The sequence below is a fragment of the Apteryx mantelli genome, chromosome 21 (assembly GCF_036417845.1).
Source record: "Apteryx mantelli isolate bAptMan1 chromosome 21, bAptMan1.hap1, whole genome shotgun sequence".
Taxonomy (NCBI): domain Eukaryota; kingdom Metazoa; phylum Chordata; class Aves; order Apterygiformes; family Apterygidae; genus Apteryx; species Apteryx mantelli.
In genome coordinates, this window is record NC_089998.1 from 3,398,402 (window position 1) to 3,520,297 (window position 121,896).

Consider the following 121,896-nt stretch of genomic DNA (forward strand, 5'->3'; position numbering starts at 1 on the left):
AACAATCCTCTTAAAAAGAATGCTGTGCCATAGTAAAGGCATTTTCTGTATGCATGGCAAAGTCCTGCCTTCGGTTAAAAACGGTGCTCTTCTCTCCACCACAGCTTCCCGCAGCTTAACGTTTGAACAGAAGGGAACGCTGTGATTCCCGTGGGTGCTCCTGCTGCTTCCGCCCCCGTCTGTCTCACTAGGGCCCAGTCTGACTCCAGCACAAAGCCACCAGTTCTAGTGCAATTACTCTGCATTTGCCCCTCTGTAAATAAGATCAGAAATTGTTTCACTTCCTTGGCCCTTCCGAAGTAAAAGGCAAAGCTCAGCATGAGACTGTGGCCTTTCAGGTTAATTCCCCCTTGCTCCTCTCACAGGAGGAGCAACGGGCCAGGACGGGTAGGCTGCCACGGCCAGTTCGGTCCCAGGCACTGGATTGCCTCCTAGAGCAGGGCCGGGCCATCCCCTTCTGGGGCAGGGATCAAGCAGCGAAAACACCCCGTCCTCCTGCTCTCAGAACTGGAATTTAGGGACACGGTGGCGTCTTCACTGCGGCCAGTGTGCTGCACATATGTCCATTCCTTGGCAATGCCTCTCCAGGTCATATTTAATCTTCAAGGGCTGGGGGGTTTATTCTCTAAGGGAAGACCACTCTGCAGAGAGACGTGGTCCGTGCTGGGACTCCGTGGCTTTGTCATTCTCCGATGGCTGGACAGAGATACAGTTTGATTTGGGGTGAACTATTGTGTTTGAGCTGACAGGTCCCTTCATGGTTCTCTTTGTAACCAGAGATGACCCATCTAGGGGCAATTATACAAATATGTCTTTGCTCTCTAAGATACAGGTTAAGAGCAAAGGACTTACTATTTACTGTCAGCTACATTAAACATTTAATTAACATAGGCTGACTGAAAACCTAACCTACATTAATGTAATCTTTTTTTCTAAACTTCCTGTTTCAAAACATAATTTCCATAATTACCATGCTCTGCCATGTGTCTGCTTCAAGGAAACTTAACGTTTGTGAGTGGGTGTTGCTACCCATACACACAACCTGTAGAGCTGCAGCAAACATAATTTCTCACCCACTTTTGGAGCAAAGTGAGTGAAAACAATTACTATAAATGAATTTATAGTATTCAGTTGATTAAATCTCTCTTTAATCCCCTGCAAAAAGGAGATCAGAGGAGATTTAACTAGGTACTCATAAAGATAATCAATTTACTCTTCTGTCAATGCCATATGTTAAAATACTGGGGGAGAAGGCAGGCAAGATCTGCATGTTACTTTTCAAACACCTTTACATTACATTAACAATACTTCATTGTTATTCAGAAATAGATTCACAGAACAGAATACTTTTTGCACTCTTTTTGGCTCTGATGTTTGGCAGCGTAGCTTAAAAAGGACAGAACCGTATTCATCTGTTTTAGTTTAAGAGTCGTCTCCTCCATCGCCTCTTTGGAGGCACTTCATAGTCTAACAGGAGTCTTTCTGAGATGGTGTTTCCTATCACCTGGCATACTATTTTTTAAGGTACTTGTTTAGGTAAAGAGTTTTGCTGAGCTCAGCCAAACCCATTGGGTGTAATCCTGCCAGGCGCTACCCCAGCGTAACTTGGCTGTCGAACTCCCGGACACCTACGAAGCCCCAGCCCAGGTCGCAGAAGCGGCCGGCTCGGAGCCCAGCGGGCTACATCGTCACCTCCAGGATTTCAGGGAAGCATCTGACCATGCTAAAGGGAAACCCAGTGCGAGCCGGCGGGCACGGAGCAAGCGCCAAACCATCCGCCACGAAGGGAGACGCGCTGCAGGTGTCATGGTGGTGGCGGCGGCGGCAGCTCTGGCTCTGTGCGCACCCCGGCACCGCTGGCCCGCGTGGACGCACACAGCCACTCTCCTCCAGGGCTCAGCTGCTCCGCAGCGGCTGTTACTATTTTCCCAGATTGGGAAAAAGTGAGGCCTCCCACAGGCAGCCTGGGCAGTGCCTTGGCTGCTGGGTGAGCAGCCTGCGCCGAAATCGCTCTCCCCTTCAGCTCCCAGTCTCTTCCCGTCTGCTTACAAAGCCGGGTGGTTGAATCTAGGGGAAAACTTCTGTAGAGCGGATCCATCTCTCGTAAAAAAAGGACTTGAAACTTTCCTATTGATCTTCCAGCTCTCTACAAATAGGTGGTTCCCTCTTTCAGTATATCTTGTGTCAAAATCTGCCTACTTGGCAATACGCTGGGTAAGGGATTAAGAGCAGTCTGACTCCAGGCTGAAATGGTGCTATTCATTTTAACTGCATGCGTGTGTGGCGCATTTAGCAGAGAATAATATATCCAGATTTGTTTACCTTCTAGCGAGGAATCTGTGAGATGGAGAGGCTGGGCTGCTTATTGGCTTTTCGTGCAATAGGCTTATGTCCACCTCGGAGCCTTTATTCACCAGAAAACCTTTTAAAAAGACAGATGAAGGCCTTTAATAAATATGCTCTTCATAGAAATGAAATGGTCCAAGCTTTGGCATCTATTCTCTGCCTATTTATGTGTGAGCACTTAACTTTCGTATAGCTCTTCTAATTCATAGGTTTCTAAGTACTTGGCATTAGGCTTTTAATTCCTTTCTTTCTGCTGGGAAAACCCAGGCACCAGAAGGTGAAGAAGTGATGTGTCCAAAATCAGTGACAGAGACACAGATAAAATTCATAGGTATAGTTGTGCAGCTGCAGTAAGGGGAGAAGAAACCCATTAGATCATCACCCAAGTTTCTCAATGTCACAGCCTCCACTTCAGTCCCATCCCTCCTCTCACAGGGGGACTGACCGGCTTTTTTGCTAACCAAACACTCCTATAAGGAAAGTCAGTCATTACTAACACCTTCCCAACCTGATCTGAGAGACTGGCCAGAGTTTCATGGCCCTGCTCATCCAGTGTACAGACGGAGCTCGCAGTGGCGGCTGTCGGAGGGTCCCCCAAGCTGCCTGTGCTGCTTGCTCAGGGCCTTTGCGGCTCTTCTCCAGACCAGATCTGTGAGCTGTGCAGAGCACAAGCCTGCAAACATTTGGGGCTCCTGCAACCTCCAGCATACAGATCCAGCCTAGAGGAGCTGCTTGTTAGAGATTTTCCAAGGCACCGCTGACTTCCAGTAGGGAAATCGGGCTCAAATGCTAGTTTGTAGCTTTGAAGATCTCATGCTACATTATCAGAATGTCCCTGCTGCACCTTATCAGCATGACCTACCTTTCAGTGTGTTGCTCAGGTCTTCCCCAATGTTGAAATGTCTCTGCCTCGCGCTGTGGGTGATCCACGGTAAGTCTTTGCTCACAGCACTCCCACCAGACAAAGGAGTGTGTATTGTTTCCTGTCTGTCCTGGACTGTTGTTCCCTCAGTGCTACCCACAAGACTAATCCTGCCCAGTCCATGAGATTCCCCCTCTGACGATACATGTAACTCATCAGGATTTGGGGCTTCCAGAAGCATTTGTATCGTCATTGTCCTGTCTTGCTCATCCTTGGATGTCTCAGGCTCTGAGTGAGAAGAAGATCCTTTGAAAAGGTCCAAAGTTGTCTGGGCTGATATGTTGTCAGCAGAGTCCTGAACCCTGCTTGTTGCATTCAGTCTCTTAGTTGCCAACTCAACCTTTTCTGCAAGTTCCCTGGACAGACTATGTATGGCTTTCACTCGATCCTGTTTGCTTCTGTATGGAGAAAGACCAAAAGGCAAGTCCTTGGAGTCAAGTTTTGCATCCTGCCAAGGAAGGGAGAAGCTCTGCGGCGGTGTATATAGAGCCGGGGGAGAGCAGTCCCACAAATCCTCACATTTCAGAGAACTGAGAAACCAGCATTCAGATTCCGGTGGTGCTGGAGAAGCTAATGCCTCTCTCTTTTTAGCTGGTCGAATTGTTTTTGCAAGTAGATCTCTGTTTAAATAAAAAGGAGAAATGTCAGGTTATAAAGACAAAGTAACAGTAGCCTTCTGCACAGACTGGTATCCTCAGGTAAAGCACTTCAAAAAAGAAAAAGAAAGAGATTTCCCTGTCTGTGGATACATTTGCCAAACACTAGGATGAGGATGGAGCATGAAGTGCTGACAAATGAGGAGAAGAATCAGAATCTTGCCAGGAGCTAGCAAGGAATAATTATTATTTAGAAACACAAAGCATAAAAGTAGGCTGAAATGTTTGCCTCAGCCTGGAGAGCCAGAGGGTCAGTCTCCTTCCATGCTCCAAAGATTACGGAACTGGGCCATACACTGGAGAACTCAGCTATTTCTAAGGAATGATCAGTATTTTTACTGGTCTTCAGTAGGCTCTGTTTCTCTCAGTAAGATCTCTTCCTGAAAGCTTTCAGTCTTTAACAATCTTACTGAGACATGGTGACAGCCTTAGAGCCTCCCAGCGAGAACTGTCACCATTCATTTAATGGGCTGGTAAACCAGTGCATGTAGAGACTAGATAAAGCATATGCAGGTGATTTAATGCATTGGCAGGAGAAAGAAAATCTAATTTCATATCCTGAAACACAGAAGTCCTGGCTCACGCTAATGTCCTGTAACCACTGTGGACTTGGGTATAATGAGGCTGATTTCAAGGTGAGGTATGGTAGTACCTAGTAGATTAGCCCAATCAGTTGCTCTATGTATTATAATTTGCAACAGAACACTATGAAAAGTCTCCCGTGGGTGCTGAGAAAGAGGCTATCTAGGGTGCTTTTCACGTCCAAGTACCTGCTTCTGGGCTCTTTGCTTAGTAGGGTGTGGGATGTTTTATGCACCCAGGCCATAAAACTCCTCTCCAGGGTCCCACTGCTGGGCTGTTTCTGAAACAAAAGTGACCGTTAGTTAAGTGCTAAGTAACTAGATAACGAGCATTTGGCTTTTGTTCCACTTAATAATTGGTCCACGTAATCAGAAAACTGCACGCGCCAAATAACAAGCCTGTTATTTTAGCTGAAGCAATGAAGATTTCCAGGCTTTTGACCCTGAAGTCAAGGGTTCTAGCCTTACTAATGAGCCCAGCAGTTCTTGCCATAATTAGAAGTTAATTGCTCTATTTTTCCAGACAAAACTCTCTCTCCCTGACACTTCAAAGCATTTGTATGAAGTGTTTCATCTCCTGCACAGTGCTGTAGTGGTCAGGACTGAGGGATTTTCAGTCTGCCACTCCTTTATGACTTACTTGCTCACGTTTGTACTGAGGACTTTCTTCTGCAGAAGCTGTTTCCTTGATGAACTTATGCGTCTGGTCAGAACAGGTTTTCTTTCCAAAAGCTTCTTTCTGTTTCCTGTATACTTCTTGCAACCTCTTATTTCTCATCTCCAAGGCCTGCACCAAAGACTTCTTCTCTTCCAGGTTTTTTTTCTTTCTTTCTGCATTCTTTCGATACATAAATTCTTGAATAATTTCAGGGCTGTAGGGGTGAGGTCTTTTCACGTTTGCCCTCCTCTTCGAAGGGCGGTTAAGGTTTTCCTTTTCAGACCCTTTCTGTGCCGGGCTCCTCGAGCCCTTCCATCTTTGAGGAGAAGTGCTTTTTCCTCTGCTGCAGTTTCTGTACTCGGTTTCAGCTCCCATTAATGAAGATCTCATCTTTTCCCCACTGAAGGCAGAGGGAGTCATGCCCTGAACTCCAGGTGAAGGAGAATTGATCCCTAGGTATTGTTGCAGATCTTCTACCTTTCCTTTTGCAGTATCTTTTGGGAGCCTGGTACTTCTGTGTTCACCATGATGTTTGCTTTGCAAATGTAGGTTCCTCAGTATTTGTTTTGTATCCTCGTCTGGTGTATTTACAGGCTCACTGGGGGGTACCACGCAGCTTTCGAATTCAGAGCTTTTCCCCACAGGTTCGTTTCCCCTTTCTCTAGAGCTCTGTTCCATCGCTGGCATTGCTACAGATCCTCTACCAGGCTCTATGAAAAGCATTTTGAAATAACAGTGGTATTATTCATTCAGTGATGTATGTATGTATGTATGGTATTCACATTCAGTGATGTATCAATTCCCGTCTTTATCTTGTGCATCTCAAAACCTACTTCCTACTGTAGGTCTGAAGACTATTTGCACGTGTAGCCCAGGCTTGCATATCTGCTGTAAAATCCTCGGTGTTCTAGGGAGACGGCAAGCCTGTAAGGGCTAACTTCAAAGCTGCAGTGGCCAATTGTACAAATGATGTGTACTCTGCGGCCCTTTGAGGTAAACATAATTCAATATACGAGGGTAGTGAAACACTTTATCTCAGAAACGTTTGCTTGTCTGTACATTGAGTGGATGCTGTAACTCTGTCTGACACTGCACTGTGCGAGGGAGATGTACCCTGTGTCACGATCCAGGCAAGTCTGGATTTAAGGACACAGTGCCTTTGCAGTGTCACTGTCGTCAAAGCCATGATGGATTCATTGTGCCAACTGACTGTGGACAACAGATTTAGTAATTGTTCTGGGCAGTGGTTAGCCTGACAAGTGAATTATTGCAAAATTATTTAAAGATAGCTGCTCAGAGGGGTTTTGAAACCATTTGTTTCATCTAGTTTTAATCAGTGGTCGGCCTCTTTTTTGTTTGTTTGCGTGCCAAAACAACTAATGTAGCAGTGAGAGGAAACTCTACCCAAGGTATTTGCAGTGATGTGCTGTTCAGCTGTGCTCTTCAGCTTTGCAAATGTAGGGGATGGACCAAGCAACTTTCTAGCTAACTTCTGACCTTGTCTCCATGCAGAAGCTCCAGATAGCTTCGTACCTGAAACAGAGGATTTGTATTGAATTATTAAAACTCCACAAATTCTTTGAAAGAAAATATTTAACTCTATTATAAGTCCTTTTATTTGTGATTTCCAGGAATCACACTCTAGATGTGGAAGATCTAAAAAGTTTCAATCAGAATGAGTTTAAAAAGAAAAGTTTTAAAGCACTCTGCTAGGGTCTATTTGCCATCCAACAGAGAACCAGTTCATGAATCAGGTGAGGGCAAGACACGAAGGTTCAGTAATTTCCTAAGACTTTACCATTATCATTTATCACTTGTATCATGTTCACACAGTCGCTACAAGCTTTACTCAGAAAGCAGTGACTCCCAGAGTCCTCAAGAACGCTAGGAAGAGGCCAAGGCACAAGCACTGGAGAGCATCATTCTCTGACGGCAGCTGCAGATAGTTGGTACTTGCTGGGTACCAACTAGCAGATTTGAGGACTGGAGGGAGAAGGCTAATGAAAATATGATTTTCCTTGTGATTACTTCAAACTCACCAGAGTAAACTAATTCATTTTTAAACTGGTGAGAATCAGCAGGATGCAGTGTGCAAGAATCAATGAATGATACAGGACGAGGGACTATGTATAATGCAAAAATAAATGATGCAGCATGCAGCACAAACAAATTATTTTTCCTTAATATGTGGTGTCACATAATAGACAACATTCATCACCGTTTTACTTCATAATTTCAGATTGCATTCACAGCATGCCAATACTTGTACTGGCATAATTATGTGTTTATAGCAAACACTTCTCCAGCAGAAGGTGACTAAACATATACTTATTTGTTTTTTGCATGGAAATTTCCCCCCTCAGATTTTCCCCAAAGGAAACATTTAAGATTTGTTTTAAAGAAAAGATTTTACACCTAAGTAGGTATTACCCTCAGTCCAAAGATACCTCTCAGTACTTAGTAAGAGTTACAAGAGTTTGCAGCAGCCTCCAAGATACTCGGCCGTGTTAGGAGTAACTGGCTTCGCTACCACCTCTGACGGCTCATCTTCATCGGGCAGTTTGGGTCACGTCACAGAGGAATGATGGTTTGCAGACAAGGAAGAGCTTCGCTCTCTGTGCGGAGAAGCCACAGGGAGCTGCTTGGGAGCCTTCAGCAGAACAGTTCCCTAGATCTACGCGGTCTGGTGTACGACAGCACAACCCACAGAGGCAACTGCCAAATCCATTGGGCTCAGGAAGACTGAAATCCATCAGTGTTTTTAAAAAAACCACCTTGCTATATTATTTTGCGTTCTCATCTGGCAGTAATAAAAATGCAGGTGGATGCATTTATTTCTTATGCTGTCTTAGTTTCTCTAAATGCAGCAGACAAATTAATATGTACAGCTAACACTTCATGTCTCATTTCAATTAAATCTTTTTTTATCTACCCACTTTTTATTAACTACAGAAGCTATCATGCCAAGAGCAAGAACATTATGCCAAGTTCAAGAACAGCCTGAATTTCTGATGAAAACACTTGCTAGAAGAAAATGTTTTGATTTAAACATTCTCCTGTTTTTTCTACCTATGAACAGATGAATATTTTATAGCTGCTGTGACTTAATTTTTTGTTAACTACAGCAAATTTATAATTCATCAAATTCCTGAGTACTCTGGCTCTGACCCCTGACCCGTCATTCATCTCGCCGTAGCCCTGCCTTGGCTCTTTCGCTGACAGAAACTAATAGCCAATAAAGACACCCTGACATTGGCAGTTACAATGATGAATGTTTCGTGTGGCATGGTCTTATTATGACCCACTCGCAGAGGAAGATCAAGCCATTTTTCAAACAATCCATTCAAACAAAAAAAAGGAGGGAGAAGGAGATTATTATATATTTCATGCATTTTAAATAGTACTTGGGTAACAGAGCACGTGATGCTGCTGTACTCATAATTTCATCTGCACAGTATCAGCTAGCTTAGATTTTTTTCTTTCTGTTCCCCACAAGTTGCATATCTTGTACCTTTGACAGCGTAAAACACAACTGCTTTGAGGGATCTGCACCCATAGCTCTACCGCTCTTTGCCTTGTTCCCTACAAAGTTTGAATGCAACCATTTCTAATGCAAAGTGATAGCATTAAAATGGGTAAAATTACTTCAGGAATTCAAGCTTGCACTTAGAGATACAGTTCAAGGAAAACTGTGAACTAGTGATGGGGACTCCTACTATTGCTGCTGAGTGTGCAGTAAGGTCATGGAGAATTCATCTGACTTTTCATTACTTTCATTCGGTCCCTATCTTGCGGGCCAGGAGATCCTTCCCTGTTGGGGGCTCTCTTAATTCGTTAGGGAACACCAAACTGAACAGGTGACAGACACTTCTTCCCATCAAGGACAAATGGCTTATTTTTATTTCAGGTGATTTTTAGTCCTGGCAGGCCTGGACTTCAACTGCTGCAGGCGATGGCAGGACAAAGCGCCAAAGGTACCTGAGCCCGGTTCTTCGGTAACGCTCGCCGGCATGCAACGAACCCTGTGCACGTGGAGAGCCTGAGGCAGGGCGTGCGGAAGTGACTTGCCAAACGGCAGTGACAGAAAGGGACATCAGGCGACATCCCTGAGGCAGCAGCAGGAAGAGCCGAGCCCGACACCGAGCCCTGAGCCCTTGTGCTGGCCGTGGTCATCTCCCCGGCTTGAACAAACGCTGGTTTGTGTCTGCCACCTCGGTGGTTTCCTTTGCTGCTTGTTTGCCATGCCTGGGCCCTGACCCTTAGCTGCGGGTGCTGGGAGTTGCTGTTATTTTAATAACCAGCTAAAGGTGTTGCCAGGTGAGTGTCCAGACGCTGTTGTCCAGGTGGTTTTGTCTGACATTTCTCATGATTTTCATCCTTACCTTTACCTGCCACTGCTCGCTCCAGAAGAGATGACCTGGGTGAAGGCTGCCTCCGGCTTCGTGTTTGAGTTCTCCGCGCTGAGCTTCTCTCTCCTTCAGCCAGGAGAAAAAACACAGAAAAGAAAGTGTGTAGCTAAAATCCCTGCAGACGTGACAGCTGTCACCCACAAACCAAACCTGTGACACAAATGGCTGATTTTAGGTGGCAGCTGCCAGCCACCTTTTCATGGCCAACTGTGCTCCTGGGAGCAAGAGCAATTCCGCTTTGCCCGCTTGTTGTACCATGCTTCGTGGGAAGCCAGGTCCCAAGCTGCTACGGGTGAATGAGGGGACCCAATCCCCTTCACTAGGAGTGCGAAAGCAGGCATCTCTCTGCTGACGCTTGCCAGCCAGAACAAGCAGGACTCCACTTTTTGTGGTGCTGGAGGCGTCCCTGCAAAGAAAGCGTTCGCGAGGATCCCTGAGGCTATGCCCGTTCCCCATCAACACCCATGCAACGTCCCCTGGACCAACTGTGGGTGCAGTGTGACACCTTCTCCCTTCACGTCTCTCTGGAGATCCAGACTAACCTTTCTCTGCAAAATAGGCAAACATTTGCATACTTAGGCATGTTGCCTGTAACAAATTGTTATGATACAGCATTGCTAACCTGGGATCTTGAGGGCTTTTCTATAATCCTGCCATCGTCCAGGGATGCTAAATTCTTCTCGCTGTGGTATTCCACACTCTTCATCAGGCAAGAAAAGAGCAGACCTCAGATTCACAGCACTAAAACCTAGAGAAACAGATATTTGAAACCTGTTAGGCTACAAGAAGTGCATACGCTTGTACCCAATAGCACTGAGCTCCTATACGTATGAAAAGCAGAAGCAGGCTTCTCAGGACGGACTGCAGGACGTCTGACTGGAGTGATATCTGGCAAAGCAGCTGCGACACATTTTTTTCAGCTGTAGAGCACAATCAGGCCAACTGAACAAGCTGCCTCTGAACGGGGCGTCCGGACCTGTTAATCTTTGGCCTCAGAGGCTGCCTCGGTTCTGCAAGTGTAACTGCTTGTCTGATAGTTCCCTAACTCAGTTTTGTGAAGTGATCTGGGTTAAAAAACAGAATAAACTAGGCGTCCTACTGAGAATGCTCAAAAGGGCTCGCCTGGCCAGCCCTCGGGCAATCCCTGCTCTCGAGGCCAGCCGTTACTCACAGCGACCTGAGATCTTAAATCACTCTAAACCAAAGCGACAAGCCCAAATTTAGCAGCAAAGCAGGATAAGGAAGTCTAGTAATATTTGCTTTCAGAGCCACACACGTTCCACTGAATGAACTGTTAAATCCTCTGTAATGCCTCTGAACTACACAATTTCTGCTTTAAATCACCTGCGATGCCTCTCCGTGCTACTACGCTGCTATTTCCCATGTGCTGACATCTCCATTTCATGCTTTGTTTCTGGAAAAGGGTTCAGTGTGCGGCGATGTGGCAGACTGGAACCCCCACGCTGGCAGGTTAAGAAATAGAGTAAAACACAGGGACAGCACCAGACAGGCCTGGTGCTTCTCTCGCAGATCTTCAGTGGAAGCACCAGGCCATGCGTTCCCTCGTGTACCCGCGTCTGGGCAAACAAATGCAACCAGAGACCAAAAAGTTGCTGATGCAGCTGTGCTGTTTGCAGTGTGTTCCTCTACAGCAAAGAGGATTCGGTGCTTGGGAGGAAAGGGGAGAAAGGAATATTTTTGCAGCCAATTCTTTACTGTCGTGTGGAAGGAAATTTATAAATTTGTGTGTGATGGGGAGTAAATCCAGTGGAGAAGTGAACTCAGCAAGCGGGTAGATACGGATGGCACAAGGAGGCTTATAGCTCCCTCCCGGGCTGCAGGAATGAATGGATTTACCACATGGACACGGTTGCTGCCCAGCATATACCAAAGCGTGGGGAGGAAGCTGTGCGGTTAGTTGTCCCGCCATGCCAAAGAGCTGCGAGGTAACACCCCATTTCGGCCTTGCTCCATAGGTGCCAGTCTGCTACTAACCTCTGTAAGCTGGAGCCGGAGGCGCAGAAACCACTCTGCGCACCGTTCGCTTTCGTGGCGGCTCCTTGGCACAGGTGGCGTTCGGGCACTTCTGCTCCCGAGCTGCTGCTCGCTGCTGTTGCTTCTGCTCCCGGATTCTCTCCTTGAGTTGCTCTAACTTCTGCTTGGGTGACTTTTTCCATGCCTCCTCCAGCCTGCTGGCTGGCGGAGGGCAGCTGGTGGGAAGCAGCACCGCCGTGGGCACGGGAACGCTGCTCCCGCTGCCGCGTGCGACAGCAGAGAGCGACCTGCTCCCTGCAGGGGAATGGGACGGGTGGTGCAGAGAGCAGGCAGGTTTTCCCAGTTGTGCTATTTGACTTCTCCTTGAATTTGCCTGGTCCCTGAAATTGTCCGTTCTTGGTGGGTACAGGCTCTTCGCAGGAGACCATGTGCCGGCCATGCCTTCTCCATCCTCAGCTTCCCTCCCGGCAGGACTGCAGGGTGCTGAGTGCGAGTCTCCCTCGCGGGAGAGAGGCGTCGCTCTGGATGAGCCAGAGCTCGCAGCAGCGCTCTCAGAAAAACGGGCCTGCGACCAGGCAGGAGGCAGGGCGGCACGGTTTCCCCTTCTTAGGGAAAAGAAAAACAAGACTGAGTACGTAGGGTGCATTATTAGATTGTTCATTAGATTGCTCTAATGAATAACAAGTTGTGCTTCTAGAACATGCTCTGCTGGTGGTCTCAGAGTCCCCATAGGATCAGCATGTTGCCAAATACCAGGGGTTTGGCAAATGAAAATAATAATGGGAAAGTGCAAAAGGAATCCTGGTCTAGTAAGAGTTATTACAAGCGTGGGCTAAGGCAGATAGACTAACACAGAGAATTAATGTCAAGGCAATGGCTTGTTAGCATTTCCAAGGGTGAAATGATTGGGTGACTTTTTCTTTTTTTAGCAGAGTAAGGTGCTAAACTTTTTCTGAAATCCCGCATCCCAGAATTTTAAATCCCTTTGAAGCTATGTGTGCCTTGGCCTGTCCATCCCCGGAGCACTGCATGTTTAGCTTACTGTTTACCTGCAGGATGGAGGAATCTCATTGCTCTTTTTCTCATTCCAAGCTGTTTCATCTCCATTTCTCTCACCTTCTACAGTGTCATAAAATTCTGTCAATGATAGCCGAGAGTTTCCTTAAGCAATCATTAAATTAGCATAGTCCATTTTATTGAAGACTATTCCCCATCCAGATCTGGCCCTTTGGGCATCCGGGTTGGATTTTGTTCAGAAGCAGTAAAGAGCCTTGGCACCGGCCCTGCCTGCACTGCAGTTCTGGGATGGAAAAGTGAGTTCACTCTTTGGTGCAAAAGTTTCTGGTAAATAATTCAGCATGTTGCTACCCTGTCTCCATGCCATCCAAGTGGGCAGGGCAGGCTGAATATTTGGTAACTAGCTCGCATGGAAGTCCATGCTGCCTTTAATACTCTTTGTCCCAGCTACTCGAGTAGCACCGTAATCAAAAGTGTTGGAGTGTGCTCCAGTGGGTCACACAGCGCCACTGCCGTTTAGACCCGGTGATGAACATTCATCCCGTCTTTCCCTCCCTAATTCGAATGGCTTGGGAGCAAGCAACTAGATTCACACACAAAGCCCTCGTGCTTAGGGAGGAAATAGCAGCCATAAATATTAAAAAGCTGGCAGCTTACACTGTTCCCAGCCACTAAGCTCTCTCAAGAACAAATACCCAGCAGACGAAAAAATAAGTCTGTGGTTGTCGTTTGTTTTTAGGAGTCCAGTGGAACTTTACAGAGCTTCCTGCTTTTTTCTTACTCCATTTTGTCATTTAACCATGATTTTAAACACCTTAGGTATTCACTGCAAAAATTAGCATGCAAAATGCTGTGTTTACATCACTTCAGTTATGCCTAGGAAAAAGCTCTGCAGATAACAAGCACAAGTAGCTTTTACTTTGCTGTCGCTGGTGGACATCATTAACACTACGTCTTGTGCCTGGGCTCTCTCCAGCATGGTGCGACTCCTTGTGCTTTGTGAAATCCCGCTGGGAACATTAATAGCTATCTGATGAAAATATACACTTTCTTCAATAAAGAGGGCCTTTCACCATCTCCTGTCACCTGCTGTTCCCTCCAGGACCAAAACAGCCCCCCGGTCTCAGCAATATTTTCCAGCAACTCAGAACTCACCAAAGCTTTCTTCATGCCAGAGCTCTCTTCTGGCTGCCTGTGATTTGGCACAACTCCACACTTGATGATCAAATTTGTTTTCAATTCTCTGTAGCTGTAAAAAAGCAGATTTTTCTTCTGAAGGAAGACATATGCTTTTTTTTTCTGTGGTAGCTTTTTGCTGGCATACACTGCTCCTCTGATTGATTTTGTACTCCTAGTTACTTTGTAAATACTGGCATGCCTGAGCACGTTCCCCGCGGTATTTCCTACAGTTGGAAGGAATGCAGTGGACTGGGAAGATAAGAGATGAAATCAGCTCTCTCGCCAATATTTACACTCTTCACACATACGTGTGCCTCAGGGTTTCACCAGGCCCCTTCTGATGTTTTTAAAAATGGTGTAAGCTGGGAGTAACTCCAGGCAGTAGCGAATATAACAGTGTGATACTAGTGTCAGGCCTCGACCGTGCAAGCAACGCTGCGTGTGGATAATACTATTCCTTCATCCCAGTAATTGCAGCGTTCCGATCGCAGCTGCTGTGCCTGGTGCAAACAGCACCCTGCTAAGGGGACAACGGGGCAGCCAGGACTCAGCGGGCGCCCCGGCTCCGGGCTGTCGCTTGTCATTCTGCCCTGGGCTTCAACCGCAAGCGAGACGAACCTTGATGTGTTCTTGCCATTCGCTTTGAAGAGTGTTGTGAAATTTGGTAAGGTTCCTTGCTTTCCCCCTTGTCCCCCTTTTGACATTTAGAGAATGATTAAAGATGCTATATGTTCATTGCAAAAAAGAACAAACTAAATGGTGTTTTCATAGCACTTTCAGTCGCGTTATCTCCATGAAAGCAAGCTCTGCAGAGGCAACGCGCAGCTAGCTGACAGGGAGCACTACGGGTATGTGACAGCCAGCGTCCCTGAACCACACTTACCACGGCTTTGGCTTTCTGAAGACTCTTCCAAGCCAGGGCCACATCTGGGGAAAGCAGAGATAAAAGAGGCGCTTTAGCATCTTTTCAGCTCTCTTCACTGTTGGCAATTTCCCCTCATGCCCAGCCCAGAACAGTTTATCGAGCTGGTGGCTGGAACGCAGAATTGCTCCTGGAAAATTGTGTCTGGGCTGCTTTTGGCTATCACTGTTTTCAATGTGCATTTAATTCTGCTGGAGCTAATGCTTATTCAGCAAAATCTTCCCTTACAGTAGCTGGTAGTTTTGCATGCATTCAAAAAAGAGACTGAGCTGATTTTTCCCATTTCAGTCCTATCTGGTAGTACCAGGACTCCTTGTGAGAGTGAGCATGGCTTCTTTCTCATGCGTCTTTTTACAGAAGAAACAAAGCAACACATCAGGTATGAACTCCTAGTATGAACGTATCGCATACATTCAACAGAAATTCAGTCCTGAGGATAACTTCAGGCTGAGGAAGATTCAAAGAGCAGCGCTCTCTGTTAGAAAGCAGCATGAAATGGGGAGTTCAGATGTTGCCCTAACTCTTTATTATAATCTTTTTTATCTTGTAACATGGAATCTCTCAGGGAGCATTTCCTACTGAAACGGCAAACTGTTTCTGTGGGTTAGACTGACCCCCAACCTTGGTTTATATGGAAAAGGAACTTATCTGACAAGCTGTCTATGGGACTAAGCAGAATAATTGAGAGAGAATTAATTTACTACCGTCTATCTGAGGTACTTGGGATACATCTGTACCAAAGCGTGTGAGCCTCACATGGTTACTCATCTATTCATTCCTCCAGTACTACAAGGGTTTGGGGAGGTGTCTCATGCCCTGGGACAGCACTCAGACCAGCAGCTCCTCCTTCCCGTTGCTGCGTGCAGCTCTGGTGCATCTTTCTATCTGATACTACTTTTCTGTCAGAGCAGCTACCAGATTGTAAAACCCTCCTAGTGACAAGGTACAGGTTTTTGCTTGTTTGGCCAGTTGGGAGCAGTACACAGTTCCTCACCTGAGCTTTACCTTCATCAACTGCATCAAGGTAAAAGAACAGTGCTTTTCTCCCCTAAGCTTTGGGCCTGAGTTAGCTAATCTCAGTGCAAGATCACACCAACACTGTGGAAAGAGGGAGTTCGTAGCAAAAAGTTACAAAACTTTCTGACACTCCACATCTTCAAATTATTTGCTTCATTGTGTTTGAAGTCATGCAATCCAGATTAAACTAAACACTTAAAGCTTTTAAATAACCAAAAAAATCCTTGGTTTAAAATAAAAATATCCAGGTCTTTGACTATGACCATGCAGAGAAAAATGGAAGCTCATTATTCTCATAGAAGCTAGTGGAACTGATTCTGCAGATGCAAAACTGTTGCCCATTTTTGAGCCATGCTATAGATCTGCTTACTTGATATCCATATCTGAAACAACCATGAGAAAGGACTAGTCATTGCTGCCCTTTGAGAACAGTGTTGGTCTTGGTTTTACCTACTTTTTCCTCATCTATAATTGCTGACTGCCTCAGCATTTACATTTCGGTGGTGTTTGCAAATGTTGGCTGTTACTAAATTTCTCGGCATTGTGAGAGAGTCCTAGGGAGAGCCAGGGATACGGCACAAGGGTAAATGTCCTGCTCTAGGCAACCACTACAATATCTAAACAGTCAGGAAAGTTAGCTCCCCCCCACATCCCGTTACTGCCTGGTTAACACCTTACCTTTTGCAGCCTCGTCCATGGATGGAACAAACTCTTCACTGAGGACCTGTGCAAAAGCACCTAGAGAAGCATTTAGAGAGGATCTCTGGGAGGGCCAGAGTGTTTCTAGGGTGATTAAGCATAGAAACCTCTTCCAAAGGAGGGTGTGAGAAAGAGCTCAGCACAGAATATCCCAGTCTCCGCTCATCCCAGAGCTGAGCCACCCGCAGGCACCGGTCCCTGGCACCAGCCAGGGCGAAGTAAACGTTCACCTGAGACGAGACCCAGGTCAGCCCCTGCCCTGCCCCTGAGCACGCCGAGGAGGAGGAGGAGGCTGCGCAGGGGAGCCCCACCGGCGCGGCCAGCCGCTGTCACCACACCTTCGTTTGGGCCCCCCTGCGCAGGGCGACCGCAGCGGCAGCGCAGGGAGAGGCTGCTAGAAACCGTGAAGAAAGCAAACAGCAGCAAGAGGAGCCTGAAGGCTGATCTCAGCTTGCAAACGTGTGGCAAGGTGCCAGCAGCTTTCTCGACAAGCCTTTGCGTCCTTTCCAGGGCAGCCGGCACCTTGGCAATGACCTGTCTCAGGGCCAGCTGGCCACAGAGGAGCAGGAGGACAGGAGCAGCTCCGCAGTTTGGGATGGAGAGAGAACGTGGTGCTAGAGCAGGGAGAGGAACCAGACCTGCGCGAGATCACACCCAGGGCACCTCTCCATCCCAGGGCACCTCTCCATCCTCACGCCTTTCTCTGGGGGCTCATCCAGCCTTTGATCCTGCTCTCAGCAGCCCTCTCTGTCACACCTGATCCCCCGGTTTCAGGAGAGTGGGGGATTTAATTCCGAATATTGGCTTTTATTTGGGGGGAAATGAAATGAAAAGGTCTCTAGTCTTTGTGATCGCAGAGAAAAGCTTGAGAATATGAAATTAGTGTATGCTGAAGGCTCAGAAAAGGTAGATAGAGACAACTCCACCTGTGCTGGTGTGACATTTTTTTAAATGTCACAGGTTTTAAGTCTGAGCATTTGAAATTTGGGTAGCCATTCTGGTTCTTCAGGTCTCCCTATTTTCATGCTGGCATTTGAAATTAATGGGAAGGAACAGTTTATTTAGCAAACAGCAGAGGGCAAACTCAGCTCGCAGACAGGAGACAAGGAGATGCCTTCAGCGCTGGGAGGCTCCAGCCTCAGTCGCTGCCAGCACAGCCCTGGAGAACGGCAACTGCCACTTGGTCGAAGACAGCCCCGAATGGGCATCGGCAGGAAAGCCCTTGCTATCGCAGCGGTTCACTCCCCTTTCCTATTTCATACTTGGCCTTTTCACAGGGCATCTTTCTGGTGGGCTTCACTGGGCAGTAGCATCCTGGCCCGCGGCCTGCCAGCTCGTGTCCCAGACCTCCCCGAGATTATGGCTACAGATGGCTAAACAACCCGTAGGGCACATCCCAGCTGGTGAATCTGCTCTGCCCTGTTCACATGCTGTCCATGCGTTGCTTTGAAAGAGTTGGTCTCTGAAGTTCTTTGCCCCCAAAGTTACTCACAACTAATTCTTGGATCTGCAGTTACAACTGAACCTACTACAATGATGGTATAATGCCAAGACTAGGCCGATCGTTCAGTGCTGTTTCTGTTCCTTGATTGGATGATCCGTAGACATTGGTTTCCTGTGAAATTCTGCCGTTCATGAATTTTAAATTTGTTTCCCACAAATATTCTCTCCCATATGCTGAAGTTTTGTGGTTCCCAAGACTATGCTTGCTGTTGGCTCTGAGATTCCCTGAAGGTAAATATAACAAAGACAAGCAAATAGGAATAGAAACATTTCTTGCTGTTCTCCAACACTGACCATCAGTTACTGCTGTCATGGGATGAATTTCAGCAAGGACTCTGAGCAGAGGCTGTGTGTCCCTTTCAAGGTCCCACCTCACTGCAAAGCAGAGCTGACTGAGGTACTGCTTCAGCAGCCTTGTGGTTAATATCGAATTTGACTCTTGTTTCTATTTTATGTCCTCAGTTATTTGTTCAGGCTATACAACGTTACTGATGTGCTTTAAGCAGCAATGTCAGTAGGTCTTTGTTATTACTGGAAAGTACTTAGATGGTGAGGCAAGATACTGACACCACATCCTTTCATGTACATGGATCCCTGTGGTCTCTAAAGAAGTTTGCTTGAAGAAACAGACTCAGGCTGCTAATCTAATAAATGTGACTGCAGTCTCTGCTCAGATATCTGCACTACTTCAGCTTTTCAAGTCTAACCAAACAAGGAATTCCCGAGCTGTGGACCAGAGCTGCAAAGTTCCCATTTCAAGCTGTTCCAAGCCAATGTTTTGGCCTGATTAGAGGTTCCAGTGCTAGGAATGCAGAGTTTGTCCCGAAAGGGAACCACAGCTATTCAGGGTGCCTAAGTGATAAGAGCCTTAATTACAGTCCCCGGCTTCACAGGCAGCCGTTGTGCTAGGCGAGCTGCTGTGCTGAAGAGAGAGGACAAAGCAGAAATGTGAAACCTCAGCAGCGAGGGGGCAACTTCCAGTGAAAATCTGGCATATGGGAAACTGTAAGAGTAACCAGGAAAGTCCAGGGTTAGTCCCACGTCTGCTGAGTTCAGCTGACCAAGGCAGTGCCTGGAGCAGGAGTGCACGTGCCGCGGCAGGCAGCGCTCTCCGCTGCGCACGGGCGACGCTTCGGAAGCCACTCGGGTCGGCCTGGCATCTCTTTTGGCACCTGTCTTCCTTAGCAAGCTGTCGGCCCTGACAAGAGCCAGGAGAGTGACAGATTGCCAGCGTGTTATGCTGCACATCTTGGAGTGTTAGACCACAAATCTGCTGAGAAATGAGGAAGTGAAACCTATAATTGGGCCAAATCCTGCTTCTGCAGCGCGTGCAACTCCCAAGTCAGGGAGCCAAGTCTGAGCCGAGGCAGCTAGGAGCAAATCCACTTAGATCTGTACTTTCGATCTGCGTGACCAAAATGAGTCAGTCGTGTATGATTCTGTCCTGCTGACTCCACGGCTCATCACATGTAACCAGGACAGAATTAGGTCCAGTGTTTTAGTTTATGATGCATCAGCCCTCAAACACCGAATTTTCCCTACAGAGGTGCTCAGACTCTCACCTACTGGTTTTAGCAGACTAGACAAGCCCAAGCTATTGCATACCCAGTGGCCGTCTTGCAAAAGCCATTTTAGGGTTTTCAGGGAAGGATATTGCAGGGATTCTTGCAGCTCAGAACCTGTGGAGAGAGATGCTGCTCACCCCCTTGCACAGCATGGTCCCACAGAGAGCGTATTGCCAGCGTGAGAGTGCTGGATCTTTAGTGGCACGCTTACGTGCACAGTGACGAAGTGGGACAAAAAGTGCCCAACTCTGCTGCACTGTGGCATCCTGAGCTTCAAGGTGGTTTTATAGCATTTTGCAATTCAAAGATAAGTGGACCTGGTCATTGCTCAACCCTGTAGAAGGTTGTTTGGAGTCTGGAGGTTGGTTTGACACTGTTGAGGCTGCAGGCTTTCCTCCCAGTGTCTTTGGTTCCTACTATAGTGCACTATCACCGCTTAGGAAATATTTACAGCAATAACCCACAATGCCTAGCAAAATTCAGGAAGTGCATATATATGTGAACCAAAAAAGAAATTCCTCCTACGTCTGTGCGGTTTGAAACAGCTGCATGTCAAGCAGTTATAGTTTTGTGCCCTCTAGATATATTCCAGAGGTCTTGTAAACAGCAGCTCCACTGTTCCTGCAGCTGCGGCAGATAGGTAGGACACTCCTTGCTTTTTCGTGTTAGTTGGCCCTGGGTGCTTAGCTTTGTGTTACGAGTTCCCTTGCTGATGGGAAACATGTCCAGCTAAAAGGAAAGAAAATGATACTTGTTTGTTTTCTTTCACAGTGCCTGACTAAGCAATTTATGTTGTAAAGCACTTTTCACAACACTTCCCAGTTAGCAAACAATCAAAGCACAAATCTAGACTTTGATTGCAAGCTGGATGTGACATGAATTTTGTAGCAAGCATATGGTGGGAAGAGGCAGCTCATTAAAATAAAGTGTACTGTTCTGAAGTCTGACAGCCAAGGACTCAGTCCTACATCAAAGATCTGGGTATTTAGATCCTTAATTCCTATGGATTTCAGGACATCATGGGACTGTTTGTTGCCCACATACTGCTACACATCTGTACCTGGCTCTTTAGTCTCCCTGTGCCTCAGTTCTTCATCAGCAATGAGAAAAAATATCCCTTCCCTCCTTAGTACTTTTTGGCTGATCAGGCTGTTTTGCACAAAGACACCCTAACATAAGGAACGGATCATTTGATCCTATGGTTTGAAAGGTATTAAACTGCACACAATCTAAGGATGAGCCTGAACTCAGCTGCAGAATTTTTGCTGGTATCACTGATCTTACTTATTTTTCAATACTAACAGCTCATGTAGATTCCCATGTTTTAGGAATAAGCAGATACTTTCCCCATGGTGTATGTCATACACTCAGTTAATGCATTTTACTAATCAATGTGCAGAGAACTGCCCGAATGCAGAGAGCAGGCTACCGCTCAGCTGCCCCAGGTCTAAGGAGGGATGTGCTGCAGTGGAGAGATGCTCTTCTGCAGTGATTTCGGCCGGAAACACAAGGAAATATTAAGCTTGTATTTTCCTACTGATGTCCTGAAATGATAAGAATAATGTGTCAGGAAAGAACTAGATCTTCAGAATATCTGGATTTATGCTGCGTGCCAAATGATGTCTGGAAAAGGGCAGAGTGTTCTCTTTATGTGCTTTTATATATATATATCATCTAGTTATTGGAGAAAAGTGTTAAGATAGGAAATAGCTATTCATGGCCCATTTGGTTTTTTTCCTGTTGATAGGAGAATATGTGAATGGGATGTGAAGCGACGGACGGCGGAGCTGCCTGCGCTGTGCAGCCGACCGTGGGAGAGCACCACGTTCCCATGGAAACGGGCCATCGTAAACGGGGCGCTCCAGCTGTACGAGGGGATTTATAGCACCGGCCTGGGACTAGGCAATTTAAATCAACGATCTCCAGGTAAAACAGCACATTTCCTTGCACCTTGTCTCCATGCACTGTAAAATGAAAGGGGCAGGGTAGGTGGGTGGGGAGAATTACAAGACGACAAGGTTTTCTGAAGCATCTTCGAACCAGACCCAAAACCTGCGGAAGCCGATGCAAAGAGTCTTGTGGCTTTTGCTTGGGGCTGGAGCGGGCATGCAACAAGCAGCCGTATGGTCCCTGTGCGCCCAAATGGAGCGACAGGCACAAGGACATACCCTACCTGCGCCCCACAAACTCGGAGAGGAGCCGAGTCTGTTCCCAGCTTGCCCAGCCCTTCCGATGGCAGCCGCTGCAGCTCGGGCACTCTGCCTGGCTTGGTTTTTTGGTTTTGAAGCTCGGGAAGAGTCCCTCTGGCTAAGACTATCCCTAGCAGACCAGCAGGCTTCGGGCAGGTGTTGCACTGAGACTTGTTGGAGGAGCTTTCTGAGGGGCTGAACTCCTATTACCCTTTAACCGTCACTAGGTGTTTCAGCTGTCAGCGTGAATTTTTGAACAGATATGGAAAGGTTAGATTTTCCAGAGCAACTAGAATCCATTTTGGAATATCTCAGATAAAACCCCCAAAACAGCTAGCTGAGGCTGTAACTGAGACGAAGCGTGCCATAAGTAACAAACAGTGTTTCTGTAAAAAGGGATTAGATGAGTGGGGAATGATTTATTGGTTTCAGATTCTCCCATTTATTGACATTCAAACATAGTGATCTATGGAATGGCATGAGACAGCAACAATATTATTCTTGCAGCGCTGCCTTCATCACCATACATTATCAAGACCTGAGTGACAGAGCCACATTATCTACTGTATCAGACACTGTGTGTCTGTCAGATCCTGCTCCCAGCTAAGGGCAATGGTTAAATATCTCTAACATACATAGAACCACCGTGGGGCTGCTGTGTTTATTAGCTCTGCAGCACTGCATGCACTTAAGAAGGTTGCCTCCTTCGTATCCAGGAATGCAACTCAGAATCTCCTTACTCACCGTGTGTCCTGGGCTTAGCGTGGCTGGATTTAAATATGCAGTTTAGTATGCATGTGGGTATATTGGTGACGTCAAACACAAGACGGGAAATTCCTTCTGAGTTGGAGAATACAGCATCCTTGGCTGCAAAGACTTACAGCCTCTGTACGCTCTGATCTCAGGGTAAAATCATATTTTACCCTGTGCTTCACAGCTCTCTGTTCAAACGTTACTTTGTTCTGCTTCAACCTTTCAACAGAGCATCAAACACAGCTATCAAGAATGACAAGCTTTCAGTCTCTTCTTTCAGGGGGAGTTTTTTGTTCAAAACCCAAACGGTCTGATCAAAATCAAAATTGAGGAATTGAGTCCTCCTGTCCTGCCTCTACTGTTGCCTTTGTGTCTTTGCCTTAAAGTCCGGCCTGCACAGCAAATGCTATCAGCCAGACCTTCCTCTGCCCTTTTGCAGAATTTCCTCTCCAAAGTGCTTTCTTTGGACCGTCAGTGTCCTTCAAAATCCTACCTTCAGTTCTTTATCTCCACTCAGCTATTTGCAGGCCACTTATCACAAACCCGCAAGCAATCATTTGCAATGACGTAGTGAGAAGCTTTATCTAATTACCTAGGTGGAAACTCTTGGGCAAGCTAGTGTATTATGCTATGCACAGATGCACCATGACAGCTCATCTCTGATGTACAACAGCAGTCTTGTATCAAAGCTGAACTGCTCAGTCCCCATTAGGACACTAGCACAGGCAACTACAATAGATTATCAGAGTAGAGGAGCTGTGTATATCTCACTTAGTAAGAACATGCCATGCCCTGGGGCCACTGACTCTCTGCTCATAAATCCACCTGATTTCCCTTTGATTATGTTTGTTTTACCACCAGTCCCAATCTAAAATTTTGTCAGTGGAGAAGCAGCAGGATCAGCTAACAAAAGAGACTGTCTTTTGCTTTGTTATGCTCTGTCAAGTCAGGTTGCCCTCAGATCTACCACTGTTTCATTGCTGCTATCCCCTGGGATGACAGATAGCACAATCATTTAACCCAGGATCATTTCTGACTCTGACTGGCACTTGTTTGTCTGGGCTTTTTTCCCCCTCTCTAGATAATACTGTAAACTGTCTTATTATTGACCAAATTAATCTATATGTAGCTGAGTGCAAAGGAAAATAGATATTAGCTGCATACCCATCTCCAATGGAAAATAAATACAACATAGGTTTGAAAGCCAAATTCTCTGCTGATGTAAACTGGTTGCAGCCCTGTTACTGTAAATAGCATCATCCCAGTTTATGTAAGTAGAGAAACCGACTCTGAGGAATTTCTATTTGCTTACAGTGAAATTGGTGGATATGTTACGCCTGACTTCAATGATAGAAAAAATGGATCCTGGACACCTGGAAGCAATGGTTATTTAGAGGCTGAACCACTACGAGCAAGGAGTGCCACCAATACGCAAGAGTTCGGTAGGAAAACCCGGACTTGTTTAATTATGCTGTCTGGTAGAAACGTAGTAAGTTTGTAGAGACCTAGCCACATACAAGTGTGCTGTCCTGAGCGTAGCCAGGAGTGGAAAGGTTCCCAGATGCCACTTTTATGTTTCTACGACAGCACCATTTAGCAGCTCTCCAGTGAAAGTCAAAAGCAGCAATCGGAAGGTAGACGCACTGTTCTGAGGAGCCAAGCCACTACCTCAGCTCCCTTTGCTTTTCCAGGGAAAGTTAGGGGATGGGATTGTAAATGCAGACTAACACCGTGCTTTGCCGCTCCCAGACCTTTCCTTCAGAATCAGGACTATGTTCTTTCCAGGAGGCTAACGCAGCCTTCAGGCAGCCTTCAGGCTGCGGTCAGCAAAGGAGACAAATGTTTGATCTCAGCAGACAACTTGAGCAAATGCTAACATTTGTTTTCTCCCTTAGGCAATACAGGCTGCTAATCACTTAGTGTGATCGATATTTCAGTACATATTACAATAAAAACACGAGTGCCACATCAACCATAATGCTGACATTTACCAACCCAGAAAAAATATCAAATAACAATAGATAGAACTAATCAATAGGTAAAATAAGAAGAGTGGCCTTACAGATGTCAGAGCCAGATTGTCTAATTAGAGTTCTGACATAACACAGAGTAGACACTCTCACTCGATGAATTTTGCATCAAACTGAGAACTTCCGTTTGAGCTGCAGCATATTCTTTAAGCACCATTCTTTCAGATATCAAGTAACGGAGCACTCGGTTCTTAAGTTAGTTGTTGCAATGTTTAATTACCTGCACTTAAACATCACATCTTATTTCTAGTCTGAATTTGTCTGGCGGTAAGTTCTGGATACAGGGTTTCATTGTGCCACTTTCTATTACCATGAATTTTCTTGTCTGTAAAAGTAACTGTCACCTATCATTAAGCCACATCTTAAACATTTCTAAGAAAGCTAAATCAAATGAGCTTCTTGGTTTTCCAAATTTTGCATCAGTCTTGCAGCTCTTTGCTAAACCTTTTTGAGCTTTTCAAGTGGGGGCACCAGCCGACATGAAAACACCAGGAATGTTCTCCCAGTTACAGGACGCAGAAATAATACCATTTCCATGTTCCATGTGAGGGTGCCCTGCTTAGCCATGCGAGGATATCTATGTTTTTTGCTGCAGCACTGCTTTGTGGTCTTGCACTTAGCTTGCTATCTCCTGGTACCCATATAGCCGTTTCACTGCCACTGCTTTTCAGCATGTGGAGTTTCATCAGGTCCATGTGATCTGAACCGGAGATGTGGTGATATTCGGCTGTGCTAGAGCGCATGCAGCTCCCTAGAGTCCCACCCTACCAAACAAAGTAATTTCAGCTCACCCACTATTTGCTACTGTTCCTCTAAATTTCATATTTTCCACAAACTTTACCAGTAATGACTTTATACTCACTCTCCAGATCAGTGGTAAAGATGTCGAGTAACACTGTACCAAGAGTAAACCCTGTAGGACACACAAGAAATTCCCCCAACAGATAATGACTTTTAGATGCATGTTACCCAATTTTCCATCCATTTAATATAAGCTACATTGATTTTGGTAAGTACTATTTTTAACAGAATGTCATGCGAGATTAAATCAACTGCTTTGCAGAAGTTTGTTATGTCAGCAGAATTACGTTTACTAACTGAATTTATAATCTCCTCGAAAGAAAGACTGCTTGTTTGATGAGCAGTGTTCTGGAGCAATGGACTGACATTGCATGGTCCTTTGATTGTGTCCTGTATTAACATGGCATCAGTATCAGACTAATGAAGCTAAAGTTACTTGGGTGACCCCAGTTACTTTTCTAAAACATTTCAGTTCACTACTAGCTTCTTTTCAGGCCTTGGAAACTTCCCTGGTGTTCTGCGATTTGTTTAAAACTCAGCATTAGGGGTTCAAGGAGCGTGCTATGTGCCAGTTATCTGGCCTAAAATACAAATCATTACTTCTGGAAAATGCTGTTTACTGCTATCCTAATAGTCTATTCGAATAATAAGTACAGACTTGCCTGCAATGAAATGCAGGGGAAAACAAACCAGCAAACAAACACTGTGCATCCTGCCATAAACACTCAGCAGAATCGGGCTGTAAATGGTGACAGCTTTGCATTTGCTTTCATTGCTGATTAAGAAATGGATGTGTGTAGACGTGGGGCTGTGTGGTTAGACTGCAGCGCTGGCTGAAAGCAGAATGTGCTTCCTGTCACAAAACGCTGATTTGGGGACTGCAAGGGGCTGCACAGCCTGTCTCTGCCGCAGAAGCCTCCGTGACCTCACCGTGCCGCTGGCGACACAGTTACTTTAGCCATCTCCTTCTGCTCCTTCCGCTTCCGAGTCTCAATTTTTGGCGAGTTAAAAACACCCTGTCTGTTACATGCTGAGTGTTTGGAAAGCACTTTAAGAACCTCAGCTAAGCAACATGATTAAAGCATAAATATTGACAGTCTGTTTTAAAACAAACCCAAACACGCTTGCTTGTAATTAACGTTATTACCAACTGGCACGATTTAAAAAGGAAAGAAAACCTCTCACAAAAATGCACATTTTTCCCCTAGGTCTTCAAGTATAGTAAAAGATTACTTGTTATTTTAGTTAATGCTAACAGGAGGTTTTTCCAGACTTTCAGTAGGAGAAATTGGTTACTTGGATGTTGACTTTTGGAATCTGAAGTTGGTAAAAGAAGGATTTTGCCATCATGGCAAATACGAGCTGATCGTGACCATGAACTCTGGGGTATTTGACTGAGCATTAAAGCTTTGATAAAACGCCTCCAAGAAAAGCCTCCTGTTGCCGCCATTCAGGTCTTCCAAGCCCTGAAAAAAGCCAGCGCACGAACGAGCCACGAGAGAGAGTCCCATCACCTCGATGGCGGTCTGGTGCAAGTCCTCGGAAGTCCTTTTGAAGCAGCCACCTCGCAGGCTGTCAAATGCTCCTGCACGAGGCTCCATGGAGCAGATGCCCCCAAGCAGCGGTGGGAATTTACCAAGAGATGAAAAGGAGGTAGAAATCCGTGCGTTGCTCAAGCATGTCCAGCTGGCTGAGAACATCACTGGGAGACCTGCAGGCATGTGTGAGAGGCAATTAACAGTGCCATGGCTGTTCGCATCCACCCCCGGCCGGCTGTCAAACATCATTCATCTTGGATGCTGCAGCCTGCTCCAACCTTCCCTCCAGGCCCATTAGTCAGCCCGGCTCTCAGGAAGCTCGGGAAGCTCGGGAGCTGAAGCACTGACTGCAAGGCAGCTGGGGGTGATTGCAGGAAAGCAGGAGGGCGAGCGCGTCCGCAGAGACCCTGAGCACCCCGCGCTGGGCAGAGCAGCGCTGAGGCCGCGGTGCCAGGCGGGCTGGCTTGGAGCAGCCCCTCGCCTCTGCAAGCTGCACCCAGAGAAGGAAGCCAGGGCAGAGCCGAGGAGGCGGCTGGCGCGCGGGAGCAGGCCGATGCTGCAACACGCACCCGTTGCCTATGCTTGAAACTTCCCGAGTCCAGGCGCCTTCCTAGGTGCTCTGTACAGAGAGATTTTGCTCTCAGGTAAAGAGAAACATTGATGCTGAAGAGGAGGCGCTGGCTTTTTGCACGCAAGCCATACATGAGATTAGCACAGGGAAGTTAGGACAGCCCCTCCGCGCCTTGCCTAGAAACTCCCCGTTGAGCAAGCAGGCCAACGCCAGACCATAGGAGATGACCATGAAACCAGAGCTCAGCGAGCAGCATGGTGGGAACCCGCCTCAGGTTCCCGTCAGGATGCGCCAGTCTCTCGGCCAGGGCAGACTGGAGCTTCTGGACAGGGAAAAAGAAACTGTCCCTCCTCGGTGTGGGTGGGAATGGGAGGAAGAAACAAGTCTCCTGTCTTTCTCTATCCTCTCCATTGCATCAAACAAGCTACGGTCTTGAGGGCAAGAGAATTTTAAGGGTCTCTTGCTACTTATTTAATGAAGCATTTTCCGTCCAGCCTGAAAGCCGTCGGAAGCGGATGAGTTCTGCCTCTTCTGAGACTGAGAGGACTATTAATGAAAAGGAAATTGAGGGAGATCAGAGGCACAGGATGTATAAATATGTACAAAGCTGGCAAGGCCAAATCTTGAACTGCTGCATACAGCCAACCATACAAGAAAAGCGCTAAGCTCTTGATGTGCGTTTTCATGCCGTATCAGGAGGAGATAGGGGTGGGCACGAGGGGCTGGCCCTGGCGTGGAGAAAGCAAGTTAACAGCCCACCTGCCACGCTGCCTTCCAGGCTCTGGGAAGGGCTTTGCCGCTGGCTTTCCTGCCCAACAGGTATCTTAGCTGCCGCACCACCGGGCAGCGTGGGCAGCACAGCCCTGCACACGAGCACGAGCCCCACAGCGGGTGTCTTTGCTCTGCAGTGTCGCTCCTCCAGGCTCGCAGCCTGCTGCACCGCACACTGCTGAATTATTCAGAGAAGCTCGTTCCTCAGAGCTTTTCCTGGGCCTCTGGGCTCCAGGTGCTTTTTAAAAGCTTTTTTTCATGGTCAGCAAAGCAGCTCTTCACTCTCAGATGATCCTCCGTATTTCACGTATGAATAATATTGCCGGCTGTGACTCTATTACAGGTTATCTGCAAGTCGTAATAATCTCTTCTGCTTCTATTTGGAGAGGAAATAATGTTTCCTCACCGAATCCCACTCTTCAAGCAGAGGAGTTTTTGCCCTAGGACCAGGTTCAGCAGAAGGAAGGATTGCAGAAGCCCTTGAAAACTCTCAGTCCTTTCAAGGTCCTGAGCAAAGCTCTGCAGCACAGCAGTTTTACTTAGACCCGTTAGATCTTCCAGATTAAGGCAGGGTTCTGTTCCCCAAAGAAAGACATTGAACCCGATTCCTCTTAATATGTTTTTTTAAATAACAGGAATGGCTAAACATTCCTGCTGAAACCCACCCGTGTCCCCTCAGGAGTTCCCTGCACGGCCCTGGACTGTTCTGAGCAGGCTGTTGTTGCAGCTCATGTAATTAAATTTTATGAAAATCCCAAAGCCAAAGCAAATGTTCCTGGTTCAGACAGACTGTGTGTGGCCCTGACTTGCACACCAGCCCTCACACCCCCCCGGGGCATTTCTTTTCTTCTCTTTTTCTTTAAGAAGTCTAATACCTCTCTCAGCCGTCTTCACACTGGTTTCAGGCTTATTCAAACAACTTTGCTCACAGCTCACTAATACATTTAAGATCTTCAGACACTAATTCTCACTCCTTCCCCAGGAGGAATAGGTAAAAATTTGTTGTGTTGTTATCTCCATTTTACAGTCCAGCATATGGCATCACCAAGGGTGATGTTTCACAAGACAGCAGCCCTGGCCAAGGCTACGCTGCCCATCGTCCCCTCCCTCCCAGTCCCCTGCTCCTGGTCGTGTGCCTGCATCTGTGCAGACACTTGCCCAATAAACTGGGAAGGAAACCAGTCCAGCTGAAAAATACCCCCTGCGCGCGGAGAGTTGGTTTGCTGGGTTGTTCTTCACCTGGATCAGTTCTCTGATTCGGTTCGGTGTGGCCGGGTGAGCACTTGTGCTGGCCCCGTGTTGAGGAACCGTGGGGGCGCCTGGGAAATCAGAAGCGGCTGGACTGCCCTCACCATCGAGTGACCTAATCAAAGACTGAAAGGTCAAATGACCTGCCTGATGGCCCAGCCTGGTGCGGGAGAGCAGAGGTGATGTAGATATTAGGTCTGTGCTCGGAACAAGAAAACTCACTTGTTCATTATGTCATGGTCTGTTGACATCTGTGGTTTTCTTACCCTGTATTTAATATTAAAATATAAACAGCAATGCAGAACATGCATATTAGAGCGTGTCTGGTACAAAAGAGCTTGTGTGCACTAGCATGGCTTATCCTGTCTCTTCCTACAACTTTTTGACCCTTTGGTTTTCTCCCTTACCACAAAACTGCTTTTGATACACATTTTTTGCTTGCTTACTCACATCTACTCACTTTAAGCTACTACTCTTGCTCCCAAAGGTATTTTGCTAATTATAAATTTGCATCTATGTGTACTACCAAGAGTACTCTGTGCACTTCCTGAAACTTGAAGTAGCATTTATAAGCCCGGTCACATAAGGAAGTTACATCCACTGAAGTAATTTGGTATAAAAAAAGGTGCAAACTTCCTCACAGACCTCTTTATCTCCATTTAAATTCACAGCTGTAAAACCACCTTATATAAGCCAGGTCAAAGTTTCCCTAGTTTCACTGTGTGATTCTTTTTAGGTTGGCTTATTTAAATTGGTACTATTCTGTTTATAGCCTAAGATCACCGAGTTGCCTAAAATGTGAAGGGAGGGGACAGGGAAATTATTATTATCCCTGCACCATTCTGGTTTATCTATTTTGTCTGTACATGCATTAGTACACCGTTTACAGTCTCTCTTTCCTTCTCCAGTCTGATAGCGGTCAACCTTCAGCCTTGCTAATGGTTTCGTAATCTTTTTGCGAGTGCTGCTGATGAAAGCCTGCTTTCCTGTGGATTTGTCTCCTGTGATTGGACTCTTAGTTAAGTGTGAGCTCTAAAGCAAGCCCCCTTCTGCTGCCTGCCCTCGCGCATCTTCAGCCACGTAATAACACTGGAGTTATCGCTGCCCCTTCTCTCGGCTGGGACAAGAATAGGTCTCTCTCCTCCATCTATCCTAATATTTTTTCCAAGAAGCTCATAGGGACCCTCTATCTTCAAAATTGCTGCCTTTCTGTCAAACTTGTTCCAAGTGAGTTATGACTTAAAATACTGCCTGTGAGACTGGATGCACCTGCCTACACGCTGAGATCACCTGGGCCTTCTGTCATAGGAAGCTGTGCTCAAAAAGGTACAAGAGAAGATAGCCTGGTCTACATCCCCAGAAACACAGAACATAGCCTGCTTTTCCTTGCAGGCTGCTTTTAAAGGAATTTAGCAAAAAATACAGCAAACTTTTTCCAGAAAGCTGGACCATAGCAAGGTGCTGTCAGAATCTGCCAGTGGGATGGACAGACAGACAGAAAGAAGGCAGTTTAAGGTGACGGTGTTTAACTGCAGCTATTGCTAGTAACAGTTGTCAGCTACAGTGCCAGCTCGACAGTGACTTCAGCTCGGGTCTGCCAGCATCTGAAGTCTGAATTACATTGCTCTTCTTGCACATAAACCCCAGCAGAGGCCAGCAGCAATCCATTTCAGGAGCCGCACAAAAGACTCCATGCTAATTAAGAGAGACCTCAGTGCTTGGACGGAACGCCCAACTCCTTAAAGTCTGGACAATGAAGACATCAAGGCGGTGGAGCTCTTTTGTATTGTGTTGTGATAGCTTTGGATATCAATTTTTAAAAGAAACATTAAAAACTGCTTAAGAAATTCTAAGAATCCTGCAATACCATTGCTTAGTGCTGTGATCCTGCCTGTGTTTATCAATGAAGCAAAGTTATATCTAGTCCATGTTCGGATTAGAGACATTCAGTAACTGGGAAGAACAAGATGATGCAAGTAATTTGATAGGCCTTGCTCTTTTCTTGGAATTAGTGGTGCCTTAAGATGTAAGGAGCAAAAAGCCATTGGAGATGCTACTTGTCAATTCTACTTGTCAGTAATGTTGGACTGTCTACAGGCACTCTGTGTCACCTGCGATGCAGCCTCGCCCCCCTGTTTTGTACCCGACCCCCTTCCTTGCGATCCATTCCCTTCTCTTCGCTGCTCGGCGCAGCAGCCCTTTTCATATTTAAAGATTAATACTCCATTTCCTCTTGATCTTACCTAAACTGAACAAATCGATTTCTCATACCTTTCTCCCCATAGGTCATGTCTGACACATTCATCTGGAGTCTCTCTAATTGCTCCATGTGCTTTCCACTGCATGATGCAATGTGGACACAATTCAGCAGTTGGATTAGTGACATTTTTAAGGTGTTGGGGTTTCTTTCTCTTTGCTGTCATGTAATTTGCCCGTTTCATTGCAGCTGAGCAACAGATCTGAGTTGTGGCTAAGGTCCAAGTACTTGCAGGGAGCTTCTTGGCATGAATATGTAGGGCTAACCAAACCCAACCCACAGCAAAGTAATTGAATTATTTCATCTAATGAATTCAAATCTATTGTGACCTGTTTGCCACTTCTACAAGAAGAAAAAGAAGCTGAGTTTGTCAGATGATAAATTATCCATTGCAAATTCATGAATTTTAAGGCCAAAGGGGACCATTATGCTCATCTTAGTCTGACCTCCTGCGCAACCCAGGCCAGGGAATTTGACCCACCAGTTCCTGTGGCATTAGCGTGTGGGTGACCCATTTGCTCAGAGCTCTGTGCAATACCATTTATCCTGGCGTGAGCCCAAACTGGAAGCTGGCCTCCACCCTCCTTTCTTTTGCTCCCCTCTCCAGCATTGTTTCTCTAAAAGGCAATTACTCCATCTGCCCACATTCATTAAATGCCGACCAAGTGCTGCGGGCCTGGTGCAGCAAAGCACCCTCTGTCTCCTGCGGTTAAGGAAGGGCCATAGCCAGAGGCAACAGCAGCTGGTTTTCATTTTTTGCAGTAGCATTCTCATCTTGAAGAGAGCTTGGGAGGGAAGAAGGGAGGGCAAACACACTCTATGGATCTACCAAACTCTCTTAGGGCTGAACAGCGAGTCGTTTCCACACATTCACAAACAGCTGTTTGTGCCAGGATGTTTGTTGCTCTCAGTGAAACCACAAGCCTGGGTGAAAACTAGCTAGTGAGCAGCATGGTATCGCTGCCTGGCCTGTGGGCTTGCCCACCGTCCCCCCAGCACGGCTATCTCAGCTGGCTGTTTGGGGGGGATGGAGGGGGCTCCCTTTCTGTTGAGTGGGATGGAGCATGTCCAGGCCACTGGTGCGCCTCCTTGGCTAGGAGGCGGCTCTCAGCATGGTGGTCTCAGCTTTTGCTGCTCTAGTTTAGCTAGAGAATTGAGCAAATTGAGAACTGAAGCAAGGACATGGATAAGGGCTTGTTTATGGGTTTTGTTTCGGATTTAAATGCCCAATCAATTAGCTCTCGGGAGAGAGGCTTTTGTGGTTAGCTACTGGGGTGTTATTGATGATGCTTTTCACTGAGCAGCATCTCTGCTTGCTCTTGAGAGGGGCTTTTGTGCAGGTCCCCAGAGGGAAATGCTCTAATAAGCAGGGCACAGCTCTTGGGTCCCTCTGACCACAGGTTCCCGGGGCTGACGTGAATGGAGAGCGAGCTGCTGGAATCTGCTGAAAGCCGTAATTTATGCTTGCACTTCTCTGGGGTGTCTGGGAGGATAACGGTGTTCAGTTTGGTGCTGCTGGATAAGCAGTACTAATTTAGAGCCAGGCTGAGCAACCAGCCCACTAACCTTTATAGCAGCATTGCAGGCCTAGGAAAACAGGAGGAGCTGGGTGCAATGTTTGAAGACGACCTGCCTCCATCTCTAGATACCTGATTAACCACAAGCAGCGAAGTCCCCAGGTTTCAATATGACACACTTACCACGAAAAGAAAGCTGCTGTGGGCCAGTGTGACACATCCTCTCTCCTAGCAGACTCCTCACCCCCAAAGAGCCTGGCTCCTTACTCTTGGCTCTTCAAACCTGGGGCCTGGCCGACAGTGCACGGTGCCAACGAGCCTCACCTGGTGCAGAAGCCCCAGGAGGGCATCACCCTCTGACTCATGCAATGGGAGCAGCTGAGCGAGGACCTGCTCTCGGCCGCTCATCCCACCTGCCTCCAGGTGTAGGCACTTACTTCCCGGGACAAAAGGGCTTCAGGAAGCCAAAGCAGAGGTTTCATTCCCCCGGTAGGGGGGTCAGAAAGCAGCAATGCTGGGCTACCCTCCTTGTGCTAACGTGCAGCGCGGTGTCAGCGCCTTGCCGCGTGTGTAGGGGACCGGCCCGGTGCCACCGTCTGCCGCGGCGGGGCCGGGCTGGGGCCGCGCACCGGCAGCGCCGAGCACCGCGGGCCGGACCGGGCGGGGAGGAGGAGGAGGAGGCAGGGCCGCTGCCCGCCGCGGGCTGACATCAGCCGGCGGGGAGGGGCCTGCCCGCGAGTTTCTTTGCTCGGCGCATCACTTCCTCGCCGCTGCCATCGCCCGGTGCCCGGTGCCGGGCTGCCGCCCATGGCGCGTCCGCCCGGCGCCGAGAGCCCGCGCTGCGCCGCCCGCCGGCTCTACTCGAGGTGAGCGGGGGGGGACGGGGACGAGCCGGGGGGGCGAACCGGGGGGGGCGAGCGGGGCCCGGCCCCGGTCGCGCTGCGGAGGGCAGAGGGAGGAGCAGCCCCCCGGGGGAGCGGGGCGAAAGGGTCCCCCCCGGGGAGGGGGGTGCGCCCCGGTGCAGCTTCCCCCCCCCCCCGCCGCCGCCGTGCAGGGTGCTGAGGCTGCTGAGAGGGAAACTGTGCTTTTCCTCGGCCCCGGCCTGGAGCCCCCGGCTGCTGCCGTTCGGGAGGCTGCTGCCGACACCGGGGCTGCGCTGGGCGTTTGCATGGGAGGCTCTTGGTCGCACTGCAGAGACTTCGAGTCTCGGCTTTAAAATCGGGCGCTGCACAAATTCATAGAAGGCTGGAGATTTTCATGAACACCGGGTACAGGAGCTTCAAGCTGTCTTGCCTGTTCTCTTGCTCCTGCTTTTAAAAAAGAAAGTCTGGTGAAGTGGAGTCAAGCTGAGGCCTTACAGCGTTTCTTGGAGTGGTGTTATTCACACTGCTTGTCCTCACTGCATTTTATTTTTCTTCTAGTAGTCAGACGTGGGGGCAATGCAGTCTCTGGAGTAAAGGGGGAGGGGGACATTTGAACTGTCTGCAGTACAGTAGCTTCTCATCAACTCTGTCTGCGTGCTTCGCAATAATATCTGAACAGCAGCTAGTGGGTTGTCTAGTTTTAATGAGTATTGGTTCATTAGGACAGCAGGTGTTTCTTGTTTTTGTCACATTGTGTAGCAACTCCTGGGAAAACGAAGAGAGAACGCCCAGTTAAAACCATTGGCCTGCCTGCCCTGGTAGAGCTGCAGAGAAATGCACTGGCTGTTGGGCAGGTTTAATCCTTTTTTTTTTCTTTTTTCTTTTCCTTGAAAACTTTCTGGGAAATAAACTTTGGTCCTTCTTATAAAAGAAATCCTGGTGGGGGTTTCATACCTCTAGCATGTGCACATGCAGCACAGTGAACCCCGCTAACAGCTGCTAAGCGAAGGCAGGATAGAAGGGAAGGGGTAAATGTCCAGCGTCTCTCCTGTGGCTGAGACTGGGAGGGAGCGTGCTGCTAAAATTCCCCGCTGTGTTTTTCAGACTTGCTCTGCAGGCCTCGAAAGTACGTGAAAATGGAGCCTCCCTGTCTTTACTGCACTGTTCCCTGGGGCTGTAACTTAGTTTCTTTCTGAACTTCACTTGTAGCCCCATGTAGAAACCTCCAGCTTGAAGTAGCTGCCTGTCAAGCCCAGGCAGCAGGCCTGGCTGGGATGCTGGCGGAAGCTCAGGCACTTCTGACCCTTCAGGTGGTGAAGCCCGTAATGACCAGCAGTGAAATCAAAGGTCTTCCTTGGTGTGGCTCACTGCAGTAGCTGAGGTGTTAGGACTGCAGAAAGGAGCCGTGTGGCTTGCTGGGCGGGCAGGCAGCCCCGGACCTCTTAGCTGGGGAGGGAGGGGAGATAAATTACCTCAAGGAAGATGATGGAGCGGAAGGAAGTGTGTCTCAAAGAGGCAGTGAAGTGAAAGCGTCTGCTCACTTCACTGCATCCCTTGGTATTTCCCTATATCCAGCCCACCCTCAACAGAGGCATCTGCGCTGCTGTTAAGCTGCCAGCAGACGATCTGGGTGCTGACTTTGCTAAACCCTTTTATTTTACAGACACCCAAGTCAGGAGCAACTCTGCTATAGCAACAGTATGTAGTATGCGTTTTTGCAAAAGTTTTTATGCAGCTCTTCGTCGGCTCTTACTAACCTTGCTGATGCCATTTATTTCATTGCTTTTGGTGTGGCACAATCATTAGTCCGGGGCAGACAGGTTGGAAGTACAGGGCTTTGGAGGTGTTTGAGCAGTTGCCGCTGTCTCCAGGACTGGCCCGTCCACATTTGCCAGTGCCTGGTGTTGAGCTTGGGCTCTCTGGCAGAGCTTGTTGGAAAGGTCAAGCTCTGTGACTGCATCCATAAACTCGAGCTGAGCAAGTATCACACGAGCCTGTGCTGGCAGGCGGAGCTCTGTATATGATTTTTCTTTCCATGGGGTTTTTGATCTGGTACTAATTTAAATACTTCCAACTCAGCTGTGTGTAACATCTGAGGACTTTGGTTTGGTAGCATGTGGGCTGCAGGACCTGTGCAATGCTCGTGTGCAGCAGGTGCCGCGCTCTTTGCTGCTGCTGCGCACCACGGCCTCTCTTGCTTACATGCTGGCAGTCTGACCTGGCTGGCCGGCACCAAGTCCATCAAACGATTGCCCTGGGCCATGGTTCCTGCGGGCGTGTGTGCAGCAAGCTCGCGCTGGGGGCGAGCCCACCAGGGTCCACAGACCTCCACTGGATTTGGCCCTTTGCTTTTAAAAGGAGGCTCTGGAGATCTCTAAGCCTGGGAGCGAGGTATGGGCATGTTCCGGGAAGAGCATCGCAGTGCTGCTTTGACATCACAGATCTGACCGATCCCACATGGAAAGGATGTTAGATAACGCGTCAATCAGACCAGAAGTGCATAAATTGGCCATGAAAACTCATCTGCGAGCACATCTTGTTCCTTCTGTCCCTTGGCCTCCCTCCTGGGCCTCCGTTTCTCTTTCCTTTCTTTGTCTTCCCTGGCAGTGCTACATATTTTCAATGGACCAGTTGGCTTTTCTAATGTTTACTAACTTCTGACTGTGGCATAAACCGTCTCTGTCTTGCTCATTAATGTCACTATAGCGGGTACCTGACCTGAATGAGTGTCAGGTAATTACAGTGCTCTCGAGCACCATGGATTTTTCTAGAGAAGGCAACTTTTTTATCCTTCAATGGCAGACTGAGATGCAAGAATTGTTGGCCGCCTTGCGCAGAAGGCAGCGAGAGAGGACGTAATTGAGCACGTGGGTCAAGACAGGATAAACCTGTATTAGCAAGACAAGATAGGAGGAAATGTTATGTATAGCAGTGTATTCGTCATTGGGGTGGTCTGCCCTCTGGAATGGCTCACACTGATTTAGTGCAATGGCTCCCCATGAAACAGTCTGATCGTTTTCCAGATACTAGTACTGGTAAAGCAAACTTGCAAAACTTAAAAAGAATGGACTTCTGCTGAAAGCAGTGTTGTGCTTTGTTTATTCAAGAGAAAAAGGATGTCGTGTGTGGCAGTATTACTTTCTATTAAGATGCAATTAAATACCACCTCTTAGAAAGAAGATAAATATTTTCTATCTGCCTACCTGCAGAGATGAAAATTAGCATCACCAGCAGATCTAGTTCTTGTTGTTCATGAGGAATCGCACCGAAAGAGCCGAGCGTATAAGCCTTCTGCTGATAACTACTGGCTCTGTATTACCTTGGGCTGGATTTGTGCGGCAGCTTGGTGACAAAGGGCTTCGTGTCTGCAGCTCCTGTGAGCCCAAAGGTAGGAGAGCTGGTGGCTTGCGGGAGGATGCTGGAGAAAGAGCCTGATTACTTCTTCTGTAGCGCTGGGAAGAGACTCAGGTGATGGGAATCCTTTGAATTTCCAAAAATACCTCTGATCTACTGTGATGGCAGCTCTCGCAGACTCTGGAAATAGCTTTACACTAGTCAACTTGGTTGCTGTGCTGCAGCTACGTGGCTCGGGAGAGGCTCGGCAGCTCATCCGAGCAGCTGGCTGAGCGTGCGGCTGGTTAAGCTACGCGGAGGTTGTCCAGGCTGCCGCAGCTGCGCTGCAACGCGCCCAAGGCTGCTCCGCAGCCGCGCCGGTGGCGCACACGTCAGCGGGGAGCGAGGCTTTGCCGGGTGCTTGCGTGGCTGCCTGGGTGCCGATTCCCATGGGAGGGCTGCGTGGGTAAATGGGAAGCAGCTACTTGCATGTCTCTGCCTTATAAAAACACACGGAGCCGATGCAGGTGAAAGCTGTTGTGTAAGCAGGACCTCCGTAGAAAATACGGTGCTTGCAGGGGTTGAATCGGTTTGAGTTTGCAGGCTGTTTTACCTGCTGTTTGTGTCCTTGACTTCCTGGCAGGTTTTCCCACTATCCCCCTATTCCGATGTTCCAAATTGCCAGAACTCTTCCCTCCTTTTCTCCAGGTAAGGATATTCGTGCTGAAAATGGCAGCATTATGAGAGGTGTGATTGAATGCTGTCTGTCCTGGACAAGCAGCTTGGCAAAGTGTGGGCTGACTGAAGCATCACAGGGGAAAATATGGTGGTTTGTGCCACCAGGAAGCTGGGGATGACCCATTTTTGCCTCTCTTTACTCATATAGGTTGTACTTGAAGCTGCTTGATTATTACACTTGAGAATATTTTAGAGGTTTCTTAAAAATTGAAATCTTTCTTCTGTAGGCCTATGCCATCAGCCTCCTTTAGGCAGAAGGATGTGAAAAAAAGAGGACAAACACTTCTAAAATAGCTGTGCTGCGTAATAGGTGGCCTAAGCAAAAATTATATGATAGCTTAGCATGCAGTATTGGTTTTGTTGACATCTGTTTTGGGACATTTTGAATAACTTGCTCATAGTTTCAACATTTGTGCAGAATGTGGTCATCCCCAAAGCAAGCCAAGCAGAACACTTGGCCACTGCCGTGGCGGGCGAGGGGACCCTTGCTGTTTGAGCTTTGACCTGGGACTCAGTTTCTGGCTTCATCACAGGTTTCCCCAGGACCTTGGGCATTTCATTTAATTCTTCTGCATCCCACCTTGTGGGATTGGGGAGAGCAGCTCTCCTTCCCTTCTCCTTCTGGTCTCTGCTGTTAACCGGCCGGTGTGCGTTTTGGGGAGGGGGTTTATCTCATCCCAGGGCAGCGCCTAGCGTGGTGTGATCTTCATCTTACGTCTGACCTCTAGGTGCTGCTGCAATACAAACAATTGTTCTCTTGGGAGCTGATTTGGCTTGTGTTTGTGTGTAAGACAAATTAGTATGAGAAACCGTGGGTGTTTTTTTTTTTTTTTTTCCCCTCCCCTGTTCTGGCTTAGCTGGTTTGTACTTAAGGTAGGGCCGACATCCTGCTCGGCATGTCTCACCCCTCGGGGCGAGAGCTGTCCCCCTGGAGTCTTTATCCTGGAATATTTCCCGTGGTACAAGGGATTCATGCCAAATGGATGAAAAGGGAACTTGGTGCCTCTTGCTAGCTGTTCTTGCATTAGCCTGTAGATACCTTCTCTCCTGGGAAGGTATCTGAAAGAGCTCATGGCCAACAAGGGAGAAGGGTGCCAGTCTGGAAAGGGTTCCTAAAATCTGGAGATTGGTGGGAACCTGGCTGGGACAGGCTTGTGGGCAGAGGAGGTTTTTGTGTCCTCGGGGTCCATGGCAGCACCGAGGAGCCTCTTCCCCCTGGGTCGCGGTTGGGTGCTGGCGCCAGGAGCTGCAGCTTGGCTGCCTCTGCCGAGCGCCCCCAGCCTGGCTCCTGCCGGGCCGGGTCCTGTCACAGCTGTGCTGCCCGGTGCCGGCTTGTGCCATGAGCGAGCCATCTTGTGTGTAATGAGTTTCTGCTGTCCTGGTGGATGCAGCTAACTAGGGATCTGTTCCCTTTGATTTTCAAAGGGAATTAGGGAGCAGCGCCTCTTGCATCAAAGAATGAAAACCCTTTAAGAGCTGAGAAACTGATTGTTTTATTTAAAAATTTCTCCGTGGTCATCCTTCTCCTGCTGTCCACAGCTGAACCGTGACCACACTGGTGATGACAGCAGAGACTCGGGAGGTAATGGGAGATGGAAACACCCGGGGGAAGAGATGGGAACAGGCTGCACAGCTTGGTTTGCACTCCCCTCCTCCAGGTCGGTGACGAGTGTCCCGGACGACCTTGCTGTTTCTCCAGCCCTCCAGCAGCCCTGGCGTGGCCCTCTGCCACCTCGAGGGGTCCAAGGGGACCCTGCCTTGTCCCGGCCCTGGGCTCCCTGTGCAGCTTGCAGCTCCCCAGCTCCTCCCGTGCTTCTCACTCGCTTGCAGCCACGCGTCTGCTCGCTGGCCGGCAGGTCCGGGTTTTTGCTCTGTGCTGTTTTGCCTCCTCTCAGCACATCTGACCTTCAGTCACCAGAGAACCTAAACTCACTATTTTTTTTTTCCCCCGTGGTGTAGTTAGTTTTCTGCTGTCTGTTTTGTGCATTCGCACTTTAGGTGATGCCCGAACTTGCATTCAGCCTTGCTCTAGAAGCAGGTTTGAACTCTGCCAGGTTTTCTGCTGCAAGAAGCTGGCAGCAGCAAGTTTCCTGAAGTGGAGGGATGCACTTTATTTAATTAACCCTTGATGCTGTTTTGCTCTAAGAGCAAACTTATCTCAAAATTGCTGCCTGAGCGTATACCTTGTGTCCATCCCCCACCCTGGCCCCAGACCTGCCCTGTGTCTCGCTTTGATCCGCCAGCCCCGCTTCCAGAAGTCAAAGCCACTTCCCTGGTACAAAAAGAAAAACTAAAACCCATGCCGCAGCTGTGAAACAAAAATACCTTCTGCCTCTGGGCTTTCGGGCCGCGGAGCCTGACCGCAAAGTGGGGCTGTGGAGCTCTGGGCCTAGACTATTTATATAGTGCTAGTGGGAAAGCTTTCCATTGACTGAGGTTTTCTGTCCTTTAAGGTACTTTTAATTAAATCTTAGTTGACAGATCTGATTTGCTAACTGGCTTAGATTCAACTTGTATAAATGGGATTCTTTTCCCTGCCGAAAGCTGAAGAAAGGAGACGTAATCCTGTTGGAAGGCTACTTGCATTTTAAGTCACATCTATCTGTTGTTTAATGCGGTAAGTCAGAAGAATGTATAAAAACAAACAAACAAAAACCTACAATGAGGAAAATAACCCCCGGCCAGCGTTAGCACCCAGTGCTCAGAAGCGGGAAGGGACCTGGGCATGCCGGGCTTGGGTGCATGGCTGTGCAGCCGCCCCGGCGGGGAGCGCGGCAGCTCCTCGAACAACGCGCAGCAAAGTTATGCAACTGGCTGGGGAAGGAAGTGAAAAATTATCATTACAATGCAGTTTCAGGGGCAATGTTAAATAAGCACGTTGCATTGCAACCCTGTGCTTAACTGACATCTCCCAGGCTGGAAAGCCAGGGCGGGGAGAGGCCTGGCAATAGCGGTGACCGCTGCTCATGCCAAGCAGAGGGGCAGACGCGGGCTCTTCCTGGGGCTGAGCCTTTGAGGCGCTGGCGGGGAGCCCTCGGGCTGGGTGGTCGTACCCCAATACCCAGTGTAACGGCCTGGTCCTGCAAGTGCCTCATCACATACTCATCACAGTCCCGTGAAAACCTGGGAAAGAGGGAGCAAGCATTTGCTGCGGCAGATCCTCGAAAGCCAGTAGTTCTTCCTTATTTCGGTGGAAGCAATAAGCAGAGCCCTCTGTGGCACCCTGGATTCAGAGCAGTAACACAAACCCTGAAAGAATTATTTAAAGACAGCGCTACTATCCGATCACCACCTTCAGAGTAGAAATAAATAGCTTAAATCTTTTTGCTATTCCCTGTTTTCCTTCACCGAGAGGATTTTGCCCAAAGATGACAGGCGCTGGAACCACAGGCCTTTCCTCTCCAATTCTGAGATTACAAATGATATTTTTGCGGAAGCTTAATCTCCTGTTGTGAGTCGGGAGCTCTGTGCGGCTGCTGAACCTGAAGGAATTGCAAATACCTCCTTGCCTTGTCTGCATCCATGTTCTTCTCTTACCTTTGCATTCGCATCCTCTGCAGCAACCGGGTTTGTTTTGTGGCTCTTCTGTAGGAGTTTGGGATATTCTAGCTTCAGGTGCTGCAGGAGAAAGCTTAAGAAAATGGATTAAAAATGGGGGAAAGCGCTTATGTTCATACTAGCGTGTGTAACATAACTCGGCGTAGCAGCCATTTCGTGCTGAGCCCTGGCTCCACCCAAGAGCAGATGTTTTGTCTTGGAAGCTCCTTTTAAAAATGCAGGGATCAGACCTGGCCCCATCAGCCGACGTATGTGCCGTTTGCTCCGAGCTGCGGCGAGGCTCAGCCAGGCTCCTGGGAAGCGGCTCGGAGTGCATGTCGTGCTGAGCGGCGGCGCTGGCTTCCCGCCCGCCCGGGCATCTGGCTCCGTTTGCCTCCCGCGTTGGGGCTCGGGTGCGAGGGAAGCCTCATCCCCCCGAGCCCCCGTCCTGGGGGCTGGTGGAGCTCACGGCGGGGCCGGGGGGAGACCCGTGGCGAGTCGCTTGCCTGGCTGCCTCGCTCTGCCACGGCTGGGTGCCACGGGACCGCTTTGGCTGTGGGCTTGCAGCAAACCCGGTGCAGAGGGACCGGCCAGCGGGCTCGCGGGGCTTGTGGCAGCTCAGATAGTGTCGTTGCCCTCCTGAGAGGAGGCTCCTGCATGCAGCTGGGATGGCCAAGAGGTCCCCGCGCGCTCAGGGCAGCTCCTCCACACGTCGATTTTAAGAGCTGCGCTGATCTGGGACTGTTCGCAGGTGAAGCGGAGGGGTTTGCTGTGCCAAACTGCTCTGCAAGGTTATTGTTCCCGTGGCTTCCTCCAGGCCCCTGCGGTCGTGCGGACTGCTGGCCTGCGTCCGCTGCCCGGCAGGCACGGCCACGAGGGTGGCTTCAGCGTGGCGTGCTGGTTCGGCTGCGGCGGTGACTTCGTGGGCGCTCCGGAGCAAGCTGCTACAATTTCCCGTGCTCTCCGGCATGGAGCTGCTCGAGTGCAAATTAGCTCGGGGCGAATGTCTCCTCTGGTCCCCGCTGCAAAGCTGCGGTGGTCCGTCACGCGCAGCTCCGTGTCCTTCCTCCGTCTGCGGAGTGCCCGCTCGTGCCAGGGGAGGGCTGGGAAGCGCCGATTAACGTTCATCTCTCCAGGGCTCCCTCTTAATTACTGTTAGTCACGGTTTGCATTACAGTGCTGCCTCGGGGCCCCGCGCCGCTGCGCCAGACAGCGGATCTGGCAAGGGCCGCGTCCATTCAGGGTTTCAGAGCCCCGGGTAAGTGTCAGTGTTTTGTTGCAGCTGTTCTGGGAAGCGCTGCCCCTGCTCTCAAGGGGGAGAAGTCGTATGGCCTGAGGGCGAAGGAGAGCGCAGGTAGCCGTGCTGGGTCTCCCGGCTTTCCCCCAGCGCTGCCTTACCCACGTCGCGGTGAGGTTAGCGGTGAATTGGGGGGAAACTGTGAATCGAAGGGGAGACCTTCGCGGGGAGTTGGTTTCGTGTTTTGGAGACCTGTACGGTGCAGTTGCTGCACTTGGGTTGCACCGTGCTGCAGTCGTTCTGCTCAACGCGGGAGGGAGAGGAGGGCTCTTGGGAAGGAAGCTGCCAGGTGGTGAATTAAATCCCAGGTTTTGCCCGCTGATGCCACAGCGTAGCAGCAGCTGCTTTGCCACAGCTGCTGTTGAGGCCGGGATTGGGAGAGGACTGAGGGTTGACTCCAGCCTAAACTATTTCTGGAGTTAGATGGCCAGAGAGAAGCACAGGGTCAGACTGTGTCCAGCAGTCCCAACAAAACGTCTGTGTGTCTGTCGCCGTATATCCCCCCGCCTTTTCCCTCCCGGGGGGTGGGTGCCAGGCGCAGTCCCCACGTGCTCAGAGAGCTCTACCGCCGTGTTGCTGGCTGTGTCCAAAGGTCATGTGTAAGAACTGAATTCCCTTGTTCTGGTGCCCTGGCTGAGTGGTTGTCTTCTCCATAGTGGAAGATGGAGGGGGGGAAATGCCCATCCGACTTCTCCCTCCCTGGCCCAGGCAGGAAGCCTTTGGCTGCCAGCGCTTTGGGGAAGGTCCCATCGCTCCTGTGCTCCTGTAAAGCTCGCCTAGCTGTCGTGTCGCAGCTGATAATGCACCAGAAAACAGCTCTTCTTTAGCAGTTGTCTTCTGCAGAGACCTGCACTGAGAAAACGGCAGTGGGACTGTACCCTGCTGCAAAACGGAGGCCGTCAGATCGGACTCGTTCGCTGGCCGAGCTCTCTGCAGCACGAAGGCAGGAACATAAACCACCAGTGACCAAAATGAAAATATCTAGCAGCATAAGCAGCCTGTGTTTCTCTTTCCCTTCTGACAAACGAGCCCCCCTGATTTCGGAGGGGAGTAGCTTGGTTAGGAAACCCGCGGGCCAACATGTCACGGCGAGCGAGGGGGGACTTCGCTGCCTAAACGCAGACGAACGCCTTGGTTTCGTGAGCCTCCGCGTGTGCCTCAAGGCATTTCCTGGCCTGTGATTTCTGCTGAATATCCAAGTCCCTGCAGGGATCTAAATGCTAAAACAGACGAGCTCGCCGCCACGCGCGCAGGATTTCGAGGCTGCAGCCCTGGACCGGCTCGTGTGTCAGTCGCTTCCACCAGTGCTCCGGCACAGGAAGCAGTGAGTACGTGAATAGCCGGCTGGTTGCAGTCCGTGGCTAGGTGCTTTCCGGGGAAAAGGCCCGGCAGAAAGGTAGACCCTTGTGTTACCTTACATGTGCTACTTGGCAGGTAAAGGGAGAGAGCGTGCCAGCAAATACCACGGGCGCTGCAGGGAGACCTCATTCGGTATCGGACATTGAAAGCACGACCAGGTACCTATAAAGAGTTAACATTGAACTGAGATACTTGAAAATACCCATGTTTTTCTCTGCTGTTCTGGAAGAAAGCAAAAAATCATGTTGCAAAGCGTACGTTTCCTTCAATAAATGGTTCTCTGGCACCCGCGGTTTTTGGCAGGGATCTGCTGTTGGTTGTGCCGCTGAGCCAGAGCATTTTGCGGAGCACGGTGCGAGAGAGGCAGCGGCGAGGTGAGCCCGTGGCCCATGCCCGGGGGCTGCGAGGTGACGGCCTCGAGCGGGGGGTCCGGATGTGCATGTGCATGCTCTGCCCCCGGTCCAGCAGCCTGGGCTCTCCTGCCCTCGAGCCAAAAGCACGCGGTGCCACGAGGACGAAGGGTGACCGGAGAACCGAAGCACCCTGGAGGAGGCTGCAGTCGGTGCAGTTTCAGGGCGTCCTTCTAGGTTTGCTCAGGCGGGAGGAACCCAGCCTGCCCGGTGGCCCCTCGCCCCCGTGCGCAGGGGCAGACCCACCTGTCCGGAGACGGGGCGGCCGCTGTAACGGCAGCATTGGGAAGGGAGGAAGGAGATGCTGCACAGACCTGGCTCCAAACGAGAACTGAGTCATCTGTCAAGGCTGTCAGCTCTCTCCCAGAGCTGGTTGCCTGAGGCTAGTGCGGCACGCAGAGAGGAGACGTAAATATATATACACACACACATACAGGAGAGAAAAGTAACAGCTCATAACATGTGATTGGAATTAAAAAAAAAGAAGAAATTAGCAGTAAAGCTGTGTGTTGTGGAGGATGTAACTGCTCCTGAAAGGCTCTTGCAGAGGCTGTTTGTGCAGTGCAAATGCAGCCACTCCACAATGCCCTGGATTAAAACAGGCAGGCTTCTCCAGCACACAAAATCCATATGGAAGTGGTGCCTTTCCTGCGTATCACCAGCTTCCACAGCCCACTGCCCTTGCACATTAAGGTAAGGAGCTGTCTTGTCATCATCTCGTCCTCGCTGTCGCTGCTGCCTGGGCTCCCAAAGCGCGTGCGGTTCTTGGCGCAGGCTGCTTTTGTTCCGTGGTTTGCTTTCGCTGTTTAATGAAGATGTCTCTGTGCAGGAGCTGAGATCTTCTGGAGACATGCGTTATTCAGGAGCCGGTATGAAACGAGCTCCCGTGATGTGGGCATGTGTGTAGCCCTGATGCTGTGTCCTCCCTTCTCCTTTACCAGCTAAAGGGAAGGGGGGAGCGGTGAATCCCTTCAGTGCTACACAACAGCCTGTGTTTCTATAGAAAGCTCTTGCAATGCACTGTGAGGTTGCAAACAAGGGGCTAACCTAAAAGAGGTCTGTGGAGAGGTCTCCACGATCCATTCATGATCCTTCTGTCACCTTACCTGTGTGTTTCCATCGGGCAGTAATAAATGACAGAGCATTAAACCTTTGGCTTCATCCTTTCAGCATGCACAGTAACAAATATCTGCCACGGGGAGCGTGTGGCAGCAGAAAAGGTGAGGAGGAGAAAGAAACGTGGGGGTGGAATAGGAATCGGAAGTTAAAGCCGTGGAGGACATGGCCTTAAGGAGCTTGCTTTGCGAAGGGGACACCCTTTCCGAAGGAAAGCGGGTTCTGTGTCTAACCTAGCAGGCATGGCTATGGGGCAGGCATAGCCATCGGCCGGTTGTTTGCACCGTGATTGAGTTGTGCTGACATCGTGGCATCGAGCAAAGCCTGATGTGGTACCGTGTCCCAGGGTGAGGGAGAACTTGGCTCCAAGCACTTGCACGCGTAATACAGAAGTTCAGTGCAGTGGTGCCAAGCGTTTCCAGAGCAGGTGTTACCAAAGGAGCTAAGCTAGGACAGAAGTGCTAAAAATTCTGGAAAATGCGGTGGAGGATGAAGCTTACGCGATCCTCTGGAGGGAGTGAAACCAGCTTGCAGGATGCTGGAGCTCCAAGGTTTTCTGCGGAGCTGCAGACACCCGATACAGACTGCGCTAGACAGTGGGTCTGTTCTCCTCAGATTAGCGAAACAGTGTAATTCTAACCTTGCATGCAGACGGTGCTGCTGCAAGGCGGTGGTCTAGCCTGCTCCTGGGAATCCTGCCATGCTTTGATTTATGGACTTGCAGATTATACATATGGCACGCATAGATTTTTCTGTAATGCCATAAAAAAGCAAAAAGCCACTTTTTAAGCTCCATCACAAACCTTACTTGGGTCCCACGTTGCTCTGGCTTTGTGGGGGAAACCCAAACGCTCGCTGTTGGTGAAGGATTGCTGGTGAAGCCCAGGAGCACCTGGCTGCTGTGTGCCGGTTGGGCTGGGTTGGAAGTGTGGCTTGGAGCGGCTCTGCCTCTGCGTGGGGAAATCCATGCCCAAATCCCCTCAGTGCCTCATGCTGCTGCGATCCTGGTGGGATGGAGGCAGATGAGGCTTGGGCAGATTTGCTGCCTTTCTGTTGAGCCTAGTTTTTTATGGAGGAGCTGCAGAGCTGTGTCTAGAGATGCTGGCTTGGGCTGCTGAGGTGCCCTGATTGATTTCGGAGCCCTCAGGGGACCCCTGTTTCCTGCTGTTTTTTTTCCTTCTTTTTTAAGACAGATGTGGAATATTGTGTTTCTGAAATCCGGAGGGATGCCCTGTGGCTGCCCAACAGCCTGGGAGAACAACTGTGGCCTGCACCTGAGCTCTCACACTGGGTGTGCAAATGCAGGTTTTTTAAACGCATGTGTGTGCCTGGGTTTATTTCTGATTTTTATCACCCCTGAAACTTTCAGGGGGAGCTTCGAACAGCCCTCGACGCGTGAGCTGGCTGTAGGAAAACAGGGTGGAAGTGGTGCCATCTGCTCTGCTGCAGCTTTTGCTGGGGAAGAGCTGTCCTCGTGCCTGGCGCTCCTTCAGCCCAGCCACCGGTGCTGCCCTCCTGCTTCCAGGGCCCTGGGGGACCCATGCCACCAGCTTTGCTTCATGGCTTTCTCTGCTTTGGGCATAGAGTCTGAGAAAGGAAACTGCTGCTTTGGGGGGATTCACTGGGGCTTGACTGTTCAGTTCCTCCCGATTGCTCTCCAGTGAGTACTGCAGAAGGTGAAGGAGGGTCAGGTTCGTGCTCTTTCTGGCACTAATATCTCAGCCAAACACCTTTCAAATGTGAGCGCTGGTGCTGCTGAGGGCTACAGCGCATCTGCAGCCCAGGACCATCCCGTGGTGAGCTGTGCTCGCTCGGCATCTCTCTGGATCGCAGCCAAGGTGGCCCAGAAGCGGGGACCTGTGGGGTGGGTGTTCAGATAGATCCCAAGGCCTCTCTTGGTGTGAAATACTTGGCTTGGGGCTGTCGGGAAAAGAAGCAAATTGACTGCAAGTTGCTGAGAAGTCGGTGGAAAAACTTTGGTGTGAACTGTGTCATCGTTGCCTTTTGCCCCACGGCGCGGTGATGGGAGTTGGCTGTTTCCCATGCCCCGAGCGCGGATGGGCGGCGTGCGGGGAGCACGCGCAGCCTCCCTGACCGCTGCAGTTGGGCCGACGCCAGAGAGGTTCAGGATGAGACTGTCCACGTGGAGGGGGACCAGGCAATGGGGGTGGGTGGCTGGGACAGGCAGAGGGGGCTTCCTCTGTCCTGCCCGAGTTAGCCGTAACGCGGCTCCCAGCGTTAATGCGACTTGGCAGCATCTCTTCAGTACGCGGTTGTTTTCCTGCTGCAAGTCCACGCGTCAAGGCGAGAGCAGCTTGGCGGCAGCTTGAGAGAGGAAGGAGAAGGGGGGGCTGCGGCTGAAGGGGTTTCCAGGCAGCTTGAAATGAGAAAAGACTTGGGACGCTGGCCTCTGTGTTTCTGGGAAAACAAGACTTGACTTGGCTTCAGAAAAGTAATTTGGGGGTGGAGGAAAGGAAACCTCATCAGGCCCCTCAGCCTGTGCAGTTGCAGAGCACAACTGGAACAGTTTTGCTGGGTGGAGTTTGTCAAGCTGGGCTTGACCAGGGCAGGAATCGGGGCTTGCTGTGCTGCCAAAACCACCTTGCCGCTGGATTCCCAGCCTGCACGCAGGCTTTCTCCAACCTTCACTAGCACTGCTTGTGTCGCTGGTCCCCTGTGGTCCTCGATGCCTCATCCCTGGGTGTGATGAAGAGGAGGGGAGGTGCCAGGCGGTCCCCTGTCCCGTCCTGGGCATGCAGGGGAGCAGCTGGGCCCCGTGGGTGCTGGCCCGTTGGCCGGTGGTGTCTGCATGGGGCAGGCGAGTGGGGTCTGGGTAACTCGGCTGCAGTGGAGAAGAGGGGCCTGAGTTTGAACATCTCCCTCCTCCTACAGAAGCACTGTAAGTGAGAAATAAACCCCCAAACTAGAATCCAGCCATTTTCAGTAACAGATCTGGTATGAGTGCAGCCTTGTATATTGGTGGGTGAAAGCAGTTGAATAGTGCAAGTAAAACAGGTAATAAGTAAATTGGCTGTCTTCATTGTATAGCTGTTGAGGAACCAACTGCTTGTAACCCTGTTTGTTTTTCTGCTGTATATCATAATTGTAACACACTGTATTTTATAGCAGGAGCAATGCGCCGATTTAAATCCCAGCATATATTTTAGTGAAAGGATGTGTTGACCTAATTGCCAGACTAATGTTCTAATGAAAAGCCGTTCAGACTGCATGTCCTCTGTTGCCCTCTGGGTTCTGGAAGCGACTGAAGGAAATAGTACTTCACTTGTGGTGAAATCATCCCAAGAGCGTTGTTTCAATACAATGTGATAAATTGATTTCGTTGAAGGCACTGGTGTTGTGCAAGAGAGCAAATCCCTCCTGGAAGTCAGGAAGTTTTCCCCGTTGTGCTGAAATCATCACTGAGTTCATTTCAAGTATCCTCTGTGGCAAAATACAAATGCCTCAAGACTTGGCCCGTTGAAAATACAGGGTTGTTCGCTTCTCTGCGTGGCAGGTTTCAGACGTTAGAGGTGCTCTCCTGACTGTGGTCTGCAGTTAGGGGGTGAGACAGGCTCCTGACAGCACAGATTGGGCATCCTCCTTCGTGTCTCCTGAGAAGAGAGCATCCTCACCTGTGAGTGCTGTTAATCCACTGGTGTTTGGCAAGTCAGTCCTGCTGGCCTCTGCTGGCATTTTCCTTTGGCTCCGGTGGCAGCTGTTGTTGGTGTTAATACCCTGCTGCTGATCCACGTGAAGAGGTTGCTATTCCTGCTCTTCAGAAGCTTTGATTCTCACTCTTCCTGAAAGTCAGTTCTCCTGCGCAGTCTTGTTCCTAGGCATCTTGATCAGTTCATGCGTTTTAATGGGTTTAGCAAACTTGAGAGTCAGAACATGGTTTAGTGAATTAATTTTCAAATTGGCGTGTCCTTAATCATCATATTCTCAGACTCAGGAAAGTATTTACACCTTATAATTTAAGTGCTTTGGAAGTGCTAACCAGGACCTGCTGAAATTCGCATTTGCACCTTAATCTGATCTCTGCTGTCTGAACTGCTGCAAGTTAATTACGTTGTGTCTCAGTCCTTTGATATTTGAATAATTTTGGAGCACAAAAGCTTGAGTTTGTGCTCAGTCTTTTAAAAGTTTAGCTCCTCAGACAGCGAAGACCAATTACACTGTATTCTGTTCTTGCAGTGGGGCAAGCTGTATTTGTGGGAAGGATTTGGTACATGGATTCAAGTTGATAATTACCAGTGTATAATTTTATTGAGGGCTGAATCCTTGCAGGTGTAGAGCAGGCTCCTAGAGGTTATGAGTATCATAAGCTTGTGGAATTGGGGACATCTCTTTGGGCAGGGTTCGGTCTTCAGTGACAGTATTGCTGGAGGTTAGCTGGTTTGCTCTAAGATTGTGCATTTCTGCAGAAAGGGGCAACGTTGCTGAGTGCCCCAAATCTACAGAGTGGGACTTTGAAGGTGCTGAGCTCTCTGGCACCCAACACACTCGGCTGTTACATACCCTGTGCCCCTTCCTGTGCAGGGGAGATAGGGGAGTGAGCAGGCATGTCGTGCTGTGCTATTTATGCCTGGATGTTGAGAGACTCCTCCGCTCCGTGAAGGCATCTCTAGGAAAGCTGCTGCTCGCTTGCGTGTTAGCCGGGGAGAGGCGAGGTAGATCTTCCTCTGGTGCTGCGTGGTTGCCCACGGCCGGGCACTGCATCCCCCTTCTGAGGCTGCTGTGACCAGGGCAGGAGCTGGGGCTGTTCCCACCGCAGCAGTTTTCCAGCTGCCACGAAGCTGCTGCTGCTGCGCTCTTCCCCGTAACGCCACCTCTCTGCCACCACCTCATGAGAGTTTGCTACGGAGGTGCTGCGGTGCGCCTGGGGACTCAAAGGAGCTGGCATCCCTTTCTTTCCCGGGCTCCTCATCCTCATTCTTTCTTTTTTTGGTCATGATCCCCCTCTTGTGAGCGTGAGCGGTTCGCTCAGCGCTTGCCCCGGGGAGGATCCAACAGAGGCTCCGGGAGCCCGGACTCCTGGGCGCTTTTCCGTTCCCTACAGCCGACTCGCTGTGGGCAAGTTGGGTCCTGATGGATTTTAGCTTCCTTTTTGCAAGATGTGGATCATAGCTACCCTCGCGCCTTTGCAAGGTATTCTGTGATCCTAGGCTGCGGAGGCTCTGCACGCACCAGTGCCGCCTCACTCACCGCTTCACAAAATGCCGCTGAAACAGCGGGTGACTCCCATCCGCCTTCAGTTTTGCCTGTCCCCATAAATCCAGGCCGCGGAGGAGGTCATCGTGCGTGGCCCTGGGTCGAAGGGAGGGTCGCGTGCTCGCGGTGCAGGCAGGGGAGTGCCGGGCGACTTCTGCTCCCGGGCGAGCCGCGGGGAGTTCGCGTTTGAGTCTTTGACAATGACGCAGCTTGTTGGAGCCATTCGGAATTGAAATGGGGTCTTATTCAGCTCTGCTAATAAGAGGGTAAATGCAGCTAAATACAGCTGTTGTCCTCACTGTCATTTGGTATTTATTAGCAAATATGCAGTAGAATTGAATCCCTTGTAAGTACTCTGCAGCTAATGGTAGATAGCAATTAACTGAAATGAGTACTGTCGAGCGCTGATGCTACCATCAGTGAGAAGAGGAGGAGATTTGGAGCCAGCGCACAGAGCCAGCGGCTTCCAGACCTCCCTGTAATTTTCCTCTCTGGGTTCTCTGTTTCATGCCCTTATCAAAAGACTGCAGTGAAAAACACTTTATCATCCCTGTCTCATGTGCTTCAGAAGATGTAAAAGAAACAGGCCCAGGCAGCTGGAACCGATTTTGGAGCTAGGAAGGACTGGGTGCAGCGTCCGTTGTTTCATCTTTGGCCGTTTCTCCCCAAATAAAATGGCAGGTTTTCCTTCTTGGTGAGGGGAAGGAAGGTGAAGTGCAGGTGCGCCTGCCCCAGAGGTGCTGCTCTCCGTTGCCTGCGGATGGCAACTAGCCTCCAGATGTGCTTCAGGCTCCCGGCTTGCTACTAAAGGTAGCTTGAGTCAGGCTGATGTATCTTGATCGGTTTGCTGCCTTCCCCTGTCCGTCTCGATACGGAGCCTTGAGGGGAAGCGCTTGTCAGCAGGGGGTTAGCAGCCGGGCTGCGATGGGGCTGAGGGCCGGGAGCGCGGGGCTGCCCTGCAAGGGGAGCTGGCGGGTGGGTGGAGATGTGTTTCTGGCTGAGCTGCCCCAAAACTCGTCTTGGGAGTAGCCTAATTGAGTATTTTCATTAGTGCCCTCGCTGCGAAACGGAGCAGGTTGCTAATGGGTGTGCTGACGACGCGAAGGTGCCGGCAGCGCAGGGGAGGACGAGTATTGAATAGCGGGAGCTGGATGACTGGCAGATCTGGTGTCACAGAAATGTGATGATATTTAGTGGTATGAAGTTGCAAGCTTAAACACTTAGGGACTAGTAATAAGATTTTCTTCTCCGAGCTGGGAGCAGGCGAGAGGGAGGGAGGCGTGTGTGGGTTTGCCAAGAGGACGGGAGGCTCCAGCCTGCGCTGAGCAAAACCCCGCTCGACGGGGAGCGAGGCCCCTGCCCGGGCAGGGAGCGACCGACTGCTGCACGTTGTGCGAACGCCCCAGGAGACCAGGGCAGCCTGGTCCAGCAGACAGACTAAGGCTAAACAGGTATAAACTTACCATGGATAAATTTAGGCTGTACATCAGGAGGATCTGGAACAGCTTTCCTTACGTGAGGAAGCCCGTGAAACGGAGTTGGGCATGCTGGTGAGCGGGATTGCACGGACGCGGGCGCCCCTGCTCAGCGGCCGCTGATGGCGATAGGGGTGTTCTTTCCAGGCTCGTGTTAAGTTATCACAGGACAAAAACACCACTGGGTTTCGGAGGTGCGGTGGGTGCCGGCAGCGCTGCCGCCCGTGGTGCTGGGTGCTCCTGTACAACGTCCTCCTGGAGAGCCGGCTTCAGCAATCCTCTCGCTTCCCAGGCAGAGGAGATCTGACTTTCTAAAGGGGGAAAAAAGCATGTAAAATGTTTTCCAGCAGCAAAAGCACGGGTTGTATCCCCCTTCCTCTAGCAGGGGACCGCAGCGCCGGAGTTGCTGCTGGGCAGGAGGAGGAGCGCTGCGGGGGCCGAACCCTCCCAGCGGCATCGCCGGCTGCGGCACGTACGCCCTCGTGTTCGGGGGTCCCGGTCGCCCCCGTACGCGCCTCCCGCGTGGGGCTGGGCTGCCCCCAAGACCCGGTGGCGAGAGCAGCGCCCTTGGGCAGGGGGCGACCCGGGGCGGTTCCCGCGGGCCGCGAGCTCCGGCCGTCGCGTCCCGGTGTCTCCGGGGAGTCGGAGCGGCTCCCGACAGACTGTGCCAATGTGGCACTCGTGGCTCCGATTCATTGGCTTCTTGTTTTTCCATGTACAGGAGCTGTGCAAAGGCTGGGAAAGGAAATTGCTAAGGGGGTGTAATTCCCTTTCCCAGCCTGATTATTTTCTGTAAGGATGTGCTGACAGTTAATTTTTTTTAATTCATGTTTAATTAGTTAAGCCAGTGACTATACATTTATGCTGAGTACCTGATAAATTTGATCTCTTCTTCATTAGAAAAGAATGGTTCATGGCTCCTGTTGCCAGTGCTCTGAAATTACATTTATTTTCATATAAAATTCAATCAGATTGCAAGTATGATGCTAAAATCTGTTGCCTCATTAATTCATATTAATAGAAGCAAATTTTAGACTAAGACTCTTTACTACTGTCCCTTTTTTTTTCCTCCTGACTACCCATCTAACAGTTCATTTATTTTATTCTTTGCTTAGACCTGCAGCAGCTCTGGTTTGGAATGAGTTTTGCAATGGAGCCCCAGGTATAAACCAAATACTTTAAAATACATTTTTAAAATGAGGCAGTTTCCCCTCATGGGCGAGAAGAGGTTCTCTTGGCACGTGAGCTTAGCGTCCTCGGTATGTGAGTTTTCTTCCCTGCTGGAAGAGCTACTACAATGTTTTAAGCAACAGACGGCCGTCTGCTGGCCCTCCCTTGTGATGTGACACTTTCTGCGGAGCCGGATGGGTCTGTTGTCAGCAGGGTAAGTGCTGTGAGCAAGATGGTCCAAACAAGGCAGCCCTGAAAGGGGGAAAGGGAGGGTTCGAGCAAGAAGGGCTTATTGCTGAACACCGTACGGTCTCCTCTCTTCCTGCCAGCGAGCCCGCTCCGCGTGGATGCGGGGCCGATGAGCCGACCCGCGAGGGGGACGTAGCTTCATCCATCTCTGGCGTCTGGCCGTGTCTCCTCGGCTGCCCGGGCTGCTGCAGCCCCCAGCTGTGGGCTTCGGGCTGGGCTGTGGCCCAAGATCTTGCCGAGCAGCTCTTGGCTGCAGGGAGCCTGCGCTGTTGTTTCCTGCGCTAGCAGGGAGCGACCAACGCGGCGATGTCCGTACCGTGTTATTTGCGGGGTCCGTTTGGCCAGGGAGCCACAGAGATTTGGGTGGGGGGCGGGATGACATCTGGGGGGGGGGGTCCAAGCTTCTGAACACACACTGTGAGCAGCGTTGCCCTCTGGGCACCTATAGCATCACAGAAGTCCTAATTATAGCGCTGTTTTGGCAGCAGTCAGGGTAATCGTTGTTAATGGCATTGATAACACCTTGAGCTGCTTGCTGTGTTTCTCTCTTGGCAGCGTTCGCAGCATCCCCAGCACTCCTGGGACCCTTATTGCCTTCCGTATAGTGCTGTGTTGTCTGAAAACATTTGCTGCTTTAGAGCCCTTGCGTTCGGCCTGTGTACCTGCTGTAAAGGAATGGTTGTGCCCTTCAGTTCTTTCCGCTAGCTTATGAGGCAGGCAAAAAGCAATGTGTGTGGTATCTCATCATTAGTTGTTATCTGACAGTGATGAACGACCCTGGGAAAACTTGTTAAAGGCAATATCTACTCTTCTATTTCTCTCTGTTCTTTCTGCCTTCAGCTCAGTTATCCTTCAAAGAAGCAGCTAAGGAGGAGGGAGGGTGGGCTGGCAAGCAGGTTGCTGCCTTGGAAGGTGACACTCGGGGTTCCCAGCTCCACACTGGCTTGAGGAAGGGACTTCTTCGTCCCTGTCACCGTATGGTGGAAGGTCACCCCTTTCCTGCCTCATGGGAGCTTCGGGAAGCAACATCCGTTCCCGTTTGTGAAACTCACAGCTGTCACGTTGATGGGCGCCAAGCAATCTGCCAGCGTTATGCCACTCACTTGTTCCCGTGGCAGAATGCTGTGCAGATTGCCTGACTCGCGTGTGGCCAAACATTGCGTTTATATTTGGCCTCTTACTGCTTTTAATAAATTTGTTCTTTGCGTTGGTGTTTGAGAAACAACAACAAATTACCCTTTCTCTCTTAAGCACCTTTCACAAAGGGAACTCGAAGTGCTCCGGGAGCCGGGTTTGTGGCTGTCCCCTGCGGTGGGTGTAATCGCAGGGGCTGAGGAACCGTGGGACCTGCTCGGCGTGCCTGTCGGGAGCCAGGCTGGGAACTCTCACCCGCTGCTCTGTGTGCTGTGCCGCTCTCATTCCTCGGTTACAGCTCTCTGCATTTGAGCCTGTCATTGGCCTCTTTAAAGCTTTATTCTTACCTGGCCAGAACAGACATGATCTATCATCACCACGTGTTCAAAAGAAAATGCTTTGCTACACATGGTGTAGTGCTGTTTCGGTCTGGGACTTGATATGTCTTCTGGGAAGGCTGTCGGACCTTCCTGGCTGCCCGTGGTGGGCCTGGGATCTGGGATGGATGTGACTCCTGCCAATACCTGGGAATCCTGCCTGTCTGGAGGGACTTGCAAATCTGTATGAGCAGTGTGCGCCCATTTAGAGCAAGGCTTATGAACAGGGGCTCCTCCAAGTGAGCTTGCTCCCCCCCGCCCTGCCCGGTATCTTGGTTCAAACCCGCAGTCAGGGACATACTGTGCTGTTGGCTATAAGGTTGAGTGTATGTTGGGGGGAAATGCGTTCCCAAGCTTCAGTGTCTTAGCTGGGGAAGCAAGAGAAGCTGCTAATGTTTTGCAGCATCTTCCTTTTGAACCACGCCATATGGCCAAGCCCGGCACCCTCCGCTTGTCAGCAGTAATTTGCTGGCTCAGGAAGGAGTGAATCTTCTTTTCTGGTGTGAAGTCATGAGTAGTAAGTGCCTGCTCAGGTGGGACAGACCCTGGCGTGTTGCCTCCATGTCAGCAGAGGAGGAACGTAGTGCCATGGAGGGTGGGGTGGGCTGTGACTTCTCAGACAGGGATGTTCTGGAGCCCATTTAAATGGGCAGGTGTGTGCCCTGTGGGATCCTCCTCCTCCTGCTTTTGCCTGGTCTTTAAGAACTGCTCAGGTCCTTTTTCAGCCTTGCAATGCTTCCTGGGTGCCAGATGGATGAGGCCTCTCTGGAGCCTGTCAAACTAACGTGTGCTCCTGCCCAAAGAGGACCCTTTTTTGGAGGACCTGAGCTCCTCACCAGATGAGAAGTTTGCAGCAGCAGAAGCTGTTCTGCCCTGGGTGGAGCATACGGGCCCCAGCAGGAATAGCTGGGCCTGGAGGCAGAGTGCTCTGGGAAGGGATCAGCTCAGAAAGGAGGGAGCTGCTTGCCTTCGTCGCTGGCAGTCTCGTGGGCTGTGTTGGAACCCTTTTACTGCTCTGTGCAGCACTGAAGAGATGCGAATGAGCAAAGACTTTCGGTCACTTAGGAATATCTGTTGTCACAGTGTGAACTCATCTGCCTGATCCCTGAAACCAACGGAGGACAAAGGATATTTCTCTTTTTAGAGGGAAGAGGATGTTACTTTCTCTAGGTCTTTGGAAACAGGAGTAACACACTTCCCCCTTCCCTTTACAAGGGCAGCGTATAGGGGAGAGAGAGGTGTCCCACATTAACCCAGTTTGCGTTTCCAGCAGCTCACCAGGAATGTTGCCCTAGCAGGTGGAGTGAAAACTGGAGAGCCCTGTGTGTTGTATAGACACAGCGATGCCCTCAACATCTTCAAAACACCAGCTCCCACCTGTGAACTTAGAATGATCTGCAAAATTCTCCCCAGCAGACCTTGGCCGTGCTGCTTGCTGCTGCCAGTGGGCTTGGAGCTTGGGTTTATGTTCTGGCAATGTGTGACCTGCAGGAAAAGAGGTAGAGGAGGGCTCAGGCGGGATATCTGGGAGGAGCCGGGCTCTGACTTGAGTCTGTCAGTGCTTTCCCTTTCCTTTGCTAGAGTCTGTCAAGATTGGTTCAGAGATGTATGTATAATATATATACGTATATTTATATATATAATATGTATAATTTCCCTTAATTGCTATTCTCAGCTCTCATCCCTTCCCATGGCAGCCAAGACACGGCTGAGGGTGATGCAGAGAAAAAGCCTCCTCTCCCTTTCCCGTGTTTGCTTAGGTCCCGAACTGAGCAGTGACGTTAATTAGAGAAGTCAGACACTCTGCAAAGCAGCCTGCTCAAGGACAAACAGATTTTAATTAAAGGCTGTCTGTACTGGAGGGTCATGTCACTGCGTTATGCCTGGATAGTTACTATGGGAACCCCAGGAAAGCGCCCGGAGTGTGTGAGAATGTAGGCCCTGGGGCACAATTTTCACTTCTGCTTATGTTTTCACTGGCAAATATAGCCTGGGCAAGATGCTACTCTTAGCATCTTATAGCTTGAGTTTTGCTGCTGTAGGGTTTGTGGGGAAGGGATCCATGATTTAAAGCTATTGAAATTGCATAGAAAGTTTGATCTGTACTTGACTGATGCCATGAGTTAGGGAAGCTGGTCTCCAGCTCGGTTTTTAGACTGTTTACACTTGGTAAGCTCAGTCTCAAAGACACCCTGGATGTTGGGAAAAGCTTTGTTCTTGTTGAAACTTGGACTGGGAACTCTGAAGTTTGCTTCTCTCTGCAGTTGTCTCCTTGGAGCCCACCATTGCTCCTGTGGTAGCAGCTCGTTCCCACGTTTCAAGTACTCTTAAAGCTCATCTTTGCTAAGCTGCTCGGATTGAATCTTGCTGATTTGAGTACAGGGTCTTTGTCTCTCTCCAGTGGCCAGGCCTTCTTTCAGCTGCTTGGGAAGTATGGGCAGATATGTGCCAGTACATGGTGATGACACCAGATATCCGTTCTAGCGATCTAGAAACTGCGAATGTGCATTGGAACTGATGGGAGTTTGGTTCATCCCAAAACACAGGAATGGGCCCTTCCAGTGCAGCGTGCTCTGGCATGAGCTCCTTCTTGCCAGTTTTCATGTGGCCTGGCAGCAGGATCAGTAGAGAGGAGCTAAACATTTTTAGTAGTAATAGTCTTAATGTTTTTTCTTTTTCTTCTACCAGGGAGCCCTCAAGACAGGGACTGATGTTGCGCTGGCGCTCCGAGCAGCTTTCTTGCCCAAGTAAAATAGCCACTCGAATGCGGGCTTTGCAGTGAGCTTGAAATCAAATATTTGTGTGGGAGTTTGAGGTGGGAGCTCAAATGAGCTGTTTCACAATCCCTTTTTCCTTGTTATTCAGCGGTTCTGGGGACAAACAAGCAGCGAGACAGGAGCGGTCCCAAGGGTGCTGGGAGGGAGAATCCAAGACCAGCTCTCTGCGGTCTCTTGCCCTGGACAGTCCTTACGGCCTGTAGCTGCTGGACCGCTCCTGCACCGGAGCACAGTGTTTGCCTGCCAAGCGCTGGGTGCTTGGGTGCCATGCAGGGACCCGGTGCTGGGCCTTGAGCCACCGCAAGGGCGGCTGCGGGGTGGAGGCATCTTCTGGGATCCGGCAGGGAACGGCTGCAGGAGGTGGCAGTTGCGCTGCCGTCGCAGCAGTGGTGTTCGGCAAGCTGTTCTTTCAGTCGGTGCACCGCCGTCCAGCTTCTTGCAAGTAGTTGGTCACTGAGACTGGAGTAGGAACCTCTTGTGGATGTTTGTTATGTAATAAAACAAATCCTGCTTTTGTCTGACCCTTCCTTTTTTGACTCTGGACAAGTCAGTTTCTTTTATTTTTTTCCTCCTGTGCATGAGTAGAAGATATCTACCTTTGGCCTTTGTACAGCTTTGACTTTTTAAATAGATAAAGCAGAGAGAAGAAAGCAAAAAAGATCAAAGAGAAGCTTGAGAGCAGAGGAGCAGCATGTGTCTGCTCCGCAACGCGCTGCGTCCATCTGCCTTGTGTAAGGGCTGACTCGGCAGCAGGCAAGACGTTTCCAAGCAGGAGCTTTCGAACGCCTGCTCCGTCCCTTGCGAGGACGGGCGCGTATGCAGGACTGCCCCGAGCTAGCAGGACTTGCACGTTTCCTCTCCCTCGCAGCGATGCCGCTGGCCTCGCTCCTGCGCTGCGCCCGGCGGCGCGCTCGCATGGGCAGCGTGGCGTGTGCCGTTCCCGGCGGCGTCGAGAAACGCGAGGGCGGGAGGCGAGCTGGGAGGCTGATGTGCGGAGGGTGGCTGTGGAAAAAGTGACAGCAGGCGAGTTAATGAAAAGCAGACGCTGAGCGCTGCAAGCCGCTCAGCCAAGGAATTCTGCACAGCCCGGAGTTTTCTCTGGTATCCAGTAAAAGCGTGTTACAGTTTGGCTACCCTCTCTGCTACCCCTGGGGAGAGTGGTGCTGGCCTGAATAGCCTGGGTACTTGGCTCCTGCACCACCACGGAAGAAACGGATGCCGTGGTGCTGCGCTGGTGTGAATGTGAGGCTGGAGAGTCGGGAAGCCCGAGTTCCCTGTCCCGATTCCTGCCGTGGTGGTCGGGGACTGTCTTCTGCCACTTGCAAGCGCAGTCAGTATGTCTGGGTGCTCTTGTGCCTGATACTGGGGGGGGGGGTGTTTTTCCGAGGGCCTGAGCGCCCACCGTGCCCATGGAAAGCCGGCGTCCTTGTGCGCGTGAGCCTTGCGCGCGTGCCGGGCTGCGGCTGGGAGAGCTGGCAGGGGCTGGGGGGCCTCGTGGCTTGGAAACTGGTCTGCTGGGACAACGCGGACTTTGTCTCCCTGTCGCACTGTGTCTCTTGTTTCCCAAGTGGTGTAGGCAGGTGAGACTTACTCCTAGATGTCTTAGTTCTCGCAAACGTTACCTATAGCTTTTAAAGTCTGTTTGGGCTTTGGCCTCGGCTGGTCCCTGCAGCCGTGGAGTGCAGGCGCACGCTGCGTTGGTCGGTTTTGCCTGGTGCAGTGAGTAGAGGTGTTAAGCTGATGTAATTTTTTTTTACCCATCGCGTAGCAGCACGGGTACGCTGCAGTCCAAGCCCTGCAACTGTTTGTCTTGCTTTCGGCAGAATGGAGGCATCCTGCCTGGAGCTGGCCTTGGAAGGAGAGCGCCTGTGCAAGGCTGGGGACTTCAAAGCTGGTGCAGCCTTCTTCGAAGCAGCGGTGCAGGTGGGGACAGAGGACCTGAAGACTCTCAGTGCCATCTACAGCCAGCTGGGCAATGCCTATTTCTACCTAAAGGAGTACTCCAAGGCCCTGGAGTACCATAAGCATGACCTTACCCTGGCTAGGTAAGTGTGGTGGCTATGGTTCATCCTAATCGGACACAATCTGTCAGGGCTTGAGTGAAGGAAAGATCTGCAGGGTCTGAGCCCAACAGCCTGAGGGAACCTGCCCCAGAAATGAGTATCTAGAACTAGCCCTGAGACATGGTACAGCTGTCCTGTGGAAAATTCAGGAGACACCAAGGCTGGGCCAGCCACCTTCAGGGCTGGAGGCAGAGAAAGGGAGAGGAGTATGAGGAGGGTGCGAGGAGTAACAGCAGGGTTGTGTCTAGCTCTCCCATCCCCAGGTCCTCTTTGTAGCACACCTTAAGCCATTGGAGCAGCCTGATGCAGATCACCTGAGAAAGCAGAACAGCAAGCAAGGATCTGTCCTCAAAACTGAGCAAGCTTGTACAAAGCACTCCAGTTGGACCTGTGGGCTGGGCACTGCTGGATGTGGTACCCGTACTGCGCAGTGCTTCCTGGCTCACTGCAATTCTGCCTCCAGTAGCTGGTGATTAAATGTACGTGAGCTCTTTAACGGCGCTTTTCCTTCCTCTGGTTGTCTTGCAGAACCATTGGGGACCGCATTGGAGAAGCAAAGGCAAGTGGCAACCTCGGGAATACATTGAAAATACTTGGGCAGTTTGATGAAGCTGTCGTATGTTGCCAGAGACACTTGGACATTTCTCAGGAGCAGGGAGACAAGGTAATTGGTTCCTGGCAGCCAACGGGAAATATTTCCTGTCTTTAAGAATAATCTGTTTGCAAGCCAGCAAGTGTGACATGGTGGAAGCTGGCTCTGGAAGGAGATGAAGTGTAAAACTCCCTTCTGGCTGCATTGCAGCTCTGACAGTCACAGCTGATATGACACTGAAAGTGGGGAAGGAAAACGTGGGCCTCCTGGCTTTGGCAGAACATCTCTGCCTAGCAGTGGAAAGGTCCATATTGCAATATGAAGTGTAGCACCTTGTGGCTCCCTGTTTTTCCCCCTTTTAGGTAGGTGAAGCCAGAGCACTCTATAATATAGGCAATGTTTACCATGCAAAGGGAAAGCACTTATCCTGGAACATGGCACAAGACCCAGGCTACCTGCCTCAAGAAGTCAAGGAGACTCTACAGAAAGCTTCAGAGTATTATGAGTAAGTATCCAAGCTTGGCCACCCCTTCCTCCTGCAGCGAGCAGGGCTGGTCAGGCATCAGTGACTGATAAAATACACGCAGGTGCACCTTTACTGAGCAAATCCTGCTCAGAGCATGATCCGTATTTGTGGTGTTCCTGATTTGCTGACAGCTCTCAGGATCTGCAGGTTAGATGCCCTCTGATAACTATTAGGGTAATGATAGCTGCATTGAGTGCAAGGTGACAGTTTTACTGAGTCCCGTTGGAAGCATTTTTCCTAAGGCCACTGAGGACGTGCGAGTTCTGTGAGATGCTTGCTATAAAGAATGAGACTGGGAGCAGCATCTTTAAGAATCTGGCCACTGGCTGTCCTGGGTCTGAGCTTCCACATATATAGACTCTGCATGTCTCTAAATCCTGCTTCTTTATTCCCCTGCCAGCTACAGTGAATGTGTAAAACAGGATAATGCTGGAGATTTGGGTGTATTTGTAGAAAATGGATAGGGCAGCTATAAATCCCCTTGTCTGGACCATAATATTTTGATAGATTAAGCTAGCATATTTGATTCTGCAACTCAGGTTAGCAGCCTACGCGCACTGTCTCTGCTGTTCAGCTGGCCAGTTGAAGCTTGTTGGAAGTGGCGTAGCTTACATCGGTGAACCATATTAGCTCAAATGCATGAGGCTGAAATAACATAATGCCACGTGGGATTTCATGGAGGCTGTGCTGTCCGCGGAGCACAAGGGGTTTGGGAACCTGTGAATGGATGGTTAGCACTGAACCTGCAGAGGAGGAAGCTTTAGTCCAGAGATGTATTTCAGCCTCTGAATTTTGTGCCCGTTAAACTTGATGCTAGATGAAAGTGAATGATTAGTTTTTGCTGGTTCCTCTTCCATGGCACAGACGAAGCACCGGGGAGCTTTTAAAAGGAAGCCTCTGTGCACGTTTTTGTACCTGGTTTGTAATTTTCCCTTTCTGTATAAGAATGAAGGGGGAAAAACTGTGCTGTGGGTGGTGAAACCAGCTGTGTCTGGCTCAGCAGCTGAAATGCGAATTAGACCCAGATGCTCTGCAGACTGATACTCACCTGCTCGGAGGCGCAGGGCAGTTTAGTACTCTGGGAGGAGCAGCTGTGTGAGGGCAGGCAGAGTTGTAGAAATTTTATGCTTTGCAGAGGCAAAGCTGGGCTTCAGTTTCACCTGAGGCCAAAGCTGCCTGCTGCTGTCTATTTTCGCCTTCTCGTTTTCTCAAGAATGGTGTTTTGCATGTTGCAATGAATAAGGAATATTCCCTGGAGGGGTCCAGGTGTGACAGCAAATTCTATTTGAGGAAGACAAGAAAGGAACCGCAAGCTTTTAAAAATTAGAGCTAAAATTCCCCCTGGTATTGTCTTGACAAAACTCAGTGTAGATCGAAGTATGATCTATGCAATTAAGGTCAACACTCTGCTCCTGCTTTTAGCTATTTTTGGAAGGAAAACTATTAGCTCCTGGAGCCCCTGCTGCTCTCTGCTGGCTATGTTGAGAATGGATCTGTGTGTTGCTGCTGCCGGGGCTGGGAACAGGGGTTCTGCTTCACCCAAGGCAAAAGACTTTCCCTTGAGGTCCTCGTTGTCCCTGGGATGGATCTGTAGTTTGTCCTGCTGCAACATCCTTCCCTTTCCTAAATGGCTGCAAAGTTCATGCTGATGTCCCGCACAGGGAGGCTTTCATACAGCTTAACTTCTGGGCTACTGTTTTTCTCCTCCTACTGAAGAGTTTTGCTTCAATGTTGGATTTTTCTTTAATAGTCTTTTCTGTATGAAGAGATGATGATGTCTCATATAGGTCTCCTCATCCCCGAGGATGCAATATTGCCGATATATAGCTGTCCATCCTTTCGCCAAAGGAATGATGCATGTTGCACAGCCAGTGGGTAAATCTTTGTGCCAGCTGGGAGCCCTGTGTGCGTAAAGGGAAGAGAGAAGGGCTGGGAAGCCCCGTGGACAGAGCCCTGGCTTATGAGCGTGCATCTTGCTCCTGTTGCCAACTTTGCCCCTGTCCTGCTGGGGCAAGCTCCTCTCTCCTGTGCTTCTCGTCCCCACCTATACACTGGGGCGAACATTTCTTATTCGCTGTGGGGATCCGCTCGGTGTGCGAGCGCTTGTGCAGTTGCTGTACGCTGACGCGGCTTGCCCGAGGCCGAGAGCGCGGCGGTGACTTGCCCCGCTCGCTCCATGCGAGCTCCCAGAGCTCTTCAGCTAGCGCAGGTCGCCCGAGTGCTCTGCCAAGGGGTGGCTGAGCCCGGGGAAGCTGGGCAGGGGCAATGCCTCCTCTAGGGTTAGCTCCCTTTTCTTCAAGGTGTGAGTGTCCTTGCTGTGTCTCCCGCGGGGAGCGTTGGCTGGGTGTAACCAGATGTGCTGCTCTGCTTGCTTTCTTTCAGGAGGAACTTGTCCCTGGTGAAGGAGCTGGGGGACAGAGCTGCCCAGGGCCGTGCTTATGGCAACCTTGGCAACACCCAGTACTTACTTGGCAACTTCAGTGAAGCTATAGCCTTCCACAAGGAGGTAGGAAATGGCCACGACACTCTTCCTGGGGCCAGGGATTGAGGGAACAGCCTTTCTTCCCGGTGTGTCCCAGTGAATACAGGGAGCTGTTTGCCTGAGCTGTTGTTCTCCCTCCTGGATTTACGTCAGGGTCTGGCCCTGCTGTGCTAACTCCTGCTGAACAACACTTTACCCTATTCCCCCTCAGCACCTGATGACTGGCTTGAGGAAAGGGTACTGTTGGCTTGGAAACGCAAAGATTTCCAAGGGCAAATTTGCAGCTGGACCTAGCAAGGCCTTTCTGCTCTTAATTTGTGTCAGTATAAATTTTAATAAATGCAAACCATGAATTTAATTAAGCTGCTGAAAGAGCTGCCAAGCAGGAATAAATGTTGTTTGCAGTACATAATAAGCTTCTATAAAGCTTTACAGCAGGGTGAGGTGACACAGTCCCTGCCCGCATTCAAACACAATTCAGTTTCCAGTTCAGAGTCTGGTTCAGTTTCCGGACAGTGGAGGGTGCTCAGCACCTTGCAAAGCCAGGCCCTGTCGTAGCTTTTCTGATTTTTACGTGTGAAAAGGTCTGGGGGAAGCAGCCAGGAGTGCTTTGGGAGGAGGAGTTTGAAGGGGGTAGGAAAACTCTGCTCAGGGCTCTGTACCAGGAGCAAGTGCCTCAAAACTGAGGGTGAGAGGTGGGGAAGTGTGGGCAGCTGGTGGCAGTGACAGGAGAGGCAGGACTGAGGTGTGCAGGCAGGGTCCAGGGTCTGGGGAGCAGCTATGGTGCAGACGGTGAGATGAAGTGAGCACACAAGTGCACGTTCGTGCTGTGCCGCAGCGCTGTGTGACGTGACGAACGTGTTCCTGGATGCTACAGTCCATCGGCCTCATCCATTCACTACCTGACTCGAAGTTCTCCATTATCCTATTCATTCAGCTACTGAAGTATGTGCATAACTTTAAGCTAAGCAGATGTGTAGTGACCAGGCTGGAGTGGGAGTTAGAGGAGGATGTGGTGTTACTTCCTCTCTTCCAAAGGTCCTTCCTGATGCTGAATTGCAGAAGAGGGAGAGATTTCCTGTGGCGCTGAGCCCTGATAGGCACGTGTACCACTACCTTCCTGGATGAGGGTTTTGCAAAACAAGAGATTAATCTTCCGAAAAACTTCCTGTTTAACAGAAAGCTGCCAATGGCCAGCTCGTGCTCACTGATCTGTGTCTGTTGCTTGCAGCGCCTTGCTATTGCTAAGGAGTTTGGGGACAAGGCAGCTGAGCGGAGAGCGTACAGCAACCTGGGCAACGCGCACATCTTCCTCGGGAGGTTTGACATCTCTGCTGAGTACTACAAGTAAGTGCCAGGTGTTAAGGCAGGCTCAGGGCAGACGTTCCCTGGAAATCTGGACATATTGCAGTGAATTCATAGGCTCGGGGGGATGTGACGAAGGACTTAGCAAATTGCATGTATGGTGCTCAACAGTGAGGTTAAGGGCAAGTAGGTCTCACCATCCTGCAGCAGAGAACTGGTGTTCAGGTAATGCTGCCACCTGGCCAGCAGCCTGCAGCACGTGACAGGCATCGACATCAACTGATGCCACACCAAAGCAGTGATTTATTTTCCTGCCACCTTGCAGAGGTGGCCTGCAATGACTAGGTCTCTTCATTTCTATCTCCTCCATGCAGGAAAACTCTCCAGCTCTCCAGACAACTCAAAGACCAAGCAGTAGAAGCCCAGGCTTGCTACAGTCTTGGAAACACATATACGCTGCTTCAAGACTATGAAAGAGCAATCGAGTACCATCTGAAACACCTGGTGATAGCACAGGAGCTGGGAGACAGGTAAGGGAGACCTCAGGAGATGCAGTTTGTACCCTGGGCTCAGAGCACTGGCCCTTCCCTGTTGATTTTTTTCTCTACAGCTGGTGCTAGAGAACAGTGACTCATGTTCTCAAAAGGTGTTTAGAAATCTCTCAGAACCTGGGCCTTAGTGCAATCATTTGTTAAAAAAGCAATGTGATTAAGACCTTTATCATGTCACTCAAGCCTTTTTTCGGAGATCATGCCCTTAAAGCTGTGCCAGCGTGGGTTGATTTAGATTCCTGGTAAGAGGTACTTCAAGAAAACCATTGTTTTCAGCGCTTTTCCCTGCAGCTACTGCTGTCTTTCTCCCATTGGGACCCTCTGAAGCTCCTCACATTCTCAATAGTTGTCTGTTCCTTAGAAACCGTGCCAACAGGACATGCCCACCACTTTGTTGCTCTGAGATAGCACTGGAAGCTTCCACATTGAAACAAGCGGTGGTGGGGAGGCAATATGTTTTGCTTGGCCTTGTTCCTCCTTCTTGGTTAGGAGACTTGGCCTCAGTCTTTTTGGGAGGTGGTTCCTTTCTCCTGGATGCTCTCCCTGTTGTCCTGGAGTCTCCCTGCAGCTCCTTAAGTGACTTTGCAGCTGCCTTGTTCAGTTGTACTGCTAATGACTCTCCGGGAAGCTGTGTCCTCCACTAGATGGAGCAGAGACATTAAAATGGGAGCTCTGTGGTACTATGCAGGCAGTATCTGCTCAGGGAAGGTGTAATCCCACCCAAGGGTGAATCATGCTGTGGGGGTGCAGGCCTGTGGGCTCCTGCATTTCTGGGAACACACCCCATGAGCAGAAAGTATTGAACAGGATGACAAGAAAAATGTTTAAATGCTGATCAACCCGCCCAAACCTCTGAAAAGGGAGTTGCAGTCACGCTGAACCTCCCCTCGCGCCCCCATGTGCTTTTTTTATCCCATCACCCCCCACATCTGCTCGTTTGCAGAGCTGAGCAGGCTCTGCTGAGCAGGGTGGCTCTACCTGCTTGTACAAACAGGTGCCAGTAGCTGCTCCAGGGACACCCGCGTGCCTGGTGCGGCTGCAGGGGGTGAGGGCTGCCCGGGGCAGGGTCTCGTGTTCGCCTGCTTTCTCTAGCTTCTGAATACGAGAGGCTGCACCCCGGAAGCCTTGTGGAAATAGGACAGCGTTTGCTCAGCTGTTGTGTGCGGTTTCAGTTTGTGCACGCGTCCTGCGTGATGCGGTCCTGGCATTTAGCAGGAGAGTGTTGCAGACCTGCAATGTTTTCCCTTTGCCACGTTCTTACTAATTTAGCTCTGGGCTGTTAGTGAACAGCAGGGCTGGATGTTACATGCCCTGTTGCTGGGGGCACCCATGAGTGTGTGTCTGTGATGGGAGCAGCTGTTTTCCTCCTGTGGACCTCAGTGGGAGGGTGCTGAACATCTGGCTCTGTTTGAAAGATGATCATGCTGAATTGGTTCTGCTGACCAGTGACATCCCCGTGCTTGTTTTCCACCCTTCACCCCCAGGATGAGGCGAAGGCTTCAAGGGCGGATGCGGACTGAAGGTGGAAAGGTGCATTGTGCATATTTGGAGAGAAATCTTTGCTGCGCAAGGTGGAAGCTGGAGGGAAGTTCTGGCTTCTGCTCTCAGGCTGGTGCTCACAAATGAAACCAAACCATCTGGACCGTTGCTAGACTGCTTAGCTTCTTGTCACTTTGGGCACAGGCCCATTTCTGAGGCTTTTGCTCATCCCCGGATCTTATTGGCCTCAGCAGGATAAAAGCTTGAGATGTAAAGTGCATTTCATTTCCCTTTGTAGAACCTTTCTGTAGGTGAAAGCTTAGCTAGGAGACCTGGCTCTCACTGCTGTCAAGAAGGAGGCCCTGAAAGGGCTGCTGTGCTGTGTCTTGCCCAGCATTTCTGTGGCTGACAATTTCCTGTTTTGCAGGGTGGGAGAAGGAAGAGCCTGCTGGAGTCTCGGAAATGCCTATGTCTCCCTGGGGAGCCATGAACAAGCCCTGCACTTTGCCAGGAAACATCTTGAAATCTCCCAAGAGGTAAGAGAAACTGGTTCAGATTAGAGGGAATCGATCCATCAGACGTTTCTTCTTATGCCAGTAAGATATGTTGATGTAGTTCTTTAGCTATTAATGCTCTTGAAAGCCCCTGTCCGTGTGCTGTTTCAATGCTGTCTTGCAGAGCTTGACTGGAAACCACCCTTTCACGGGAGGGTCCCAGGCTTCCACCTAACTGTGGCTACGGTATTTGCTATGCATTGCTGTTAACTGATATTCCTGGGTGAGAAAAGACCTGGGGCCAGTTCTCCAGTCTGCTGGCCAAGTTGTTCTGCACCCAGCTGGTGTGTAGGAGCTCAGACACCTGCTGGTGTCCAGTCCTTTAAGCCCCCCTGCCCTGAGAACAAGGCCGTGAGATCCTGCCTGAGGTCAGTCTTGTGATTCTACCTCTGGTTTGTGAGCGAGTGAAGTACCTGCAAAAAGCAATGCCAGCTTCTGCCCCGTAGCTGATGACTTGAGTAAACTTGCCGTGTTTTGGCACGGAGCGTACATGTGACAAGTTGTTTCCTTTCAGCGGAGCAGGGGTTCCTGCTGCTGCGACGTGGTAAATTCTAGCATTATCCTAATACAATCGATCGTGGACGACGGTATGAGCACGGCCTCAAGCTCACCGTGTGCCAGTGCAGCACCGTGTGGGGATCTGTCAGTGCAGCTACACGGACTTTCAGATTTGCTTGCCCGGCTAGCTGCAGCTTTCCTGGTATAGAAACATGAGGCGTTTTCAGGTGGCTCAGAAATATAGGAAGCAAGAATGGCGTCGTTCGCTCTTTCCAGTGTGTTATGGGGAAATCGGCCATGGCCTCCTTAGCGTTCCCCAGATGAAGAAATTGCCCTTTTGAAGAACTAATTGAAATCATCGTGTGTAAGTGCTTTGTGTGTTCTTCTGCTTGTCTATTAGACTGGCTAAATCCTGGAGTAGGACTGACGTACCAGCCTAATTATGCACTTAATTATACTTATCAGACATGCAGGAGAAATACTGTTCTGTGGCCCTGTACATTTTAGGACAAATTAACTTCTTCAGCTCAAGTCTTCTAGGAGCGTTGTAGCAGGGGGCCGATTACTCAGAGCCAGATGGCGGCTGGGCTGCGTGCGAAGCGGATGAGAGGTGCTGGGAGGACGGGAGCAGCAGCGGTGGCTTCTGGGGGTGGAGGGGAGCCTTGGGGGGCTCGCAGTGCTGTTCTCGTCCTGGGGTGATGGCTCTGATTACAGGGCCTGTCAGGAGCAGGTTACTCATGGCAGGTGGCTAAAAAACTCCCCCACATCGTTAATTTTGGAGCAGTGCGTGCAGAGGCTGTGTCCGTTTGCTGGGAGGGCCTGCGTTAGCATCTAGTGATTCTGTTACAAAGCCGATGTTTTATTTTAGCCTTGGGAACAAAGTTAGCCGCTTGTGCTGCTGTGGCTTAATCCTTCATAGTCAGTGGAGAGCATGCACCAGCGTCTTGCCCAGGAAAACTTAATGAAGCTAAACCTTTGCACGCTAGTCTTTACAACTCATCTCCTATTGCCCTCCCCCACCAGCATAAATCTGATGGTGACATTTGAATCTAAAATGAAGCCTGCCAGGAGTGACTGCACCAGAAGCTGCTGCAGATGTGATCAGGGGTTACTGCAGAATTTCTTCTGAAGCAGCTGGATTAAAAAGCACCCTGCCACATGCAGAGATGGGAAAGGCACTCCTGAGCAGTGTCCGAGAGCTGGGGCAGACCCCAAGATTTTTAGGGATGCATACCTAGGGCATCCTTTAGGGATGCTTTTGGGAAACCAAGACATCCAAGCTGAAGGCCAAAAACCAGGGCTCTGCTGCAGTGTGTGTGGTAGGTGCCCTTGTCATTCCCCTGCCAGTCATCTTCTGGTCTTAATGGGGCCTTAGAGATAATCTGGAACGAGTGGAAATCAGGGAAGCATTTAACAGAGCGCATCAAGGACTGTAAGACCTAATCAGGACATGGTAATTTCTCTGGAGATGGTGTCAACAGCAAATCTCTTGTAATTGGCAGGGGATTTATGGCTGATAAGCCGTTTGATCTGGCTCCCTTTAGTGGTGCTTGGGGCTTTGTCATAAATAACATGAGGATTTATGATTTTTGTTCTAGGATGGCTCATATTGCAGAGTCTATCTCAAAAGACCACAAAAGAGCTGTTGCGAGGCATTTAATAAGGAGTCAGGCTACTCCAAGGGAACAGCCAAGATTTTTTTTCTCTCCTAGAGGCTGCTCTGTGAGATGAGAGGCTGCTTCTGAGTGACCTTTCTGGGCTTGCTGGTGACATGTGGCACAGTAATTTTCATATTTGATTAACCTTTGAGGAGCCCCCAGCAGTGTGTCGTATGATTTCCCCATTTTAGGTAGCAGGCGCCACTGGGAAGATCTCTTCCTGAAGGTCTAACATGGTGGGAGACAGGACTTTGGAAACAATTCAGAAGAGAAGAATAGGAACTAGGACTGTGTCTCAAAACTTCATTATCAAGTAAGCCACAAGTGGAATGGAAATTCTCAAATTGGCATCTCTTGATGTCCCCAATTCTTTTCCTTCACTCCTCCTGCCTTCCTAGCAGGTGAAAGCTGCAGGGTCGATTCAGAAGGGCGTTATCCACTGTGGCATTGCATGAACGTGTCCTCTTTTTGGAGTCTTGTGTGGGTAGATCACTAGGAACAACTCAAAGCTCTGTGGATGTGAGCCAGGAGAGAAGGGGGTTTGGAGTATCCAAGCCGTGAATGTGACACTGCCCATGTGGCCGATAACTGTGTGGCTGTCTGGTGCTCAGCAGCCACGGAAATACTTGAGGAAGAGGGCTGAGAGCAGCGGGGCTCTCTGCCAACCCATATGTGACTGGCTGCAGGACGGACCGAGCAAACATGGATGGCTGTGTTTGCCCTGCTGTGGGGCCGGCAACCTCTTCGTTAGGGGCTGCTTGCTCAGAGCACGTTGCCCTTTAAACAGCGGCCTTTTGGTTTTTACCCTGTAGATCGGGGACAGGAATGGTGAACTGACAGCGCAGGTGAACGTGGCCCAGCTCAAGTCAGTCCTCGGCCTGGGCCCCGGGGATGAGGACGGCAGCATGGCCCATCGTTATTCTGGCTACGAAGCACAAGGTGAGTCGTTGGCACTGAAGGGCTTGTAAAAGATGTGGGAAGGAGCATGGGGAGCGGGAGGTGTTTGCAAGTGCCTGGGAAGGAAATATGAATGCTGGAGCGAGATGAGGCTGTTGAGCACCTTTACCAGAAAGGCAGACTGCAAAACGTTTGCAGGAATAGCATGAGGATGAGAGGTTTTTTTGTGGCACATTCTTGTAGTGAAGCCCTGTGGCTCCGTCCTCCCCGTCCTTCTGCAGCAGGATTGTTATTGTGCAAGGCTGGCGTGAAATGCTTCCTCCGACAAACAGCACGTGAGCGGGTTCTGATTCTCCTCTAGTGCTCTGTGCTTTCCATAAGCTGCAAGGACAGGGAAGGATCCAGCCCTGGAAAAGCACGGAGTGGGTTAACAGAACTAATCTGCATTGGGAATGAAATTTCTTGTGCCAAGCAGCAAAAACCTTCTTTTCTCTTTTTTAAAGCTCTGCAGTCCCCTTTTAACTGTTTTGACTGATAGAGCAAGTTTTCAGAAGGCGACTGGCAGGGATTTTTGGATGCTTCAGTTCTAATTAGTACTCAAGGAAAGAGCCTACAGCACTTTTTGAAGGCAAGTCGTGAGCGTCAACATGCTGGGTGCTGTCTCACCCCTGGAGCCCCCGCAGTGATGCCCAAGTTAAAAACAAAGATGTTATAAGACTTGGTCACAGCAGACAAAATGGCATTAGTCATTCTGGGTCGTTGCCCCGGGTCGTCGTGCCCCCGCTCCCCGGGACGCAGGAGCGCGCAGCTGAGTCCTCGCCACGGCACGCGCTCTGCCCGCCGGGCTGACGCCTCGCCGGCTCAGGGACCGTCTGGAACTGCCCGCTGCCGACGGTTGTGGGTGCCTGGCATGGGGCACTTCCAGCTGGCTGCTCTGTAGCTGCGTACAGGCTTGTTAATTCACACAAATGAAATAGCATCCCAGGAGGTGCTTGCTGATTAAATATGACCTTGTTCACACTGCCTCAGAAAACGTCTGTGTTCTTTCTCCCGTTGGTAGCACTGGCTTAGAGACCGTGCTTTGGTGGAGGCATGGCGCTCTGGGGTGCAGGAGGGCTGGCTGAGAGTGTTTGCATATTGATCCTGAAGGTGCAGCCTGCTAGGGCAGCGCTAAAGCTTTTCCAGGGAAGTCGAGCTGTGGACGAGGGAGCCAGCGTGCCCTGCCGTGCCCCATCAGGAGCTGCCGTGGGAGCTGAGCAGAGCTTCCTCGAAGGCTGTGCAGGGCATAACAGCTAGGCCAGCCTCTTTTCCCAAGTCAGCTCCATCTTCATGACTGCTGGTGAATTTATTAGCTAGGGCCTTCCATCGATTTCTGACATCTCATTAGTTGCTTCCCTTTGGCAAATGATTTTTTTTCCTGCATGGGGGACAGGGAATTAACCTTGATATTGCTGCTGTTCTTGGGACAAAGTGAAGTGCGGTGGAAAGGAGCTGATGTGGATGCCAGGCCTCTCAGGCTGGGGAAGGGAGGGGTTTGGTTTGAGTACACTGCTGAGGACAACATGGGCATGACACTGCTGCGTGCAGAGACGCATGTTTGACCAGATGTGTGTACATATTGCATGGAAGAGCTGCAGCAGGGAGGAGCTGGCCCAGATTCATCTGCCCTGTGGTTCTGGGAGAAGGCCTCTGCAGCTCTAGCCATATGGTGTAACCGGGAGTGCACAGCCTTTTAGCTGGAAAAAATAAGAAAGGGAGCACAGGGGCCTCTGCTCTACTAACCTGGGCTCGAAGGCAACCTGTTGTGGACTGGTGTGGCACCATGCACTGAGCTGGGTGTCCCACTGCCTCCCTGGCGCAGCCCCTCTGACTGCGTCTCACCACCCGAGGCTTGGAGAGCACTTGGCACGGGAAGGTTAGGACTTTGCTTAAGGCAGACGTGTTCAGTCACTGGACGTAACGAAGATGGATGAGGCAGGGGAAGGCAGAGCCAGTGCAGGGCCCGTGGGCTGTTCCCTGCCCTTCAGTGATCCAGATGTGCCTGTGCCATGTTAACATCTGGACCTTGTGCTTTTTCGCTCCTCTGGCAGAGCCAAAGCTGTGCCAGTCTGTGTGTGACTGCTGGAGGGAGGGAAAGGGGCTGAGCTGCAGTAATTGGAGGCAGCTCGTCAGAGGCTTTTGGAGGTTACACCACCCTCATTCATCCGCGGTGCCATTGCTCAGGTGTCCAGGGTTGGGGCTGTTGTAAACACAAGGACAAAATGTTCTCTGAGGGGAAAACAGCAGTCGACGGGCTCGTTGGGCAGGACAGGTCCCCTTTGGGGAGCGGGGCTTTCCCAGTCGGCAGGATGTGCTGCTCCTCACCGGGTCCCGGGAGCCTGCCGGGAGGTAAAAATCTTGGTGATGGAGACTTTTCACCTGTCTCACCGCAGGTCAGGAAAGGGCGTAGGGTATGTCCCCAGCAGCAGGGTGGGAAGCAGTGAGGGGTGCTTTGAAGGGGTTTACCCGCTACTCGGGGGTTGCTGATTTGACTCGTGTCTTCTGGCAGCAGCTTTCTGCTGGGAAAATATCCCATGATTTTGTCACCTGGGGTCAAAGCCCGGGGACTGGACACAGCTTCTCAGTGGCTTTGCCCCTGTGCTTTGCTTTGCAGGACGGTGCCAAACAGTTGGCCAGATCTTTGTTTTTGTAGTAGTTGCAGCTTTCTGCACTAAGTAGGGCTGCGTCTTGCTGCTTTTTGAACCTGGAATCAGACTGGAAAGCGGTGATGCTTCCAGCCTGGAGGCGTCTGTGTTTCAGGGCTGCGGCTGTACAGCAGCTCCCACCCGAGGAAGCGAGTGTCGCAGCGCTTGGCCACGTGCAGGCTTTGACGTGCGCATCCCAGAGCAGGAAGGTGCCATCCCTGTTGCACAGAGATTTGGGGAGAAGAGTCTGGTTTCTCCCAGCTTTTAGTCTAATATCAGCCCTGTGGTCCTCAACCTCACTGGAGGCCGAGAGGCTACCAATGCTCTCCGAGCCCTTGAGGAGAGGGAGACTTGTTTAATGGCTGCAAGGCAGTTTGGTACCCTCCTGTGCACCTGTTAAATGACTGGAAGAAGCATAATTATTTGTTATTAATAGCAGCAAATTACAGCAAGAGGAACATCTGTTTCTGTATTAGGAAGCAGGTGAGACAGTCGCGATTCAAGCTGACTTCTGAACTAGTCCTGACTCTTGATGTCAACAACCTCTTGGAGAGGACAGTTTTCACGTTTTTTCCCTTCAGGTTATTTTCCCTGCTTAAGCTTATAAAATGGCCGATAGGGCAGGCACATTGCTGAATACGTTATTCCACCTGCTTGAAAGTAAAGTTTTGTACCAAAGTCCAGTTGTGGGAACATCTATTTAGGAGAAAACCCCTGAGCCAGACCATCGAATTCTGATGTCCTTTCCTGGTTCCTCTCGCTTCGAAGTCCTGGGCATCGCCTTCCATGGCGGGTGGAGGAGGAGGGACTGTCTGATGCTGCCTCTGCTGCTTTGGCTCCTCTTGCCGAGCTCTTTGCGAGCTGATTAATATTCTGAGAGCAACTGGATGTCAGAAAGCAAAGCTGGAAGCCGGGACAGAGGGGCAGCGCTGCAAAAGCCTTGTGAAAGCAACGACCTTGTCGAGAAATGCAAACACGGAGAGCTTAAAGCAACAAACTGAAGGAAGAGGGAAAGTAGCTTAAACACGAAACGGCTAAACAGGTGGTATCTGCTCCTCCAAACACCCAGAAATGTGGCCCTGAAAACAGCCAAAGGGTCTTGCCGCCTTTCACGCACCCCGAGTTCAGACCCGGTGCTGATAGGCATCCGTCTCTGGTGTGCAGCCGTGCCTGCAGGGAGTCGTTTCGTGGGGGTCCAGGCAGCTACGAAGGGCAAGAAGCACAGGCTGGAGCTGGGAGATGTGCCGAGGTGCAGGCTGCTGCCTGAGCGCTGACTGCCCATGCTGCCCTTGCTGGCCCTCCTCCTCTAGAGCGAGGTTTCAGCATCTACCCGGCACGGCGAGGCTGCGGGGAAGGAGCTCTGAGCCCGGTGGCCGTGGCTGCCCGTGCTCTCGGGATGGGTTAGCTCGGGTCTCCTGTGTGCATTGAGCAGCGTGGCCTTGCAGCATTCCTCTCCTCAATTCCTCCTTGTCCGCGCTCCCGCTGGAGGCTGGCAGCAGCCGGGAAGGCCGCCAGCCGGGAGTGGAGCGCAGGGAAGGGGCTCGCCGCTGCCAGAGGGGTGGAGGTGCTGGGCGCGAGGCAGAGCGCGGCCCTGGCCGGCTTGCACGGCGGCGTCCGCAGCGCCTCTCCAAAGCGAAGGCTGACCCGGGACTGCTGCTCTTCTGCTCGCAGCAGTGTCTGGACCTCGGCCGTCTCTGTTGGGAGCTGTTTAACAGCAGCCCGGTGCAGGTGGGACAGGGTTGCAGGTGTGCCGGGAGGCGCTGGCACAGGGATGCTGTCAGAGCGCTGCGGGCTGGTTCCCGGCGTCGTTTCCTCGCTGTTTGCAGCAGGCGGACGCTGCTGCCCCGCTGCGCTGCGGCGAGCTCCGAGGGCCGGAAAGGACTAAGCCGTGGGCCTGGCTTCCCCTGCTCTCTGCGCGTCCCCGCTGAAAAAGGGTGGGCGCAAGGCTGCTCCGCTTGCTTTGCGTTTCGCTGGTGTTCAGGAGCCCCCGTGCTGGCACCGCTCGTCCCTGGTAAGAGGCAGCACTGCTCCAGGTCGTGTTCCCCGGTGGGGAAGAGGCGGGCAGCTGTGCCTGGGGGTGCAGGAAGCCCTCTCCTGCCCGGACGGCAATCAGCTCTGCGCGGCTTTGGGTGTGGGTCGTCTTGTGTGTCCTCAATGCAGTTTTGAGCTTGTTTCCTTCACAGGAATCTTTGAATCCCTGGATCAATCAGACAGGGATAGAAGAAATCTGCTTTTATGTTGCCTAGCCTGTTTGTTTGCTCGTTTTAAATATCTTTGAAGCATCTAAGAAGTGTTTAGGGCTGCCGAAATATTCTTGACTGACCAGAGCAGGGAAGCGGCCGTGCTGCTAGCCCTCGCCAGCCTGCACCTCCGGCGGTGGGACTGAGCGGGGGGAGACGCTCCTTCCCCGCGGTTCACCCACCCCGTCCGTGACTGACTGCACCGGGTGGCAGCGGGAGACGTGGCCGCCCGAGCCCAGCTCCTTTCCGACAGCAGTCAGCCCCGCTTACTGGGGTTGCGATTGCAGCGTCTGAACGTGGAGAAGGCTCAGCTGGGAGACGCAGAAGGCCACGTCTGGGCATAGGCGTATGCTGGGATTATCCCCGAAGGGACATTCAGTGGAGCCTTGGCTCATGAGCAATGATTTGTGCTCGGAGCGCATCCGGGTGCGAGTGCTCCTCGCTTGCCTCCTCCTTAAGGCACCTGCAGGCAGCCCCCAAGGAGGCTTGAGCGCCGCGGTGGCCCTTGCTGTGACACTGAAGGGAGCAGGGCTGGAAGGACAGGACTGCTGCTTGCACAGGGTTGTTTTTAGGTGAAGATGTAAGATGTGCAAAGGATGCCTCTCCGTTGTCTTTGTGATGAGACCTTTCTAAATTTGCGTAACCTCTGCTGTTACAGCTGTTAAATGGCTCCAACAACGCTGATTTGGGGCAGGGGGTGGGGAAATGAACCTCTGAGTCATTTGGATTTAAATCGAATTATTTAGCACTCAGCTTAGACTGCCCCAGCTTTGGCTTTGTGAAGTTTAAAAGTATTCTTGCCGAAATGTTAAGAAATTTTTAAGGTTATTCTCTCATCTTGCTGTATAAGCGAGCCTCCTTCCCAGTGTAAATATAAAGTAGTGCAAGACCTTTCTGCGTCACGGGAGAGGGAATGCTCCGGGACCGGAGGAGATGACATTGTGCTAATGAAACTCTGGTGCTTGTTTGCCATGATGTCAGGGGAGATGGCGAGTGCCGCAAGGGAAGAGCGAGGAAGAGGCCTGTTCTTGAATCCTGTGGCAGAGAAGGCACAACGTGGCTTTTGGCAAAGCCTTCCGTTAATTCAAGGGACCTCTTGCTGTGGGGAGAGCAAACTTTCTGGGAACAGTCGGTTCCTTACACAAACTCCTGCTCTGTGCGGGGAAGCCTGGAGAGCTTTGGCCGATGTTCCAGGCTCCTGCAGCGTTCCAGCTTTGGCGGGTGCTGTCTGCTTCCCAACTGCGCTTTCTCTGGGCAGTGTCCTTTGGTAGCCAAGGTGTAGGAAATGCCTATGGTTGTGATGCTCTTCTGTTTAACGGTACAGTGGCACCATTAGGAACAAGGTGCCTCTGTGCTGCAAGTAAATCAGTGAGCAGAGCAAGAAAGGGACCAAGAAGAAAAGTTTTTCCCTCTCATCCAGGTAGAACTACTTCTTAACACTTAAAGGATTTTGTATAGGCAGGATTTCTGGCAGCTCCTGGGGCGATCAGAAGGCCTGGGTTCAAAGTCCGGTGTGGGCAGCCACCTCCGAGGAGCTGGCAAGCGCCTGGCCGCTGCAGGCGGCTGACTCAGATTCACAACAGTATCCAGAAGGAGGGTCAAGTACGTTGTCCCTCTCTTCAGAGGCTTTTACTGTGGGCGTTTGATCCACTGCAAGGCTCTGACAAGTGCAAGAGTGTCACTGTTTCTCCTGCCCTCCCTGAGTCAGTCTGTAGGACACAGCTGCCTTAATTGGGCTTGTTTAGCTGTTGGGGGATGTTGCCTGCATTAATTATTGTGTGTCGCTTTCTAGTTCAAACTCGGCTTCTTTTTGATCTCTGCTTGTTCAACACAAGCCGATAATGGAAGATCGGAGGTGATGAGGCTCTGCTGTCTCCTGGCAGAGAAGATCCTGCTTTTTGAGAAGAAAACCAGGTGTTCCTGCCAAGCCTTTCACCGCTGTTCTTGGATTAGCCCTGAGGTTGTACACCTCCTCCCAATCTGCTCCACCCAGTTTGGTTTATCTCTCAGAAAATCCTCCTGTCCCCCCAACTGTTAATCTATTAAGCCGAGCATTACCTGGGGGAGGTTATGGTCATAGAAGTCCTTCTCTAACACGGCTTCAAGCTCCCCACAAACTCCAAGGCTTGTATTTGACCGTCTTCATTAGGTGGCAAGTGGTTGGGTGCATGGCTTGGGCGGACTGTACTTTCTAGATCCTGCAAATATGAGCCATTATATTCATTTTTTGGCCTGTATTTGCCAAAGATTTATTTGCAAATAAGCCTTACTCAGAGAGAACCTGATGCCCATTGCAGATGGGAAAACTGGAACTGGTCATACCCCAAACCACAGCAATCAGTAATGGTTTGTCAGGCTATGAGACACAGGATCACCTTGTACCCAAAGACTGCAGCTTTCCTGAGCTGCATCAGTTTTGTCCCTGCTGGGGGAAGTGACAGCCTTGTGCCACCTCTGTCTCCAGGGTGGGCTTTTGCTCCAAGTCCTGTCTGTTCAACATGGATGTTCAGGCCCTCCTGGCATGTTGTCTAGAGCGTCTCCTTACTCGCGTTCCCTGGTTGAGGAACCTCCTGTGCTAGCTACCCACCCAGTGCAGTCTGCCAAATGTCTAGGGGCTCCTGGGCACCATGTAGCTGTGCAATATTGCTGTTATTTCAGCCAGTTGTTCAGCTGTCAGAGTGGATTCTGGAGGATGCAAAACTTGGGTGATACATACACAAAGCGTCTCCTGCCAAATCAGGCAGACAGGAGCATCTTGATTCAAAAGTGACTTTCTTTTTTTACTGCATATTGTATATACTTTTTTATTCTTGGAACAGTTTTGCCATGGAAAAAAAAAATCTGCAAAATTGTTATGCTGGAGAAGGTTTTTGTAGTGTTCAGGATCTGTCTGGAAAGCTGATATTTGCTCAGCTGTGTGCTCTTCTGTGTGCCAATGAATACAGCACTTCAGAGCTAGTCAGAGCAAACACGCTGGAGCCTGATCTTCCCAGCAGAAGAGGTTTCATTCCTGTCCTTTGGCTCCCAGCTCTGATAAGGGAGGATGAGAATACATGGCCTTGCGTGGGACCGAAGCATTGCTGAGGAAGTCTGATGTGACAGCACACTGGCAGCAGCCTCCCCACAGCTTCCCTGGCCCTTAGCTAGGGCGAGGCTGTATCCTTTTCATGTGTCCTATCCTTTCAATTCTAAGCCATACCTGCCCTTGGCTTTTGTCTGGGCCATGAATGGTGCTGCGGACAGCCAGGAGAGCCCTCGCACTGGTCCAGGTATCTGGCCATATCCTCGGACACGGAAAGGGCCAGAGAAGCCAGGATTCCCCTAATCCTCTCCCATCTAAAGAGCAGGTGCATAAGCAGAATGGTCCTTGCCGTAGATTGACACACAGCAGCTTGGTGCCAGCATTTTATGACTCAGTCATCATAAATAACCGATATCATTTGCTTTCTCTGTCTAGAGAAAAGTACTGTTCTATCCCAGTAACATCAACTGGGAAAACAAATGCCAGCATTTATCATGTGAGTGCTGGCAATAATAGAGGTCAAGTAGATTTATGGTGCCAGAGCCCATTATCTGTTTGAAGAATAATTAAAGCCCTAAATGAGATGCTTGTCCTACTGGAGGCTTTTTTTCCTCCTCTTTTCTTGCTGCTGTGCTTTCCCCCTCTCCCCCCTTTCCTCTTTGAAGAGCTTGCTATAATAATGGAGCACTAGCTTGACAGAGATTTCCTGATTAGGTGTCAGCAGCATATGATTTGAGATGCTCTGCATGCTTTCCGATTGCTGGACCATATCTCTATGGTCACTTCTGAGCTCAGTAGGGTTTACAAACCTGTCTTCCCCCTGGAAAAAACTGGCTGGTTGGTCTAACTTAATTGTATTCCAGCAATACTTGGAGGTGTCTGCCAAAATCAAGCCCTGAGATGCTGGGGTCTGTACAAACCCTGGGAAGGCACTGTCCTGGGCTGGAAGAAGTCACCTAAGGGCCAAGCTCTTGTCTCAGTTAATACAGATACAGAGAGAAATGAAATTGGGAAAATGCAGCGAGTGCTTACACCAAGATTTGTCTGTTCTTTCTGGATGGTGCAAAGCTTGTGCTCTGCGGGACAACCCTTGGGGCTGAGGTGACATGGGGCAAGGTGCCGAGCTGCGTGCGCTGCCTGGCCACGCGTGCTGCAGGAGCGTGTCGCCTTTCCCAGGTGCTCTGCTGTGGAGTTCGCTGTTGGGTTTAATCCCGCTTCCAGTGGTGCGGCCGCCCCCGAGGGCTGCAGCAGTTCCTGGCCTCCAAGTGGCACCATCTCCTGATCTGTGCCTGGGGCTTTCGCTCTGTCTGAGCGGGGTTGGAGTGGGCAGCTCTCCAAGCTGGAGATAGGGGAGAGCCTTGGAGCCATCAAAGCTCATGTTAACTTGACGAGAGCTCCTGGCAGGGCTCCCTGAGTCACTGCTGCACATGTTCTGCTCGATCTCATCAGCTCTGACATCTCAGGAGCCCCAGCTGGGTATGGAGAACATCTATAGAGAAACAAACCTCTGCCCACAGTCTTGCTACCCAGCTTTGCCCTACTGCAAACTTAGGTGGGGTGAGCTCATTGCCATCCTATGACAAAACACTTCCCTTCCTTGTGTTTTCTCTGGTTACATATTGCTTTGGAGCAAAGTGCTGATAGAGGATTTTGCTACTGCACGTTTCCCCTCTAGCTACGCCCCGAAAACTGAAGCCGTGCCTGTTGGAGGGCCTCCCCCAGCACAGGAGCTGAGTCCTTCCCTTTGACATCGGTACCAAGCCTGCATTTCCAGGCAGGCTGGAGCTGGTGATGGACACTGAGGGGACAGGAGAAGAGCCGCAGGGAGGATGCAGTGCTCGCTGTGTGCACACATGCGGCACAGCGTGAGCACTGCGCTTTAAACACAGAGGGACTGTCACTATGTCTCACATGGATATATTGGGGTAGTGCCCCAAAGACGGAAGAACGGGGAGTATTTGGGAGATGGGTGGGTGTGAGGGAGCTGGGGGAAGCAAGGCTGTTTCAGGTGCGTGCAGGCAAGCGCACACACATTCTCCCCCTGCTCTGTTCCAGTAAATTTCCTCCCTTCCCAAGGTTTGTTGCTTCCTTCCAGGTTGGGAGGTGACTGCTTCATCAAATTTGAAAATATTGGAATGTGAAAACTGTTAAACTCACCCAAGGAACCAAATTGCAAAGTCAAAAGAAAAGAAAAAAGAAAAAAACTTGGTTAATGATGGTATTGAGATCATAAGGGGAGGGGGGAGACATTTTGGAAAAAAATATTTTAAAAAGAAACAACAACGCTGAGCACTGAGAAGAACAACATCTGAGGAGCTCCAGAAAAACAGGGCATGAATGCAGCCAGTCAGGAGCAGTGCTCAGCTGATGTTCACAAGAAGGTTTCAACTTGCTCAATTAGAGTCCTCAGTAAACCTTAAAGACAGAGAGAGCATTTAGAAATGCCCCTGAGGTTTTCCGTTACTCTGCAGTAGGCTTGGTAAACATGCCAATAAATACTGGAGAGAGGAGGAAAAAAAACCTTACAGAGGAACGGACCCAGGTTTTCGGTTGCTCGATCTGCTGCATCCGCGGCTGCTGTTGGTTGGCACTGGGGAGAGAGATGGGGACAGAGTCGAACTTTTGCTGACTACTAGGCAGTGTTGCAAGTATTTCTGGGAGAAACTACTTGGAGGAGGCTGGGGCAGCGCACCTGGGAGTTGCGCCTGGAGCCCACTGCGGGCACATCCTGCTCGGAGATGGAAAGTTAGCGGGACCTTCCTGCCGCGGGTGCTTGTGAGTATGGAAACCTCTCTGCTGTCCGGGCAGGTGGGCTAGCGAGTGTGTCCGCTGGGGAGGAAAGGGAGACGCTGCCGTGCGCTTGCTGGGAATAACTGCCTGCTTCGATCCGGTGCTGGACGGATAGCCCTAACTCGTAGGTAGCTTTTCTCTTCTTTTAGCTGCTCGTTTTAATGTCACTGCTTGCTACACCCGCGGTACGGCTCTGTACGAGTGAGGATGGCAGGGTCTAGTGCTGGCGGCTTTGTGCCTGGAGCCAGAGTTTGGCCCTAGAGCTGGTGGCTTTTTCTTCTGGAAGAAAGCAGCTAAGTTGGGCTGTTCTGAAGTTGAATTTGTAACTCCTACCTTCCTTCCTCTCTTAGCTCAACTGAATGCGAAATCCAAGTGGTAGCAGAGGAACACCAGCTTCAAAACAACTGAAAAAAACAAATTGTTCTGCATGCCCTAATTGCTGGGCTAGTCTCAGCTGACTACGTATATTAAATTAACAAAGGGGAAGGCAGGTTTTCTCAGATCAGAGATTAATGGTTTCTGGCCGGCAGTTTAATGCTATTGCAAGTGTATAAAAGCACCTGAGGATGGAGGTGTATAATTAACGACTCTTTAGACCGTTAGAAATGATCTGTGTTTATCTAATCAGACACACTTCACTTCTTTCTTGCTTTCCTGGAAGTGCCTGTTAAAAGCTGCCGTGACGCACGCTCGCTTCCAGACGCTGGCCTCCCCTCTCGGGCATCGCTCTGAAACCCAAACGTGCAAACGGGTTAAATGTCTATAGGCGTCTCTTATTCCAGCCCCGTCTTGCTGTTGCGCGTGTAAGACTGTAGCTGATTTTGAGGAAAGCTGGGAGTTGTGGACAGCCATGGTGATGTCCACAGCATCGCCAGCAGCGCTTTGTTGGCGCCTCGGGGCAGAGCTGGGGCCGCGGCAGCAGCCCTGGCCCCACGCTGGTGCCCGCCACTCGCTGGGGAGAGACGGCAAAGCAATGGGAGCCGGCCGCCGTGCCACAGGACCTCCGCTTTGTACAAGAGCTCTGGGTCTTCCCAGCTGAAACCTGGTGTCCCCGATGCCCCAGGGGCGCATGAGGCTCCTGCGGTATCTGGTGCTTGGAGGAGTCGTCCCGTACCTGGTAAAGCAGCTTCTTTGCCCACCCACCCAGAGCAGGGCAGCTGTCTCCGTCTTATGGCAAGACCATTTCAGGCGTCCTCATGGCCGAGTGCACATCCAGCCTGCGGTAATAAATGTGTTCAGACAGCAAATAACCGTATCAATATTTTCTTTGGTATCCAGCAGCATGAGCCTTTCCCAGCCTGCTGAAAGGCGATGCTGCAAGGTAGCTCAGCCAACGTCAGCAAAGGCTGAAATAAAAGTGGTAAAATGAAGAGTTCAACCTGCCCTGTTGAGGGTGGCAAAGTCCTTTTTTCCTGCCTGCTCCGAAGGGAGGCCGGCCCCGTGTCTGAACCCTAGCCAATATCAGCAGCAATCGCCCAACTTCCGGGATCAAATCCTGTTTTTGCTGAGCTGCTGCCAAGTGAGGAGCTGGCTTTGCTGTGTGAAAGAGGGTAGAGGTTGGTAGCAATGGCGCCTGCATATCGTTACGTGTTTTGCTTCCTCTCTGGCCTTATGCAAATCTTTTTATCCTAGGCAAATGAACATCCATTCAGCACCTATTCGCCAACCCCATCATTTTTTTCTTAACTTAAAGCCATCTACTGAATCACCTTTAAAATTAAGCTTGTGCTGATGTGTTTTTTGGAGTAGAGAGACACAGACGTGCCAAAATGATTTGCTGATTTGACTCTTTGACTGCAAGAGGTAAATCGCTTTAGGTAGTGAAGGAGAAGTGAGGGGTGGTGAAATTAATTTTAGGTCATTTATAGCTAAATTATGATGTACACATGGCCTTTAGCAAGGTCCCAGCTGATCTGAGCTTGTCTGCGTGTCTCACGAGGCCGTGCCAGGTAGAAATTTTGACAGCAGCAGCGTCTTTGGAGTTACTGCAGCGTGGAGACACAGCGGTCTCGTCTGGAGTCCTGGTAGGGCTGGATGTGTGCTAAGCAGGAATCCCTGCTGCCTGGTGCTTCTTCCGTTTAACTGGAGCTTGTCTTGAACCGGTTTGCAAGTTTGGGGCCTTTTCTCTCGTTAAGTTTGCCCAGCACCCTGGGTCTGCCCGGGGTCTGTAGGAGTCACTGTGCTACAAGCAGCGGCACGATTAGATGGTGGTGGGAAAGCAGGGGAATCTTTAGGCTTGGTGCGCTCGTCGTTGCAGGAACCACACAGAGCTTCGTGGTTTCCGTTCCCAGGCTTACCGTGGGGATGGCTTTCAGTTCGCACGCATTCGTTCGCGCTCCCCCAGGAGCTTCTCCTGGGGCTTTGGACGTTGTCATGGGACCTTGAGTCCCAAGCTGTTGTTTCTGCCCTGCTCGGTGTTGCTGGTGTGGGATGTCATGTGGCTCTCAGCTAAACCAAGCCTTCGGGAGAGATCAAGGAAGGGGAGCAGGAGGGCAAAAGGGTGGAAGTTTTCCCAGGCATGGTCGAGGCATCCCAAGGACGTTTTGTAAATGCCCTGTGTGTTAGTGAGCAAGGCAGTAACAGCTGGAAGCAGGTTGGAAAGAGACCTGCGGATAAAGAGAGTTTAGGAAACAGGAGTTGGAACCTGAGTTGGTTTCCACCTCATCTGTTATTTCTGCAATGCTGCGTTAAAATGAATTTTCTGAAATCTCAGACAAGCATCGCTAGTGTTGCTAAATCTTGGATTTCACTGTGAGTTTCAGGGCAAGGTTTTTCTACCCTTAAAGCCGGCCCTCTGTCAGTTTGAGAATATTTGCTCTTTCACTTAGTTTTCTAGCCCTCATGACCGTGGAGAAAAGCTCAAGGATGTGCCTCAAATACATTCCTTAGGTTAAAAACATGAAGATAAACAACAAGCCCACGGATGTATTAAACTATATTTTTGTTATGAGCTTTTTCCATGCCAGTCCCCTGACTTTTGTTGCTGTTGTGTGGAGGAGCAGGGTTTGTTCCTCTTGAGTTCCCAGGCCTCATTTCAAACCCAGGGTCACGGTGTTGCCCCACCGCTGGTTCAGTATCAAAAGCCTCATGTAGCCCAAGCTGTTCCTGACTGCGCTGCGATAGTGTTTTGAAAAAAAACCCCCAAACAATAGAGAACAAAACATATCTGAATCCCAAGGACGGCGCAGCTGCAGCGTCCTGTCCTTTTGACTTTGTACCACCGCAGTTAACGGGAGCCGAGGGTCTGCCACGGTTTGAGTTTTGTCTGCGTGACATTAATGCTGCCGGGGAGTGACACCCTCCTGATGCGAGAGCGCGTTGTTTTTCAGGGGCCAGGCCAAAGAGGATCCAACGAAACAGCATGGACAGCTTAGACCTCCTGAAGTTCCCTTCTGAAAAGGTAAGCAAAGACGTCTGGCCGGCCTCGAAGATTAAGTGTCGGTAGGGATCTGTAATGGCTTGTCGACGGGCTTCGTTTGCGGGGAAGCATACAATTAGCAGATATCGCTGGAGTCGATGGGATTAACCAAAGAGGGCTTCTAGGGAGCTCGGAGGAGAGGAACAGCTGGTCTAACTAAAAAGGCACTTAACAACTGAAAGCTGGAAAAGCCACTTTTATGCTTTTTTGAAAAAACAGCCCTTTACTGAGAGGATGATTGCTGGCGTTTTAGCCCCTTTAGTGGCTGGTGGCAAATCTCAGTCCCTTATTAGCCCAGCAGCGCTTCGTTCAGCACGGGCGGGAAGGAGGGGTCAGGAGCAGGAGAGGCTGCAGCACGGGCGCCCGGGAGCTCGCTTCAAGGGCCTCCAGGGATTGCTGTGCTCCAGCTCGCTGCTGGAGACGTCGGATCCAAGCAGATCAGCGCTTTCACGGCCTCCCCAGGGCAAAGGCCCTCTCTGCAGTCAGCTGGGAGGCGCGGAGCCTTTCCGCCTGCAGCAAACGTTTAAGTTCCTCGGAAAATCCTCCACCAGATCCCTTCATGGGACCCCACCGGCAGGCACTGGTGTTGCCTTGGGACTTTGTCACGCCTGGTCCCCAAGGAGGCTGCCAGGCAGGCAGCTGCGCTCTGCCTTTTTGAAATGCCGTTTGCGCAAATAATTTGCCTTCATCCACCACTTTCCATTTGCAGCTCTCCCAAGTGTCCCAAAGAGCATTCCCCATTTTGCAGAAGTGAGAACTGAGTCACGGAGAGAAGAGAAAAGCTCGCCTACGTTGCGGACAGGTGCAGGGGGTCGATGGGAAATAACATCAAGTTTGCAAAAGCATTTGGGTCCCTAAACGTCCCAGCAGGCACTCGGAGGGGCTGGCAAAAGCTCCTCCATGATTAGGTTACTCTCGTTGGGCGTTAAACACTAAACACGCTTGTCTACTTCTGTTAATTCCCCCAGCTGCCCGCTGGCGGTTTTGGCTCCTACCTGCTTTGACAAGTGCAACTCCATCTCCTTTCCTCCCGGAGCCGCGCTCATTCCAGGCACAGTGGTTGCCGCAGTAAATCACCCAGCCGCTTCCCGTGCCGCTGAGCCTTGTCCATTTGCACCAGCGTCGGTTGTTCCAGCACCCCCTGCCTCCGGGTGCTGAGCTGCAGGACCGGCCACGCAGGGTGAACGTGAGGGTGCTGAGAGCCGTGACAGCTGTGCCCGCCGGCCGGGAGGCGTTCGGCTCTGCGTCCCGGCTGTAGCAGTGTGGCCCGGAGCGCTCCGGCACGGCGATGTTCGCTGATGCGTGATTTGCTGCCGATGCCGTTGGCTTGCTGCTCTTTGCTGTAAAAGCTGAGCCTCGTTCAATCGCTCGGGCAGGGTTGTTGTGGGATTTCAAGGATTTCACGGGGCGGCTGGAGGGAACAGGAGCTGTGGGTCGGTTGTAACCCTGGAGGCAGAAGTGAGTTGTTGTGAGCAGTGGTCTTGCGAGGGGTGTGCGGGTCCGTGTCTCCTGGCGGGAGGGTTTTGGACACGATTCCCCTTCCCCTCTCCTGCCCCGTCTCCTGGAGAGAAGCGATTAGGGTCGGAGGGGGTTATTTGCTTTGACCTTGCTGTGGGGAGGACGATACGACTGCAAGGAATGAAGCAGGGAAGCGAACTGCAATCTCTCCAGCACCTTCTCATTATTTTCTCGCCCTCCCTGCCCTTAGTCTCTGCTGGAGGCAGCTTCCACTGTCAGCCGGGATCCCTGTGCCGCACAGGCCAGGGACTGGTGTGCAGGACCCCATCGGCCCTGAAGGCCCCGACGAGAGCAGGAACCTGCCTCCGTCTTCGTTGTGCTGTCGCCAACCTGCACCTTATTCCTTGTTTTGAGCTTCTCTGGTTGTAGCTCCCAGCCATTGGTTCCCATTTATTCCTCTCTCTACCAGACTAAAAAAACTCTGCATCACATGCTGGTTTTTACCCTTAAGGTGCTTCCACGTCATAATTGCATCATCTCTTCTTTTTGTGATGAACTGAACGGTTTGAGGGCTCTAACTAGGCAGTAGGGCATTGTAAGGCAGTTTCTTTCCATTTCTTAAATCAGCTTTTGAGGCTGCTTTCTAAAACGTGGCTGCAGGAATACAACCTTGGTCCTGCCAATAGCATATAAGGAAAGGAAACTCGCCTTACCCGTACTCGCTATTCCTGTTTGCCCTGAAAGGAATGGAAAGTCATTTTGGCTACAGCATCCCACCCTGCTGTGAGCTGTTGGTGTGCTGCGATTTGAGATCCTGTTCAGATCCTGGGCTTTTCAGCGTACATGCCTTGAAATCCCAACCTCGCGAGTCCTCGGGCCGTCCCCTGGGCTGCGCTAGAGCTGCTTTCACCTGCACGTACTCGCTGTGATGAGGACACCCTGGGGAGTTCCCTCCGGGCTTTACGCATGATAACAAGGTGTTTTGCAGACTGGAAACACCAAGGCCCAAAGCGTCAAGCAGGTTTAGGCACTTGGTCCCCGCTGGTGACGCGTTAACTGCCCAGTACCTTTAAAAAGTGCCTTTGGAGCTAAACGCTGAATAGCTCCTGCTGGTGCTTCTTTGTTAGGGCCTCGTCTGTGTGACAGCAGCGATGGGGTTGTTATGACAATACAGGCAGAGCTGTTACCACGAGCCTTTGGCAGGGAAGGGAACGGGCTGTGTGCGTCTTACAGGAAGGGGGTGCGAGCGGAGAAGCCATGCGTGAGGCAGGGCTTGGAAAAGCGAGGTGGGGAGGGACGAAACAGCGAGAAGGGATAAAAACTAGAATTTCAGAGACGTGTGATCTCCATCATCTCAGTTTCTCCATGCATAACGGGGGTGTTAATCCTATTTTTTATGCAGCAACGGGAGCACTGAGCACAACAAGTGTTTAAGAGAGCAAAGGAGGACAGCAGCGAGGGAACAGGGAACCGGTTGTAACCATCTGCTGTAAATAGTCATGCTACCCTGCAGTCCCCACACGCTTCTCATAGCACGAGGGTTGTCGAAAGAGCTGAATGGGGCTCCAACCATTCACGTTAATCTGCTCTTTAGGAAGCTGTTGGGTAAGGGCCCTTCCTCCTGCCGAAGACCGTGGGAGGCACAGATGCAGGCACGGCTCCGTGTGTGCCGGGAGCTGAAGCTGCAAGGTGGGGGGTGCCGTGGAGCGCGTCCGAGCCGTGTTCCCCAGGGCATGGCTGGGTTATCTGTGGATTGGTGTGGGCTGCAGCATGGTTGGGCACTGGGAAGAAGTGAAGATACAGCAAGTGGAGGGCCTTGTGCCAAGAGTTTGGTATCCTGGGCAAGATGAGTTTGCCACTGTGTTTGGAAGAGGTTTTAATGAGTGCAGTTGCCAAAAATCACTAGCAGCAGTGACTGTTTTGGAGCTTTCATCTCTCATTCCTTCTGTCTGTAAATGAACTGGTCATGCCTCTCCCTCCACACCTGGATTTTTTAAAAGGAGGATATTTCTCCCTAGCTATGGAGAGGTTGACTGCCTTTGTATGCTGTTTGGGTGATGCTTCTTTTCCAATTATTAAAATATCCACTACAGAGATATGCTAAATGCCCTTGTTCAGCCCTCCACATCACGAGTGTCAGCTCACATCATCTAAACTCAGCGTTAACGTCTTGCTGCTTCTGTGCCTCTGCTGTTCTACTGAAACGTGCCAGCAGTTCTCCACGTAAGCCTGAGACAAGCAATGTGTGCAATGACTGTTTCTTGCTTTCCCAAGGACCAGAATGGTGACAGTCATCACGTGGGAGACCTGAAGATCTCAGGAAAAGAGTTCCTGTCTTTACCTGTGCGGTCAAAGAAATACCGGGAGCACCAATCCAACTCGGAGAGAAGGTCCCAAGGGTCCAGTACATCGCCGCTGGATACGAGCGAAGTCCGAGTCCAGGTGTCGCAATCGGTAGGAAGATGTTCTTTCCCCAGCGCTGGTCTGGGAGCTTCTTCTAGCATGTTCATTTCCTACCTCTTTTATAAGCTGATACGGGGGTGGCAGTGTGGCCTATTGGCTGGAGCACAGGGCCTGCATCTAGCTCTGCTGTTGACTGCTTGGGCGGCTGTAGGCAAGTCGTTTCACCTTTCTGTGCCTTGGTTTCACTGTCCATTAAGCAGAGCGATGGTATCAACCTCCATCCTGAATTGGTGTATGAGAGATTGATGTTCAGTGGTGCACAATCCTATTTGTAACCTTCTGTAGAGGGATGAGAGTTTAGACCTGAACTTTCCTGAGTTTGGGACTCTCAGGATGTGATGCCCTGATTTCCAGAAGAACACAGCAATTTGGAGCCCGTGCTTTGTGCAACCTAATCTGGTCAGCCTCCTGGTGTTCCTGGGGAGCAGGGCTTGTTGCCTCCAGGAAACAGAGCCCTTTTCAGGTTTTTGGAGATGAGCAGCCAAAAATGTTGGTTGCTTTTGCAAAATCTGGGGGGCTTATGTCTTCTCCCCTCTCATCTCACTCATGGTCTCCAGAGGAGCAATGTGCAGAGTGGTCTCTCTGAATTAGTTGATCATCAAGCAGAGAGGATGGAAAAGCATTAGGTAGGAGCTTCTCTTTGGCAGCAAGCTAGGGATGGTGGAGTACGCTTCCTAAACGGCAGGAGCTCTATGATTTATGGGCTACTGGCATGAGGCAAGTCTGTTGTTCGGTGCTGAACAGCCCTGACTCAGTCTGTGCTTGGTCCCTCCGAAAAGTGGCAAGGATCTGTGTCCTAGAAAGCTCTGCATGCCCCTTTTTGTGTCTCTGGCCTGAACAGTCGAGCTGTTTGTTATGCCGTTATCTTCTGGTCGTGTTGATGTTTGTGTTGTGACATGTGGCAAATACAGTGTACTGGGGAGGTTTCCTGCAGCTGTGTTGGTTTTGTTCTCAGCCCTGGAGACAGGGATCACACCCACAAACAATTGCATGTTTCTGGATCGTGGGAGGGGGCTAAGACATACTTGAACTCAGTGATCTCAAGTGAGAAGCCCCAAGCCTTCAGCTTGCCGTTGCCAGGAGATGGAACGTAACAGCAAAGATTTAATGATCACACTGGTGCTCTGAAGTATTTGGGCTTTTGCTTTATGCTGAGGCTGTAACATGCTATCACAGTCCTGTAATCTTGCAGTGAATCCACATGGAATAAATCCAAGCCAGGAAAGACAGGCCCTATTTTTTCTTGGTATTTAAGAAAAGCAATGGGAAATAAAATATTTTCGAGTTGGGTAAGAAAGCATCTGAGCTGCACCGCTTGGGATGAAGTCTGCCTGTAGAGTCTGGGATGCTTGAAAGTGTTTCTGGCAGAGTCCTCTGGTTTTGGTCTGCTGGTTGCAGATAGAGCATGTCCTGCTGCGTGTGTGTGTGTGTATGTGCGTACACACGCATAGTTACACACGTGCATCCCTTTTGGACAACAGACAAGTCCTGATATTCAGTTCTGTTCTCTGACCACTAGAGACAGGATTTTTGCCCCGACTGTTTCTTCTGACTTCTCTGTGCTGATTCTTCGTTCCCAGCAGTGCCCATAGAAATGGTCTAACAGGAAAAGCATTTCCTGCTGCTCACCGGTGCAAACATGATCATTGAGAAGGAAAACAAAACTCAGCTGAGCCGGAGAGGAGACAGCAGCGTGGGGCATCTGAGGGAATACAAAGGCAGAAAAAAAACACTTCTGCCAGAAATAGCCTCGTATTTTTAACTCAGACGTTCAGCTAGAAGCCAAACAAAAGCTGTGCTCCAACAAGAGCAAGGCAAAGAGCATTCCTCGGGAATGTAGTGGGGAGCAAATGGGCTACATCTGTAGAAAAGCACCCATGGGACATTGCCAACCACCAGTGACCTTGTGACAAATACACGAGTTGTCTGTGCGAGAGGAGCCTGGCTGGGCATTTGGGACCTGCAGGAGCCCAACCCTTTCCATCCCAGGTGTCACCTGCCCAGGGTGCGTGCTGGGGAGCAGTGCTCGTGTGCCCGGGCCCTGCTCCTGCTGTGCTGCAGGAGGTGCTTTTCGGACACCTGGGACATGTGCAAGCTCCTGAGTCTCCTGGAAGTGTGTGGGCAGACAAGGGACATGCTGTTGCTCGCATCCTTTAGGGGATGGGAGACCACGCAGCAAGCACGCAAAGCCGGGGCTTGCTCTTGCGCGGGGGGTGGCTCCGGCTCTACCTGGCTGCTGCAATCTGCTCCTTTCACCAGCTGCTCTCCCAAGGTCTCTCCCCTGTCTGCCCTCGTTTTGCAGTGTGTATGTTAGCTCCCCACTTGCTCTGGGTTTGTGAGCTGAGCCCCGAGAGCCCGTTTTTAATTCCGTTCCCAGGCATTCCTGGTGCACACAACAGCGAAACAGCGTAGTGTGAACTCAACGGGATGTGCAGGCAGCAGCACGTGGGAAAAAAATGACATCTCCCTCCTTGCAGGCACTAACCATGTCCTATTTTATCCCAAGAGAGACTAGATCATGCACTTGACAGGGCTCTTGGCTGGAGGAGAAGTGTGACAGCCTGTCTTACCTTCTAAAATTTGTCCCTTATTTGGTAACTAATGGCCCATAGCCCATAAAAATGCCAGCGAGAGGTGTTTAATTGGGTTTGTTTCCAGGCAGTAGCACTCCATACAGAGTTCCCCAGTGGGATCCAGGCTGTGCTCGTTGTAGGCAGATGCGCTTAACGGCAGCAGTGAGTTTGTGCAGCAGGATGCAGGTAGGACACCAAAGCTTCCCAGCAGTGCTTTCCACGGGGCGTCCTGCCGTCCATCCTGCGGAGGAGGCTGGAGCTCCTCGCTAGGGTTTGCCCCTGCCTGTGCACCCCTTGGTGTATTTATCTCCCCGAAGTTGGGGGCAGCAGAGGCAGTGTGTGTGTGTGCATTTGTGTGAGCGTGAAAAGGTGCCCGCGCGCCCGGCGTGGGCAGGAACCCGGCGGCCGGGACTCGGGCGTCTCGGGAGCCTGCTCTTTGCAGGCTCGGTCCCCGCCGGGCGTTCGAAGCTCGGCCCCGATCCCCGACGTTGCTGGCCGTGCTGCACGCCTGCTGTTTGTCGAGGCGTGGAAACGGTGCCGGCGCCCGCGGCCCTTCCTGCCTCGGCCCCGCGGAGGCGTTGACGTGCACCCAGCAGAGCCGCGGGGCTTGTGCCAGCTGCTCCTCTTCAGTCCCCGTCCCTGCCACCCACGAAACGCCCTCCAGAAAGGGTATCTCTTGCCAGCAGACCGCCTCGGTGGTGCGTTCTGGTGAGCAAGGCCGGGTCACTTCAGGTGAATTTTGTTTTGTTTCCGTGTTCCCGACGGACGGTTGCGCCAGCCTGCCTTTGTAGCGTGGGCCAGACCTCAGGACAATTAAAGTCGATGTCTTCTTGCGGGCGCTTGCCGGGAGGGAAGCAAGCCCTCGCCGCGTGCTCTCCTTTTGTCCCTGTCGAAGGGCTACCGGAGCAGCGTCGCTTTGTTGCGTGGGAGCGTGGGTGGGCTTTTTTGAAAAGCTGTAATTCCCATTCATGGGAGCCCTTTAAAATTGAATGTAGCAGATGCCACCCAAGACGGGGAGAGAGGCTGGCGCTCCCAGCTGGACTCTGCAGAGGCAGGATCTTCCCGCTCTCCCCCAAAGCTGGCTCTGGTCAGGCTGCTTAGGCAAGATTCCCCCCAAATTTCTCATTTTGTGGAAGCTTGAAGACAAAACACTCTTTAATCCATCAGAATGTCAGGTCCTTAATTAGAGGTGAGCTCTAATGGTTGCCCTAAGGTGCTTTTCTGGGATGCTGCAATCCCTGCTGGCCCTTCGAGCTCATGCCTTCAGGAAATCCACCTGTGCACATGGTCCTGGGTGCTGCTCTCCTGCAGAAAAGGCAGGAAAGAGCCGCTGCTGCCATTTTTAGAGAGGACCCGAGGCTGGGCGCAAGGACGGCCAGCGAAAGAAGCTGGTCGCAGGCTTCCAAGGCGAGTGACTTGGTCTTGCTGTCGGCGCAAGCCCTGACTTCCTTCCAGACGGGCTTTGCTGCCGTGAGCGCGGCCCTGGGAAGGACGATCCTGCGGGCATGGTGGCCCTGAGTCAGGACTCCTGGGTCCTCTGCCCGCCTCCGCCACAGGCTGGCTCCTGTTTACCTCTGTCCTCCCCATCCGCATGATGGGGCAATGCTGCCTCCCTGCCAGCCCTGCGGAGGTTGCAGAGGCGTGGTGGTGGCTGCAAAGTTGTTTGAGCTTTGGATGGAAGGAGCTGTGTTGCTGTTATTAGCATTGGCGACCGATGATGCTAATTACCAAGCTGCTGGGAAACTCCCCGTGGGAGGAGGCGGGCGAGGGGAGGGGAGGCAGGGAAAAGCAGAGGGAGGCAAGGAGCTTCGGGATGGAGAGGAGCCCGGCCCTGCCGGGAGCGCTCTCGGGCTCCGGCAGAAGGGCCCTAGGCATTGCCAAAGCCGTAGGGATGCTGGGCTGGATAGGCGAAGCCATGGCTCAGATGCTGCGTAAGGTAGGAGAGAGGGCCGGGGCCCTAAGCGGGGCTCGGGCCTTTCTGCTGTCGCTCCGCGAAGCGCTGGCGTGGCGTGCGACGGAGAACTCGCCGCAGCAGTGTTTCTTAGCTTGTGGGGCAGAGACGGGCTTTGCTCTCCCTTGCTTGGGGCAGGTGATCGCCTCGCGGAGGCTGGCGGTCACGGACCGAGAGGAGCTGCGCGAGCCCGGGGAAGAGCCGGCTCCTCTTCGCCTTTCCAGCTACGCTCCCGTGGGCAAATTCAGGGCTGCGAATCCCTGGGTCTCCGCAGGCAGAGCAAAGGCTGGATTTGGTCCGGGAGAAGCTGGTGGGGGCGAGACGCGTTGGGTCGCGATTTCTTTCTGTAACGGCAGACCCTGAGCAAAAGTTCCCATGTTGGAGCTCGCTCCCCGTGCCGGAGCTCGCTCCCCGTGCCGGCCGGATGCGAGCGCTCCCTGGGACGTGTGCGCCAAGCTCCTGCTGAGCTCTTGCTCTTTTTAAAGTAACATCAAAGCGGAGGGTTTTGTACCGCATGAAACGCAGGCATCAAAGGCTTGGTCAGAGATTTAACCCCTCTCCTCCGCCTCCACCTTCTCCTCCTCCTCTGTGCAGCAGGCCATAAGGCTCCAGCTGTTGACTGACTTGTGAACTGCTGCGTTTTACAGAGGGTTATGAGGCGGATGGGATTTTTCCAATGCTTTAGAAATATCGGAGGACCACAGATCTGCAAGGTTGTCCTCTCGCGGACCCGTGTAGTTGTGCCCCAAAGCGTCCGTGATGTGCAGGTGTCCAAGGTTGGTCCCGGGCCCCTTTCTGCAGCAAGGGAGAAGGCGGCAAAGCGCCTCGGAGACCTTACCGGCGTTAGAAACGAGCACTGAAGCCACGCGTCCTGGATTCCTGCCCGGAGCCTTATCCCCCCGAGATATTTCCGTCCTCGCCAGGACGGCGGTGGAGGGGGCTCGCCTGCGGGCTGCGCGTCGGGGCAGGCTCGCCCCGGGCAGCAGGGCTTGTGGCTGGGGCAGGAGGGCTCCAGCAGCGGAAATGGGAGGTTGCGGGAGGTCGCCTCTTGCTGGATGTGCTCTTTTTTTGTGGAGCAGAATAACACACAGTGTAGAGCTGATGTGGATATTTAAGAGTTTTCTGCTCCTGTGGAAGAAAAAGGGAGGGCCCATGGAAAGAAGAAAGCCAAGGGCTATGTATTCCTGAAAAAACTGCTGGGAAAGGGGTTGGGAAGCGGTGCCTGCTGTTCTGGCCCGTGCAGTTAGTCTCTGAAGTCAATGGGACGGTGCACGTGGCCAAGTTCAAGGGCTAAAGCACTTTGTTGGGTCAAGGCCTGTCAGCTGGAGCAAAAAGCATGAAGAGAAGTAAGGATCAGACCCACTCTTCTGCCCTTCATGGGCATCAGTGCTCTAGGAATGGTCCTGTCCGTCTGGACGCACCTCTTCCCGATGGAGCGCATCAGCTTGTGGGAGCGCTTCCACGCTCCTGAAACCTTCCCTCCACCCTGCCCTCAGCAGAGCCCATTTATAGGCAAGAGGAGCCTTGTTTGAATGCAATGAAGACTTGCAGAGATGGGTCGTTGATGTGTTTAGACACTGAACAATTTTTCAAGCATGCTTTATCTCCAAAAATTCCCCATGAAAAATGTTTTTATAAGGCTTTTTTTTTTATGATTACAGTGAAAAGCAACCATAAAAGAAGGAAAAATTTTGTAGATTATGCCCCCAAAGGCAAGTTGCCAGAGCCCTTGTAATGGTCTTATCTCTCGTGATTTACTAGTGGGTTGTTGGGTTGCATGAACAAGGCACAGAGCAGATGCTTTGGGTTGACCCTCTGCTTGGCCTCTACAGGAGTCCAGTTCCTGGTGTTGCTGGGCAGGGACAGAGTTGGGGGCAGCGTGGTGGCAGTGGCAGAGTCGGGCAGATGGGTCCTGCCTGCCTCTGCTGACTAATGTGTCACCTAGGCAGTGGTGGGGTGTCAGGTGCCCCTGTCCATCCCCCGTGACGTCATCGCAGGCTGCCGAATTGGCCAGATAAGGAGAGAGGAGAGAGTTTGTCGGGCTGGGATGCGAGGATGCGTAGAGTCTGTGGGCCTTCCTCCAGGCACTCGCACCCTGGCCCCCGAGCGTCGTCTTCCCAATTGCCTTGTTTCATTCGGGAGAAGATTAAGCTAATACTTGCAGTCCCTCCAGAGCTTGCACGAGGGGTCGGGCCAGGCAGCCTGGGCTGCTCCGTGTGTCTGTCTGCAACCTCCTCGTCCCTCACTGAGGTCCAAACTACCTCAGCGCGAGGGCAGTGCAAATGCACCAAACGCGTGTCGTTTCTGATGTAAATGTGTGCCGAGCCGGAGGGGGCTGGGGAAGCAGCGAGGAGCCGGAGCCGGGGAAGGGGGCTGCTGCTGAGTTTTAGACTGTTCCTGTAGCACCTCGGGGCTGCTGTGCTGGTGTCGGTCCTCTTGGGATTGTGCAGGGAAACACAGAAATGTGGCTAATTCTTGTAATGCTTCATCCTGCTGTTGAGTTTGTGGGACCTTTAGTGCTTCATGCAGACACTGGCCTGCGAGATATTTCCTAGCCAGAGGCAGGATGTGCTGGAAAGCTTTCTGGAGAGCTTGAGTCTGGCAGATATCTGGAGACTCCTTCAGAGGTTCAGGCTGTTCAGAGAAGCAGACAGTGATCTGGTTGCCTCCCCAGAGTCGTCTTAAGCTGTCTGACCTTTTTTGCTGTACGTCTGTATGAGTTTCTTGTAAAGCACTAGGGGCCTTCTTCTCTCCTTTAGCTCCTCTTTTCCTTTTCAGGTGGGCTGGTTGCACAGATGCTGCATGAGCCGGGAGAGGAGTGGAAAACACACTCCCAAATTTAGAGGAGCAGCACAGAGCAGAGCCAGAGTCAAGACGCTTGTGCATTTTGCAGTGCAGAGCCCTGACACACGCTGTTCCTCGCTGAAACTTCGGTGCTAGCTTGGGAGGGAGGACAATAAAAAGGCAGAAAATCTCTGCAAAATAACTGCACGAAGATCGTGGGGGGGAGGCAGCAGCATTTTGTGGCTTGCGCTGCCTCTGCTGCATTCATTGCCTCCAAGGTAAATTATCAGTTTCTTTCTTAAATATTAACAGCTGCCAGGTAATGAATTCCCCCTCTCCGTATGATAATGGCACTAAAATTGGGATTTGCCTTGGTTTTATCTGTAATTATCCAATGAGAGTATGTGGCAGAGAGAGAGGCACGGCAGAGCTGGGCCCTGGGCTGCTGTGCTGCTGCCCAGGGTCGTGCCGGGGGGCTCGAACCGTCCTCGCGGGCAGCTGCGGGGTGAGCCGGGACCGCTCTGCGGGGCTGCCTCCTCCTCGAGACCTTGCAGTGCGAGCAGTTATGTAAAGCTGATGGTTTTGAGGTCCTTCAGTAAATTGCTCTTTCTCAAGCGGGGAGGGCGGGTGGGGGCGGTAGATTAGCACGCGCAGCTGGAGTAAAAGCCAGAATTACTCGCCGGGCTCCTGGGCATCCCGCAGAGGCGAAGCCGGTCGTGGCGAGGTGCGGCCGGGCCGGCGCGTGGGGCGGGAGCAGGGCTCCGCGCTCGCCCGTCCCCGGGCAGCCCCCCCGCTCGCTGGGGATGGCCCCCGCCGCTCGGACCGCGCTGTCGCCCCGGGGTTCCTTTAGGGAGAGACCAGCCGTCCGCAGAGCGCTGCGCGCGGTTCCCTGCGCTCTGCCGCTAAATAGCCGCCGGCGTGCGGTCAGTCCAGGGCTTTTCCTTTCCATCATTCTGCCTTGGGGGCAAGCAGGAGGCTTCCTTAAAATCGGCCCCGCGGAGCCCAAAAGTGGGAGCGCCGAGAACCTGCCGCAGGTGCCTTGGGTGCTGCGTGGGCGACTGCCTGCCTTGATCCGAGAAGCCCAAATCCTCCCTTCCACCCGCGGCTTTTGCTTAGAGGAAGGGAGCGGGCACGGGCTGCTCTGACCAGCCTGCTCTCGGGGGTGACCCCTCGGCGCGATGGGCTTTTCGGTGCCGAGGAGACTCTCAGTTGGTGCTAGTTTAGTTTTGGGAAAGCAGCTGCTCTGCCCTGAAGCCCCTGAAGGTGCTGTGAATAGCTTTGCCGTTTCTTAGTGTAAGCCAGGAAAGGGCCAAGCTGTGACCTCTGGGTCCCCAGTGAAAATTTGACCCTCCTGGGCGCAGAAGCGGGAGAAATGGTCCCTGCGCGATGCACGGCGCAGCACGGGACAAGGGTCGCTCTTCCCTCCTCCATGTGCCGCAGACGGCATGGAGGGCAAAAGCTAAGCAGGAGAGAGACCCTGCCGCCACTGCAGAGAGGCAGATAGCAACTCCTACGCGCTGCGCGGGACTGATGTTGGCAGGGCAGATGATATCTGTGTGGGCCGCAGAGCGATCGCATCCTTCATCCAGGGAGGCGATGGGCTGAGAACTTGTTGCTCAGGGGTGATCGCAGCCGCCCGCCGGTGCCCGGCCGTGCTCCGTGCTGAGCACGAGCAAGGAAGAGGCATCGCTGCCTCCAGGCCTTGGTGCCGGCCCTGGGCCTTGTCCTCCGCAACGTGCGTCGGCACTCGAGGTCCCAGAGATAAAGCTCAATCCCTTATCTTCCTGTCTTGAGGATGTTCTTGCTGCTGGGACACCCTCCTTCTGCTTCTTCCTACTGCGCCTGTCCCTTGTTCTTCCTCCTCCCAAGCTGAGGTCGGGTTGTGGATCAAAGCTGTGCACTGTAGAGAGGAGGTAGGAGGCAGGACTGAAAACGAGCGTGTGCTTGTGCTTCAACCACGCGTAGAGAGTAGATCATCCCGGCTCCCCGGCTGCAGGGCAGCTGTCCAACCTTTGCTGGTGCAGGTACGGTTCGGCTATGGACACATGGTCGGGATGCTTCTCAGATCCCTTGGGCTCAGGATCAGGGGGTGGGATGAAGGCAGGTCTGGGACCCTCTATTCCAGCTTAACCAGCTACGTGCGGAAGCCTGGTCTCAAGCTAGGAACTGCAGGGAAGGGTCTCTCGCTTGAGGGACCTGGTCTAGGAAGGAGACAAAAGGTCCCAGCAGGTCCTTGTCGAGGGTTGCAGCAGGAGGTCTGCAGGGTGGCTCGTTTGGTGGTCCGGGCTGGAGCTGACTAACCAGCCTAGCAAACACATTCTCTTTCTAGCTGACTCACCGTAACTGGGTTTTCAGTTATTGGCACTTTGAAGCCATAATTAAGGTCTGCGCTCCTCTTTGCGCAGCCTTTTCTCCCAGCAAACTGTCACCCGTCATGTGGTATGAGGCAGTAAAAGAGATGTTACGCTCACCATTTCCTAGAAACTGTTACTTTAAAGAGAACAATACTAAAAAAGAAAAAGAAAAAAGTGATGAATTGAAGCCAGAGCAATAAAACTCCAAATGTTTGACTTCTCTCAAAATCTGGAACTCTTCACTCATTTCTAGGGTCTTTGCTGTGCCTGGGGCACTTTGTACATTCGCAGTTCCGGCCTCTCACATTTAATAAACTGCACATGCCAGAAGAGCTTAAAAAAATCATAGTCCAGGTCCTCTTGGGTTGTAAATAAGCAGAACTCTGCTTAAATCACTGGAGCTATGATGACACCAGACAACATGGGCCTCCAGTTATTGGCAATTTTGTTTGGCTTTCTTGCACGAATATCTTTTGTGCTGTGCAAGAAGTAGCCTGGCTGCACCGTGTTTAGCTCGGGCGCTAGCAGTGGCCTGTCCCTGTGCAAGTGCTGGGTGCTGCGCTGCCGGCTGGGACCGGAGGGGATCAGGAACGTGGGCAAATACCGGAGGGATCCAGGCTGCGCCTGCGCGTGGTCGCAGTCTGAGGCTGAGAAGGGCGGATGCTCGCTGCAGATGTACCGAGCGCCTTTGCTGCCTGGTGTGTCTAAATACATAATCTTTTCCGTGCCGGTAGCTTGTATTTCTCATAGGTCTTTATACGAAGTGCATTTAAAAACCAGGCAGTGCATTCCTATTAATACATTTACTGGGTGACATTTATGGACATGAGCGCGGCAGTCGCGCCTGTACGATCGGACCAGTTTTGCCCTGTACCTTATCTCTGGTAATGGCTGTTACCAGCTGCTGGACGAGGCCACGGCACCGGAGGCTGCCCCAGGATATGTAAATACAACCTTGGAGCAAATTTGCCTTTAATCTGCTCTTGCCCGGCTTTCGGCAAGGCCGGAGACGCGACCCCTCCTGCAGCAGCTTGTGCTGCGCGGCCGCTCGGGCGTCCTTCCCGGGAGCATCCCGCTCCCTTCGCTCACAGCGCAACTCGTTTGGTCGGTGCGATCGGGCAGGAGGGTTTAACGACCCCATCAGTACATGGTAACCTCCCCTGTTTGTACGTCATTCTCTAGCCCCCTGCTTATGGATGGATGTCATCCCATCCAGTGCCAGTCCCCTCTTCTGGATTTAGGCCAGCCTAGGGGCGAGGGGAGGTTTCGGTTGCGGGAGAAAACCCGAGTCCGGGGTTAATGGGGAAATCACGAGCCGCTCTTCACGCCTCACCTCCAGCCTGCCTCCACGTTTCCCATTAGCAGTGCTATTTTCGAGCCTCCCAAAGGCAATTAACACCAATTAATCTAAAAAAAACACTAAATAATGGTTTTTCAGAGCCCCCGGCCCTTCCCGTTCCCCGTGTGGCCCCGGGGGACCGCGGCCCCGAGCTTGCAGAGGGCTGAGCCCGGTTTGATGCTGCGCGCAGGGACCGCTGGGGAGACGCTCGTGGAGACTCGTAATTAGGGTAAGGCCCCGAACAACCCTGTGGATCCAACTTTTCCATCCCGGATCTTGGTATCTGTGCCACAGAGAGAGTTGCAGTTCCTTGCAGTGATCGTTAGGTGAGAGAAGATGGGAACGGGCGCGCGCGGACGGTGCAGCCCGCTCTGCGGCTCGGCACTGAGCAAGGCCCCTGAAAGCGCATTTTGGAGGTGCGGGAGGTGCAGGACCCCTGGGATGTGCAGCAAGGTCCCTCCAGGATTTTTGCCTGGATCTCAAGCCGTTTGAACCCCCGTATTCTCTGGGTACCGTCACGTGGAGCAAATCAGCCCTCCTGTCTTTGCCTTCCCCAAATGCGGTGCAGTTTCATTCTGCCCTTCGTAAACAGCATCTACCGGAGCAAGAGCTGCTTTTTGCTGCTGGGAGAAGCTGTTTCTGCGTTTACATACGATTTTTGTCTTGGCGCCCAAGCCCTTCTGCCCATCGCCGAAATTGCAACGCCCAGGTACCAGCCCCAGCATCCTCCAGCCGGGCCGGGGTTTCGTGTTTTGGGGGATGCCTTGCGCAACAGGGCCTTGATCTTGAGCGAGGCCTTCAGGCGTCACTGGCAGATGGGTAAATAATAATTAAGACTTGGGCGTTTGCTGCAACGAAGAGCGTTTACATGGAGGTTGGATGTGCGTTATGGGTGTGTGTGTAGATTCACCGGCTAGCTTCACCCCGCCGGCGTCACCACTGCTGAAGGGGCTGCATCTAGTCAGATGCTTTTTAAAACAGTGCTGTGCCGAGAGCAAGTAGGTGTCTAAATAAAAGCACATTTCGAGGAAGCAGCGCCATTTTGGCGATCCAGAGACTAGTGGGCTTTTTTTGCAAAGCGTTTCCTAAGCAAATTGTCAGGAGGCCCCAGTTTCGGAGGCACTGAGCACCGTGTATTGCGGGCCGTAGCTGCTGGGGGGGGAGCGCTGGAGTGTTTCCATCACCTCGTTGTCACCACCTGCTCTTGGGTTGTGCGGTCTGGTGGGTAGAGTAGGTGACGGGGAGCTGAGCGCTGTATGTTAACCTTGGCTTTTGTGCTAATTGCTCGAGAATATGGGTTATGTCATTTAAAGCAACGCAGTTATTTCGGCGTAACAAATTGCTCCTGCTCAGCTGAGGCTCCGCAGCTGAGCGTGAGCGCGGTCCTCGTCCCACCCTGCTCCGGCTGCAAAGTCGATGGCTGCAACTGGTTGCAGCTGAAGCGTTTTGCCTGGCTGCAAAGCCGGGTGCCACCGTGGGCGCAGCCGGGAGCAGGGGCTGTGCTGCGGGAGCCTCGCGCTCGCCGGCGGCTGTCTGTAACCTGGGTGGTTTCGAGCAGGTAGTTCCAGTTCGCTCCCGTTTCCGGCGTTTAAGCGATCCATGCTGTCCGCGGGCAAAACTGCCCTCTGGAGCTGCCTGTCTTCCTCCGTGAACTGGAGAGACCTGCGTGGGGCGGCGATGCTTGTGCTGGGTGTCCTTGGTTAGCGATTCGAGCTGTGGGGGCTAAGCCTGGGCCTGGGAACCTCTGCCTATCAGCGGTGACAGCGAAACCTAACCTTGACACGGTAAACGCTGTCAAAAGCCACGGGGAAAAGCTGCTTCATTAACTGCAGAATATTGCTGTAGCTATTTAAGGGCTGTTTGAATACGCTGACAGCGCGTTGCCTCCCAAAGAGAAACCAGAAGCGATTTCCATGCCACGAATGCACAGGTCTCTGCCATGGGAGCTGGCTACCTGAGCTGTGATTTCAGGGTAGGTTACAGCGTAACGGGGGGAAAGTGCAACACCAGAATTAACGAGACCGTTGCCCAAAGCGGCTAAATCTGAGCAGATTGGCAAACGCTTGCAGGCTGTTGGATCAGCGCTGCAAGTAGCAAAGGTGTCGGTAACGCTCCAGCCAGGCTCCCGCGCGGATGCTCCGTGCTCCTGGGACCTGCCGCCGAGCCTGGAGACCGGCGAGGGGCAGGAGGCCGCGGTTCCGACCGACGGGCCGTCAGGGAGAGGGGGAGCGTGGGTGAGTTATTTTGGTTTTGTTTGAAACAATAATACTCGAGTTATTTGAGATCTCAACAACAGAACCAGCTTTTAGCACCCGCGTTTATAGGGATGAGTGGGCGAGTTGTTTAAAGGGAGAGGAAAAAAAAAAAAATCTTTGAAAACAGTCCAAGTTAAGGGTGATAATTTCATCCCACAAGGGAAGAGCGGTGTGCGTGTCCTGTGTTTGCACCGTGCGTGCGTCCGGCCTCCCCCGGGTGCGCACTCGAGAGTGCACTCGCGCTGCCCGAGTCTGGGGGGGACGAAGTAGCCGGTGGTCGTGTCTTTGCAGATCACAGACTTTTCACTTGCTCCCGTTTGCTCCATCCTATACCCGGATGCACAAAGCCGCTTTCTGTTTCTGCTCCAAACACCCGATCTCTTGCACGGGGCCTCTGGTGTTGCATTTTCCCTGCCTTCTGCATTTTCCCCTCAATACCAGCTTCAGACGCCCTTTTTTATAGCTGTCCCAAGCCCACTCAGCTCTTCAGATGTGGGGCACAGGCTCCGTTCTGGCTGGTTCCCCTCCTACCCCTCTCCACTGAATATCCCCTTAGCTCTGCCCCGTAAGTGATCCCAACGGTGAGGAAACAGCCGCTGCGGTACAGGCGTTCAGCCAGCGCCGACTGACGCGACCAGTGTGCCTGTGCTGGCTCGTGTCAGCCGGCATCGGGCCGCTCCACCAGCGGTGACGGCGGCGTGGCAGCTGTGCCGTGACCCTTTCCCGTCCTCGCACTCGTCCCTTGCTGTCCACGGCCCGGGCGCCGGGGCAGGACAGCTGCAGGGAAATTGCCCTTCGCCTGCTCTGTCCTGGTGCCTGGGGCCCCGTCGCATGTGCCTGCAACGCGACGACTGGGTCCCGTCCGCTCGGGGCGGCCTTATCCGAGCTCCTGGGGTGCAGGGGTGCGGGGGCTGCCGGGATCAAGCGGGACCAGGAGTCCTGGCCTTGGGCCCCACATGGTTCCCGCGCTTCCGACTGCTGCGCGAGTCCTTGCAGAAAGTTTGCTGCTATGCAAAGACTCAGACCCCCCCCGGAGCTGCGCGTGCTCCGGACAAGCAGCTCCGCTGTTTCGGCAGGCCGGGATGAGAACATGGTCCACGGAGGTGGACAGGGAGCCGGGGGCACTGCCTGGGCGCTGTGCCGCTGCCGGCCCAGCCGCTGCTCCTTGCCGTGACCCAGCTCACAGGCGCAAAGTCGCGTTTTGGAAGGAAAGCGCAGCTCTTCAGCTGCCGCGTGGCCTTTCCAGCCGTGTCGCTTAAAACCTTGCTGCAATTAGAAATTCCCCTCCGCTAAGTAGTGGCACGTTTAAACTAAGAGGTGATTGGGGGAGGTCGAAAACGGCTGAGCCTCTTTGGCTTTTGCAATAGGGCAAAAAAATCACATCTCTAATAATCCGAGAAGCAGCGGAGCGGGAGGACGCTCGGGAGCTAAAAACGGCCCTCCGGTGTTTTGGTGCTGCGGAGCTGGGTGCCGGCATCGTGTCTGCCGGTGCGGAGCGCGGTCGCTGCGCGGCGCGGGCGCCTGGGGAGCCGAGCCTGTGCGCAGCTGTAGTTTGGCAAAATTGATCCCGATCTATTTTTAAGGTAAAGTGTGCGTGGTGGGTAGGAGGGGAGGAGGTGGAAGGAAAGCTAAATATTCACATAGCTCCGCTGTGTGTTTAAGAGCATCATCTAATAGCGCCGGGCTCGTGGCAGCGAGGCGCAGCTGGGTCGAGCCCCCCCCGTGCCGTGCCGTGCCGTGCCGGAGCACCGCCGTGCCGGCAGCCGGGAGCGAGCCGGGAGCCGGGCTGTCGCTTTAAGCTGCATCTGGCGCCCGGCGGGTCGGCGGTGCCGGCTGCGCTTCCGCACGGCCGCGCGCTCCCCGCACATCGGCGCGCCGGCGGCGAGCACGGAGCTGCCGTGTCCTGCAGGGCTGCTCCTGCCTGCAGACGTGGAAGAGCCGGAGCTCCGGGAAGAGCCGGCTGCCGGGGTTGGTAAGTGAAACTCTGCTTTTCTTCCGCTTCCCTCTCTCCTCCGACAGCCGCGGCTGGCTCGGGGCAGGAGGCGGTAGGTACGGGGACGGAGCGGAGGGGGGTCCTCGGGCCGGGGCTCGGCTGGTGCCTGCGCACGCTTCAAAACGCAGCCGGTTTTGGAAGTTGGCAGCTATCCTCGGTTTGCACTTTTTATCGTTAGAATTGCTGCAACTTTGGGGAAAAAGAAATGAAAGCAGCGTGCGGAGCCGCTCCCGCGCTGTGCAGTGCCGCTGCCTCCCGCAGAGCCGGGCGCCGGGCGCCTTCTCCGTGCGGCGCGGTGGGGCTTCCCGGGAGCGCAGGGGGCCCCGGCCCGGCTGTTTCGGAGGGAGGTGGCAGCCGCGCGGCAGCGTTGGCATTCGTGGGGAAGCGCTGTCCTCGGCGGAGGCTGCGCGAGTTGAGCAGCTCCTCCGAATCCGAAGGTGACGGCGTCAGCGGGGAGCCGAGTGTGGCCAGGGACTGGGGGAGCCCCGCTCCCGAGCTCGGAGCAAGCGCTCCGCTACGGGGGCTGCCGCGCCGCGCCGGGGGCTTTTGCCGTCGCAGCCCCCCTTTCCCTTGGGGGAGGCTCTCTCCAAACCTCGGCGCTCGCCGGCCTCCCGCTGGCACCCGCTTTTCCCGGGCGGTTTTCCGGGAGGCGCCTGCAGCGGGGAGCTCAGCCGCGGAGCCGGGCGCCGCTGGGTCCTGCCCCTGCATCGCCGGGGACTCGGTCAGGTCCCTTCTCCTCCGGGATGGCTCCTAAAACGAGGAGGCGAGGAGGAGGAATGGGGTTTGCGCGTGTTTAAACGCCGGCAAAGGGCTCCGCGAGGGGCTGCTGCTGGAGCCTGCGCAGCTGAGGAAGGAGCCGCGTTACCCCCAAAGCCCGTCGCTCCCGTCGCGCCGCGGCTCCCACCCGGAGCGCATCCGAGCTGGGTCCCCGTGCCGGACCCACCGGGCACCTCCGCCGTGGGGCTCCCCGCTGGTTGGTGCAGGTCCATCCGGCTCCGCCGGGACGAGAGGGGCCAAAGGCAGCCGAGCGCCCCGGCGGGACCCCGGCTCCGAAGGGGAGCCGGCCTGGTGGAGGGACGAGGTTTGGCTCTTTGGCCTGCGCCTGAGGTGCGGGGACGGTGCGGCGCGGCACAGCACGGTGGCCGCTTTGGGCACGTGGCCGAGGCGGGACGTCCCGCAGGAGCCAGCCGCCCTGTGCCCAGAGCCGCAGCGATCCCGGCCCGCGACGCCGCCGGCTGCCGCGGGGACCAGCGCCGGGAAAGGCGAAGTCGCATCCCGTCTGGCTGTGGAGGCAGCAGCAGCTGGGCTGCTGGGTTAGATTAACTTTTGGGGGGAATCTTTTGTTAAGCAATCCCTCTTCTGCCAGAAAAGCTGGACTCAGATCCCAGGCTAAATTTTGGGGGGTTGTTTGGTTGCTTTGTTTTGTTTTTCAGCGATAAATCTCTCGTTTTTCAGTGAAGAGCTGAGTCTGAAGGGAGCGTTTTGTGAAACGTTCCCTCCGAGCGATGGTCCCCCCGGGGGGTGAATCCAAGCCGGCTGCCCAGTCCCCCCCTTCTCGCTTCCTCCTCGGAAGAAGGGCTTTGCCACCCCTGTCTTGGCCTCCGAGCGGCGGCGAGGCGCTATCAGGAGCAGCTGGGATATCGGGATCCGCAGGAAGGCCGGTGCCGTTATCGTGGCCCTGCTGTGACGGGCCCCAGGGGGGAGGTGATGCCGGCGCCTTTCCCGACGCTCTCAAGGACGGAGGAAAGCTCCGGGGGTGAGGGACGCGCTGGCCCCTTCCAGGGGCACGGAGGGCTGCGAGGACGACGTGGGCGCCCGGCCCCGCTTGCAGGGCTGTCGTCCCGGGCCAGGCTCAGGACGGGGCTGCTCTGCCCGGCCCCAGCCTGCTCCTGTCCGTGTCCCGCACCTGCCGGGGGCCTCAGCGTGGAAACGCCACGCCAAACTACCACGGGAATAACCACCGTGGTCTCGGCCGATCCCGGGATGCGGCTCGGGAAGGGGCCAGAGAGTGGCTCCACTCGGCAGGGAGACCCCGGGGGCGGCGGCGGCGGCCGAGCACAGCAATCCCGGCGGCACTCGGCAGCTCCGCGCGGCTCTCGGGAGGTGGAGGGCGATTTAGCCGTTGCAATTAAGCCTGCTGCGTTTGCGTAACGGCTTTCCCGGATTGCGGCGAGAACGGCCGAGGGGGTTTCGGCACGTCCGTCTCTTCGGACTTTGCATTGAACCTTTGCCTGGGGGTTGCTTCAGCCTGCCCGTCCAGAGGCCGATTTGAGGGATTTCCCCCCAAAATACCGGTCCCTGCCCTGCACTGCTCCCCTCGGAGGAGACGCGGGCCCCGGCCGAGCGGAGGTGCCCCGGGAGCGTCGCCGCGGCTCTTGGGGGGAGAGGCGAGCGGCTGCAGTCGCCCCGTCCCTCCCCGCAGCTGCTTTTCGCGGTGTTTCCAACACCTCAGCTGTGTTTTACGCATCCCGGATCCAACCCGGCAGGTTGAGCAGGCTGCCGATCGCGCCAGGCAAACGCGTGCAGAGCCTGGATGCCTTCCAAGGCGGGAGGCCTGTTCCAGGTAAGCGAGTGCTGCTCGCGGCGCTTCGCAACCCGGCTGCTCGGCGGAAACGGCGTCCGCAGGAAACGGGAGCAAAACTTTGCACTGGGAGAGGGCGCGATGCCAGCGTTGTGCATGGTCGGGAAGCTGGAGGAGCAGCTCCGTCTCTCACTGGGCACGGGGGCAGCCACACATTTGCAGCCGAAGCCGTCCTGGGAGCCCATCGCTGCTACCCTTTGCAGCAGCGCCAGCGGCATCTGGGCTGTTTGGGTGCCAGAGGTGGAGGGTCGGGGGGACTGGGACGGGTCCGGAGAGCAGCCGTGGGGCGAGAAGTGGCCTCGGGGCTGGAAATCGGAGCCGCTGCCCAGGAACCGCTCGGGGTTTGGGGCCGTGGGCCTGCGGCAGCAGGTCGTCGCCGAGCCCCATGGGGGGATGCCCTGGCTCTTGGGAAGCCGCCGGTCGGCGCAGACGTGCGGAGCCGTGGGCAGGCGGCAGACGGCGGCCCCCAGGCTGCGGCCGCGAGTCCATCTGCCCTCGCCGTCCGCGCCTCGGGGCCAGGAGCAGGCTGCGAGGGAGGGAGGCAGCCAAGCAATCCGCGCGCCGTCGTATTTGGGCGTTTTAACCAGGGCAGTGCGGCACCGTGGAGCGGCTCGGCCCCCCCAGGCCGTTGCGGGGAAGCGGGAGGGATGGAGGCTTGGCACGAGCGAACGGGCTTCCTCCTCTCCCTCGCAATTCGGGTCGCGCAGCCGACGTAGCGGAGCCGCGAGGGATGTGGCTCGTCCTCGGGTCCAGCCCCAGCAAGGTTGGGGTTTCCGAGGGGCAACTGGGACGGCTCCGAGGGTCCTTCTGAGCCGCCGTTTCAGCAGCGGAGCAGAAGGTGGGACAGGTGAGAGGGGTTTTTCCCCTCCCCGAGCAGCTCCCGCGTTGCTCGTGTTGCGCTCCGGCCCGCTGCTAATTTTGACGCTGCCCTAAATAGAAGCTGAGTGCATCTCATCTGCTTCGCTTAGCATACGGGAAAACTGTTTTCCTTCGTTTACTGAATCCGACTTGCAGCTTTAACCCTGTCAGCGCGAGTCTCTCCCCAGCGCGGAGCTGCCCCGAGGGCCTCACCCCGCTCTCGGCGCCTCCGGAATGAGCCCGGCACCGGGGATGGTGCCAAGAGGGAGGGAGAGCTGCCGGGGGCATCCTTCACCCGGGAGAGACCCGCCGCTCTGTCCCGGCCTCTCTCCGGAGCCGGCAGCCCAGCACCTTTCTTCAGTGCTGCACGGTAGCTTTGTGTGGGCAAACCCAGTTTTGTGATTTTTCGGCCCGTTTCCGTCGTGGTTCCTTTGCTGGCGCCTGGGCGAGCGCTCCAGCTCCGCGCTCGGGGGCTCCGCCGGGCACTGGCAGATGCCTCCCTTATCGCCGTCTAATTTTACAGCCGGTTCTCAGAAGCTCTCGAGAGGTGTCTGCTGCCGGTGCCGGGCTGTGCCGGAGCCAGGCCCCCGGGTTCGCTCCGTCCTGGGGCCGGGCACCGCGCAGGGCTTGCGAAGGGCTGCCCGCCGCCAGCCTTCCGCGGCACGGCTTAAATATATCGCTGTCTAGCGCAAGGTGCTTATTTGGGGCTCTCGTGCGAGAGCCCTTTTCCCGAAGAGCTATAATTTTGCGGCATTTGCAGCTTGCGGGTTGTTGTAACGAGCGGCGTCGTACGGACGCGGTGGCGGAGGAAGGAAGCGCCGGCAGCGCGAGGGGCAGTGGCCTGCAGAGGTTAAATTTAGCTGGCTGGAAAGGAAGGCTGGGGGGTGGCGTGCCCGGGTCCGAGCTGCGGCTCGGCCGGGCACAAGACAGCGCTGCAGCCAGCACAGCCGTGCCGTTCCCCTTGTCCCTGCTGTCCCCTGCTGTCCCCCCCCTTTGCCGGCCCAGCAGCTCCAGGGTCTCCGGGCTGAGCCGCGGTGCGGTGGCCGGCCGGCCGGAGGGGCCGCAGGTCCCCGCCGAGCCCACGGTCCCCGGGCAGCTCCTCGCCCCGCTGCGGGGTCCCTGCGGGAGGAGGGTCCCTGCGGACGCTGGGGTTGTTGCCGCCTTTTGGGAGCGTTTCGCCTTGCCCGGGTTGAAGGGTGGCAAGAGGGAAGGGGGAGGCTGTTTCCGAGAGGAGCGCGGAGGGACCCGGGGCCCCCGCGCTGCCAGAAGCTGCCGTAATAAAGTCTTGCTGGATTGAGGGAACAGGGACAGGTCTCCTGAGGGCAAAAACACCCTTTCTGCCCCCAGGCGGGTTGCCCGGACACGCGCGTGCGTGTCAGCGGGGGTCTCCAGCGTGACGAGCTCTTGGCGATCGCTCGCTGGTGCAAGTTAGAGCAGCCTCCCGGCGGCTCTGCCCTATCCCGCTCTGGGGTGGAGCCAGGCTCCGAATCAAATAGCCGTGACCCCCCGGCAGGCTGCAGGCTGCCACCAACCACAGGCGCCGCCAGGATCCCGGCCCCCAACGGACCAGGGCAGGGAGAACCCTAGGGATCGCACACGGGGAGTCGTTTGGGGGGCGTCTTGACTCTTCTCTGTTTTATTGTCTTTCCAGAAAATCAACCGGAGCCCTTCGGACGAGGAATGCTTCTTTGACCTGCTGAGCAAGTTCCAGAGCAACCGGATGGACGATCAGCGCTGCCCGCTGGAGGAATGCCCAGCGGAGGCTGCCGAGGCGGCCGCCACGCCGGTCCCTGCCCTGGAAGAGCGAATATGTAAGCGCTGATGCGTTTTAAGCCACTGCTAGCAGGGGGTGATGCTGCTCCTGCGGTGGTGCCAGCTGTCAGGGTTTTACTGTGAGTGTTGTCATGTTTTCCCCAAGCCGCAGCTCCCTGAGCCTAATGATTCTGTGGGAATCTCCATCGTTATTTAAGGAAGGAATAAAAGTAATATTCTTATGTTAATGGTTGCTGAGGGAAAGGCTAGAGAATGCGAACTAAGGCTTGGAGAGTAAACTGGTGAGAGAAATGCAAAATGCACGTGGATTTTTTCATTCTGTATCTTTTGGACGTCTCGCCTTCTGAACGCTGCGGTTGGCACCGGCACTTTTGCCCCTGCCAACATCTCCAGGTGGAAGGTGCTGATGGTCATTGCTGAGGGAGCCGTGTAAGAGCCTGTAGACCTGGGGCAGGCGGAGGGGTGGGCTGGGTTTTCACAAGCAAGTTAAAGCATCGTCATTTTTTTCACGTAGTGTTACCACAGAGTGAAAACTGGATCTTGTAGAGTTGTTGGATGCTGTGGCGAAAGGTGCTATATAAAAGCAGAGAGAAGCCACAAGAACGGATAAGCAATAGGAAGCCCGGAGTGCACCGACAGCTAGCTAGCTCAAAGGAAGAGCAGAGACAGATTGAGGAAGCTGCCTGACAGCTAGATCGGGTAGGAAAGGCAGCTCAGGTCTGTGCTTGCACTTCAGTTTCATGTCTTTTTTTAAATGAAAGTGTGCTGAGGTCCTTTGTTTAAACCGAGTTGGAAAGAAGCGCTAAAATATGCAAGTCCCTCTTGCATGCTTAAGCACCATCCAAAAGGGCTCAAAAGCTTTTATTTAAATGGATGAATTTGTTTATCAGTTTCCAAAAAAACATGAAGTGCAGAAAAAAGAAAAGACCCCTGACATCCCTCTGAATGCAGCTACAAGAGCTGCAGAACAAAACAACTTAGCGAACTCGCTGCCGGCGCCAGGGGCTGAAGCAGTGGCCGGAGCGGGAGCGTGCTGAAAAGGTCAGGCGGTGTCACAGGGAATGCAGGCTGGCTGCGAGCTGGGCAGTTCTTCTGCCCTAAAAATAGAGTAGAAATGAGCATTGTTTTTTAAAGATATGCATTTCTGATACTGAAGTGTGTTTGGCTTTACCTGCTGTGTAATTTATGGGACTGATTTTAAAATACTAAGCTTTCCTAAAGAATGCACAAGTAGGCTTAAGTTCTGTTTAGCTGTCGCCTGGTCTCTGAGATGTGTTTTGGCCACGTTACTGTGAGCTGGAGGGGTACCGGCTGGCTGCCTGGCTTAAATGAGTGCCGAGGTTGTTATGCATTTCTGCATCTCCGCAAGCAGGGGCTCTGGGAAGAGCAGGTGGTGGCAGGCAACTCGGGGCACCCTCCCCTGAAATGCTTTATGTTCAGTGAGATAGGAGAAGTGATGGGGCTGGTTTTCTTAGGGATTGTTTCGCTTGTCCCTGTCGGAATCGTGGTGTCTGTTGGTGGGGAATGCCTCCCCGCCAAGCAGTGGCCTGGAGGAGCCAACAGGCTCTTTGCCGTTGACGGCGTGCTGGTCCGGGGCCGTTGTTGCGGCACTGGGGCTGACTCGCTTGTCCTGCTGAGGCCTCGGTGTCGCTGACGGGCTGCTTGCAAGGCTTCTGACAGCTTCCCTCTGTCCCCGTCGCTGCTTGCCCCCCACAAGGTCCGCGATGGGGCCCAGGCGACGTCCTCCGAGCAGGCGCACCGCAGCTCCTCCAGCTCTCGAGAAAGGGCTGTGACGGGGTGGACAGGCTATTCCCACCGAGGATTTATAGAGGCCCACGTAGATACGTATATGAGCGTGTGTAGGTTCAGGGCTGGAACCCACCCCAACGCCAGCCTCCCCCGGCAGGCCGAGCCCAGGCTGGCTCTGCTCCGCGAAAGCTGAGAAGAACCAGGCCCCAGGAGTGTGTTCCATAACGCGTGCCGTGTGACGCACGTCCTGCAGCTCGTGACAGCCAGAACGTCTGCAGTTCTCACCTCGGCACCTCCTCTGTTCGAGCAGGCCCCAAAAGGCCAGGGGTTCTGGGGGACTTGGAACGGATGAGCGGCTTAGCCAGGCCCTCGCTTTGCCAATTAACCTGGCCTGTAGTTATACCCAGCCGTGTGGATCGCACAGGACGTCTCTTACCAAGCCCCACAAGAGCATCTGGGAACTCTGTGTTCACTTGCAGTTGCGCCCTCCTGGCCCTGCCCAGCCCTGTGCCCTGAGCCAGGTGTGGGCCGGCCCTTGCACAGCGATGTCTCTTGGCTCTAGGTGGAAACCAAAGTGGAAGTAGCAGCGGAAGCTGCCTGTAGTTGTGTTTGTTAGAAACAACAGTGATTTCTCACAGGCAGCAGTCAGTTAGTGTCAGGGACAGCGGATCTTCTAGACAGCCTAGGCTGAGGTGGCATCTTTGGGTTCCTCTAGGAGCTGCCTGAAGTGCAGTAAATTAGGCTGGCAGCAAGCCTGTCTTGGGAGTGTGAAAAGCAGATTTATATATGATGTTTCTGCTCTTTACCCTATCAAGGCACTTACTTTCTCCCTTTGCTGCCCGATGGGTTTGTGGGTACATCAAAGGCTTGTGAGGGAGGATGGTATCAGTGCGTACTGGTGTTTTGACAGCCCAGCCCTATTAAAATTGGATGTGTTCGATCAAAGAGAAGCTTGATGGCCCAGGAAATGTGCTGGAGGCAGCATGTGCAGCCCTTGGTGCGCTCCAGCTGGGAATAGGAACTGCGGCTCTGCTGAACCTGAGCATTTCCATTTCCCCTATGGAAGGCAGAGCAGTGTCCCGCCAGGGTTTGGTGGCTGGGCAGGAGCTGTGTGTAAGCAAGCTCCTCGCAGCAGTTCCTGCTCACCCTTTGTGCAGGACAACTCAGGAGATGCAGCTCTAGGCCCTTATGGGAGGCGGCTGCTGTAGATCAGTAGCACCTGCAGCCAAGTCAGGCCACAGCACTGGCCTGCAGAAAAGATTAAGAGTGGTTGCAAGTTGGGGCTGAGTTTGCAGTGGGTTTTGTTCCCCATAACACTTTGCTGCTTCCATGCTAGGTTCCTCTCTGCTCTCTGGTGTTGCCAGCATTGGGATTGTTTCCCACTGAGGAACTTCACATTCCTCTGCCTGTGGCTCTCACAAGGCTTTGCCGGGCAGGGAGCAGCCCTCCTTCCCCATGCAGGGTGGAAGGAGATGCCCTCGGTCACAGGGCACACCAGGGTCCCTCCACAGCTCAGCCCCCAGGAGGACTGGCTGGATGGAGAGCTGCTGTCCCTCAGGGGGTGGTGTAAGGCTCAGCTGCAGCCCGCTTGGTTGAACAGCATTTTGGCAATAAGGACTCGGGCTTATTGCTGAAAGCAGAGCTGCTGCTCGGGCATGAACAGGCAGAGCTGTGAACGCAACGACCCTGGTTTGTTCTCCTCTCTCCGCTCACAGCACAGTCCTCACTAATGGCGTCTCCGCAGACGGAGGAGTTCTTTGATCTCATCGCCAGCTCCCAGAGCAGACGGCTGGATGACCAGCGTGCCAACGTGGGCAACCTGCCAGGCCTCCGGATAACACACAACAACCTGGGGCACCTGCGCGTGGAGGGGGATGCCCAGGAGCCGGGGGATGAGTTCTTCAACATGCTCATGAAGTGTCAGGTACCAGCAGGGCTGGGTGGGCCACGGAGCTTGAGGAGGGGACACTAGTTTCTTCCACACAGGCAAACCCCATCCTGTGATCCTGCCTGCCCTACTAGGAGGGGCAGTATCCCTGACGGATACTGGTGTTTGCTCTTTTACCCCGCACCCAGGGCTGTGCCTTGGCACTGCCCTACAAGCAGGGAGTGCCCTGGGCTGGGTCACTGCTCCTCCTTTTCACTGGTGCCCACAGTTGGGTTGCAGCACTGCTGGTGCCGCTGCCCTGCACCCCACAAAGGGGGAGTGCATGCCCTGGCCACCTCCCGGGTGCCTGCTCCCAGCCCTTTCCTTCCATGACAGCAGTGTCTTGTCACTACCCCGTCTCAGTGCCTGTTCTCCCCCCACGCAGTCCTCCAGGATAGATGACCAGCGCTGTGCACCACCCGACTCCATCCCCCGTGGCCCCACCATGCCTGATGAAGACTTCTTCAGCCTCATCCAGCGTGTCCAGGCCAAACGCATGGATGAGCAGCGGGTAGATTTGGCCTCAGCCCAGGAGGAGGCAGCAGAGGAGCAGCAGAGGCCCAGTTCCAGCTAAGAACTCGGGTTTGGTTTGGGGGGTTTGTTTTGATTTCATTTTGTTTTTTAAAAAGAAAATAAGCGTAGGCGGTTTCAAACCTGAGCGCTCCTGCTCCACCACAGACTTCTCCCAGGAGCCGCCCCAGGGATGTGGAGAGCCGTACCTCCATCGTGTTGCACCTGGCTGTTCTGCGGAGGCAGTGTTACATGAAGGCCCACTAGCTGGGGGATGGTTTTTAAACATGGGTTTTATTTTAGGTAATGTGGCCACTGTAACACTGGGCAAAGCACAAGGGAAAGGAGACTTTGTCAGCCCCTTTGCTTGTCACCTAAAAACCCAGGAACTTGTGCTGTCAGCCAAAGGAGGAGCCCAGAGTGGGTAGTTAAAAGACATCAAGGCTGGAGTTATTTCCACAACGCTTTTAATTTAATGGGGAAAGGGAAGAGCACCTTCTAATTTTGGAATCCTCCTGTCTTGCCTGCATCATGAGGTGACACAAATTGCTTTGGATCCTTCCCTGGAACATCTTGCTCGACTTTGCTCTTTCTACAGGAGAAAATGAGTCCAGGTCAGAGCTACACAGGCTATTTTAAAACCTTACCCCAGCCCCAGCTGCTGTCATGTTCCCCTGCACAATTAAGTTTGTTCTGGGGTTGCTGAGGATTCTGGAGTGAGGGCCCTGTGCTATCCCCTCTGCTCCCCAGCCACAGTCCTGTGCAGAGTTGTACCAGGACCTTCTGACCAGGAGCCAAGGCTCTCCCACTCTTAGCTTCTAGTGCCTGGGGCATTTGGAGACCTCTAGAGAAGAGGTGTGCAGCAAAGCCCCTGGTTCAGCATGGAACAAAGCCTGAAAGGTAACTGCCAGCTGTGCAGCCCAAACTGCAGGCCAAGGATGGGGGGGTCTGCCTCTGGAAAAGACGGAAGTCTCTCTCCATCTGTCTAGCACCCAAACCAGACTTGGGCAACTCATTGCTTCTGGTGCAGCTGCAGCCAGAAGTCTCACAGAGGGTTGGTCCCTGTTGTGCAGGGCACAGCAGGTGAGCGCCCCCAAGGCAGGAGCCTGCATTTGGCATTGACCTGCTTTGAGAGCCAGCAAAATTTCCTGGCCATGGCTTGTCACAAAAGCAAGCACAACCACCACCCTCCCTTTGTGCCAACGCCAGTGGGGGATAATAGCCCCTTCCTCCCCTCGTTCCTCCTGGAAACAGTCCTGTGCTGCTCCCATTCCCTGCACGCCTGGGTAGAGCTGCTCTTGGCAAGGCACTCCTGCTTTGCCCAATCTGCCTGGTACCATTTCAGCAAGAAATGGAGCCCCTTGAGAGCCCCAAGATGGGGTGTTAGCTGGGAAGTCAGTTCCACCCTGCACACAGGTGCAAGGGTCTACACATATTCATTCCTCCTTTTTTTTGGAAAGGCAAGGCCAGAGAGGAAGGGAGCAGGGATCTAACTTCAGGATGTGGAGTATCTTTTTTTCCTGATTTGACCAGAGCGGCTATATTGGACTTCAGAAACTCCAGCAATGAGTTCTGCCAAAGTAGATACGTTCCTATAGAGAAACAGATTTTGAACAAATCAGCACTTTCTAACTGAAATGCATTTAATGGAAACATTTCCAACCAGCAGTAAGATTTTTAGACCAGTGATGCTGCTCATCGGGCATTTAACCTGCCTGCACTGACCATTTGGAGGGGTAGCTGCATTTTACCTGCCACCAGGGAGCACTCACCTGCTACGCTGCTGCATGGATCGCTCAGCAGAGACCCAGCCTCCTTCCCGTGGCAGGTCAAAGCTCTGGAGCTGCTGTGCTGGAGAACCAGATAAGTGGACCTGCCCAGCCACATACGTCCCAAGCTAGCTTACGTTTCTAAAGGGGAGGAAAATGTTGAAGATGAAGAAGACTTGACCAGCTGCAGGCGTGGGTCTATGCAGCTCTCGGCCAGGTGGTGAACTGGAATCTGACCGTTAAGCTTTCAGAGGTGTTAATTATTTGCCATATACTTGAATGTATGAGCTTATTTATTTTTTACATGTGCATTTGCTAATGTCATTTTAATGGGGAATTTCCAACCCACAGGTACTTTTTTTTCTAAAAAATAATCTGCCAAATGAATTAATATATTAGAAACAAATACAGCTCAGTGGGAAGGGGGGGGGTTGTGCTTAATAAATATTTGTGTCTAAGCTTCAATGACAAAAATTCATTTCCATTATTTTCTGGCCAACCTGCCTGCTGTGCCAAAAGCAGAAGCAACACTGGCCTTTTGGAATGGGGTGGGAGGGCACGATACTTTTTTGTGGGAGACATCAATTGCAAAATGCTTAAAAAAAAAAAAAAAAAAGGTGTATGCCCCCACCTACGCATCCCTTTACATTAAGAGTACACATTTATCTGAGGGAGCAGTCACCATCCCCAGCTCTGCCTGCCTTAAATGCACAGTATCTATCTTACTGTACTTACTGGCTACGGAGGAAGGATACAAAGCCCTGAGCATTCCCTACCTCTGAGCAACAGCTAAAGCCCAGAAGTTACCAGGACAACAGAGCATGAAAAAGCAGCCCTGCAGCCCAGCCCCAGAAAAGAGCTGCTTTTCTCAGTGAGCTTGAGCCCTCCTTTAGGAGTGTGGCTTAACCTTTCCTTTCAGGACAAAGGCAGCGCTGCCCTGGCTGGGGTTTTCAGCCCAGCCCTCATCTATCGCCATGCATTCTCGGCACCTGGCCCAAAAGCTGTGTCTTGTTTCCCTGGCTGCAGCTACCAGAGGAGAAGGGCAGCTAGTGCTGTGCAAAGCCCTGGCACGGGCCCTTAGGGAAGACACTCACAAACCAGCGGGCAGCAGTGCTAGCTCATTCCAGCGCAGCAGGCCTGAGCAGCCCATTAGACTCCGCTAGAAAGTGGGCCTGAGAGCAGCAGATTCTGGATCCTGAGCCCTGGGAGGAGAAAGCCAAGTCACAGCTGGTCTTCCCACGCCTGGCTAGCTTGTGCTGGCCCCTGCCAGTCCCAGTCAAAGATTAATGAAGCGCCATCAGTTCATTCTCATCAGGCAGTCTCACGCTCTTTGGTGCCTGGATGCAAGCAGCTCTGTGCTAGAAGCCTCTGTGTCTGACTTGAGGAGAGAACCATGCCCCCAGGTACACAAAGGACAGAGGTTTAGATTCCTGGGCACACATCAAGTCCCTGTAAGTGATGGGGTCTCACCTGCTGTCTCTCTCTCTGTCCTTAGCTGCTGGGGAAGGGAGCACATGTTCTCCAGTAGCATCTACAAAACTGAGAGATATCCAGTGTGAACAGGGTCAAAGGCTACAACTGGACTCCAGAGCAGCTACAGTGCATCAGTTTCCAGCTTGGTTACAGAGGAAACGTGCAGCGGGCAGTGCTTGGGAAGGCATACAGCCTTTCCCTCTCCCACTCCTCCAAGCCACCTAGTCCAGCAGTGCTTGGTCTCCTGTAGGGAACTGCTCTCCAATGCTGACACCCGCCGGACAGACCCGGGATTGCCGGAGCTGTGCAGCAGTAACGCAGGCAGACTCACTCTCGCCTAGCACTGCTCCACTTTGGATCACAAAGTGCTGCACAGCAGGGCGCCTCCCCTGATGCAGGTTTGGAGGTGAAAAGGAAGTCTGAAAAACAGACAGCGGAAACGCAAGATACTTATCTGTCCTACTCAGATGCTCAAATGCCCAGTGAGGTACTTGAGAGACAGTTCTGATCCTGGGTTTGTTAGGATTTGTGTATCTGCCAAGTCACGTCAGGGCTGAGTCTCGGCACTTACCTCATCCCTCCCCGGAGCCTCATGCTGTTACTGCTCCAGCAATCGATCTTCAGCTGGCTGGAAAGGCGCTCAGCCTGCAGTAAGGGCTACGCTGGCCCAGAGCATCCAGGCACTGTAAATTTCAGCCTGGAGCTGGACAGCTTTCCAGGCTCTTCACAGCAATCTCCGGGGACCTCTTCAGACCAGCACGCAGCCATGGGCTAAGTTAACTCCTGCATGGCTCTGGTGTGAGCAGACAGCCCTCCTAGCTCTGAATAGCCCAGAACAGGACCTGCCTACAGAGCAGACAGGTATACACAGGGCTTAGAGTCACCCTCTGAATTGGTTGTAGCCTCAGAGTCAGCAGCGGAGGGCTCTCTTCCCCCTCGCCTCCCCCCATGTCTCACTGTCTACACTGTAGCAGCACCTGGAGGCCCAAAACCCACCTACTTTAGAGACTGTGCAAGCAGCATAAATAAGCAATGATTCACTTCACAACCCCAGCAGTGCACCCCTCCACTTGCAGTGATGCTACAGGAAAAGAAACATACCCGCCCAACCACCACTTCAGCGAGGAAGGCAAATCCCTCTGGAGAGTCTTTCTTTCTAGTGGCACGTCTGTGCAGCTGAGCCCTCCACAACAGACAAGTGTGGCAGCGTTTAAAAGAGCTGTCTTCTTTTATTTAAGGCAGCAGGAGGCACAGCCCTGCACTGGGCACACCAACACATTCGCACACACTGGGAGCAAAAAGCAGCAGGGGCTATGGCAGCCAGCTCCAGCAGAACCACCTCTGCAGCCCAGTCTCCCGCCTTGTTTGGGCCTGCGCGAAGGCGTTCCCTCCGCAAGTCCCGACCCCGCGCCCCAGAGCGGCACCCTGGGCAGATTCAGCCAACACAGGGCCAGAAGGGAAACTGCCACTGCAGAAAAATTAATTCAGCAGTTACAGAACCAGGGAAGTGAGCATGTGCGCACAGAGTTCCTAGTACTATAGGGCCCCAATTGCAACTAACTTTACCAGACACTACTGCAGCACTGCTGAGCGTGGGACAAAAGAACATCAGCAACCCCTGCAGCTAACAGGAGCAACCCGTCAGGCTGTGTCGCACACCAATTGGATTAACTTTGGAATTTGAATGCAATATAAGAGAAAGACTTGCTGGAAGAGACAGAAAGCAACAGTCAAAGTATTTGCCATTTTCCAGACAAGCCCTCATGGAATAGGATTCAGGACTAGAATGACTCCCATAATAGACACCATGAGATGCATCTAGGAATGTGCAAAAGGCTTTGTATTTGCAGCATATCCTGAGAATGCTGTTTTACCACCCTTTTCAATTGCCACCTCTCACCCATGCCTCAAAAACACTTACCCTTGTTTGCTGCACCTTTAATCACTCTCATGTCATCTGCTCTGCTGCACCAGGCCTTTGCTTCACTTTTCCCCCCATTTTGACACACCTCCAGTTCAGGAGAAAGGCTTTTCTTCCTCACGCTCCCAAGCCTTTGGCTAAAGCAAGGTCTGCTGCGCTCCTCCTAGAAAAAGTGTGCTTATCTGTCTCCCTTTTAATGAACAGCAAAGCTTGCCTGTGATTCAGAAAAAAAATCCTCAAAAGTGAGCACATCTTTTTTTTAATGCAATCTATTAAGCAACAAATCCTTCTGTATTATATGCAAATTCCCTCACATAAGTACAACCCTCCCTTCCTCCTTCCAGCTGAAAGCCCCAGAGTATTTTCTCAGGAAAAGCAGCAATTTCCTGCACTGTTGTATACTGCAACCTCAGTGTTTGGTGCTAATGAGTCCCTGAAGGCTATACTCCATAAACATCCTGTCTGCGGCAGAGGTGACACAGACAATGGTTAGCAGCGAGTTCTCTGCATGCCACACCATGCCCTTACCCTGAAGATTTGCCAGCGCCATACAGTCTGCAGCTTCGAGTTCTGGCCGAGATGCTGCCCTGACTCTTCAGAGCGCTGCATTCAGTAGCAGAAGCAGCAGCAAAAAAATATGCAGCCCTCTGTCCTTGGGTGCTACAGGCTCAGGTGACTGACAGCATGACAACCTGCTAAACAAGCACTCTGGCTGCCAGCTCTAAGGGACCTGGACCAGCTTACTGTTCCGTCTCGATACAGCATCAACTGCTAGAGGATACTGGACTGAAGAAATAGTAAAATGTATAACAGAGAAATTTTGCTAATTTTTACAGTAACAAAGCAAAAATTAAACTTTCTGTAGCTAGGGGCACAGTAACAGGTAAGAAAGGTAAGGAAAACAGCATTAAAGAAAAATCAGGTTATAAACAAACCATTCCCAAGACAGCATGAATCCTGTAATAGCAGTTCCATTCTGCCCCATCAAAGGCATCATTAGCACAACAGAAGCAGAATGCTGATTCTCAGGTTAAGGATAATAAAATTCAACCACTCTTCTAGCACAGTGCTAATACATGTTAACAACTTACAACAGGGTGATGTACAGCAGTGTTCCAAGATGTAAGACTCCTGTCTCTTAATTAATACGTGGATTGCTCTATTATCTAGTTGTCTCAGAACGAGAGAGCAAGAGACCTGTGTAATACTAGCATCTGAACATACAAAAAACAAGCTGATGACTTAAGTTCCTGCCCTGCCCCTCAAAGCTGTTTAATCACACTGAAAATACGTACCAACAGGAAAATATGACTACCTTCCTGTCACTCAGAACCATGCTTATAATTTAACACATAAAATTACTATAACACAAATAAAATTGTTATGAACTCTTCAGATGAATGAAATAAAGTCATTAATACACGCAATGCCCTTACTGAATATTCGGCTAATTAAAGACCACAAGCACCTAGATATGTTTGGCTGAAAGAACTGGGATTGTTCAGCCTGGAGAAGAAAAGGCTAAGGAGGATTTCACTGCTTTCTACAGCAACCTAATAGGAGGGTGTAGTGAACATGGAGCCAGACTCTTCTCAGAAGTGCACAGTGTTAGGACAGGAGGTCATGGGCACAGGTTGGAACACAGGATATTCCAATTAGCTATTAGGATTTATTTATTTTTATAATGGGGATGGTCAAATATCAGAACTGGGGCCCAAAGAGATGGTGTGATCTCCCTCCTTGGATATATTCAAGGCAAGGCCCTCAGCACCCTTATTTAATTGGATGCACCTTTGAGAAAGGAGCCTGGGCTAGAGACCTCCAGAGGTCTTTTCCAACCTAAATTATTCTTTATTGCCGAGTTTAAAAACATAAGAAAGCAGATAATTTACTATACCTCAGGCTAGTGGACCTCAAGGTAAGGTAAATTTTTTTGCAGCCAGGGGGAGTAAGCCCTAAAAAAGGGCAGTATGACCACCTTACTGCCTGATTCATCACTACTCAGGTATTATGTGCCTGGTAAATGCCTACATTTTCATTTATGAAGTTATTTTTTCTTCTAGCTATTTTTAACATGCAGCAGCAGCATTAATAAGCACCTCAATATCTGTCAGATAACTCTAAGACAACTTTCTAGATGCTTTATTTACTTCCAATGTACTTTACAAATATTAATCTTGCCTTCACACGCGTCCTCCCCCACACCAATAAGGAAGTTGCATAACCCCAACACCACAGTCTCTCTCCCTGCGTCATAGCCCAAACTGGAATTCCCAGCTGTGTGGGTTCAAGTTCCCCCAGGCAGGCAGAGGACAGATTAAGGTTGCAACCATATAGAGTACAGAAGATTTTCAACCCTGTGACACTAGGGGCACAGAACCTTAACTCTGGAAGATACCAAGGCAAAGAAAAAAGCAGCACATAAGTGACTGCGATAAGAGCTAGTTATCTGAAGTCAGGATCCTCATGCAGGGCCATTTTGGCTGTGCAAATTCACATACACTCGGGGCCCATCTCCTCAGTTTGTACCCACTGCACTTTCTGCTCAGCTACTCTGCCATCTGACACACTTACCCATGAGCACTGCTTTCAGCTGCTGCTATACAACACTTACACAAGACCAGAAAAGGTTGCTAAAGCCTCCATTTAGAGCTGCACCTCCTTAGGCCAAAACACCCCGAGAACGAATTACTGGTTCTATTCTCAAAAGAGAACAATGCAGGATTCCTGACACTGTTTAAGCACTCAGGCTAGCTTTAAAGTCAACAAAACGAGTAACAGGGAAAATATCCGCATGCCATCTTTAAAAACATTAGCTAGGTCAAAGGCAAAAACTACACAGGACAAAGATACAAACAAGAAGGCCAGTGCCTCCCTGCATTTATTTTAAACAAAGACAACGAAAATCAGGAAAGAAATGCTAAGTCTCTCCCTGCCATAAGCAGAACAACACAAATGCAGTTCATCAGGTCGGTCCCTTGCCGCCAGTCTCTGGGGGGGCTTCCCCACCTTCTCCCTCCGTAGGATGATTTTGTGACTTGGTATCTGCAGTGCTTTCCAGAAGCAGTTCCAAGGCTTCCTCACCAACCACACGTCTCACCTTCTCCCCTTTGGCTGCCAGAATTTCCTCGACATTCCTTAACAGCAATTTGAAAATCAACAGTGACACCTCAGCAAAGGCTGGATAGAAGACTCAAGTGTAGGCTCTCTCTTTTA

General features: G+C 52.1%; 1 protein-coding gene and 1 long non-coding RNA gene across 4 annotated transcripts; one reads left to right on the forward strand and one right to left on the reverse strand.

The window, feature by feature from the left end:
- Positions 1 to 33,909: 33,909 nt before the first annotated feature.
- Positions 33,910 to 113,595, forward strand: GPSM1 (G protein signaling modulator 1). The gene is made up of 14 exons (XM_067309151.1): positions 33,910 to 34,010; positions 60,014 to 60,235; positions 60,782 to 60,917; positions 61,208 to 61,350; positions 63,754 to 63,877; positions 65,085 to 65,200; positions 65,533 to 65,688; positions 67,616 to 67,724; positions 70,711 to 70,837; positions 84,861 to 84,931; positions 88,682 to 88,861; positions 109,210 to 109,369; positions 112,796 to 113,004; positions 113,393 to 113,595. The coding sequence occupies exons 1-14, from the start codon at positions 33,952 to 33,954 to the stop codon at positions 113,579 to 113,581; spliced, it is 2,001 nt and encodes a 666-aa protein (XP_067165252.1). The 5' UTR covers positions 33,910 to 33,951; the 3' UTR covers positions 113,582 to 113,595.
- Positions 113,596 to 115,345: 1,750 nt separating this feature from the next.
- Positions 115,346 to 121,636, reverse strand: LOC106487007 (uncharacterized). 3 transcript variants are annotated; one of them, XR_001292996.2, is made up of 4 exons: positions 117,331 to 117,675; positions 117,091 to 117,178; positions 116,757 to 116,825; positions 115,346 to 115,427 (listed from the first exon to the last, which is right to left on the reverse strand). It is a non-coding gene; the product is annotated as an uncharacterized lncRNA (long non-coding RNA). The 3 variants fall into 3 exon arrangements; XR_001292997.2 differs by lacking the exons at positions 117,091 to 117,178; positions 117,331 to 117,675 and adding an exon at positions 118,681 to 121,636; XR_010886151.1 differs by having other exon boundaries at positions 116,757 to 117,178.
- Between the last annotated feature and the right edge of the window lie 260 nt (positions 121,637 to 121,896).

Coding starts and splice junctions, on each gene's coding strand:
- GPSM1 (XM_067309151.1), top strand. CDS start 33,952: ATGGCGCGTCCGCCCGGCGCCGAGAGCCCGCGCTGCGCCGCCCGCCGG. Junction 70,838..84,860: donor TTCTGGCTACGAAGCACAAG/GTGAGTCGTTGG, acceptor GTTGTTTTTCAG/GGGCCAGGCCAAAGAGGATC. Junction 84,932..88,681: donor TGAAGTTCCCTTCTGAAAAG/GTAAGCAAAGAC, acceptor TGCTTTCCCAAG/GACCAGAATGGTGACAGTCA.